Source organism: Mixophyes fleayi, chromosome 6, assembly GCF_038048845.1.
Source record: "Mixophyes fleayi isolate aMixFle1 chromosome 6, aMixFle1.hap1, whole genome shotgun sequence".
NCBI lineage: Eukaryota > Metazoa > Chordata > Amphibia > Anura > Limnodynastidae > Mixophyes > Mixophyes fleayi.
The window spans coordinates 183,156,818-183,300,996 of record NC_134407.1 but is presented as its reverse complement, the minus strand read 5'-3'; the positions used below and the strand labels follow the sequence as shown (position 1 = coordinate 183,300,996).

Below are 144,179 nucleotides of genomic sequence, written 5' to 3'. Positions count from 1 at the left end.
TGAATTTTCTTCCTCCAATAACATGTAAAAAAAAAAAAGAGAGAGAAAATGTCGAACAATAGTGTAATTCTCAATTCTTTATTGGTAATATATTAAATTATAAATCTATCCTGATAACTAAAAACTGGCAAAATATGTTAAAACCATTGTGAAATAGTGATGTGAGTAATACATAAAGTGAACAAATGTGAATTAATAATTGCGCTTACCTGCAATAACCTTGTCGCCACATTTTATTGTTGTATGCAAACACTTATATTCATGTATCACATGATTTATCCGCTGATGATTTATTACTGCTACGGAAATATTCTGATCCCTAGGGTAAGTCTCAATTAATATATATCTTACTGGTTGCTTTCTCATTGCTATATATATATATATATATATATATATATATATATGATAACCCAGGGTTTCCCAAACCCAGTCCTCAGGGCTCCCTAACAGTGCAGGTTTTCCATATCTCCTTGCTGGAGCACAGGTGTATTTATTACTGACTGACACATTGTAACAGATCCACAGGTGGTACTAATAATGTCACATGTGATCCAGAAAACCTGCACTGTTGGGGAGCCCTGAGGACTGGATTTGGGAAACCCTGTGATAACCCATTCACCACCAATAGTAATCAGCTACACAATAAGGACTCATGTTTCATCTTTTAATATAGGAGTTTAATGATGTTGTTTACTATCAGCTACCTAATACTGAGGTCTGGTAGCCCGATCACCACCCTAAATAATCAAATATATGATAGAGACTTTTATTCCATCTAACCCTTTTGAGGGTCTTATGTGAATAATGCTTATAACTTCTCTTAGCCCATGTTTGTTCAATAATTTATCAAAATCCAAGGTAGATTAAGAGGCATTAGTAATCAGCATATCAGAGTAAATGAAGCAACGAGGCGATATGCCAATGTACATTTCGCTAATATAGCTTTATCAAGGCAAGCTGAGGATCTGTCAGAATGGCCTTTTATAGTCTGCCAGCCAATACCCCTCTATGTGTCATCATCCTTGTCTAATAAAATCCCAATTGGGGTTATCTGAGAATGACAGTTCCATTAGCCAGTCACAACCTCTGAAATGTCATTAGTCCCGTCTCCCTTAAGTTCCTATTGGTTGAAATAAGATGGAGGGGTTTACACTGAGAAAACATAAAAATGCAAAAACATGATTAACCATATGCTATAATGGTAAGTAAATAATCACAAAGGGAAATAATAACCAGCCTATATCACACATGTCCCATCTTAGTATTCCTATAAGAGGATATAGTAATGTGCCTTAATACTCAATTGTATGATCCGGATTATATCAATCTATTGAAAGATGACAGCATTATAACCACTCTTCTATTGAATCGCTGTATTTTTAACATGAATAGCGATAAAATACGATAGGGATATTTTATATATTTATGTCCACTTAATGATTCAACAGAATGATTGTGAAAACAAAACCATACGATTTATTAGTGAAAAAGCAACCAATAATGTTTAAGAGGATAGTGACTGGAGATCTCCTCATCAACAGTGGTATAATATGAGTGGTATATTTACTGAATCATAATTAATTCCTCCCTAAAGGCTCAATTATATAGTCCGAATTTTACCAGTCCATTAACGATCTCTTATATAGTATACAAGTTAACCCGTGCATGATACTCATGCATTCTAGTCAAATCAAGCTACTTAAGGTCTTAAAAAGGTTCTTGTCATGCATTTGGGCCTAGCCCAGGCCTCCTCAGGGGAAGAGCGTTACTTCCCGACGCAAGCGCCCTTTTTAATGTGTGTTCATGAGGTAAAATTACCTCACGAAAATGAGTTTGAGCCCTCAACTCGTAAATTTAGCCTTTACTACCCCTCCCACGGAGGGAAGGGGAGATGATGGAAGTTAACTGACTTCACTATTCTAATTTTTTTGTCAAATAATGTCATTATACCAAATTTCAGGTCAATTGGATGAGTCCTTTCTGAGAAAATAGTTTTTTCCACACACACACATACACTAACACACGCCACTAGGCTTTTACTTTTATATATTAGATAATGCTAAGAATTTAGTAGATCAGTGTATAACTCCGCCCAGCAGGTGGCGCTGCAGCTTGTTTGTTTTTTTTACACACACAGACTAACACACGCCGCTAGGCTTTTATATTATAGATACCCTTGCAATGAATCACTGTATTCCACACACAGATATCCACCTTATATAATAGGGATCTTTCATACGTGTATATACACTTAAAGCATAGCTAACTAATTAATAAATCTATATAATTCATTGGTGATAAAACAAAAATAATGTGCTTATAATTACATAATTGCTGATAATTAAGTGATGCAATTAATATCTAACAATTAATTAATATGATCCATATGTAAGGTGCAGAGGTGATGTGATAGTAAATGTGTATAATGATAGTGCTCACATAGTGAATAATAGAATAATATAAAGTAAAAATTGTAACCAATGTGATAGCAACCAAATAACCCAACCCGTGTAGATATTTTAAAAAATATGTGTTAGTTAGAAAAAAGTAAGAAAGTATAAAAATTGATAATAATTGATTAAGTAAACATCTCAAATTAATGTGTTATTGAAAGATGCCAAAAAACATTGGCAGCAAAAATGAATGATGATAATAGTGAAGTGCCATTAACAATTTTAAAATTACATGTTACATAAAAAGATCTTAAAGTCGAACATGTGATCTAATTAGTGCACAGATTTGCTATAGAGGGACAATGTAAATGCCTGTATTGTAACAATATAAATACCAGTCTTGGGAGAGTGTAGGCATATCATAGGTATGTCATATAACTGTAATAATCATTTAATCCATTGGAAGACATCTTCCCCATCAGGAAGATCTGTCTTCTAGGTAGTTCCCTTTGAAGGTTCCCACCTCTAATTCCTAAATTTACTTTCTCCATAGCAAATGCTTTGATTAATTTGGGATTGCTGGTGTGAAACATCAGGAAGTTTTTAGCAACCATAGTTAAGGTCTTAAAATTGTCTTGATCTCTAATGGCATTCCTAATTCTACCAGCTTGTTCTAATACGCATTTTTTAAATGGCCGGATAGTCACGCCGATGTAACTTCATTTGCATGAACAAATGAGTCAATAAACAATACCAGTTGAATTGCAATTTAGTAAGTCATTGATCTTCCATATTTTGCCATATTTGTCTTTGTATTCCTTCCTTCATTGGGGTAGTAAATTGGCAAGCCTTACACATCCCACAATTATAAACCCTTTAGGCTTGTTGCTATTTCTTTTAGAGTGGTATAGATGACTGTGCACCAAACGGTCCCTTAAGTTTCTGGCTCTTCTCCAACTAATAACAATGTTGTCATAAAGGTTCTTTCTCAGGACTTCATTAGAAAGTAAAATGTGCCAGTGTTTTTGAAGTTATCCTACTATATTCGTATTGGCAAAAGCGTATAAAAATGTAAAAGATTTCCATTGGGAGACTGGGATGGGAGGACTGACTGAAAATGCAAATTTGTGGATATACATGTACGCCAGCATGTTTTGAGCTTACCATCTTATGTTAGAGATTCCTTGTATGTGTTGTCTAAGATATATGGAATATCGGTTGATAGTGATACCAAATTAGCATCCTATGATGTAGAATCTTTATACACCAATATAGACCATGAACGAGGACTGAATGCAGCCAATTATTTTTGGGATATGGACGTTAAAACTGATCTTAATGAATTTCTAACATCATTATTAAGATTTGTCCTAACCAAGAACTACTTTGTGTTTGATGACAGCTTCTATCTGCAGGTGATGGGCACTGCAATGGGGACATGCTGTGCCCTAACTTATGCCAACTTATTTCTTGGTTGGTGGGAGGAGGTAGTGTTCATAGAGGATAATGAGAGGTATACCAGCCATATAAGCTTGTGGCTGAGATACATTGATGATATCATGATTCTATAGGAGAGAGATGAAAACCTCTTCCATGAATTTACAGGAGTACTAAACAACAATAGTTTAAATTTGATGTTAACCTCTGAGATCAATATGACAACCATCAATTTCTTTGCCCTGACTATCTGTAAAACTGCAGATGGCGCTCTCAATAGAGATATCTTTAGGAATCCTACGGCCACCAACAGTATGCTCACCAGTAAAGCGCTCATTTTCCTCCTGTCATTAAAGGTTTCCGTAAGGGGGAACTTCTGAGGATAAAGCACAATTGCTCAGACATAGAGGTATATGACAAAAGATCTGATGAATTGGCCAACAGATTGAGAAAGAGAGTATATGGAAGGAAATTGATACGGGAAGCAATACACTCCATTGCCCAATGGGACAGAGGATCTAAGATTTATTCACCAGCCAAACCCACAAAGGAGTGGAAAGATCTTACCTCAATACTTCAATAACACTGGCACATTTTAATTTCTGATGAAGATCCGAGGAAGAACCTTGACAAGATTGCTATTAGCTGGAGAAGAGTCAGAAACGTAAAGGACCAATTGGTGCATAGTCATCTATACCAAGACAAAGACAAATACATAGATAGAAGGCAGATACTAAGACAAGAACTGAGGCTGAGGATAGGACACGTAATCTTTAATTTAATATCAAAATATAATATGCTGGGAACAGAAAAGTTAGAATTAAATACGTTTTAGCAATTTTCTAATGGTATAAATGCATTGTTTTGTTTTTAGATTAATATACACATTTATTTATTTTTTACAAAAGACAAGTTTACTAAAATGTGTATATTTCATTAAATTTGTTGAATTTTATAATGACAAACTGACATTTTACTTTATGGCATAAGATATTAAAGGAAAAAAAGTGCATTGATGGTACTCTTCCCTAGTTGAATAGAGGCCTGAAAGTCTCTTTCTCCCCATAAAAGTACCGGGTATGGAGAGGGCGTCAGGAGGCTCCTTTAAACAGGAAGAAATTTTTACAATCCAGGTATATTTGATGAGGCTGAGCTCATTTATATGAGCACAAATACTTGTATAAAAAAACATTCACATACACAAATGTGACACATGTAATATAGTCTCAATGTCCCCTTACAATCAAGAAAAACAACACATAAATGAGGCTGGATTAAGCTGTATTTTAGGAGAAAAATAGCAACGTTTAGTTTTTTTAGTCTACATCCTTTTCTTTAGTCTTCACCTGTTTCATGCTTATTTCCAGCTGGCTAGACAAGTACTGTAGTTTCGGCATCAGCACTCTTAATAAGGAGGCAGAGGCAAGAAATAAAGCGCTGACCAGAAACACATTAAAACGGGATATCCAGCTTTTTATTATGAATATACTTTTAAACTATATTGTGTCAATAGGGAAGGGGTTGGGTGACAGATCAGGAAAACCCAGATAAAGGGATTGGGCATATTTGGCTGTCTCTATGTGAGTATTTCAAGCTGGATCTACAGTCCCATAAACTAGGCAGAGACTGATTTTATAAAGCTGTCTTGCTAGGAATGATCACATTGTACCACAGGATTCGCTAGCTGTGAGAATGGGACAGAAGGGGAAATCCATCACCTATTCTCTCTATTCTGAGCCTGTAGGGCAACATATTGGCATGAAAGTTGCTGGCATTCTGAACCTATTCTCTCCAAGTTTAATTATTTGAAAATAAGTGTCAAACGCTTACTGTAATGAGAATGGCACAATAAAATACTGGATTGAGACTCTACTGTTCTGCACAACCCTGCACCATGGACTTTCCTAACATGTTACGTTTTAACACATTAATTTCCAAATACTTCATCTTAAAGAAAAACATTGTCCTAGATGTTATCTCTGTGCACCACACATTAATCATTTACAGCCTATCTTCAACAAGTTGAAACAAGGTGTGTGTACAGTTACATTTTGACATGTTGCACTACAGGTTCCAGCAGGCCCTGGGTGTGCATGCTGGCATTTGTGGTTACCTAAGTGCCAGCATGCCCTGGCAGCCATGGCTAGGCTGGTGATTGTAGTATTACAAGCACCAGCATGCCCAAACTGTTAATGGCAATCTGGGCTTGCTGGGACCTTGCTGGGACCAGGGACAACATTCTGCACCAGGAACAAAATGGTGTTTTTACCATAAAGTATTTTTTATTACCCCACACCCACCGACCAGGGGTCTGGGAAGAGCCCTAGTGCTTTCATTACCCCTAGGAGGGGGGAATTCACTTTTTCTTTTGCAGACCCTATCTGGTCAGCACGGGAATCCATTCCAACCTTTCCTCACGAGGAAAGGTTGGAGTTCAAGGAGTGGGAGGGTTACAGGATGGTGGAGGTCATCAAGTGAATGAGATGATTGTAGACTGAAGGTGATGCAGTTATGAGCCCGGGAGTGAGAGACATTCAGGCTGGATTTATGAGATGAGTAGATATGATTATCTCGGACGAAGTGCACTGTGGAGTGATTAGTACACTGCAGAACCAGAATCTCAGTCAGTGGCTCGGAACCTCAGCATCACATGTTCAGGTGTGGGAACTCCAGATTCTCTACTGTCCATGTTACAGAACAGAAGCTCATTGCCACATGCCCAACACATAGGGCAGGTGGCAATAGGCCGGTCTCGTGAGTACATGGTGGCCTAAGTCAAGTTCCAACGCAAGGTCCCCCTGACTTATGTGCCCATTCACTGTACACTCTGCACCTATTGTGAATTCCTTCTTTATCCAAATGCCTCTGTGCAATCAGCAAGCAGTGAAAGGAAAGTGCCACTTTATAGTGTTTGCAGGGACATCAGCTTCTCGGATGCACTGTCCCTGCATAAGGGAAATGATAAATTGCTCTGAAAATGCATCTCTTATCAATGAGAAAAGCAGTGATAAGGGATGCTAATTAACTGGCAGAAATGATCATCAACATTTATTTATCTAGTGCAAGCAAATTCCGTAGCGTTTCACAATTGGGAATAAAGTAATAAAACAATACTGGGCAATACGACAGAGAGGTAAGCTTACAATCTATAGGGTTGCAAACATTAATAAATAGACCCCAACATTTTGCATTATATCTTAGGTGTCCCTCTTTCGCCATCTGAAATATTGGGGGGTACAGTATGCTGTTGATTAGTAACTCCAAATATTCCCTACAACCCCTGCTAACAGGTAAGTAGCCTGGAGTGATATCCTAAATTTTTGTTCTCACTGTACTATAAAATAATAATTCTTGTTCATCACAAATCATCTAGGGGTATATTTACTAAACTGCATGTTAAATAAAGTGGAGATGTTGCCTATAGCAACCAATCAGATTCTAATTATCATTTATTTAGTACATTCTACAAAATGACAGCTAGAATCTGATTGGTTGCTATAGGCAATATCTCCACTATTTCAATCTCACAGTTTAGTAAATATACCCCCTGGTGTCCTTACAATGATTTCACACAGACAAGCAAACCTTCATCCAAAGTGACATTCAGCTACTGCCAGAACAGTTTGATTTTCCTCCTTCCCATGGCTTTTTCTCCTACAATAGCCTTCTTGCTGGTGTTAATACAACTATGAACTCTGTGATTAATCCAGTGATTTGGTGTCACTTCTGTGTGAGAGGGGTGTGAGCCATTTGCCTCTACAAAGAACAAGCAGAAGAAAAGCAATTGAAGAGGACTTTTTCTTATCAGTTATATTCATAAACTAGACAACACTCAGCAAGCAGTAAAAAGGAAAGGTGGTCTAACAAAGCTTCAACCAGCACTATACACCCCAAAGTTGTGCACTTGATTCAGGGACCAGATTGAGGAAGCACTGACATTTCTAAACAAGAACCACAAATGTGCCTATTAACTAGAAAAGGTTGAAGGTATTGTCCCAAGCACTTTTCTTATCATGTAAGGGAACGTCAACCAAGTGCAAGTAAGAAAACATTCATGAAAACTGTCACTGTTGTTTTTTAATTAATATACAGTATTTTTGCACATGCAAAAGAAGAGACTGGGAAGCAAGAAATCATTTCATAGTGGACCATAGGGTTCAACAAGAAAACATTTTTTAATTTTCTATTCTATAAAATATGTGTTACAAAGTGAATGCTATTGTGTTTCTGCTTCTATTGTATATGGGGTCTTTGTGATACCATAGAACCTCCAGCAGATGTGGCATTTCCTTAAGGAACAGGAAAGCAGGGATGTGCTTCCTGGAGTAACCAATCCCGTTTTATCATATCCCGCATGCCCTGTGCTAATTCTTTATTTTTTTATACTATTGGTCACTGTGGGTCTCGTTCACAATTTATTATGCTCCAAATGCCTCATTATATCCTAAAGTACTATTACATTTCTAACTGAGCCTATATGACAAGTCTACCTAGAAAAACAGCACAAACTGACTCATTCCCAGGACACAGCAGATGGAATCAGATGCAGACATACACGTGAGGCAGACTGAGTCACATACACCTACATATCCATTTCAGCAGAGAAAAAGTATGCAAACGTATAACACACACTCATTAAAACACTCAGAAAAGCTTTGGTTGATCAATATGTAATATCTGCATGTATGGTTTTGCACCTTGGTATTACCATGCTGTGCTGCGGGGGAGGGGGAGTTTTAAAATGTGCAGATAGATTTAGAGTTAGGAAGGGAGAGGTTCCTACCTCTAATCTAAATCACAGAGAAAACACAGAGCTATCCAGTGTTTGTATCATACTGAGTGTCAGGGAGACTCCCTGAAATAGGGATAATCTCCCTCACTCCCTGAAGAGTCTGACATTCTCCCTGATGCTGAGCCAGTACAAGGCATGGTTGGCTTCGCCATCTGTGGCATGATGACACAGTTCAGAAATTGTGTCCTATGTCCATGTATTGATGCCTATGGAGGTGGCCATTTTCATGGAGACCAAGATTCAATCAAAGACTGACAGGTAACACAACATGACTTCAGTAATGAAAACAGAAATGTAAAAGACACATCAGTCTCTAGAGATTCATTAGCTGCTTCCCTTTAAAGCATAGCTGCCTTCTCTCCCAGAATGTCCGGGAGACTCCTGCATTTCTTGGAGACCTCCCGGGCTCCCAGGAGAGCAGGGCAACCTCCCGGTTCTCGCCCCCGCAATAGATAAGTAACGGGTCGGGGCTTAATGATGCAAATATTGCATCATCTTAGCCCCCTGTTGTAATTGGCCAAAATTGGGACAATCGTTTAGGTGGCGGTGCCAAAATTATGCGATTCATCAAGCCCCGCACACCCAGGATCTCCCTGAAGCCAATAAGGAAAAGTTGGCAAGTACGATTTGTATGCTACATGCAAAAGCAGGCTGTATTGTTCCCACGTGCAAAAAATAAAATGCATTTTCACCCCTTGCATTGCTACATGGTTTGTTAAGGTTAATACAGAGATACAGATGTTCCCTATAATAGTCCATACATATTATCATTTATTATTATTATCATTGATTTGTAGAGTGCACAGAGTTCCCCAGTGCTGTACAGTGGGGATAACAAGAGTTTAACATAAAACAGGAACATATAATGTAGACATAAGCGCAGACATGAAAATAAAGGGTCCCAAACCATCCATGGAAATGATTGTAATGATGTCAGGAAACTGTGGTCACTTTATTTTGTACACAGACAAGGTCCAGAACAACTGGGACCACAGGCAATTTTTGAGGAAATAAAGAAAGTGAAACATTAATGACTGTGTTAAGAATGTAATGATCAGATCTGTTATAACCATGCAGAGTTCACTCGCAATTGTCCTCAGAATCTAGTGTCAGCTTGATCTGTTGTTTCATAATATCTATGGAAAAAAAGAAGAGTAAATAAAAGCAATGAGAACTATTTGTTTATGTTCCTTGCTGCCTTAAGAGGTTTTAATAATAGAGCAATGCTGTTTTATTATTGTACTTTCTATGAGTACAAAAACAACACATCATTCAGACAAAACCAGAAGGACAAAGAATGATGAACTACTGTGTTTACTAATATCTGGTTGCCTATTTTGTGCACAGCACAATGCTTGGAGTACCCAGAAAATGTGGTTTGTGCTTTTAGATAAAAAATGTACTTCATAAGTAAACACTTGACTATAACACTACCTTGTTAAATGGGAAATATATTCCTTTTTATGGATTGGTTTCTTATCTTTAATGGCACTCTAACCTCAAAAAATGTATTTTGTCTAAGTGTACAAAGGAAAGAATGTTGTTCTAAATGTGTTTTTCAATAAAGACCATGAGAGAACTTAGGGAGTCTATGGAGTTGTCTGCCACCACTTTACACAGACTCTAGAGGGGAAACGTATCGAGCTGTGATTTGTGAAAATCGAGAGTTTTCTGCAAATTTATTTGGGGGCAATTTGAAACCTGCTGATGTATTAAACAGTGAACCGATAGATTACAAATAACTGTCCCGACTTTTAGCCTTGATAAGACAACAAAACGTGAGATGTATGAAGCAGAAAAAAAAGAGGTGGTTCTGAGAAGCGAGATTGCAATAAATGCCAGCCATTGGCCATTGCAAGTCTGTGATGCCTATAAAAAGGACCCCAAACCTGTCTGATACTCTGGGTGTGTCAAGATGGAGATGGGTGCTAATATAGTAGAAAGCATAATTGCAGAGTACATGCTCTTAGCTTTAGAGGAGAGTAGGAGGATCATGCTCACCAGCACCAGGGTCCGCTCTTCTATACACGCTATTCTATACACACAGGGCCTGGGTCATTAAAGAGAGCAAAGCATAAAAAAGGAGTAACTTTGCACCTTGGCAACACCATGTTGCATTGAAGGGGGGGGGGTTACATTTAAAATGTGGGGACAGATTTATAGTTGAGGTAGAGCATGTCCTAGATTAACTTTAAATCTCAGTGTAAAAATAAAGCTATCAAATATTTGTGTGCTAGATGAAAAAATAGCCAGTATCTAACTTATGTGCCAAATAATAAACTGATTTGAACCCCTTTCATAGTTTGTCCCGGAGATATTTACTCATTTTTTGCCTTACTTTCCTTAATGACTCAGGCCCACAGTGTCTTGGCTGCAAAGATTAATGTGTGGTCTCCACTATTTGGCCACTGGTTCATTTCAGACTGTGGGCTTACAGCATAGTTGCCTACTCCCAAATTATTGGGAGTTCTCCCGGGAGAGCAAGGAAACCTCCCACATTGTGCCCTCTTAGTTGGTGAAGTGGTGGGGGTGGGGCTAAACACGTCATTCTGGCCATACACCCCTGTCGTAAAATGCCGATATCAATAAAGCTTGACAGGGGGCATAACGACCCCATGACAGAGCCCCATCCCGGAGATCATACTGCCAAAGTTGGCAAGTATGGCTTACAGGTAGTAGGGCTCACACAGGTGACATTTTCAAGATACTTTTCTCAAGTGTAAAGTGCGCTTAGCAAACTGTTGCGCACATACATCTGCTTCCCCAGTCAGAGACGCAGTGGCATGAGCTTAAGTTAGCTGTCTGTCCCTGGGATGAGGCCCTGGGAAGTGGCATGAGCTGAAGTTAGCTGTCTGTCCCTGGGATGAGGCCCTGGGATTACCACAGTGTTCTCTGTAGACACAGCATCTGAAAGTACCATAAAACCTTTACTGACCTGCTGATCCTGTAGCTGGGGCACAGCATCTCTGAAATATAACCAACCCAACTATGCTATAGTTTTAATATATTCCTGTTAGCTCATGGTCATATGTAACATTAAATTCTAATCAAAGCTCATACAGGTTATTAGAGATAGGAGATAATATGAAAGTCTCTGTTGCTGCTGTTAAAGAATGATAATGGTGGTATTATATAATGTAGAGGGGAAAAAACCCTTTTTACTTCAGAAAGTGATACAATCAGTTAATCTTAATACATTTAGTGGCCAGTCACATTTGTATTTGCACTAAAGCTTTCAATGTCATTTCTAATAATTCGTACACTTGGAGATAAGATTATCACGACAATCTTGGTTCTCTTAAATACATTTCTAAACAAGCTTTTTGATGACTTCTAACTATCATTTTGCCTCCTTCCCAATTATGCCCATCATGTCCTTAGTTTGCTGCTATTCTCCATCTTTACCTCCTGGTAAAGATGGAGAATAGCATCACTTCTATTCACTTCTATTCTATTAGGGTTAGGGTTACACAAATCCAGCTCACACCATTCTTTGTGACACACAATCTAACACATCAGTCTTCAGAAACACCTAGTACCCTTACTTGGTGTGGTTTCCATGTATATAATCTGGTTTTCCCTAAGCTGCTCCAAAACCAATCATATGCTGCCCACTTTCGCAGTAAATATCCCCTGTATTAAAAACCACCACCAATAGCTATTAATTGGGCAGCTCGGTGGCTTAGTGGTTAACACTTCTGCCTCACAGCACTGAGGTCATGAGTTGGGATCCTGACCATGGTCTTATCTGTGTGGAGTTTGTATGTTCTCCCCATATCTGGGGAGGTTAATTGGCTGCTATCAAATTGACCCTAATGTCTGTGTGTTTGTGTGTATATTAGGGAACGTAGACTGTAAGCGCCAGTGGGGCATGGACTGATGTGACTGAGTTCTCTGTGCAGCGCTGCAGAATTAGTGGCGCTATATACAGGGACATCTTAACAACATTATGGGCACCAGGGCAAAAAAATGCACTGGAGCCCCTACCTACACAGCCACTCACAGAAATAAAAATTTAAATTATCGAATGAATTAAGCTTATATTTACTGTTACCTGTAACAAATTCAGTGTTTAAACATTTAAAAAAAATGCTGAGAGATTATTCAGAGATTATTCCCAAGTAAATTCAATAGTAAATCGTATGTTTGGGATCAGAGCATTTTGTACTGTGTTGAATGGGTCATATTGGAGGGTCTGTGCGAAGCAACAGAGATGTAAATGAATTGGAATAGGAGATGGGACAGGAAGTTCAAGGAGCAAAGGCTCTGGTTTTAGCCCTGGTTAGAACAAAGGAAGAGCCAGTGAGACTTGCTCTTTGGCGTGGACTTACTTTGCCTAATAGGAATTCTATGTCACCATTTGAAGGATCTCATTCTCAAAATCTAAAATGCAGTAAAACTTTATCCATTTAAGTAACTTACATGTCTACTTATGACCAGTGTAATGATGGTCATAGATGTAATACTTTGTATTGGTCTTATATATTATATTAAAATATTAATAAAATTCTAGGGTTTGATTTACTATACTAACTTGGTAGATGTATGTTCAGATCCATACAGTCTGACCAGGTGTGAAAAAACGCTATTTAGTTTCCAATCCTAATTGGACAGAATTGAAACTAATAATGGATTCCACAAAAGTGTTCGATGGGGGGCCCGAGATCTGTCCACACATAAAGCACCCTGACCATGTTTCTTGGCCCAGATTGCCTAGCCAGCTCTTGAACTTCAACTTATTTGACTGACCCCTGCCATCACACACTGTACGGGATGACTTCTGATCTGAATAATTTAAGGTAATTTATTGAACTTATCTTCATCGCCTTGTTCTCCGATTGCACCCCTTCTCTTCTTTTTTCTTATTTTCTCTCTTCTGAATCCTCGCTGTGTCACTTGCTAGTTCTCCGCTCCTCCATGCTGCGCTCCTCAATGAAAATGTCGGGCGTGATGACGTCATGTCCGACATTCAGTGCGAGCGCAGCACGGAGGAGGGGACCAGAGAGGGAGCCGGAACGCCACCTGACCTGACCACGTGACCGCAAAAGGTTTTTTTTGGGGATTTTTTTCTGGATTTTTTTTAATTAAGAGTCCTACCTGGGCACCTGCCCATCGTGCCCAGTTGAAAAGACGGCCCTGACTATATAAATAGCTGTTGATGATTAATTGCAAAATCGTCATTGAAGGGTGTGCAGCTGATTTAATAGTTATAAGTTACTTTTATTTTTATTTTGTTTTTGACAAAGTATTAATAACATTCCACACATTCTCTGAAAGGAAAGCTGTGAGTAAAGAACAAGATGAGGTGTTCTTAATTTCTTTAAATAAATATCACAAATGACATTGATGAAGGTAATGAAATAAGCCAGCCCTTTTAATCAAACCATTCTTTCTTACCCTCTTTCAAACTACTTATCCTACATACATAAGATTATCTATCATCACCCAACTAAAAAGATCATTACTGCTCCTAAAGTAACGTAGAAGAGACAGGATCTTCTTTTGTTTTCTGAATGATTTAGATAAAAATGAAAAATGAAAGAATAACAGCTAGATATGGTTTAGGACAATGACTAAAAATGGTTTTATAGATGGGAGAAGCTAAATTTAGCAAACGCATTATTGGTATGATTATCCCATTAAGTTAAATAGATTTGCTGTGTAATTTGAACTGTGAATTTTAAAGCTAATACGGGTGTGCAGAATTCATTCTACAGAACTGACTCAAGTCACTTGTACTTCTCTGTTTCAGAGTAGAAATGAGAACATTCAAATGACAATCAAAGGTCTCTCTCTGATAAATGAAACTGATTAAACAAAACTTGCCAGCACCCTTCTTCTGAAATAAACAGAGAGTTGACATTTCTGTGATTGGAACAGAGCTAAATATAAAAAAATGTGACAGCAGAGAATTTGCTAAAAATATGAACGGAAGGTTCTAAAATAAGGTCTTTATGGTTTGAAAACAAAAAGCAACAATAGGGATTGATGTGTATATATATATATATATATATATATATATATATATATATATATATATATATATTTCTATTCTAGAGTGAAAGTAAAATACATGGGTTGTGTAGGTAGCTCTCCTTTATTTCCGTCTGGTGAGGAGAGTCATTTAGGTAGAGACAGTTGATTAACATACAATGGAATAGCTAGCTGTTCATAGGTCAAATCCAATACATTGAGGGTCATTTATAAACCAGAGATAATTCAGACGCACAGTGCATACCTTCTTTGTAATATTTTTTTGCACAAATAATCATAATAATGCATCCATGCTTGTGCTATATTTTGGTGGCTTGCAGTGTGTGTGAATGTGTATGTCAGCAAAATAAAAAGTGTATAATATATTATAACTTTCCCTCTTGCCACTGTAGGCTTGTTAATGGCATAATTAAGTCATAAGAATAGGGGGGGGGGGGGCATTGGGGCAATTTTTGCACATTTTAATATTTTATTACATCAACCTCTGTATGCACAAGAAAAGCTCCCCCCATATGAATAATACCTAGATGGTGCAAAAGGTATACTGTATACTGTTGAAAGTAAAGCCAACACCTGATCCTCGCCACCCTTGAGGATGTGCAAAAGTCAGGTTGTTTCACTCACCTAAAAACAGCCTAAGCGTATCTAATAAACAAAGAGCCCCTCCAAAAATGCACAGTCTCCACTCGATGGAATCAATTAATCTCAGCCACATTAGTGTAGGAATAACGCGGCGCTAATTGTATTACCATTTATACAGTAATTTTAACTCAGATTTTTGCGGGGGCTGCAAGCAAAAATCAGCGTTAAAATTACCGTACTAACGGTAATACTGCACACTATTACCGTAGTAATTGGCCCCCACGAGTTTTACAAGAATATCTCACCCATCTTCTCTCTCTTTTTGATACACTAATAAATGCACATGCTCATAAAACAGTCGCAACTGAAGAAAAATAGGCACATACAGTCGCAACTGCAGAAAAATAGGCACATGATGTCATAAAAGAGGAAGAAATTGCATTTGTGTGGCAACACTGCATTTCTATGCATTGGTAAATGAACTATGTAATGACATCCCATTTCTATGTGTGACTGCAACTATCCCTATCTTTTATGTATAAGCACAAATTCTTACCTCTCTGTCCGTCTGTATTACCCATTATTGTTTCATTACTGTGCGTGTTCCCAATTTGAAAGCTCTACGGAATTTGCTGGCGCTATATAAATAAATATTAATGATAATGATGACGATAAACTACCTTTCATTCCAAATGGAAAGTTATTTAAATGTTTATAGTTCAACAGCAGCTTCCCAGGAGCAATTTAAAAAGTGCAAGAGGGAGTTTAAAATGGCATCTCATTGGTTGTGAATAGCTCACAGCCAATCTTTAAGCACCCTTTTAAACACAGCATATTTTTAGGCAATCATTAGTCAAAAAGATGCATTTACATAAAATCTACAGAAAGCTATTTATAAAAAACAAAACTGCGCAGTTTGGGCCTGATTCATTAAAGAACATAAGTCCATTTACATGACGAATTTTGCGTTTTTCACTCATGCGCCAAAGAATGCAATTCATGTTCACATGTAAATTACATTTCTCGCAGTCAATGTACAGTAATGGCGTATGCACCTTGTCATTGTACAGTAAGGGCGTATGCACATAGTCATTGTACAGTAAGGGCTTATGCAGCTAGTCGATGTACAGTAAGGGCGTATGCACATAGTCAGTGTACAGTAAGGGCGTATGCACATAGTCAGTATACAGTAAGGGCGTATGCACATAGTCAATGTACAGTAAGGGCGTATGCACATAGTCAGTGTACAGTAATGGCGTATGCACATAGTCAATGTACAGTAAGGGCGTATGCACATAGTCAATGTACAGTAAGGGCGTATGCAGAAAGTCAATGTACGGTAAGAGCGTACGCACATAGTCAGTGTACAGTAAAGGCGTATGCACATAGTTAATGTACATTATGGGTGTATGCACGTAGTCAATGTACAGTGAGGTAGTATGCACATAGTCAATGTACAGTAAGGGCATAATGATGGATAATCTATCCTGTCCTGTTCTGACAGTTTTCTCTTGGTTGGAACAGAAGGTCCCATCCTATTCTGAAGCTTTTTTCTTGGTTGGAACAAAGGGCCCCTTTCAATCCCTAAAATGTCTTCATAGGCTAAATTGACAGTGTCTGGTTCATAGTATCTATCAATGAACCTATCTTTTAATGCTGTGGCCTGTTACTTGAATACATTTAAATCCGAGCAGTTCCTTTTTAAGCGCATGAACTGGCCTTTTGGTATGTTCCTTAGCCAGGCTTGGTGATGGCCACTGGAGGCTGGGATAAAGGTATTGCAATCTACCTGCTTTATGAAAGTTTTTGCCTTCAGTTTACCTTTTTCTATATAGATTTTGAGTTCCAAGAACTCAACCTTGACTTTGCTTTTGTTAGCTGTAAAGTGTAACTTAAGGTTATTGTTGTTTAATTATGAAATAATCGTGTCCAGGTCTTTATCTGCTCCTTTCCAGATACATAGTATGTTGTCTATGTACCGGTACCAGAGACCACATGGGATTATGGGACTACCCGATAGAAGGGTATAAGATGACCACTGGTCTGATTCCAAGCCCTTAAACCTGTTTTCACCAAAGGAGTAACTTCTGAAATATAATGTTTTTCCAATGCTGCCATGAAGTTGCCAAAGAGAACCCAAGCCACCATGTCACAGAATTGCAGAGAAATGAAAGATGTAAAAGCTGGGAAGAGCTAAACTACATAGTTCAGCAGGAAGCTACAGAGTGCTCAGGATATAACTGAGATAACTACAAACCCATAGCAACCCAGAATAGTTTTGGTACCCAACAGTCCCAGCAGTCAGGTCTTCCAGTGGTCAAGCACCTCTGATCTCCAGGAACTACAGAACTCCCAATGCCTCCGGTCACTGTAATTTCAACCCTGTTCCAGTTACCAAAATGACGGCTTTATGGGTTGGGAACTCCACTTTTTGGCTTCCCAATTGGTGGTTCTTATCTCCTCGTGCTGGATGGGCACCAAGGCTCTGCCAATCCCTCTTATGGGCCCCTGCTGACAGTGGTTCCCCAAAGTCAGCAGATAACATGGTCCCACAATGGATCTCGACAAAAGAGTTTAATCACTTCTAATAGCATTGATATCCTCCCTAGATTAAACCATCAGGTGTTTCTACAGGTTCAATCTTCCAGACTGACTGACACTGGAGTGTGATCGACCCCCTAAATGCATAGTCCTGGAACCTGTAGTGGTAAGAGCCAGTGCCTAGCATACTTTGGCAGACTGCACTTTTCTTCAGGTGATGGAAATAAATGAACTTGTTCGACATGCTGGACACATAAGTGAGTAGAACTCTATTTACCATATTTTAAACGCACTTTCTTTTGGACTTGTGGAGAAGTCCTGGAAGAATAACAGCTTGGGATTGTCAAAGTCAACCTCCTATGAATTGCCACTAGCAGAGCATCACAATACTGATATTTGTTATTAAGTGCCTTGATATTAAATGATAGCAGCCATAAGATCAGTAGCATCAGAAACAGAAGGATCTGGGGTGGGGAATTCAAATCTGGAACAGTATTTAAACAGAATTTAAACACTACTCAGTGTTAGAGAAACAGGTTCTCTACCACAGCTTCTGGCTCCATATTTGCTGCACTATCTTTACTTGCCCTCTCCTATTGTTACCCCTATGTCTGACCTTGGCTAGTTATTGACCTCGTTCTTGGATTATGAATTGGCACATCACAAGTCCTCTTGTGTACCAGACCTTGGATTGTTGACCAATGCTATTATTTGATCGTCTGCTTCTGTGACCACCTCTGGCCATAATGACAGAAGGCAGCTCAGAGGGCCACAATCTACATGCCCCCAGCAGCGAAGCCCATACCACCTTGGGGGCTCTTGGCGGAAACCACAGAGGGCTCATTAGACTCTGCTCCTCCGATCTGCCAGAATCATTTCTGCCTGATATTTGAAATCTAGCTCTTTCGCTATTGGTCGTGGCCGTCTTACTTTATAAACTTATGTGCCCCAATGGAAATCTAAGTGCACTTGCATAAATTGAGACACATGGTGGGACCAAAGTTGCTTTTCCATTGTGGGGTAGCAATTTTGCTGAACCCGTGAGGTGTAAAAAAAAGCACATTTTTTTCAGAGAGCCAAATGTAGTTGCTGGATTACAAAATAACTTTGGGGTAAAAGAACCAGTGTCGTATGTGAGAAATATCTTTCATGGGTTTGGTTTTACATTAGGAACCTCAAGACAAAATGTCCATCATCGATGTAAAAAAACAAAGTCTACAGTCTCTTTAGGTCCAGATTTCCAAACTAGTGGACTTTTGCAACTCTCCTTTGTTTAGCAATGAAAGCAACTTATGAGTGACAGCAACATGAAGGTTTAGCAAAAGGGTGGAGAAGCCATGACACCAGAAAGCATCATGTCAACTGTGGAAAAGGTGGAGGCTCTACCATGTTCTGAGGCTGCAAAACACCTAAAGGAATTTTCAGCCTACAACTTATTGAGGGAATAGCGACAAAAGAAGCCTACAAAAGTTTTTGTAAAGACATTTGATTTGAGAGTCAAGCTCAAATTCACAAATACATGCAACGACAAATAGGCAGTTTGAATGTTGCTTCATGAAGATATGATTGCATACAAGACACGCCAGTCACCAACATCAACTTGATGATAAATAAATATAAAGTATAGAAAATTAAATAAATAAACTCCTCTACACAGCCCCTCTCCTTCCAACAGGTGAACTAACCACCAAAGCTTATAGCCAGGGTTGATAATGGTTAATATGACAAAGATCTTTCTTGATTATCATCATTACAAACAGAGCCTGATTTATTCTAATAGCTTCTGTCCCAATAAAGTTTTTGCCCGCTCTTTGAATTGTAAATGAATGAAATTCACATAGACTGTATGTGACACATGTTAGAGTGGAATTGTATGATTATTGATTTAATATCTATCATGTGCTAAGCTTTAGATGCTAATATGTTATGCTATGACTTTAAGAGAAATTAAGCAGATATTATTTTCAGTTTAAAAAGACAAATTATTCAAGGTTGGCCACGCAGCGCCATGTTCCCATCAACGAAAACATTCCAAGAACATGTAGCAACGTTCTTGATAAGATAAAACCCAAGGACTCAAAGATGGGGGCAGCACAAGGATATTGGCAAAAAGCTTGGAAAGAGATAACACACAAAGAAGAAAGAGTTGTTTGATCTTTGATGTAAAACTGAAATATATATATTGTTAATTGATTTTCTCTCATTATTTTACTGTCTTATAATTGGTTGTTCAGAATCTATACCCCTAGACTTACATGTATAAAAATAAGCGCTGAAGTGGTCTCAAATTGGAACAGAATAAAGCTGCTCAGCATTATATCATACAGGTGTTGAGTATTTTCTGTTCACCAGTCGACTGAAAACAAAGAAAGATCTGACTGACATTGAAGGTGCTTGATAGAAGTATCGGTGAACCCCGATACCCCAACATTTCTGGGGGCTAGATCCGGGATGCTCCAATATCTCCACACCTGACGCCAAACTCCACTGATGTCCAGAGAACTGCTGAACTAAATCCGGTGAGTAAGAAAAGTGTAGATTTCTACCTTCTTACTCAGTTCAGTATTTCTTTGTATGTCTAAGGAAAGTCAGTTGAGGTGATTAGAGGGTATTCTATGAACCCAATGTACAGTCAGAGGAAAGGATAATGAAATGATAAATGTATGGATACTGTAGATTATGATGGATGTAGACAATTTGAGTTAGAAGATAATAAGAGAGGTGTATGTAAGAATTGTACCTGCTGCATTGTTCTGAGAAAATATTCAGGTTGCAAGGGACCTAGACTAAAGGGTGTTACAACTACAAATGCATATTACGGTTTTGTAAGTAATGAAAAAGAACTATATTTTACGTTAGGGTGCATTTGAATGAAGAAATACTACATATTGGCCACAAAATCATATGTTACCAGATTATAAACCTATATGTCCATACACTGACTTGAGGGGAAGAATCGGATCAGCCATAAGTGCCAGCCTTTTAATCTACAGCCGATAAAACTCACATCTGGTGTTCCTATGGCAGACTAGGAGGTAAAGGATTAAAGATACTTATAGTCTGTACAAAGGGGAAAATTGTATTACCTTATTTCACTTATAAGACATTGTATCCCAGATACTGACAGTACTGTGACCAGTAACCCAGTAAATGGGGGCACAGAACAGTAAGATGCCTACTATAGGCAAGCCTATGGATATAATGAAAAAGAGAGAAGGTAGTAAAGCTCTTAAAAGAATTCATAAAGTACTCAAGAGAGCAGGATTTCCCCCAGAAGGGACATTAGACTTAGAGAAATGGTATGGGTTTTATTTGAATAATAAAGAATGGATAAAAAGGCTTGGCTATGAAGATCAGGTCAATGTGTGGATATGCTAAATGTATGTTTGATCCTGCGCAGCTGAATGAGTGAGATGTGCCCCTCCCTTATTCTGTGTAAAAGATTTCAGTGTGTTGAGATAAGAAGCACTCTGTTTTTTGTTATCTGACAATGTATGTAATGCTGATAAAATATGTCCGGAGTGCTGAGTGATAATAACATGTTGAGGCTAACTTGTATTTAGTCTAATGCTGGGACTTGTAGTTCCACAGCAGTAGGCTGGAAGGTATCAGCTGATTTTTCTTTCTCTGTATGTGAGTTTTTTTCTCCGTCTTACTTCGTGTGAGGGAGATCTGTGTTTGTCTGTCTTGTCTGTTTATTTTTTTTTTTTACAAGAGACATGTTTCAAGGTTAAAGAAGTTGTACATTTTGTAAATAATATAATGCCTGCCTGCTTAATTCTAAGCTTTTAAAGAGATGCATAACAAGTGTTGAAATGTTTTGGTCCGTCATTACACGATTCAGTGGACGGACAAGTTGGCTGGGGTCCAACAAGCCGTTTCTGTATTTGAACAAAATAATTTTGTTTCTGAAATTTGAGAAAAATAGCTTTCTCTTTAATGAAGTTGAGAATTGTGGGAGTGAGCCTTTACATGAAGATATATATTACAAGCTGTTTTTATCTGTGTGAAAATGGCGCTGATGAATGTTCTCAGAAATCAGGAGGGTTTGTTATGCCCATAAAGAAATGTTACGAGATAAAATGTCGTCTGTGAGCGAGAATTGTGAATATATATTTGTACTTTAAACATGGAAATCACAGAATCTGGAAATATGTGTGAATATTTGGTTTACAAAGAGGTGATGAGAAAGGAGTGGCTTTGAACACTCGCCCAGGTCTCGTCACTTTGACATTCCCTGTTTGTGAGATTAGGGACTGCCCCTTTGAGGAAATCAGTTTTTCATTGCATGGAACGCATAGCGTCACAGTTAAGCTACAAAGAGAAACTTTTAAACAAGTGTCGTATTAGCAGCTGTTCAATGTGAATTAATAACAGTTACTGTAATTCCTAGTGAATAAATGTTAATCTCTATGCAAAAGTTTTTTCTTCACAGAAGCTCTCCAGCTACAAAGCACCCTTTCAATCCAGATTGAATTTATCCAACTTCCAATGAATAGAAGTTTGCAATGTTTTGATCCACAGCTACAACAAACATAAGTAAAAACTAATCAAGAATTTAAAAACCGTAGACTCTGCTGAGTAATGATTACCTTGTTTTGGAAAGAGATATTAGAGTTTATGTGCTATTCGCATAGCAAATGCATGAACCAGATGGTTTTTCTGTATGTGCAGAAAGCAAAAGGTTTTTATTTTTATCCTCATAACAATTTTGAGTCAATCAGTGTTGTAAACGCATTCACTGCCATTATTTACTGTGCTATAATAGTAATATACTGCAAGTCCTTCCTTGTATCGTGGGTATGGTAATGTATTGATGGGAATTCAATATTTGTACGGAAATGAAAAAGATTCAAGACTTTATGGGCTATTGTCTGTGTTTTTTTCATTAGCATTTCTGGGTGATAGTAAGATATTTACACTCTCTGCTGAGCAAAACCAAATGTTTAACCAATTTTAAGCTAAAGCAACTTCAGCACCAGCACTGGCTTTGCCAGATTGTGACAGAGCTACTCAAGCACACAAAGTTGAAGGTTTTACTCGAGATAAAGCCCAACATCGCAGACTGTTTAAGACCAGATTCCTTAATGACCTTTCTGAAACATATCATCAACAATTGTTCCTTATAAGACCAGAAGCAGCAACAATGGAAATGCAATCCATGCTCCAAGTTCTGGAAGATATAGAAGACCGGGAAAAGGAGAAGCAAAGGAAAGCCAAAGACAAATCTCAAACTCAGAAAATTACCATTCATGTGGTCCAAGAGAATCAAGACTGGAAGGTTCGTACAGACACAAGAGGTGCACCAAAGCAACAAAAAAAAGGAAAAAGAAAACATGACTCTGGAAGAAATGAAAAAGCAAGGCGTTTGTTTCTTTTGCAAACAGAGAGGGCACATGAAAAGAGATTGTAACCAAACTCTGAAAGACAACTTGACTAAAGGCCTAGTGAATATCATATTACATAATGGTCAAGAATGTGAGTGTCTAATTGATACTGGAGCAAGCCGCACTGTATTAAGAAAACAGGAGGTACCTCAACAACTATTAACAGAAATTGATTTACCTGCTACAGGCCTAACAGGAAAAGAAGTAAAACTAACAGAAAGTAAACCAGTTACACTTTTAGTAGGTGAAGAGACAATTGAAGTACCAATACAATTTCTCACTTCCTCATCTTGTCCCTATAATCTGTTGGGAGCAGATGTACTTTCAAGATACAAGCCAGCATCAAATACACCCCAACTGGAGTAAAACTCACAAGTCAACTCCCATCTCCAGTCCAAGAAGATCTTACAGCAGCAATCTAGATGCTAGAGCAGATGAGCACATGTCACAAGGATAAGACTGTTAATCTACCAGATTGGCTGAACATAGTACCAGACAAGTTATGGTCCAAAGGAAAACAGGATGTGGGTACACTTAAAGTAAATCCTGTAAAACTGACACTAAAGCCAGGAACACATCCTGTCTACAAGGGGGTGCAATACTGGATGGTTTATGACCTAAGAGAGGTCAACAAAAGACTTCTGATCAACACTCCCATTGTGCCCAACCCCCACACTTTGCTTAATCAGATACCGCCAAATGCAAAATGGTTTTCAGTAATTGACTTGGCAAATGCTTTCTTCTCAGTCCCAATCACAGAAGATAGTCAACTTCTTCTAGCCTTCACCCATGATGGAAACCAATATTGTTGGACAAGACTCTCTCAAGGAGGAGCCACCAGCCTATCAGAATTTTCAGAAGCAATGGCACTAATTCTCCAAGGATGGAGGTCTATCAATCCAACTACTCAACTCATTCAATATGTAGATGATCTCATGGTGGCTGCGGAAGCTGAAGAAGAATGCAAAGCAGAAACACTGTCATTACTTTGTTTTCTGGCCGAACAAGACTGCAGAGTATCACCAAGCAAGTTGCAACTAGTACAGGAAAAAGTAATATTCTTAGGACATTGTATCTCTGCAGGAACCAGACATCTTACAACTGAAAGAGTTAAAGTTATACGAGACATGAAGACAGCAAAAACAGTCAAAGAAATCAGAGCCTTTTTGGGACTCCTCGGATATTGCAGAGAGTGGATTCCTTCAGCTTCAATTCTTATGCAACCACTGTATGAATGCTTGAGGAAACAACAGGGAACAGAACCACTCAATATAACTGAAATAGAGAATGCAGTGCAAGCCCTGAAACATGCTATCTCTACTGCACCAGCACTTGGACTACCAGACTATCTGAAGCCTTTCACATTGTTCTGCCATGAGCAGTCAGGACATGCTCTAGGAGTCCTCACACAGAAACATGGAATGAAGCAAAGGCCACTGGCCTATTATTCTGCACAACTCGATCCAGTTATAAGAGGTTCTCCATCATGTATACAAGCAGTAGCAGCAGCAATACTGAAAGAAAAGGTAGCAGATATGGTATTGGACCATGCACTTATTATTCAAGTTCCACATACAGTCACAGAAATTCTTAATCAAGCAAAAACAAGACATTTGTCTGCAGCCAGACTAACTAAATATCAGGTAGCCTTGCTCAGCGCCTCACATGTAACAATTACCAATTGCACAGTCCTCAATCCAGTAACCCTGCTCCCCATTGATGATTCAGAAGAGGGGAGTAAGGGGAGTCGCAAAGAAGATGAATCATCAGACAGGGGATATGAGGACCTGAGTGAAGCGTCTGAAGAAGAAACTGAAGAAATACACACACAAAAATTTTCACATGATTGTTTGGAACTTATGAAATTAGAGACTTCAGCTTTGCATAATGTTACTGACACACCACTTTCAGATGCAACCCTAACTCTTTATGTAGATGGATCTAGATACTATGTGGATGGAGTTCCATATACAGGTTATGCCATCACAACTGAGGAAGAGGTGCTTGACTCAGGAACACTGTCTAATGGAACATCAGCACAAGAAGCAGAATTGATAGCTCTAACTAAAGCTTGTGTATATGCAGAAGGACAAAAAGCCAATGTATATACAGATCCACGTTATGCCTGGGGAGTGGCGCATGACTTCGGTCCCATTTGGAAAAGCAGAGATTTCCAAGGATCAAATGGAAAACCCATCAAACATACAAACTTGATTAATGAACTGTTTAGAGCATTGGAACTCCCTAAACAAGTGGGAATTATAAAGGTTCAAGCTCACACTAGAGAACAAACTCCAGAAGCAAGAGGAAATAACTTTGCAGATCAAGCAGCAAAAAAGGCAGCCCTCCAACCAAAGAATACTACATTTCTTGTAGACTCAACAGAAGGTGACACAGACAAATTTCAATTCCCAGACCTACAAAGCCTTAAAGACTTTCAGAAACAAGCAACAAAGGAAGAAAAGAATAAGTGGGAAAAAGAAGGTGCACAGCTTGATGAGCAAGGAATATGGTCAAAAGAAAATAAATGGTGCCTACCAAGAGCCTTATACCCAGTAATGACTCAGATTGCACATGGACAAGTACATCATTCCAAAGAGGCAATGACTAATAGGGTATGGAAAAATTGGATTGCCCCTGGATTCAACTCTGCGGACATAAACTATGTGGCATCTTGCTGGATATGTGGAATACACAATCCAGGGCAAAGAGTAAAGACCCCAGGAGGAAGCATTCCAAAGGCTTTCTATCCCTTTCAGAGACTTCAGATCGACTATATACAACTTCCTAAATGTGGTACCTACGAGTATGTGTTAGAAGGAAAAGCTACTGCCAAAAATACAGCAAAGAAATTAATCTCAGAAGTCATCTATAGATATGGGATACCTGACGTTATTGAATCAGATAGAGGTACAACCTTTACAGAAGAGATAATGAAGCATGTAATGAAGAACTTGGGAGTATCACAAGCTTTTCACACTCCTTATAGGCCACCAGCAGGTGGGAGGGTAGAAAGGCTTAATGGTGACATTAAATTGAAACTACAGAAAATGATGCAAGAAACCAAAAAGACTTGGTTAGAATATTTACCAATAGTTCTGTTTAACATTAGAACTACACTTATGAAGAGACACAGGTTTAGCACCAAATGAGATACTGTTTGGCACAGCACACAGAACAGACTGTTATTTTCCATAGCAACTACAGCATGTACGTGGTGATTTGTTGAATTATGTTGCTTTATTACAGAAACAACTAACTGAAATACATGGTCAAATGTTCTCCTCCATTCCAGATCCTAATTTTGATACAGGTACCCATAAACTGCTATCTGGTGACTGGGTGGTCATAAGAAAGCACATCAGGAGACGTCTTGAACCCAGATATAAGGGTCCTTATCAAGTCCTGTTGATGACTCCCATGGCAGTGAAAGTACAGGAAAAAGACACCTGGATTCACGCATCACACTGCAAAGTCTTCAAATCAGGGGAGTCTTGTTCTGATAAATAGAAATGACTGTCTTATGGTATTGATATGTCTTTCCAGAATATTTCTGCCTGAAGTAGGGGTCAAGGCCTCCCTAACCCAGTATGAAACAGACAGATAAGTGACAAATTGCCTATGTCACTGTGAGAAACAGAAGGGGAAGGAGTGCTCAACAATTTGCACTCATAGGAGAATAAACTTTGAAAATGCCTTTGTGAATACATAACCTCGTTGGCAAAGTTGTCAGCAATGATTCATTTTGAATATTGGGAATATTGCCATTAGTAGCAAAGGGTTTGGCAATCCAGCTCATTGTATATGTGGTAGAGAAAATTGTTATATGGCTGATTAAGAAATTACTGACACTTGATTGTTGTTCCTGCAGGAAAAATAATGAGCTTCCAGAACCAGTAATGATCACAGAAATTTCTACAAGTTTAATGTCTGAGACAAACAGTGAACATTATCAGCAATGGTCAACAATCAAACCAAAAACCTGCAAAGTCTGCAACAAGAGATTGACAGTGACCATCGAGAAACCAGAATGAAAATTGATGTCCTATTCATTAGTGGGACATATTTGTTAAAGAATCTTATTCCATATAGAAAGCAATGAATATCTTGATTCATCCATTGATACTAATTCTTCTTGTACTAACTATAATGATTATATGGAACTGCTACTTAAAATGTAATACAAGAAAGTTTTTGAATAGATATCAGCAAAGTATTCCCCTCTATGCAACAAGATAAAACATTAAGTAGGGAAAGAAAAGTTATGGTGATAAAGTACCAGAGATATGTGCTTAATGAATTCTTGTTCTAATCATATGGGGTCCTTATGATACCATATGTTTAAATGTAGGTACTAACTGTCTTCTGCTGAGTATCGCCATGACTGATAGGTAGAGGTTAATAGTTGATATTTAATCAAAGAGGGGAATGTTAGAGTGGAATTGTATGATTATTGATTTAATATCTATCATGTGCTAAGCTTTAGATGCTAATATGTTATGCTATGACTTTAAGAGAAATTAAGCAGATATTATTTTCAGTTTAAAAAGACAAATTATTCAAGGTTGGCCACGCAGCGCCATGTTCCCATCAACGAAAACATTCCAAGAACATGTAGCAACGTTCTTGATAAGATAAAACCCAAGGACTCAAAGATGGGGGCAGCACAAGGATATTGGCAAAAAGCTTGGAAAGAGATAACACACAAAGAAGAAAGAGTTGTTTGATCTTTGATGTAAAACTGAAATATATATATTGTTAATTGATTTTCTCTCATTATTTTACTGTCTTATAATTGGTTGTTCAGAATCTATACCCCTAGACTTACATGTATAAAAATAAGCGCTGAAGTGGTCTCAAATTGGAACAGAATAAAGCTGCTCAGCATTATATCATACAGGTGTTGAGTATTTTCTGTTCACCAGTCGACTGAAAACAAAGAAAGATCTGACTGACATTGAAGGTGCTTGATAGAAGTATCGGTGAACCCCGATACCCCAACACACATAACCTACAAAAAAAAGACTCCATCATTGAAATTTTTGTCCATCCACTTCCAGTCCTATCCCAATTTACTCCCGTAAATAAATATTTGAACACACTGATGCTAATTAAATTGTGAGCTCAATTTCTGTGGCTGCACTAATTGCCTGAAACTTCGAGAAATACATTTTCAAAACTATTCTTGCTCAATACTTCTTTTAATAATGCCCACATATTTGTTCCGAATATACTACCTTCATGCTGCAGATAAATGCAGTATAAAGGAATTTGAATAGAATAAAAGTAGACAATAACCTTTGCATTCAACATATACCCAAAACCTAAACATTTGTTTGTTCTTGAAGGGGCAGAACCTGTCTGGTTATTAAGTAGTTAAGTACCATTCATGGACCACAACAAAACAGAGCCACCTAATGGCCAAATATTATTATTGCAAACCATTACAATACTACATGATCTGAACAGCTACTATTAGACAAGAGTGACCATCCTTTTATTCAGCAGGGTAAGTTATGAAAACACATAAGGATTTCAAAATATGTGATTTTTCAGTGTGCAGACAAATAATAGTGACTGTTTTCATCTAGCAAAGTTATTAAATACCATTCCTGCAACATGCCACAGGTTAGAATGTGCAGGTTACTTAAATAAACAACTCACATATATAACTGCAATTTGTGACGTGCACAGTTGTTAAAAACCATGAATCCCGGCAATATATAAAGTGACAGCTGAAGTGTGTATCACTGTAATGAGACAATCCGATTCTGAAGAGCATGCAATCTAATTGTATCTATAGTATCTATGTTGTTGATCTCTAAAAAGACGCAGCGAGTAAGAAGATATTTCTAATGGTGCAAAAGAAAATGCATCCAATCTCTCCCACTTCTCACTTTGTCCTGCGAGAAAATAAAATCAATTCCCAGCTTATAAATGGCAATTTAGAAATATGTAATTCTGTGGTGAAATATGAAATGAAGAAAACTCATTCTATTTTTCTCTTCTTTTTTTTTTTTTTTTTGTTCACTCAAATCAATCTTACTTTCCATCTATTTTTTTTTCCTGGTACTAAAATTAAGAATTGATGCTAGGCAGTAAGTGGATTTTTTGTCCTCTCTTTCAGAATACTTGCTGGATTTTTCTGCTGCTTAGAAAAAGCTTTTGTGAAAAGCTTTCTTGCATTATCTCGTGAATTATAGATAGAGCAGAGCTGTGCTGATTTACATACTTTTTCTATTTAAACATACAACATCAGAACAAAATTTGCACCCAAAGCAATTATTTTCTGAATAACAGGACAACCACATATTAACCCATTGGTTGCCTGGGCAGCCTGTAAACAGTAATATTTCCCAACAACAGAATTAAGCATCTATTTCTGGAGGTGCAAACTAAATGATTTATAACATCAGTACTGCAGAACCACATTAGCTCAGTGAGAAAATAGTAAAGCTGCTTGGGGATAAATTAAAATAATATATCATATATATTTTATGGCTTTACGTATGTAGTGGCACTTTACAGATATATACATGAACAGGGCGGTGATACCTTTGTCAACATTTGTTACCATCTATCCCAAATGACCTGACCACTGGACATGAAAATAATACAATTCTATTACACTTTAGAGTGCATGACCCTACCCAACATTTAATTAGATATGGGGTATTACCACCACCCCATAGTATGTGTGACTGACCAGCTACCCCTCAGCACTGCAGGACTCAGGAAAGAGAGCTGTAAGTACAGTTATGTGTAATATTAATATTTATTTCATATATAAAATGTTTGATAAAACATAATGGGGGTAACATAAGTAATTAGAGCTTGAAGTAGATCAGTATTATGCAACTTGTTGCCCTCTTGGTGTTGTGGAACTACAAGCCCCAGCCTACCTTGTAGGTTAGGGCTTGTAGTTCCAGATCTACTTCAGGGCAACTGGCTGCATAATACGGGTGTGTTTCAGATTATGTGTCTGTATCTGCAACCTGTGTATTGTGATCATTGTATATCAGGTGTGTGATATTAGTGCGATCTGTGTTCCGTGAGCATTGTGTAGGAGCCAATCAAAGCTCCTCTTGCGATGTTGCCATGGAGACCCGGGTTCAGTGTGAACCCAGTCGACTTTGGGAATTTGCAGGAGTGGGAGGCTCTGAACCCAAGAAATATCCAAGGTATATGAACCAGGGATATTTCCGGGGTTCAGAGCCTCCCACCCTTGCAGGGGCGGCAATGTGAAAGTGGTATTAGAGGGGAGTGATATTGGTGTGTCCTGTGTTTGACCATCAGCGTGTATGAGGTGTGTGATATTGGTGTGTCCTGTGTTTGACCACCAGTGTGTGTCACGTGTGTGATCTGTGTTCAGTGAACAGTGTGTCTCAGGTTTTATAACAATCTAACACAATTCTTAATTTCATTATTTTGGTGGATTTTTTTGCATTATCAAGCCCTAGTATGAAAAGGTAAATGGATAATATAACCTATTTTGTGATATCATTGTTTGCAATGTTTGTTATAATAATGTAATATATTGAAATGAACATGTATGATACATACAAATACATGGTGTATGCTTATTTATAAACAATTGTCTTCAATTGTATTCAGGTTTTTATGTTTAGTTTTTTTGTGTGTGTAATGTTGAAATACAAGTATTAACAAACATATATGTGTCATAATGTTGACTATGAGGAAGAAAAATGATAAATAATGCTTAGGCCATGTATAGGGTATGTAAATAAGTGGTATGGATGGATCAAATCAGTATTTTTCCTAGGGTCCCAGGGGATCTGAATCAATACCCTTACCCAACATGGCACAATCACTGTGCACTGCTCACTGGAAGTGATCATAATACGTTTCTTTTATACTCTTTACAGACGTACAGTAACACTTCACATGCTCATGTTATTCTATAGATTTTACATAATCACCTACTTAATGACCGGAGAGTTTCCAACCCTTCATGGACAGATCAAATGTCACTTTTTGGCATACGTCAATTTAAATAGGAACATTTTTTTATTTCTTACTCTACTCAAACATACATCTTTTTGCTGTTTTGTAACTAGAGACAAAACAAAGGATTATTAAAACATGAGCCATATTTAACACAACTCTCCCTATTTTATAAACACTGTTAATTCATTGTCTTGCCCATTTACTCTCTGGGAAGCCACTGAGGCATTTAGAAGAGGGGGAATTATTGCATTAACATCCACAATGAGGAAGACATAACCCAGAAAAGAAAAGGGAAATTTTAACAATCCTGTAATTTACTTTCCGTTCCCTGCAATCCCTACAGAAAGTACTTAAAATCAGAAGCCAGCTGGAGTAAAGAGAGGAGCATGTGTGGAGGTTTGATGGGCAAGTACAGGGCATGTGGGAAAGTCTGATGGGCAGCACAGTGGCCAACTGGTTAGCACTTCTGCCTCGCAGCACTGGGGTCATGAATTCGATTCCCGACCATGGCCTTATCTGTGTGGAGTTTGTATGTTCTCCCTGTAACACACAAATGGGTACGTACACTGGCGCTACCGTCTTAGACTCACAGAGAACCTCTGAAAAGAGGACTGTATCTCCTCAATCCTCTCGTCATGCGAGGTACATAATACAAGAAGAAACAAAGAAAAAACATGGCATAATAACGTACGACACTAAATAAAGTCCACCACCACTATGGGGTATAAGGTGATCCTCAAAAATAGGTGATGTCAATGAAAACTTCCAATAAGCACCCGTGGTTAATTCTTCAATTCTCTCCCCCTTAGGGTATATGCTTACATAACAGAAGATCAATATACGCCTGTAGGGTTGTGCTCTGCTCCCTTAACAGTGTTGCAGTATATGTTTTCTTTCACTCAACTCCAACATGTAGACATAAAGAGAAGAAGAAGCAAAGCAACCACAATAGTGCATTATCACAAAGCACATTTATTTTCCATAAAAACAATCTGAATGATTAGAGTCAATAGTGTGGACCCGTACCAAGTGTAAAGCATAAAAGTGCATGTGTATAAATATTCACTGCTGCAGCTCAGTTCCAATATAAACAGCACTGTCACCTGTACACACGATAACCGGGTCACCAGCCGCCGACGCGTTTCAACCCACAGTCCAGGGTCTTTCTCAAAGCATGACTCTCGCAATCCAAGTCCCAGTTTAAATACTCTTCATTCCCCGCTGATCACGCAGAGGCGCTGACGGAGTGTTCACAGCGTGACTCACTCAACGACCACGCCCCCCCTCCAAAACGAGGTCTGGTTGAGAATAACTTTATATTATTTATGTTCTCCCTGTGTTTGCGTGGGTTTCCTCCGGGTGCTCCGGTTTCCTCCCACACTCCAAAAAGGTTATTTGGATACTATCAAAAATTGACCCTAGTTTCTCCCTCTCTGTCTGTCTGTCTATGTCTGTGTGTGAGTGTGTGTCTATATTAGGGAATTTAGACTGTAAGCTCCAATGGGGCAGGGACTGATGTGAATGAGTTCTCTGTACAGTGCTGCTGAATTAGTGGTGCTATATAAATAATAAATGATGATGAATGATGATAAGTCCGATTCCCGACCAGGGCCATATCTGTATACTTTGTATATTTTCCCCGTGTTTTCATGGTTTTTTTCCGGGTGTTCTTCCACACTCCAAAAATATACTAGCAGGTTAATTGGCTGCTGACAAAATTAACCCTAATCTGTGTGTGTCTGTGTGCATGTATTAGGGAATGTAAACTGTAAGCTCCAATGGAGCAGGGACTGATGTGAATCATCATCACCATAAACATTTATTTATATAGCGCCAGCAAATTCCGTAGCGCTTTACAATTGGGAACAAACATTGATAAGACAATACTGGGTAATACATACAGACAGAGAGGTAAGAGAACCCTGCTCGCAAGCTTACAATCTATAGGACAATGGGAGTTAGAAACACAAGGGCATGTGCTACATCATATTGCACAATGGACCAGCTAGAACGCAAAGGTAAAAGTTTTGAGTGAGCTGTGTGTGTAGCAATGTTGGTCAGAGGGTTCTTGTCTTGCGTTAGCAGTGTAGAGGATGGTAAAAGGGTAATATAGGGAAATTAAGATGGTGGTTGAGGAATATCATAACCTTGTCTGAAGAGGTGGGTTTTCAGTGAATGCTTGAAGGTTTGAAGACTAGAGGAAAGTCTTATTGTGCGTGGGAGGGAATTCCACAAAGTAGGTGCAGCCCAGAAAAAATCCTGTAACCGAGAATGGGAGGTTGTGATGAGAGTGGAAGAGAGATGTAGATCTTGTGCAGAACGGAGGTGTCGAGTAGGGAGGTATTTCGAGACCAGTGTATGTCGGTGCAATTTTTTTGATGACCTTGTATGTTAGTAGAAGAATTTTATATTGGATTCGTTGAAATACAGGCATCCAATGTAGAGACTGACAAAGTGGCTCAGCAGAGGAAAAACAGTTAGTAAGAAAAATCAATCTAGCCGCTGCGTTCAAAATAGATTGTAGGGGTTCAAGTCTGACTTTGGGAAGACCAGTAAGGAGGGAATTGCAATAGTCGATGTGGGAGATGATGAGTGCATGAATTAATGTTTTTGCGGTGCCTTGTGTCAGATATGTGCGTATTCTGGAAATGTTCTTTAGGTGGGAAATAAACGTCAGTTGTGAATCAAGTATTACACCTAGGCAACGAGCTTGCGGGGTGGGATTTATGGTCATGTTATCAACAGAAATAGAAATGTCAGTCAGGAAGCTTCTGTTTTTGGGTGGGAATATTATTAATTCAGTTTTTGAAAGATTGAGTTTGAGTTGGCGAGAAGACATCCAAGATGAAATGGCAGAAAGACAGTCAGTAACGCGATGACAACACAGATGGTGAAAGATCAGGAGAGGATAGATAAATTTGTGTATCATGCGCATAGAGATGATACTGAAATCCAAAGGAGCTTATTAGTTTTCCAAGAGAAGTGGTGTAGATAGAGAATAGCAGAGGACATAGGACTGAGCCTTGTGGTACTCCAACTGATAAAGGAAGCGGAGCAGAGGTGGTCCCAGAGAAATTAACACTGAAAGAGCGATTAGATAGGTAGGATGAGAACCAGGATAGGACAGTGCCTTCAAGACCTAGGGATTGTAGCGTTTGTATGAGGAGAGAGTGGTCAACAGTGTCAAATGCAGCATAGAGAGCCAGGAGAATTAGAAGAGAGTAATGGTTATTATTTCTTGCTGTGATCAAATCATTGACAACCTTGGTCAGTGCTCGCTCTGTGGAGTGTTGAGAGCGAAAGCCTGACTGAAGAGGATCCAACAGGTTGTTTGCTGTAAGAAAGTGTGTGAGACGAGTGTAGGCAATTCTCTCGAGAAGCTTGGAGGGGCATGGGAGCTGGGAGCTGGGAGATGGGGCGATAATTTACGGGAGAGTTAGGGTCAGAATTCTGTTTTTTTAAAATGGGAGTAATTACTGCATGCTTAAATAGTGATGGAGAAATACCAGTAGAAAGAGATAGATTACAGATTTTAGTTAGAGGGGGAATGAGCACAGGAGACAGGGACATACCAATTTGTGAGGGAATGGGATCAAGAGGACAGGAGGTAGAGTAGGAAGATGAGAAGAAAGTAGAAACTTCCTCTTCGTTTGTGGGATCAAATGAAGAGAGAGTGTCAGAGGGTGCTACAAAGGAATTGAGCCGATTGCTTGTCAAGGGAGATGATACCATTTCAAGCCTGATCTTATCAATTTTGTCCTTGAAATAGGAAGCAAGATCCTGTGCACTGATGTTAGTTGGAGGATTTGGGGCAGGAGGATTCAGAAGAGAGTTAAATGTGTTAAAGAGCGTTTGGGGTTAGAAGCCTGAGTATAGATGAGAGATTGGAAGTATGCTTGTTTAGCAGTGTCCAGAGCATTTCTATAGGAGTGGTAGATATCAGTATATGTGATGAAATCATTAGAGGCAAAAGATTTACGCCAGTGACGTTCTGCTTTACGAGAAAGTTTTTGTAGAGTTTGTGTTACTGTATTGTGCCACGGTTGGCAACGAATTCTACGCGAAGTATGTAGTGTCGCTGGAGCCACTTGATCCAGGGCAGTTGCTAGGGTTTGATGAAAATGGGGTACTGCCCGATCAGGGGAGGAGAATGTAGAAATTGGGGAGAGAAGGTGTTGGAGAGAGGTGGAAAACTGTTGAAGATCAATAGAGTTGAAATTCCTGCATTTGTGAGGAGGCTTGGAAGAGTTTGACACTAGGGAGAGTAAAGAACTGGGGGTGAGCGAGTAGCTAATAAGGTGATGATCTTAGAGGGGGAAAGGAGTATTAAGGAAATGAGAAACTGAGCATAGTCTAGAGAAAACAAGATCAAGACAGTGGCCATCTTGATGAGTAGCAGATTCAATCCACTGGGAGAGATCAAGTGAGGAGGTTAGAGAGAGTAGTTTGGAAGCAGCATTGGAACGTGGATTAGAAATAGGGATGCTGAAATCACCCATGATGATGGTGGGGATATCAGTAGATAAGAAGTGAGGGAGCCATGCAGAGAAGTGTTCAAGAAATTGTTGGTGCGGACCAGGGGGGCGATAAATGACAGCAACACGCATAGAGAATGGGTTAAAAATTCTTACAGCATGTACTTCAAAAGATGTGAACATGAGTGATGGGACACTTGGTAAAACTGTGAACGTGCACTGTGGGGAGAGAAGTAGTCCAACCCCCCCTCCTTGTCTGCCTCCTGGTCTGGGGGTGTGGGTGAGATGGAGACCACCATGTGAAAATGCTGCAGGTGAGGCAGTGTCTGATTGCGTGAGCCATGTTTCTGTTACTGCTAGAAGGTTGAGGTTGTTTGAGAGGAAGAGATCATGAGTGGAGGTAAGTTTGTTACAAACAGAACGTGCATTCCAAAGGGCACATTTAAAGGACTTTGGAAGAGAGGGGAGACAGGTGATGCGTTTGAGGTGTGCTGGATTTCTGTAGTGTTGAGATATATGCGTGTGAGAGAATTGAGGGGGACCTGGATTAGGTGATATATCACCAGCTAATAGAAGCAGGGATGAAGAAAGGTAGGTAAGATGTTTGTAAGATGTGTGTTTTTTTAGTTTCTGGTGGAAGGGTGGGGCTGTTAAAGTTATTGAATTTAAATAGGAAAACAGTTCATGAGTGTTCACTAGAGGTGAGTGAAGTAATGAATGACAAATATTCTCTACAGGACAACAAAAATATCAGTGCAAAGCAATTACCAGTAAAAACATGTATATGTAAAAAACATAACAATTATATAGGGAAACCAATTAGTATATAAAAAGCAGTAATGTTTATTTTTCTGTGGCCATTGACCTATAAAAATATAAAACGTTTATAAGTGTATATAATATAATACTTAAAACACATAAACAAAGATTAATTCCATAAATATATGGAAGATATATCCTTATTGACTATACTTATAATGAAACATAAATAAAAACATATAATAAAGTCATATCATGAAATATATATCAAATCAAATCATAATAACATCTACATAAAATGAACATGTACTTTAAAGTGTAATCAAGCTATTTACTAGCTCAAATGTAGCAATGACTAACGCCATTGAATACCAACAAGTGGTGACATAAGTATAGTAGAGTCTACCATAAATTCAATTAAAAATCTCTTATATACATAAAGATCAATGATTAGAAGATAATTGACACTATTTTAGTGTCACTAAAAAGGCAATAAGGATATACTGAAGTCTAGCATGCCTATACTCAAAAAAATCTACAACAATATATACAAATCTCTAGTTAGTCTCCATAGGTTCTTCATGGCATTATATTTATTCGTACACATCACAGTCTAGATACAACAAGGTAACATCAAAAGATCTTAGATTGTATCTAAAAATAAATTAAGTATTTACTAGATTTTAAACCAACTATAACAATCTCACTCTATGGCATCAAACTATTGCTTTGGTGCAAAAACACCTAACTCGCAGATGTCAAGAGTCGGGATAACCAAAAATAGCAAATATATAAATAGTTATGTGTAATCATCTATTGAATGTAATTACAAATACCAGTCATTAAATTCTATTGTTTCATTCAACCCATTCGGTGATAAAGTTTGTATCTTGAAGATCCAAGATGCTTCTCCCCGACATAGATTCTTATATTTATCTCCCACCTCTAGGGGTATGTTCAAATTTCTACACTCCAGTAATAGCTAACACTGTTGGGGAGCTTCCATGTTTATAATAAAAATGTCAGGAGACACTATGGGCTAGATTTACTAAGCTGCTGGTTTGAAAAAGTGGGGATGTTGTCTATAGCAACCAATCAGATTCTAGCTATCATTTTGTAGAATGTACTAAATAAATGAAAGCTAGAATCTGATTGGTTGCTATAGGCAACATCCCCACTTTTTCAAACCCGCAGCTTAGTAAATCTAGCCCTATGTGTTTACAGACCTTATAAGATATTTAATCTGTGTTCGCGAAATCTAGTTTTCAAAGACTGGGTGGTTCAACCAACATACTAAAGGTCACATGGGCACTTCAGTGCGTAAATAATGAACGTGGTATCACAATTAATAAATTGTCTGATCTCAAATTTGGACCCATTACTAATCAACTTAATAACCTTCTTGCCGTTTTCCAAAAATTTACTAGTTAAACAGACACTTTTTTTTACATCTGTAACATCCATTTCAATTAGATGTCAGCCATAATATGTTACTATTCTTATTGGTATTATAGAGGCCATGTTTTTCTTTTTAAAACACTAGGGGCTAGGAGATTTTTTAAATTGTTATTCCTCTTAAAAATAACTCTCGGTTTAGATTCCAAAATACTTCCCAATATCGGGTCATGTTGTAGAACTCTAAAATTTTTGGAAACAATATTTCTAATTTGATTTGATTTACTATTGAACTTGGATATAAATGAACTTGGACCATCTTGTTTAAATATACATTTATTATTATTTTGTTTGTTAGGAATTAATAGATTACATCTATCTTGTCGTAATGCAAAATGCCTCGCTTCCTTTATTAGACTGTCGGGATAGCCTCTCTCTAAGAAATTGTTATACATAATGTCAGCCTGTAAATTAAAATCTTCAACTTTTCTGCAATTTTTTCTCAGTCTGTTTTAGGGATATTCGCTATCTAGGGTTTATAGTGACTACTAGTGTAGTGGAGATATGAGCTGGAATCAACCGGTTTATTGTTATTAACTGATATAATGGAGCTGTCACTCACTGAAAGGGCGACATCAAGAAAGGTGATAGAATTAAAATTAAATTGGTGTGTGAATTTTAACCCATACATATTAGTGTTAAGAAAAGAAACAAATTGCTGTGCAGATTGTCTACTTCCATCCCAAATAATAAAAAGTTCATCTATATAACGGCCATAGAGAACCAGGTTCCCCTCGAACAGTCCCCCCCCACACAAGGTCATTCTCCAACTCCCCAATGTAGAGGTTAGCGTAGCTCAGAGCAAACCTGGTCCCCATGGCCGTCCCCATCACCTGAAGATAATAAGTGGATTCAAACAAAAAATAATTGTGATTAAGTATAATAATAATAAGAAGAAGTAATAATAGGGTGCCCGGGTAGATGTGTGAGTGATTTGTGTATTTTGGGCAAATGATAAAAAATAGGTGTGATTCAATGATGAATATATAAAAAAAATGTTCTTCATTGGTTATGACCCTCTCAGAGAGAACGGAATCCAACAAACCACCAAGATCATTTCGAAATAATTCAGTAGGGTTTTTGGGTAATATTCGATCAAAAGTTTGATCATTCAATTGTCTAAGAGCTTCTTCTCTATGGAAGTCCCTTTCCATAACCACAACTCCCCCACCCTTGTCTGCAGCTTTAATAACAAGGGAAGTGTCATCTTATAGAAACTTCAAGGCTTGTCTTTCTAATCTTGAAAGATTTTGTTTACCTAGATCTCTATATTTATTTTTAGTACACATTTCTTGAAAATCATTCAAAACAGGAGGACTTTTTTGGTTTAATGAATAAAACTCAGATTTTTTTCGAAATCTAGGTCTCAAGGTCTGTTGCGGGGGACAATCCACATTAAACCTAGGCAATCCTTCTTTTTTTTTTAAATCCTCTAAGTTATTTTCAGCCCACAGACTTTCTAGTATATTTAGACCTTCCATATCTTGTGTGTCTAATAAAATTGGTATATCATCGCCGTCCCCCTTTGAGAGTTGCAAAATATCTCTGCCTATCTGCCTATATCTATATATATATATATATATATATATATATATATATATATATATATATATATATATATATATATACTTTGATGACTGAATGTAACCTCCAGCTCAACATGTCCAAAACCGAGATTTTTATTTTTCCGTCTCCCAATGTCAGATCTCCTCCTCCGATTTCTCTCAATGTTGATCACATGACCCTCACCCCTGTTTACCATGCATTCTGCCTAGGGCTCATCATTGATTTCGCCCTCAACTTCACTCCCCCATCCAGTCCTTCACGCAATCTTGCGGCTTTCAGCTTTTGCTACATTGCTAAGATTCACCCTTTTCATTCCCTGGATGTCACCAAGACCATTGTCCATGCTTTTGCTCTCTCCCACCTTGTTTATTGCAATCTCCTCCTCTCCTATCTGCCTGAGAGGCATTTGGCCCCCTGCTGTCAGGCCTGAGTGCGGCAACACGTTTAATCTTCCTTTCCTCTACTGAGCCTCTCTGAAATGTCCTCCACTGGCTCCCCTTTCAATCCAAAATACAGTTCAAACTGCTTACCCTTACTCCTCATTCTGTTTTGCCTATGACCTTTACCTCTCCTCCTCTCCTATCACCACCTCACACTGCCGGACTTTGCCCACACTGCTCCCCACTTTCATAACTCCTTTCCTTTTCCTGATTAGATTCAACTCCATACTCCAAACTTTCAAGCGCTCCCACATAACTCACCTCTTCACTCTTATCTACCCTGCTCCTTCGTAAGACAACTTTCTCCTCATGTTCCATCTCCCTATTCCATCACTGCCATTGTCTCCATTTGCTTCCTCACCCCTCTAGAATGTTAGCTCTCATGAACAGAGCCCTCACTATGTCCCGTTTCCCACCCTCACCTTGTTGTTGTCTTATAAATGTTTCTGTATGTTCTAAGTTGGGTCTTTTGTCCTTGCTTATTTTCTTGCTCCAATATTTTATATTATGATCTGCTTGTGTATTGCTGACTGTATGGTGCTGCACAATATGTGGCGCCTCATAATATAAAATAATTAAATGATGGTGAGATAGATATATATATATATATATCGTTATTTGTCCACACCTGTTAATTATTGACTTGAGGTGTTTCAATCAGATCCGTTGCTAGAGGTGTAAAAAATCAAGCACCTAACCATGCTGTACGAATGCTACCAGAGTGACTGCATTCTGCCAGCTGTGAAGTTTGGTGGAGGAAAGATAATTATATGAGGCTGTTTTTCAGGGCTTGGGCTAGGCTCCTTATCTATAGTGAAGGGCAATCTTAATGCTTCAGCATACCAAGTCATTTTGGGCAATGCTATGCTTCCAAGTTTGTGGCAACAGTTTGGGGAAGGCCCATTTCTATTTCAACATGCCTGGCCCCAGTGCACAAAGCATAGACTACAAAGACATGGTTTGATGAGTTCGATGTGGAAGAACTTGACTGGCCCACACAGAGCCCTGACCTCATCCCCATCAAACACCTTTGGGATGAACTGGAACGGAGATTGCGAGCCAGGACTTCTCGTCCAACATCAGTGTCTGACCTCATAAATGCTCTACAGAATGAATGGGCACAAATTCCCATAGAAACACCTCAACACCTTGTGGGAAGCCTTCCAAGAAGAGTGGAAGCTGTTATCACTGCAAAAGGGGGACCAACTCCGTATTAAAGTATATGTATTTGCATACAATGTCATTATAGTCCCTGTAGGAGTAATGGGCAAGCGTCCGAATACTTTTGTACACATAGTGTATATACACACATCATCATCATCAGTTATTTATATAGTGTCACTAATTCCGCAGCGCTGTACAGAGAACTCATTCACATCAGTCCCTGCCCCATTGGAGCTTACAGTCTAAATTCCCTAACACAGACAGACAGAGACAGACAGATAGACTAGGGTCAGTTTTTGATAGCAGCCAATTAACCTGCTAATATGTTTTTGGAGTGTGGGAAAAAACCGGAGCACACAGAGGAAACCCATGCAAACACGGGGAGCACATACAAACTCCTTACAGATAAGGCCATGGTCGGGAATTGAACTCATGACCCCAGTGCTGTGAGGCAGAAGTGCTAACCACTAAGCCACTGTACTGCTATGCAGCAAGTTGCGTTGCGCTGTGTGTTCTGACACCTTTGCATCATAGCCAGCATTACATTTTCTGCAATTTGTGCTACAGTAGCTCTTCCGAGGGATTGGACAGACAGGCTGGTGTTCACTCCCCACACCTCATTATTCCAAATCGCATAACTGCCTCGATAAATTTGTTATAAATCTATGTTTGTACTGTAAAGCAAATATTTTAAGGTTGAGGTACATCAAAAAAGAAGAACATTGGTCTGGTCATGGCGCTCATAGAGCATCCAGTCAGGAAGTGGTTAATTTTAAGCCTTGACAGGATAATCATATTTGCAGTTCTGAATCATACATGATTTGTAGATAACTTTATGTAGGATTTACATCCTTTTTATAGTATGCCAACTGTAACTCCTAAGATTTCTCATGCTTTGTCCAGACCTTATTGTATTCATTTGGAAGTCATGAGAAATGCCTCCTATGCCTGTTAATCTTTGTGTTATGTATGAAACCAAACGTCCGCAAATATTTGTCTTTGGAATATCCGTTAAATCTAAGTAATTTAAACTATTACTTTTTACCGGACAATGCGTTTGGTTACTTTATCAAGTTATAAAATAAATAACTCCAGAAGTGAAACACTTCCTTTGAATATTCCAGATATTATGCTAACAGTATTAAAACTCAGCTTTGATTACATTTGGAAACATAGTACTAACCTAGTTAGCGTATTTAACGGCTAGGGCTCGCACTGCGCCTTTAATAAATGGACACAAGTGGAAAAATTGTGTATTGTGCCCATACACCCTAATTAGTTTTTACAGTTTGATACGCTCTGTCTATGACCTTCAAACTTACGCCAGCCAATCAGCTTTACAATTTCTGTATAATGGAGGTGCAATAAATTATTTTCTATAGCGTTCAAGTCATTTGCCCTGACTTATATCATCTGTATCCCAGATATTCTTTATAGTTTATCTGCATCCTTCACAAATTAGCGGATAGTGTCTAAGCTATTCTGTTTTACTATATGTCCCTTCCAAAGTACCTGTTCACTTTTTTCTATTTTTGAAGGAAAAATAATCACTCCTGGCAAACCTGTCCAACTCATGCTAGCAAATAAGGCATTTAATGAAGATCCATTGTAGAATGACACAGTCCCTGAAATTGATTCGTTTTGAGAGTGTCTGTAACCTGAAACGGAATATCTTCAGAGATATATAAAATTTTGATATTGTTACCTAAAAATTCCTTTCCGAAGCACATATGGTGTTGTGGCATAGTAGCATTAAGTACTCACCCATGACTTGCTGGAATAAAAATTTGGAGAATGCACTTATGATCTCTTTTGGAGCCAGAATAAAAATAATATCTATAAAATGTTGGCTCCCTGGTATCATACACATTTTTTGTTCCAGAAATGCCTAAATTATACTGGTAATGTAAAAGAGATATTTCATAGTTTTGGGTAGTGTCCTGTGACTGAGCCTTGCTAAAAACAGATAATGGGCCTGACTCATTAAGGAAAGTAAGGCAAAAAATGAGTAAGTTGTTTCCTGAACAAAACCATGTTACAATGCAAGGGGTGTGTATTATTTATTATTTTGCACATAAGTTAAATACTGGCTGCTTTTTCATGAAGCACACACATGTTTGATAGCTTTATTTTTACATTTAAATTTAAAGCTGATTTGGACATGCCCAATCCCAACTATTATTCTGTCCCCACCTTTTAAATTTACCTCCCGCTCCAATGCAACATGGTTTTGCCAAGGAGCAAAGTTACTCAATTTTTTTTTGCTTTACTTTCCTTAATGAATCAGGCCCAATAAGTTTTGTAAAAGCAGCCACTAAAGCAATGATTCCAAATGATCCAGTAACAGGTTGTAGGAATCAAAGGTGTTCCATATGTCCATATATTTACAGCTGCCAATTGTCTTATTTTAGTGTATATTCCTCTTGTTTAAACTTAATACTAAAGATATTATTATTATTATTATTATCCTTTATTTGTTAGGTGCCACAAGGTTTCCGCGGCGCCGTACACCATACAAACAGTACACTATACAGGGTGAAACAGCACAAAACAATAAACAAAAATACCAGTACTTCAGAAACTCCAGGCAAGTTAAAGCAATAAACATGGAGCAGAAGAACAGGTGAGGAGACAGGAGGGAAGAGGGCCCTGCTCATTTGAGCTTACATCCTAAGGGAGGGAAAACAGAAAGACACAAGGGGAGCCAGATGAGGCAAAGGGGAGAGCGAGTGGAGGTGAAGGGGGTTATGTGGATGGTTGGTAGGCTTTAAGGAAGAGGTGGGTTTTCAGTGCACGTTTGAAGGAACACAGAGTAGGAGAGAGGCGGATGGAATGAGGGAGGTCATTCCACTGAAGGGGGGCTGCATGGGAAAAGTCTTGGATTCTGGAGTGGGAAGAGGTGATAAGAGTGGAGGAGAGTCGGCGATCATTGGATGAGCGCAAGGAGCGAGCAGGAGTGTGAATGGAGAGGAGGTTAGAGATATAGGGGGCAGTAGAGTGGGAGAGAGTCTTGTAAGTGGTGGTGAGGAGTTTGAAAAGGATTCTGTAAGGAAAGGGGAGCCAGTGTAAGGCGAGACAGAGAGGGGAGGCAGATGAGGAGCGGCGTGAGAGGAAGATGAGTCTAGCGGCCGCGTTGAGTACAGAGCGGAGGGGGGAGAGATGGGAGTGGGGGAGGCCAGTGAGGAGGAGGTTGCAGTATTCCAAGCGGGAGATGATGAGTGCGTGTATGATGGTCTTGGTGGCATCCTGAGAAAGGGATGGATGCGAGCAATGTTGCGTAGTTGGAAGCGTCAGGCTTGGGCAAGTGAATGAATGTGGGGGGCGAAAGAGAGAGAGGAGTCAAGGGTGACCCCCAGGCAGCAGAGTTGGGTGACAGAGGAGATGGTGGTGTTGTTGACGACAATAGAGAGGTCGTGGTGGTAAGGGAGTCTGGATGGAGGAAAGACAATGAGTTCCGTTTTCGAGATATTGATTTTGAGAAAGCGCGCGGACATCCAGGAGGAGATGGCGGTGAGGCAGTCAGACACGCGAGAGAGGACAGTGGAAGAAAGGTCAGGAGAAGAGGTGTAGAGTTGAATGTCGTCAGCATACAGGTGATACTGAAGACCGAAGGAGAAGATGAGAGCACCAAGGGAGGAAGTGTAGAGCGAAAAAAGTAGAGGGCCAAGAACAGAGCCCTGTGGGACACCAACAGGGAGAGGGTAGGGGGGTGGGGAGGAAGAGCCGGATGTGGATACAGAGAAGGAGCGGTTAGCGAGGTAAGAGGTGAACCGGGTATGGACAGATCCGGAGAGGCCAAGAGAGAGAAGAGTTTGCAGCAGGAGGGGGTGGTCCACAGTGTCAAAGGCTGCGGAGAGGTCGAGGAGGATAAGAAGGGAGAAGTGACCCTTGGATTTGGCCGATAGGAGGTCGTTAGTAACCTTGGCCAGGGCAGTTTCGGTGGAGTGGAGAGGACGGTAGCCGGATTGGAGGGGGTCCAGGAGGTGACTGGCGAGGCGGCTGCAGACAATCCGCTCAAGTAATTTGGAGGCAAAGGGGAGGAGTGAGATAGGGCGATAATTGGCGAGAGAGGTGGGGTCAAGATTAGGTTTTTTAAGGATAGGAGAGATAAGGGCGTGTTTAAAGGAGGAGGGCACTACAACGGAGGAGAGAGATAAGTTGAAGAGGTGAGCGAGGTAGAAGCAGACAGTGGGAGAAAGAGAGCGAAGGAGGTGGGAGGGGATGGGATCAAGAGGACAGGTAGAGGGAGGAGAGGAGAGGATAAGGGAGCGAAGATAAAGGACATTCATCTGATGGAGTACCTTACCTTATAATAAGCAAGATCAGGAGTCAGCCAGGGTTGAAAACACCAGAAGAATTACAAATAACTGTACATCAAGAAACCTAATAGAACTTAGCTCTTCTACTCCTGTACACCTTTAACTTTCAGTTACTCAGAAATACAAATACCACCTCAGCATATCCCAATCACCAGCCATAAAGCCCAGAACCCAGTGAGTAATCATCTCCGCATTCAATTGTGCAGTCTGACAGTACCTCATCCCCAAATCAGCTAGTTTGCTAGGATTGTCAGAATGGAAGGTTCTGAGTGATAGTTCTTCTGGACTGTATCTTTCCAGTGGATCTAATAGTGAAAAAAACCCTCTATATAAATACAAGAATCCAGCATTTCCTGGACATGATATTCTCGGTGTCCCTGTGCTAGAACAAGTGGTAGCTTTTGAGTTTTTCACTGAAAGTATAATATATAATAGGAACAAATGGTGGTGGGGATCTGTGCTCCCTATTGTGTGTGAGTAATCTAATGCTGCCGTAGGGATTGGTGTGATATAGAAGAGGAGTCGCAGTCCTTCCAATGGAATGATACAAAAAGATAATTCTCTTGGCGCAAGTGGATACACTGTATGTTGAAATGAACAGATTTAAATTTTGCATATAAATATACATATTCGAAATGTTGAAGACAAAAAATAGTTAGGTTCCAACCTGAACACATGCATGTATAAACCGATTTTTACAGGTGAACAAATAAATCATCACAATAATATGAATAACTTCAAAAGTGGTATAAAATATGGATTCACTTAAACATGATATGTAAAAGTCAATGTAGAGACCTAAAAACAGCAAAGTCCATTAGGTCTATGGTGAGAAATCAAAGTCTCTAGAAATTTACATAATAGTCAATTAAAGGCAGCCCGGATAGCAAAATCTTCCAGTATAGTCACTGATGGCATAAATGAATTGTGTCAAAGGTCCTGATAGAGTGCCGGCAGAGGCCACACAGTGATTGAGCACCAAAAGGGCTGTGCCTTTGTTAGAGACATCCTCTACTCAGATTCAGACATCCCAAGGGCCAAAATCGGAAGTATCCACCATATTCTGGAGCACAATTACTTTTGGTCAGAAGAGCAATTCTATAGACAGGTTCGCGGGACTGCTATGGGCGCAAAATTATATATATAAAACAGATCCAGAGCACTCTATTATAGATGTGGCAGCCTACAATGTCCACTATCGATAGACAAGATATATAAAGAAGTATACACACTGATGTCTATTTCACATTTACCAAAGAATTATAAAACCAATGTCCATAAAAAAGCAAACGTATCTATATGTATAGAAGTGTCTATAGTCCAGAAAAATATTCAAATTGTTTTAGAGGTAATGCGCTATATGCCTCTTATTTTCTATATTAGTCATCATTTGAAATTTTACATATGAATGGAGAACTATGCATTCTCAATGACCCATTAAATTTGCAATTGAGTAAGCAGATTCACCTACGGGGGTTTCCCCCAAAGATTTGTTACCACAATAGATGTGTTATTGGTTTGATTTTGAAAGTAAGCATACTCACAAAGGGGTGTAGTGGCACATCATTTTATATGATGTGGCTTGATTTGTCTTTCATAAAAGTATATCTGTTGAGAAATACTACACTATTTTTCCTATCCTTTTTTATATTGCATATTTGTAATACGTAAAACTTTGGGAGGCCCTCACTTCCTCACAAGGAAAAGACAAGTTATAAGAAGATAAAGATTGATATGGATTTTATCACCATTGAATATTTTTTGGGACCAGAGCAGATGTGGCCAACCTGTGGCTCTAGAGCCACATGTAGCTCTTTGAGCTTTGAAATGTGGAAGTATCGTTCGGAAGTATCAACAAAGTATAGTTGTCCAGGCGCCGGCAGGGGTAGATTGAAAAATGTTCAGCTGCTAGACTGACCGAGAGCAGCTGCATCTTGTGACTTTCTCTGACGAATGCAGAGAGGTCACAGTGTCACAGACAATCCAATCAGGGAAGGAGGACAGAGTGTAGTGTACTCTTCCTCCTACCTCTGTGTGGGCAAGTAAGGGGCATGTGAGATCTGATGGCATGTGAAGAGTCTGATGGGTATGTAAGGAGATGTGATGGCATTTGGGGAGATCTGATGGAATGTGTCTAGTTCTTTAGGCATGTGGGGAGGGTTGATTGGCATGTATGGAGTATATGGGAGGTCTGATGACATGTATGTGGAATCAGTGGCGGATCCAGGGGGGGGGGCGATCGGGGCGATCGCCCCCCTCTAGCAGGGGATTGCTGCCGGCGGCTGCACAATATGTGCTGGTCCGCTCGGCAGTGACAGTGTGCTGCCCGGCTGCTCTGATTGTGTTTAAAACAATATTACAATAACAATAAAACAATATTGTGCAGCCGCCGGCAGCCTTGAAATCAAAAAGTGGGCGGGGCCTAAATCCCCCCCCTAAATCGCCCCGGGTAGGATACTTTTCTAGATCCGCCCCTGTGTGGAATTTGGGTATATCTGATGGCATGGGGGGAAATTAATGGGCATGTGTGGAGGTCTGATGGTATGTATAGAGAATTTGGGTAGATCTGATGGCAAGTGAGGAGGTTGATGGGTATTTAAGTGGCATAGGTGGACATCTGATGGCACGTGGGGAGGATTTTATTATTATCCTGAACATTTGGCAGTGTTGGATATTTAACTTTTTTTCTTAGCAAGATATTTTAAATTATGTTTGGTGTGTGTATAGTGAAAAATACATTCTGTTTCTCCCTAGAGATTGCAAGCTCACACTCTCACAAGAACTGTCCTCTTTTTTATTTCTATATATGTATAATGACTATCAAGTCCTTACTTATTGACTAGATTAGTTTGCTTAATAAATACTGTATTAGAAAAACATTCACTATGGTCACAAATACCTCAAATATATTCAAAAGTTCTTGAAAGTTTTATACATTTGTAAATATTACTAGTAGCTGAACTGAAATATATGCCCACAGAACAGGTCTCTCCTATTTCCAGAGGTGAGTTTGGTACGCAATGTCTTTGATGAATGCAGACTAGCCATTGAAAAGTGACTTATTCTGCAGCCACATGCAAAAACAAGATTATATTGATGAACAAGATATTTAAATGAGCTGCAAAACATGAAAATTGTGCATTTAGAAGTTCCTGTCTAAGGCAAACTATTGTACCATACACAAAACAGCCTGATGTTTACATATCCTCAGAGGGAGTCATCAGCTTTTATAGACACATAGATAACATTGTAATAACTACATTAAAAGGTACAAATGTGACAGTTCTAACATCCCCTTACTCACAAGTCTTAATTAAGAAACAAATGAGGCTCCCACCAGCAGAATTTCTTTAGAAAATCATGAACATTGCAATTAATTAAGGAGATAATGAGAAGTACTGGTAGGCTGGAGTTTGATGTGACATAATATATTATCTCAATATTGTAAACCTTAAATATGTATCTTCTAGGTCCTCCTTATAAGGTTCCTGTTTTCTATAGAGCCAAGAGAGTTTGGATAGTTCACCTGGCGGCTTGGCTTGTGGGTAGTACTTATTCAGGGGTGCAAAAGAGATAATTCATATACTGATGATGGTGTGAATTGGCACCAGGACATTGATGCAATACAAGTTTTATAGCATGTTGTAATAGAATGCACTTCATCCTGCTTTCTTATATGACATTGTAATAAACATGACTTCTATTGCTACTGCACCCTGCTGCTGGATTATTAACAGTGTGCAGATATTGTTACTAGCAGATATCTTATATTAATGCTTAGTAACAACAGTGGAGACATATTAGGGAAGGTTTTATGGAGAGATAACATAATCAGGGTAGATTTGCATAGATCAGTTAAAGGAGGGAAGATAGAGACAGTTACAAAATACTTAAGACTAAAGTAGGAATAATATCAAATATAAAAGCGGTTATGGAAAATGTATTTGGAGAAAATAAAGGGCTACAAAAGTTATACAGAACAGATTTTGTTTTTGGGTTTTTTTTAAAAAAAAACTTATGGAAGAGAGAATATAAAAATTAGGGTTGTATGCAACAGTCACAGAAACAGTTAAACGATAATTCCTCCCAAAACTAAAAAATTATTTTTAGGTACAAATAGAATAAGTAAATTAAACAAGGTCTCACTTACCTATGTTTCCCTATCTGGCGGGTTCTACAATGCCTTTGTCGGGGTCTGAATATACATGTCTCTCATTATGTTTATTATAACTTTTTAGTTGTCATATAGTGTAAGTCTCCAAGCATGCACAGTACAACATCACAATGTAAATCTAACAAGTCTGTTTATTATCGGTTGAAAAGTCTTATCGCCGGTGGAACACCGCACCAGCATTAAGAATTGTCGGGTCTCACCTGTTTAACAAGCACAAGTACCCCTGTACCCTTTTTGTTATCAGCATCACAGGATGAAGATAGCAGAAGAAAATCAATTAAAAAAATGCTTTATTACTTAAATTTTCTCTTTTATTCTTTATCCTTATCTTGCTGGGATAATAAGCCCCCCATGAGATATTTTCCTGTGTACAATTTTCCTTTAATAAACTGTATTGTTGCATCTAGCTCAGACTCTGCCTTCATTTGTGACGGGATTAAATGGCCCCAAACATGAGATCCTCCTGTGCCGGCAAATTTGTTTTTTCCAAACTGCTAGCGAGGTTGTCAAAGCCGCTTCCCTGTAAGCTTCTCATTGGCCAAAAATTGTAAGTCAAGTACTATAGGTGTATCGGTAGCTCAAAGGTACAGCTCATTATATTTATAAAATGTAACTATATGTACTAAATTGTAATTTATTTTAGTATTTTACAATAATCATAATAATGATAATATTAATAATATTATTATTAATAATAATAATAATAATAAAATGTATTAATATTAATACAACATATTAATCTTCTTTAAGGGCTGTGCTTAATATCTCTATCTATGCACAAGGACAAAACTATCACTCTCCATTGACCCCCTCCAAACTATCCTACAGTGCGTTACCTATTGTTCACCTTAATGTGTGATCGAGGTTCAGGGCTCCATCTAGTGCAGGGGTAGGCAACCTGCGGCTCTCCAGGTGTTGTGAAACTACAAGTCCCAGCATGCTTTGCCAGTAGATACCCAGCTGATAGGTGGCAAGGCATGCTGGGATTTGTAGTTTCATAACACCTGGAGAGCCACAGGTTGCCTACCCCTGATCTAGTGTGATCTAAGAACTTGCCTCTCACTTGACAAACAAATACATATCTATATCTTACTGGGGGAAAAATTGTACAAAAACACTGCATGCCATAACAAAGTATACTCTTCTTGGTTTATTATGTACTCAAATCTTAAAGGGCAACTAAAACTAAATAAAAGTTGATAGAATATGAAGAAGCATATTGTAACATTCACAAATAAATGTTATATATCTTAACGTTTCCATACCTTGACAGAACTTGACTGATGTTTGATGCTGTATACAGATGAATCCAAGCTAATGTCATGTGTTATCAGGAATTTCAGGCTCAGGCCTTCAGTGTAATTCAAAATAGCTATTGAAATGGAATCTGCTGTAGGTGGGAGAATAAAAAGTCTTCCCCCACGATCTAATCATTTATAATAAGCTCCTTTAAAGTTTATACATATATTTAATGATTCCTATAAAGCAGCCTTTCTTTTAGATTTAGAGGTCTTTTAAATGAGGAACAACAGTGGCAAGACACTAACATAGGTTTTATGGAGTCAAAACAATAAGAGTGGATTTGCATAGATCAGTTAAAAACACAATAAGGAGGGAGTTAAAGGGATAGTTACATGAGACTTGTATACAGTAATGAAAGAAACAGCAATAATTAAGCTATGGAAATAGAAATGGAACACTTGCACACCTGTCATCATTCCAGATTGAAAATTTAGGCCAAAATAGGCCACATCTAACAATTATTATCGTAGATTTGTAAGGCGCCACAGTGCTCCGCAGCGCCGTACAGTAGGGAAAACAGTACATACGTAAAACAAGGACATACAAGGTAGACAAAATAAACGCAGAAATGAAAACAAAAGGTATGGAGGCCCTGCTCATTAGAGAGCTTACATTCTAAGTGGAAGAGGGCACAGCTGAAACAAGAGGAGCGAGTGTGGCTTAAAGTGAAGATTGGGACAGTTGTGAGGGTGCATTAGTGTGAGTAGTATCATCAGGGATAAGGTCACCTCTAAAAAAGAGATGGGGTTTTAAAGAGCGTCTAAAGATTTGAAGGCTGTGGGAAAGTCTGATTGAGCGTGGTAGGGAATTCCATAAGTGGGGAGAAGCACGGGAGAAGTCTTGTAGGCGGGAGTGACAGGTGGCTATCAGAGACAAGACAAAGCACAGGTCAGAGGTAGATCTAAGAGGGCGAGAGTTAAAGTATTTTGATATGAGATTTGAGATGTATGCAGGGTTAATGTTGTTGAGGGCTTTGTAGGTAAGGGTGAGTAATTTGAATTTGATTCTGGAAGACACAGGGAGCCAGTGTAGGGATTTGCAAAGTGGTGCAGCAGATGTGGAGCGATAGAATCCACAGGCAACACTACCAAGTCCATCCAAACTATGCTCAGATTACTTTAGGTGAGGCAATGCCCGCTTTCCAATAAGTTATTTCCATTTTAACCCCCTAAAATCAGAACTTTTGGCAGGTATGGATCTGTAGAGGTGAGGGAAGTTATAGATGGCAGTTATAGGAATAAACATGGAGGACCTGAACAGAGATTAGAAATAGGGTGGCAGACAACATTTATAAGAATAGTTGAAGGGGAGAACTTTGGAGCAGCAACATGAACAATTTGTAAGAAGTTACCAACACCATCTAGAGAGTAAGTAACATACAGTTGCTGGGGATACAATTATGGCGGCCAATTAATCCTTACAGTGTCCAGATAATTTCCTACATATAATATAAAAGATGTGTTGCTTTTTCATCTTTGTACCACTATATACATCTATGTGATATTATATGCTCCAGTGCAGTCTCAAATGAAATAATTTCTGAGGCTCCTGTTACATAATCAGCTCATTTTTATTATTATTATTATTATTATTATTATTATTATTATTATTATTTTATATATATTTCTCTTATGTCCCTGTTCTGTTCCTGGTGTCCAGAATGATGCTGCTCTGCTTTGCGATTTATGGTTACTCTTATTGTTCCATTTTGTTGTCACAAATAAAATAAGGAGATAATTGTGTTTGGACTAGATGGTGATGGAGAAAAAGTTCATTGCAGCTGTGTTCACAGCTTGATTCATCTCCTTCAAGGTTGTATTATACAGGTTAAGGATGCAACTGGCTTGATCTGACCTAGAGTCAAAGGCAGCACTTTGTACAAATCATTCTAATTGACCTGGCGTTGCTGCTGAACGTAACCCTGTTTAAAAAGAGCTATGTTGCTGTGCAGCAATGAGAATCATCCTTTACTGAAGTGTAAAGGATTTCAAAGGATAAAAATTTTGCACCACACAAATACAATTGTAGCAGGAAATAGACAATGTTTGACATGTCAGTTCATGTAAAACATGGTTTAAACTAGCAATGTCACACAGTATAAACTATTGGAATAAACATGTTCTACTAAGGATGCCCACTAACTTAGTATTTAGCAGAAATAATAATTTATATAGTTTACAAAGTGGTTTTCAGCAGTGCATTAGATAGCTGCCTCGTAACAGGGTCATTGTTTACTGGCCTGTGTCATTTAAAGGAACGTTAATCTAAAAAATATTTAAATAATTGTGACTAGCACTGCCTGTCTATACTAGACATATCTTAAATCATTCTTATGCGCAGTCTGTAAGCCTCCAAACTCCGGACCGGGTTGTCTACAACCATCTCACCTCCTTTCTATCATCTCACTCACTCCTTGACCCGCTCCAATCTGGTTTTCGCCTCTCCACTCCACTGAAACTGCCCTCACTAAGGTCACTAATAACCTCCTCCTCGCTAAATCCAAAAGTCAGTACTCCATTCTTATCCTTCTTGACCTCTCTGCTGCCTTTGATACTGTTGACCACGCACTCCTTTTGCAAACTCTCAATTCTATAGGCCTCTGTAACACTGTCCACTCCTGGTTTTCCTCTTACCTCACCAACCGCTCCTTCTCAGTCTCTACACATCCCCCCTCTTCCCTTACCTGTTGGCATTCCTCAAGGTTCCATTCTTGGCCCCCTGCTTTTCTCCCTCTACACCTCCTCCATAGGTGTCCTCATCCACTCCTTTGGCCTCCAGTACCACCTCTATGCTGATGATACCCAAATTTATCTCTCATCCCCTGACCTCTCCCCTTCCCTTCTATCTCGTGTCTCCTGCTGTTTCTCGGCCATCTCATCTTGGACGTCCCAACGTTTCCTTAAACTCAATATTTCCAAAACTGAGCTTATCGTCTTCCCCCCCTTCCAGGACTCTCCAACCTCCCCCCCTCTCTTCTGTTAATAACACTGCCCTCTTTTCTGTCCCTCAAGTCCGATGCCTTGGGGTCATCCTCGATTCCTCCCTCTCCTTAAAGTCTCACATTCTGTCCCTCTCAAAATCCTGCTACTTCCACCTTCGGAATATATCCAAGATACGCCCCTTTCTCAACACGGAAGCTACGAAAACTCTTGTTCACTCGCTTGTAATCTCTCGCCTTGACAACTGTAACCTCCTTCTCTGTGGCCTACCTGATTTTCTCCTTGACCCTCTTAAGTCTATCCTCGATGCTGCTGCCCGCCTCATATTTCTCTCCCGCCATTCTATCTCTGCTGTCTCCCTCCAACAGTCACTACATTGGCTCCCCAATTTAAACTCCTCACCCTCACCTTTAAAGCTCTTAATCCTCCCCTCCCTACATCTCCAATCTCATCTCTACCTACACTCCTAGCCGCCCCCTCTGCTCTGCCTGTGACCACCGCCTCACTGCTTCACTGATCACCTCTTCTCACTCCCATCTCCAGGACTTTGCCCAGGCTGCTCCCTAGCTGTGGAATGATCTTCCATGTTCCATCAGGTAAGCATCTACTCTCAAAGGCTTCAAGCGTGCCCTTAAGACTCATTTCTTTATTCAAGTCTATCAGTCCTCCTTCTTACTCCCTTGTCCTGGCTCTCTCCCCCAGTTAGTACCTCCCTATTTGTGTCACCCCCTTTCCATTAGGATGTAAGCTCTCAGGAGCAGGGCCCTCTTTCCTTGTGTGCTCCTTCTACTATTCCATCAACCTCTGTACCTCATGGCCTGCTTCCGTAGACCTAGTTTCTTAAGCTTTGGCCTACTTCTTGCTGATTTCTACCATCACTTTCACTCATTGTCCCAGTAATAATTTGATTTGCACTATCATGTTACCTGTGTCTGTGTATATATTTTTGTTAATTTTTTTGTTCTTTCTGTATCATGTTGTGTCATAGCTCACTGTTTTCTGTATGTCATATACGGCGCTGCGGACCCTTTGTGGCGCCTTATAAATTAAAGATAATAATAATAATAATAATAATAAATGCTCACTAGAATCTGGTTGCTATAGGCAACATCTCCACTTTTTCAAAGCCGCAGTTTAGTAAATATACCCCTGGGTGTGCCCAAAAACATACCATTTTTCAGTGAAACTGAGCTATAGAAAATGTAATTCAAAACTACCAATTCAAACATCTTATAAGTCATCCAAAGGTCATGATGTCATAGGCTACTGTATGATCTCTAGGTTTATAGTTCATAATATGCTGTGACAGTAGTTGTATGATGATTGCAATAATGTATCTAGAGTCATAGTGAATAGCCCATAGCCTTTCAGCAACAGTCACTACATTATTCCCAAAGAGAAGTTATGAGTATATGGTATTTAATAACAATTAATGTTATATTTTCCTAGACAGGAACTGTCTACCTTCCTGTTGAGTCAAATTAATTACAGAACAGGCAATGAATCCCCCTAACCCACATCCCTCTGGGTCATTACATGCAATGTTTCAGCTTGATTGGCCTCTTGCAAGGAGTGGTACCCTCTCCCATTTGGTCAGAGTGGAAGCTCCCAGCATTGATAGCAGTGTACATGTCACTGTCACAGCCCACATTGGAGTGAGAGTGGAGCGGTCCCAGACTGGAGACTGATCCTGGAAAAGACATGCTGGCTGCGGATCTCCGGCTCTCCCCTGTGCTCAGAGGGAAGAAGTGTGAGGAGCCATACACACATGCACACACGTGAGTAAGGGAGGCACAGTGGATACCAAGACTCCAGAAGATCTCTCAATGTTCTGGGAGTCTCCCAGACATTCCAGAAAAATAAGGTACATAGAGGAAAGATACTAGGTGGTAATATTTGCAAGTAGACTTACTAGCACCAAGTTAAAGTCATTAACAAGAACATTTCTATGCATTAATCACTTAATATTTACATTGCACAAGTACAGGGTGGAAATAAACAATGTGTAGGATTAGAATCCATTAAAACTCTTGGCTATTCTAGATCTTGGGTTTGTGTGTTCCTCCGAAGTTACTCTACTGCTGGATGTAATGAGCTCAAGCTTCTAGTAATGATTCCTAACTGGTGTTCCTTTCCTGGCCTATCATATTCTTTTTTCATTTTCCTTTTTCCCCACTATCTGCAGTTCTGTTCCTCCAGCATACGTTTTATCCAGTTGTCTGCAGTATTTGTGATCTGGCTGTTCAGGTCCCTTTCCAATCATGAAGGTCTACATTCAGTTTTCTTTGTTCTTGCCATCCGGTACCTGTGTCCTTTGCTCATATTATCTCAGTAACTTAACTTATCCTTATGATTTTTCAAACTTCCTATATTTTATCTGGCATCCTTGTTCCACTACATGAGACAGTAGCCTTCATTGAGTTAGACCTGTTTACAACCAAGTAATGAAGGGTTTTTTCCAAAGGGATTGTTGGCTGTTATAGTTTACAGGGCATTCCAAGACCAGATGTTGGGTGTTAGAGATAAGCTATAACTTTGGTCCTTTGCTCCTACCTTTTCCCATTTTTTTTCCTGTCATTGGTGAAAATATTTAGCTAAATTGTCATTAAAAGATGTATGTAGGTGACAAACTACTATTTAAATAGGCATTTTAATTAAAATAATGTTTGTCTTCATAAAATATGTATATAGGGACAGAGCCGTAACTTAGAATTCTAGCGCCTGGGGCGAGAAAGACAAATGCCGCCCCCCTAGCCCTCAATTTTAACCAATTTTACCCAAAATATTCCTAAATTGCGCCCCCCTTCAGCGTTGCGCCCTGGGCGGTCGCCCCTGTCGCACAGCCCTAGTTACGGCCCTGTATAGGGAGGAATACAGGGATATTGGAAAGATTTTTTTCCTAAACGTCAATATCACAAAACTTTAACATTAATAACAACAGTTGCAAAAGCTAGAAGCAAAAGTCTTCACACTATACAATAAAGAGAGTGGTTATAACAGTAATGGGCAACCTCATACACTTCATGAATCGCATGTAACCCTCTAAACTACAAACGGGAAGCACTTTTCCCTTAATCTCTGTAATAAGTTAAAACAATATAGTTAGTCAGAGACACCAATCTTTGAGACACTAACATTACATTTTAATATAAGTGTTACAACCTGTAACAAACAAATATGACAATTCAATGTGACTTCTGATTCAGATTTGGCTTTTCAAAAGTTAGATGTAAAGATGGGTACACACTACAGAATTTTCCACCAACTTTTTATGCCGATCGATTTTACATGCGATCGATGTTCCGATCGCTCGGTCCATGGACTGCATACACACTAGCCTTGTTTAGGACGATAAAGGGAAGAGCGGACGACCCTTTAGCGACTTTTTACAGCCATGTTGTCGTGAGGAATGACTGTAATTTCGTACTCACTATTGTGGATCGGTTGGAAGTTTATACACACTACACAGCGGAAACGAGATTGGAACGAAAATATTAAACGGTACGACCAACCAAATGAGGCGACAATCGTCCATTTGGGCAGACTTTCGACCATCGTGTCACTGCACACACTGACCCGACTTTTGAATGAGCGGTCGTATGTCGGCTGATCTAGCCGATTATTGGATGAAAACTGTGTAGTGTGTACCCAGCTTAAGGCTGGAACATTCCCAATGCAGTTGGGTAGGGAGGTTTCCATCCATCAGAATGTCTGTTCACATGTGTATGAGGAATAACTTTGCAGCATACTGGTGCATAACAGAGCCTTTCTATAAAATCCTTAGCTTACTTTAATGAAGTAAGCAGGAATCACCTAGGGGCTGTCTAGTGCTTTTGCTAGGCTGCCCATTAGCTCTCTCCTTTACACCTACATTCCCACCCACAGGATGTCCCCAGGCAGGACAGAGCCTTAAATTCGGGACTGTCCCATCTGAAATCGGGAAAGTTGGGAGGTATACTGTGTGACTTGTCTGCACTGTGCACAGGAAGTCATGTGACACGGAAGTTGTCTGTTAAGGGCAAATAATAACTTTTTATTCTCTATTTCATGACCTGGCAAACTCCACCCGCTTCCCTAGCTCTTATTTAATAAGAGCTGGAGTGATGGATGAACCTCTTCGGGCCATGAAGCAGAGAAAGGGAAACATAAGGCTCAAACCAGCAAGGAGCTGGCATTATAAGCTCCTGAGAGAATAGTTATCTTTGCTGTTATCGCACTGTATCTCAATGCTTGTGTACCCTACAAGACTTATTTTCACTCTACTTTACAATGTTTCATATTTTTATAGTTCAGTTTAGAAAATAGGCAAAACACTCATTAATTAATAGTAATTACCAATAGTAATTAATAGTCAGTAAAGCTCCATGTGCTTGTATGTAAGCAAAATAATTATATATATATATATATATATATATATATATATATATATATAGAAAGAGAGAGACAGACACACATATACTCAGACACATACATACATACATACATACATACATACATACATACATACACATACTATACTGTATCTCTTTGCTGAAAGTTAAAAACATATTTTTTCCACATTCATAATGAAGTTGATTTTCTTTAAGTTCCTGGAGGTTCAGCTTGCCATTGCCAACAGTCAAGATGGTGTCATGTGAGTATTTTTAGATGGCACATTTTTTCCAGTCTGTGGCATGTGGCACATTCAGGAAATGCAAACAAATAAAAGTACATTTGGAATGCGGCATACCTAGCCCATGAAAGCCCATACTGTACATTGAACAAGGGTTATATTCAAAATTGTGCAGCACACAGCCTTAGAATTTTTCCACCATGAAATTCTGTCAAAATGGGTCAGGTGACACAAGTGGGCATATGGCTTCTACTTAAATACAACCAGAAACCTGACAAGAATAGACTGTATATTTTAGCTTTGGTTTGCCCATACTGCCCTCCTCCATTCTCTCAGAACAAGTATATTTTGTTATCCTTGGACTTGAAAGAGTTAAGACTTTGAAGTTAAAAGCATAATTCCACTTTTGAAGCCTAAACCTCTAGAAACGTGTCTAGGAAAAGTGGCTTTTACATCAGTAGGCTCTAGTCTTCTCCAAAGCAGGTACTTTTTAATGCACTTTGAGGAAGAACAAATCTGTTTCCAAATACTTTGGTTAACTTCACCATCTCAATAGCTCTGCTTCAAAAGAGAGAGATTGTTGTTCCAGCGTCTGGTAATAAATTACTTTGGAATGGCACACTCTTCAATTTCAAGTCAAGAGAAGCAACTTTAATAAAATGTACTCTGGTAATATACTGAGAGTTGTTTCCACAGAATCAACTCTAGTTCTTTGGTTCTCAACGGAGCAGAGTGAAATATAACATGTAGCCTTGAGCGATGGAACAGGAAAACAGGCAGTTTTATGATAAATGGCCTTGGAAAGTGAAATTACAACTTCAGCAAATGAACAATATGTAGAAATGATTCTGCGTTTTCATTTTTTTTCCTCCCCTCTTTTGAAAATGCTGCAGAAATAAATTGAGACTATGTAGCTGCCTATATATTGTAATGCAATGCAACAGTGCCACCAAGTGTGAATGTGGAGATAGGACAGATCATTAAGAAAACAGCCAGGTTACTTGATAATAGGGCACATAGAGACGGAGAATTGCCTTTGTTGAAAATATTAGCTATATAAGTTATTACATTGACATAAGTACTGTAAGGCTAAAAGAAAAAAAACATGCAAAAAAAGTAAAATAGATTCGATTTCCAGTTAGATGCAAATTTTGTTTGGGAGCAGAATTTCCAGCCAGGCAAACCATGTTCGACTGCAAGAGATGCAAATACAAACATTGTTTTGCATACAGGACAATATTGTTTGTTCTTGCATGTCACACACACAAATAAAGGCCATCTCTATATTTACACTGCACTTTGGAGGTGGGCTAAACTGTACTCCCTTCACAACATTAATGGCTAGATTTACTAAAGGGCGGTTTGATGAAACCGCCAGTTTTTGGCAGTTTTCAAAGAATCTTAAAACCACCGGATTTGCTAAAGGCCAAACCACCAGTTTAAAGGCTGAAAACCAAGGTTTTACAAACCAACACTGTACAAATCACCATCCTGATTTTCAGCATGGTTAAAATACAAATAGCCAGATTTACTAAGCTGCTGTTTGACAAACCGCCAGGAAAAAGTGCCAGAAAAACAAAACAAAAAACCAGATGGTTGTGAGAGGCGAGATACACTATATGGACAAAAGTATGTGGCCACACCTGTTAATTATTGAATTGAGGTGTTTCATTCAGACCCATTGCCAGAGGTGTATAAAATCAAGCACCTAGCCATGCAGTCTCTATTTGCAAACGTTTGTGATAAAAAATGGGTCATTCAGAATTTTCACGATAACCACCATTCCGACACCGAGGAGACCTACAAGGAAAATCCGAATGTATTAAAAAACGGTTTCAATATAACCAGACTTACCTCTAAAGTGACGCTGTACATCTCCGTTCGCAGCAGCATGGTCAGCGCAAGTTATTCCGAATACACAGATGTCCGGCACAAGACTTTCACGTTATTGCGACCTGAATCAATCTTAATTTAAAGCGGCAATGGCGGGACCCCCCAGGTTAAGTGTTTAAACACTTAACCAGACATTGCCGCTTTAAAATAAGATTGATTCAGGTCGCGATGACGTGAAAGTGTTGTGTCGGACATCTGTGTATTCGGAATAACTTGCAATGACCATGCTGCTGGGATCGGAGATGTACAGCGTCACTTTGGAGGTAAGTCTGGTTATATTCGAATCGTTTTTTCAGACATTCAGATTTCCCTTGTAGGTTACCTCTGTGTCGGAATTTTCCGTACCGTTGAAACGTACCCTACCCATTCTGAAGAGCTCAGTGACTTGAAGCGTGGTACTGTGATAGGATGCCACCTTTGAATAAGATGATTCGTGCAATTTTATCCCTGCTGGATATTCCACAGTCAACTGTAAGTGATATTATTAGAAAGTGGAATCGCTTAGGAACAACAGCAACTCAACCACAAAGCCAGAAGACTGCGTAAAATCACAGAGCGGGGTTAACGACTGCCGAGGTGCATGGTGTGTAAAAGTTGTCGGGGTTTGGGCTAGGCTTCCGGTGAGGGACAGTTTTCTCTGAAAGAAAACGAATATGGCAGAAACCTGAACCTGATGTAGGAAACCCCTTCACACCAGGAGATATAGGTCTTCCAGATCCTGTGATAAATTCTGGCAGAAATTGGGTTGCTGGCTTTGAGCATTGTCTTAACCACGCACCATTAAAGTCAGCCAGGGTAAATGTAAATGATGCAAACAATCCTGACTTGGTCTCGTCTGTGAGGCATGATGCCACGATGGGCCCTCTACCATGCGGAAAATGTCCATGTACTACAAGTTTCTCACCCAGTGCTCAGCCCTCTGTTTTTAATTTTTTTTAAAACTCGCAGGAGCATTGGTACCAGAGGGAACAGGTAAAACAGATGGAAATCCAAAGATACCAATATAGCGTCTACCAATAACTCCTTTGAATCCCTTGACCTAGAGTATAAGCTCTCTGCCATGTGGTTCAACCATGATGCCATCATGTCGACATCTGGCTGTCCTCACCTGTCCACTGATGCCTGGAAGACCTTTGGGTGAAAAGGACCATTCCCCAGGGTGAGGGGCCTGCCTGCTGAGAAAACCTGCTTCCAAGCCTTGATGGGTGAAACATTTTGCTCCACTCATTGCTTGATCCTGCTATTTTCTCTCATGGCCAGGGCACTCTTGGTGCCTCCCTGAGGTATGCCACCACTGTGGTATTATCTGACTGGATCTTTATGGCCCTTCTTCGCAAGAATGGGTCAACTCCGACAAAGGCAATAAAAACTGTCCTGTGTTCCAGCACATTTATCGGTAGCAGTATTCATGCTGTTAAGCTGCTAATTTAACAGCATAATTTAAGGAGGTGCTGGCTGTACAATGTTCTTTAGAAAGCCTAGAACATTATACAGCTGGCGCTTCCTTAAATTAGCAGCTTAACAGCACGAATGATAGTGGGGATCTTGAAACTGACGTCATTGTAGGCGGCCGGGATGTTCATTCGTCTGAACTGTTTCAATTCTTCTTTTCAAGCTGTCACTATTACTATGCTGTCGTGCATCACACCTTTGGCTTAATCATGTCGGCTCATTCCATATCGGCGTTTTCAGCATCGGGATAAGGTACCCAACCCATCCGCCTTCTAGAGCATAAGTCAAGGAGCACATCACGCCGACATAGTGGAGATTGAAAACCTAGCCCCAATAAGTCATGCATCAGTGGTGGCATCGACCAGATATTCGAAAGCCTCACAGATATGCTCCACTAGCCCCAATAAGTCATGCATCAGTGGAAGCATCGACCAGATATTCGGAGGCCTCACAGATATGCTACACAAGAGTTAGCAAAACTGACCAGGGTCTGTCAGATTATACAAAAACAGACAAATATAAAAAATACAAATCACTTATACCAAGTAAATATACCATCATAAACACATCTAATAATATAAACATTTTCTTTAACACATAATTAATACAACAGAGTTGCAATTTTTAAGAACTCAACATAGGATATATTATTAATCTGTTGTTTCAACCCTATCGTGCACTTATAGGGGAATCAATTCACAAATTTTTCCACTTAACTTTCTCTAAGGAACTGATCCTCTGGTGGTACAAATAATCAATAGTTCCCTTCTCAGGGGAGCAAATTAGAGGTGGGACCCAGCCAGTCTGCGTCGGTGGTTTATTACACTGCCAGCTACAGCTGACCTCCGATCCCTCTTCCCTTACCGCAATCCAAAGGCCGGTTGCCCAGCGGTTCTATTACAGCAGACATGTTTCCTATAGTAGATTCAAAGTGGTCAGATCCAAATTTTTCATAGGTTATGAAGTCCCTTTAGAAATGTTCTGTGAGCCAAGTACTTTAGTTGGTCCTTTAGCTTGCAATCAATGATTAGAGCTTATCCGTTTCTCCACATACATTGTGGTTTCATCAGAGATAATCTTACAGGAATCTGGACTTCCCTTTAAGGGGACTTCAACCAATCAAACAGTGGGAGCATGATTAACTCTTCATGGTATCAGTTTATTTAAAAAACAATGATTAACTTTCTCTCTATTTCTGATTTATGATGGTACTTGTGGCTAAACATATCAAATCGGTAAACACTACTCCAGTTAAAATTCTTAATCTAATATTCAAACCTTGGTCAGCATAAAATTAATAATTATGTCTTTAATAACATATTAACATAGAAAAAATATATATACCTATACATAAATATTATTAGTGATACAATTTTTTAAAAATTTTGCTTAATTCATTTATTCTATATTATAATTCTTCCCACTTGGGATTTCAACTCATAGCCTCTGGCTCCCTAGGCAATTCACTAACCATTTCAGACATAGGTTCACTTTTTTTATCCATTTCTCAAGCAAACAAACTCAATTTGTTCCATAGTATATTGATTTAGATATTTATTATAATATTGTATCTTTGTATTTTGTATTCATGTTAAACCATTTTTTGACAAGTGATAATGGAATTAGCAATACATTTCACAAGGAAGCTTCAGTGATTTTATCATAAGCTCACATATATGTATGTGGCCACCTAACATTAATGCACAAATACACATATGTATACATAAGTGCACACATATATGTATCCATGCATCTGGACATGGTTATAGATATTTTCAAAAACATATTGGGCTAGATTTACTAAGCTGCGGGTTTGAAAAAGTGGGGATGTTGCCTATAGCAACCAATCAGATTCTAGCTTTCATTTATTTAGTACCTTCTACAAAATGACAGCTGGAATCTGATTGGTTGCTATAGGCAACATCCCCACTTTTTCAAACCCGCAGCTTAGTAAATTTAGCCCATTGAGTTCAACACAGTCATTTAAGCCTTTCGGGTACATGGAATCTAATGAGAAGATCCAGAATGTCTCCCTATTGCACAGGGAAGCAAACCTATTTCCTCTTGTGGCTGATTTTATATGCTCCATAGCGACAACTTGTAAGCTGTATGTATATATATATATATATATATATATATATATATATATATATATATATATATATATATATATAGATGTCCAATCAGTTTTATAAAACATGTGCACTGAACAGTGAATGAATTCATGGTTCTCCATTCTTTACTACTAGGGGGGCAGGATGTGGGAGAATGGCCTGCTCTCCCGGGGAACCTACTGGGAATTTGTGGTTGAACTCTGCCTCGCCAAGCCCCATAGCAAAGTTTGGGTAGTGGCCTGACTATCAGAGCTGTAAATCCCCCCCACACACACACGTTGTGCTCTGAAAATAGCAGAGATGAAGTCTCTTCTGAGCAAATGCACTGCACAGAGGAAGACTCTACTCTTTCAGAGTATAGTGATAGCTTGGGTGGTGATGTGGGGGCCCTGGTGGTGCAGGCGATTCTCCCATTGGTGCCTCAGAGAGGGGGAGGCAACCAAGGTAGTTCCGCTACTCGTTAAGAGGTATGTAAAACATAGGGTTACCAGATTAACCCTGTATATTTGGAACCATGAAATTCACAAGCTACATGGCTACTTTAGAATTCGTTACAACACAGCTGATTCAACAGAACTGTATAAAACTAGTATAACACATATTTAACATGACTGCAGATTCAACATTTACATATCTAACAGTTTTCTTCCCTCTTGGATAGGAAATGCATTACAGATCCAGTTTTTGTGACAGGTGTCTAACTCGTGGAGGGTAACACCGCTCCATAACTTTGAAACGCATATCATGCATAGACACAGGTGACGCAGAACTATTGCTGATAACTTTGTTGGTGACCACAGCCAGGGAATTGGACTCAAACAATTGAGCAACACCAGACAACTCTTGTGGGTCATTTACAAGCTGTTAGGGTTCTTAACCGGCAGCTCCGTTCCGCCGCACTTCCGGGTAGGTCCCGGCGGCGATCATGTGACCAATGGGCGGGGAATTCAAATTTCTATTTCAGCGCTGCTCTGACACACTATCTGTGTCAAAGCAACGTGTTTTCAGCGTCTGGCTTCCTCTCCTGTGCTCCCTTCTCCTGTGTGTTCCCCTGTGCTTTACTTGACTACTGTGTACCGACCCGGCTGTTGTCCCTGGCTACTCTCTAGTCTCATCCCTGGCACCGTGAATTGGATTGACTCCCGTGTACCGACCCGGCTCCCGTTCCAGGCTACATTCTCCAGGACATCACGGTTAGTGTGCTTTGGTCACTAGCACCTTGTTGTTCCATTTTTGCCTCTGTCTGTCCCTCTCATAGAGCTCTCTCCTTACGTCAGTAGGCTAACCTGGGGGCCGCGACCTGCAGTTCTCCGGCAGCTAAAAACCATCCTGCCTTGCGGCGGTTCTTGGAGAAGACCGGGAGGGCCGTTAGACTCTGCGCCCTGGGAAGGCCGGCACTAATACTGACTAAGGTAATCCTGAATTGTAACACAAGCGGGGCCAGAATCAGGTCGCCCTCAACAGCCTCACCTGATCTTTCATTTGGTGTAGAAATCCAATCACACAACTGGTCAACACTGCGGTGCCAGATAACTCCAGGAGCTACTTCTACTATGTAGAACAGTGGCCCTCTTTGTTCCTTAACCTTTGCGACAGTCCACTTTTGATCGCTTCTGTAATTCCAAATCAACAGTCTCCCCGATGCACAAAGTCTGGGTTTCTGTAACACCTTTGGCGGATGCTTGTACCAGTTTTCATTCACGCACCAGCCGGATGGTGTTTTAGGCTTTAGTAGATCTAGCCTGGATCGAAGGTTCTCACCAAAGAATAGCATGGCCAGAGTCTGATTGGTTGTGTTGTGAGTGGAATTCCAATAGGTAAATAGAAATGAAGCAAGCGTCTGTTGTATGGTGCCTCTATCATTGGACATAACTCAACATGCTTGTTTTAACATTTGTACAAACCGCTCAGCCAGACCATTTGTGGCTGAGTGGTACGGGGCAGATGTAAAGTGTCTCACACTGTTTCTCTTAAAGTAAATTTGAAACTCCAATGTTGAGAACTGTGGCCCGTTGCTGCTGGCTCGTTGCTCCAATACCCCAGTCCTAGCAAACAGGCTCTATAGCGTGAGAAGCAGTTGTGGAAGCCCTAGTAAATATTTAAGGCAACTTTGAGCACATGTATCCGGCCATGATGTTTAAGACCCACAGACCGTTGTCTCTTGGAACAGGTTAGTCCAGACTCTGGTTCTTGCAGCTTTTTCCTTCCCTGATCGGAGATATATGTTTGGGCTCATCAAAATCATTGTCGCCCATTGCAGTGTATTAAATAATGACTGCATTCGCTCAAAAATACGCTGAGAACAGTGGTGCTGCACAGGATTGTTCATGTCAACAGCATACAAACAAAGAAAAGTGACGCTTTGTTAGAACATAGCACATCTAACAGAACAGTGTAAAACTAACACAATACATATTCAGCAAGAGAAAGACTGCAGTCTGCAGATTCCACAGCCACATATCTAACATCCTGTATATGTGAAGTCTGCACTATGCAAGCATACATGTAAGCAAATATTGAACTACTGAGAACGTAAATTTTATGTGCCTGAATTTACATGGCTGAACCATTTAATTACTGTATATGTGAAAGAAAAATATAGTCTAGGACTCTAGAGGAAACAATATGCAAATCACTAAGCGTCAGCATATATAGCTATAATGGGGTAAGGTCACTTGTGTCAGGCGCCGTCCCGCACTCCTACCTGGTGCCGGGACGGACGCCTTCTCTGCCCTCGTCCCGGTGCCTAGCAACGTAGGCAACGGGACGTCACTTCCGCCCGGCAGACAGGATGTTCAGGCGCATGCGCGCGCCCGAACATCGCGTCCTAGTTGCTAGGCAATGGAGACGCTCAGGGCCACTTCCTGCCGACAGTCAGACCAGCTGACCGCCGACCTCCACTCCCACCAATGAATGGGGATCTCCCTCTATTTAAGCCTGACTCTGGCACCTCTAGGGTGCCAGAGTATCTAGTCCTCTAGTCCCTCTCTAGGCTCCATTGTTTCTTATACATTCCATATATATACTCCTATTGTTTCTCCGGATTCTGACCCTTGCCTGCCTGACCACTCTCTCGGATTGCCCCTGGTTCCAGTATTGACCTCCCGGCTTTTGACCCCTGGCTTCCTGACTCCTCTTCTGCTTGTCCCCTTGGTACCTCCATTGCCCACACGGTATTGACCTCGGATTGACGACTACGCTTCATCTACCTCGCTGGTAGCTACCCTGGGAGGGCCGCGACCGACACGTCTCAGCGGCAAAGTCCAAAACTCCTTGCGGGGTTCCCTGGTGAAGACCTGGGGCGTGGTTAGACTCTGCGCCTCCTGGCGTAGCAGCGCAAATACCAGCAGGTAAGGCCTTCCGATACTTTGCTTGTGATAACTTGCCAACGTCAAGGCATCTTCTCTAGGTGAGTCCCTAGCCTGTGTAACAACATGTGTACTCGGGTGTCACAATAAAAGCTTTCCTGGGTTTCCCATTTTTAAAGTATGCAGCACCTACAAAGGGCGTACACATTTCGTTAATTTAAAAGAGCGCACCTTTTGGTTTCACTGACGTTTAATTACTAACACATATAAATGACATAGGTTCTGCAGCTAATTAAATGTAGATAAGATAGAGACCAATGTATGACTCTGTGAAACAGCTGTTTACTGGTTTTTTTTATTTTGCCTTAACCTGCTCTGTCAAAATGTGTTGCCACAATTAAAGATCATCAATTTGCATATGTGGTGAGTGCTGTGATTCTGTTCTTCTCTTATATTGGATTTTGAATATTGAAATATCACATGTATTGTGCTTGTACATGCCCTACCTCTTATTGTGGGTACTTTTCATCTTCGTTTGCTCAATATAGAAGCATTGGTGTGTGCAGCACATATACACAATTTCTATATTTAAGATATGGGCAAAATTCAGCCAGCCATAGAACCTGTATAATTTATATGAGTCAATTCTTAAAGGGATGAAATCCAGCCTAACAGTCCCTGATTAACTACAAACAAATGCAGTGTGTCTTCATTGACAATAGGCGTGGCCTCGTAGATAAGGGCCTGGTCTCGACAATATCACTCTGATATTTCAGACTGAACCATTGATTACATAGTTGGGTGTCTGAACAACAGAGGCAAGCAGACAATGATTCCCAGTGGCTGCACAGTTTGCATATATTGATTTCCAGTTGGATGCAGTGTGAGCAAACTTGCAATGCACTCATCTGAATGAGCGCTTATCATGGACCTGTCTCCTAAACACAATGGAGGCATCCATTTTGTGAGTTGAACTAGTAGGCAGCCAAAAAAATGGTACAAACCAGTGACATCACTGAAACACTACCTGGCTAAAATTCATAATTACTGGCTTATATGTATGGCTACATTCCCATAAATATTAATTCAGCTTACAAAAAGGCTGCTTCCATTGGGTATGACAGGTCCCTATTAAAATTACCTTTAAAAATATGTATTTTTAATACATATATTTTTAATACCAGGCTGTCCCCTAGTTGGGAATATGCCTCCCTAGTACTAGCTCCCACCTCCCACTTTCCCCTGCTCCCCTCCCTTCAAACCCAACAAAAACAGCAGTCTCTCTTACCTCCCTTGGGTCCCCAACTCTACATGGTCTATTTTGGTTTTTGGATTTCTTTGTTATATGAAAATGCTGGATCACGAACACCTAGTGTCCACTAGAGATCTATATTGTTGTTACATTGCACTTATAAATATACACTATGTATGCCTTGTTCATGCTCCCTCCTTGAATTTCTTATTAACCATATTTAACGATTTCAATGACATGTATTGTTACTACCTACTGTTATAAATAAAAAGTTATATACATGTGTATGTATATATATATATATATATATATGTATTTTTATGTGCTCCCTAACAATCATAAACATTAGTTCAGCCGACAAAATGGCTGCCTTCACTGTATTTGCACATCAGTTCTGTTGTACCTAGGTCAAAGTTGACAACTCTGTACACCTGTCCTAGAGGCAATAAGGAGGGTAGTTCTGTGAAGTTGGGGATGGGTAGGACTTAATAACAGCTTGCCCTCTGTAAATCGTGTCGCCACACTGAGGTGGATGGAGCGTGATGACATGAATTGCAATATCGCTCTGCGATGGATAAATCGCATCATCATCCAACTTTGCCAGTCTTTGAATCAGACAGATGATGGTAGAGTGTGGCCATGTCATGGAGGTGGCATGCATAGCATTTCTGAAGTGCTAAGCTGCCACTTATCCCCTCGAAACACACATTTATTACAACGCCCACCTGTGGCAGATGCATGCAGCAGCCGTTCAGATTGCCAGACTCTCCTGGGGAGATCACCCACTGCTTTAGGAGTCATCAATTATGGTCTAAGGCAATGGAAATAAACAAATCATCTGGAATCAAAAGGTAACGATCCCCTTTAAACGTAACTTACTATTATAAAGGCTCGTTGAATTAAGCAATTTAAGAGGATCTTTTCACATTGTTGTTCCAGATGTAAAATGTAGTTGTCAACATTTTATGATATTTTTCTAGGAAATTTTTCAGTTGAGCTCACACAGTTCATAGTTCATCCACACAGGCTGTTTTGATGAACCTTGCAGCACTACAAACCCCATCATGTCTGAATGTGAAAATATTTATAAACCCTCATTTTCAATAAATGTTAACTTCTAACACACAGAAAATAGAAACAAATGGAAAAAAATGCATATAGCACATGGAAAAATAAGAATTTTATTGTGCAGTACTGAAAAAATGGGACATTTATTTATTCTTGAATACAGGAGTGACAAGGGGCAATTCTGAAGTAAACTTATACATTACTGCAGGCACAAGGAGGGATTTTTGTGCCATGTGACAGAATGTATAAAATGCATAGCGGGGAAGTTTTTCCCCAAATAACACAGACTGTGACATAACCTTTTACCAAACCAAATAACGACATGGACACCAAATAAAGTTGGAATGAATGACGTTATTTATTAATCTTTAAACTAATAGGACTGTAAGGCGGACGAGAGCAGGGCAGTCAGGAACACAAAACCAATAACGGTGGAAAGGTCAGACCATAGTACCACCAACCCAGGATCATACCTTATCTATTGGCCGATGCTAAAATCAAGTCCAACGGCAAGACTACGCCCCCTATTAACTCCGCCAGTATAAACCATACAATACCGGCCCAAAGGTCCAACTCACAGGCGGACCAACCATAGTATAACACCATAACCATAGAGGAGTAGTGACCTATGACAAGATCAACCGAGCACCATATGCACAGTTACCGACTGCACTGCTCTCCTACTCTAACCAACTAATAACTAGAAATTTTGCCCATAAACTTGCAGGGAGGGCGGGAGGAATCCGGAAGCAGGAAAAACTTTATCATGTCTGCACTGACTTATAACTGTGTATAAGTCCCAACCCCTTCCTGCTCCAATTTGCTGAAACTCCAGGAATCCACAGATAATAGGTTCTTTGGCAAGTCACTCACCCGCATGATTTTAACTGTGTTTAGTCCAATAGACACACTTCTCTAGTGCAGGTCAGTAAAACATGATGGAAAATCATACGTGTTATTTTGCATTTTGGTCTGGCCTACGTTTTTCATATAAATAGCAGAAACCAGGGATGACAAATCAACCCTTGCTAATATAGATATTAGGACATATACTATATATATACTTGCTGCAATGCAAAGAGCTAAATTCCCACATTTCTTTCTACACATAAAGGTGAACTAGCTGCAATGGACCCATGTAGCATGTGTATTTTACATACACGTGTCCAGCTTTAATATAGACAGCTACAAACACTGCAGACACTTTATAGGTGCTGGTACAACGACTGTCAACACAATGAGCATGCGCAGCTCCCCCAGAACTGTCACTGTCAACAAGACGCGTTGCACGCCTCGCTCTGGCGGAGTGAAGAACCCGCCCTTTTCCGGGTGACGTCATGGAAACCAGCTTTTCCATTGGTAGCTTAGCGGTGAGCGTCAGCTGCCGACCAATCGTTTGCGCGTTCGGCCGCTGTCACGTGACCGGACCGACAGGCCGGCCATCTTTGCGGCGGCGGCTGTGGATGATCCGCCCTGCGGGTTGCGGAAGCGGTCGACCCGGCCGGGCCCTGCTGTTCATTGAGTGACCTGGTCTGACTAATGCACGGCTGGAGCGGTGGGAATACTCGTCCCGAGCGCTGTATGAGGTGAGAGCTTCTGGCTCCGACGTCATGGGGGGGAGGTGGGGAGGAAGTCAGAAGATGTCTGACTGCTGGTGACACTTGTAATTCTCCTGCTTGTGGTCACTTGTAGCTGTAGTACGAGAGAGTACTGGGTCTACCTTGTAAACACAGTTTCTTCCTGTTTTGTTTATGTCCATTAGTTTATATACTTACTTCTTCCACAGATCATGGTATTTCCCTAATAAAAGGTGGCATCATCTGGAAAAGCTGGTTAGGGGGGTATTTCCTAGCAGAGCAACCCTCTCTAAGCTGGTGGGGGAGGTGGGTGGCTGCCATACTGTAACGGGGAAGGGAGGGGGTAGTAGCATGGTAGCCCTGACACATCCAGAGGGTGATGTAGTGGATGAGGTAGCGAGAAAGCAATACTTCAACTAATGTCTAGAGTAGTTGGTCAAGGTCCAGCCACAGATAGTGGGCACGGTGGTGGTGGTGGTGAAGTACTGAGAAAGCTGGTAAGGAAGGTGGCAGTATAGCCTGGTTGTTGCTAGTAGCTTTATTGTGGAGACCTGTTGCAATTGTCATTGAAAGTGCCAAGGTGCCCATGTGTCAGCTGATAAAGGGGGTAACCCAGCTGCAGCATTCAGTGAATATAATAATGTTCCCTGTGATCAGCTGGCAGTGGAGAGTGATGTGGGAAACCAGCTGCAAGCTGGCACTTGAGGTAGTTTGCAAGCTAGACCACCACTGGCAGTGGAGGTACCACAGTTGGCACATTTGTTCTGGTTATGTAGGTATTTAGCTCTCTAACCTAATCCCTAACAATGATATCCTTTTTTCCATGTTTGTGTCATTTAGATGTATGGAGAAATGTGCTGTGAAACACTGTGGACAGTATAGAGTTATTTAATTTGTCAGATGAAAATTAAAGTATTTTGTCAGTTTTAGTCTTGTGCAGAGTCAAACCATTTGGCACTGTCAACTGCCAGGATGTAAAAGTTGTCTTTTGAAATCTTGTTATAATACTTGTTTTTAACATTTTATAACTTCTATTGTACTATTTTTGCTATTTCAGTTGTGACATTTTGATTAATTTTAGTGTCATTTGATAGGAAGCAAGAAACACCATACAAATTATACTACAATAGCACTGAATGGAATCCTTTTTTGTTAGTGTATTTAGGAAAGCTGTGGTAGCCCATATACCTTGCGCAAATGTTCAGTAACTTAAAGCAACTAATCGGGCAACTGCTTTATTAACTATAAAGCCAGATGTGTGCAAAACCTGTTTCAACCAAATTGACATTTGCTTTCATTGTCCAATCTGCTTGATATTGATCACAACTAATTGACATTTAGATGTCATGGGTTCCTGCACATATGTATAAACATTGGAGCAGCTGTCAACTTATTCAGCCCAATAAAATACTGACCACCGAGGGCCTAATGGGATTAAAGTACTCTTGTATGCAGTTGCTCTTATTTTTGCTTACTGTTGTTGTAGATAAATTACTTATCTATAGTGTTTTTTTGTCTGTACCTGAATTATTTACTTATTTTCTTTGTCCTTTTGTTGCCATAAGTATTGCGTTAAAAAATGGGTTGGAGGATTCAACAGTAATAATAGTGCATGTAATATTGTAGCCTCCAGGAGAGGAAAGGACAATTAAAATGATCAATTAGCTTGATATATGTTTTTAAAAACTTAAATCTCACCGTGTTGGAAGAATTTTGATATTAATTAGGTTTGCAGTAACTTAACTAAGTTACGCTTACGAAAGTGTAAAACAGGCTTCTCTGAATGCAGCTGCCTTTTGGTCTTGTTTTTGTCGGAAATGTGCAACAAATTAAAATGACACTTTTAGAGTTTGCATGTGAAGATGGCATTGTCTGTTGGGGTTTAAATTCTGCATCTTCTGATGGAGGAAGTTGGGTAAATTTATTGACGAGTGCAAGCTGGACGCATGAATGCACATAGTTATATGGCCACAAGCCGAAATGAGATTTTGCTGGTTAAGATTATTTAAATGGTTTTCAAGAGGTAGGAAAGAAACATATAGCGTTTTTATCACTGTTAATAGGCTGCAGGGCATTTTTCTTAACGCAAAAGGACTTGACTTTTACGTGTCCTTGGAGATGGCTGTAACCAGGTGTAAGCCTTACCTGAAGTGGGACGTCTTTTGCAGCTACCATGTGAACTTTACACGGGAAAGAAAACCTTTTCAGATTCACTGAGTGGCCTAAGAAGGTTTTTTTTTTTTCAAAAGTTCCTGGCAGAAAATTAATCGGCATTCTTCTTTGTGTGGAGATCTTTTTATAAGACAGGAAAACACTTGCTTAAACAAAACCAGTCACATTTGTGATGATTGTTGTTTACCCAGTTTACTATGTAACAGCCCAAGTAACAGGTACTCTTTAAACAACTTGGTATTTTGTTTGTGTTATGTCAACAAGTGATGAGAAGATTCGTTTTTGTTTGTTACCTATGCCAGACACATTATTTAATTGGTTAATTTAAAATCTTTGTTACAGATATTGTTATTTTGAAAGGTTTTCTCCCTTTTTCACAATTTTCTTTTTTTTTTAAAAAAAACACCTTTTTGTTTTATTGATTTTAAAATAAAGTACAAAGCATACAGGCTTCAAAATTGTGGTGATCAAGCACATAATGCACAAAACATTCAAAACATGTTCAGGCTATAAAATCTTTAAAGTTATTGCGATACAATTTCCAAAGGGAAAGCCATCATCTCAATCCGAGCCATTTAGAAATAATGAAATACTGATGTACAGATATACAAGTATAGCAAAACAATAAAAACATTTGATCAAACTTCCAGTGAAAACGTCCAGTAAATGTTCCGAATAGCTATAAATGTAAAATATTGAGGTATGCCAGTCCTGCTAAGCACACCCCAACCTGCTAGCTAGGTCACATAAGTCCCCATATCCCCTCACAGAAGAGGAAAGCTGGAGGAGGTGGATGGCGGTGAGTGAGGCCCAGTTTTAGGCTATCCTTTCCCAAATCCCAGACATACTCTAAAGTTGATGACGAGCGTACGTTGGTGGAAGCTGGGTTAGGTCAATACGGGCTGTGCCGTCCCTAGCGCCCTATACAGAAACCAGGTGGTGTTGTCGAAAAGTTTCATAATACTATTTCTCAGATCAGGGGATGTTGAATCGATATAGGGGCCCCATTTAGTGTAGCATTTTATCACTCCCTTCTCAATTTGCCTTCCTGTCAAAATATAATGAGTCTAAAAGTTCAGTTTTAACTTCAGAAAGGGAAGGAGGGGTAGCAGTTATCCAGTGTCGGTGTATGGCTAATTTGGCGAAGGTAAGTACCACAGTAAGGAATAGGTTTAGTTCTTGGATCTCCCTTGGGGTAGTAAACCGGTCCAATGATCAAAGTTACACAAAAGGAAGGCAACTTTGTCAGGGGGTAGGGAGGTACCTAAAGAGATATTGAGGAAATTCAAAATCTTATTCCAAAACTGTTGGATTTTCCAGCATTCCCATATATTGTGAAAAAAAAGAAGCTTGCGAATTAGGGACAAGATCCCAATTCCTCTCTCCCGTAAAGTTTTCTTTGATTTTGTAATACATAAGTTCTATTTAATATGTTTTATATGTACCTCCTGCAGTCTGGTTGAATGTAACCATTTCATGACATTATTGTGGTATTTAACAAGGTTAGTGGAGGAGGGGAATGTTACAGAATCTTTGGACCAAGCTATATTTGTAAGGCTGGGTACAGACTACACTGTTTTCGTCCAATAATCGGCTGAAACAGCCGACATACGACCGCTCGTTCAAAAGTTGGGTCAGTGTGTGCAGTGACACGATGGTCGAAAGTCTGCCCAAATGGACGATTCTCGCCTCATTCGGTTGGTCGTACCGTTTAATATTTTCGTTCCAATCTCGTTTCCGCCTTGTGGTGTGTGTATAAACTTCCGACAGATCCACGACAATCCTCCGATACTTCCTTGACCTGGGGGGCGTGTGTATGTAAATTTTTATGTCCATCCCAGTCCGCACATCACTGTGTTTTGTATCGATGTATATTGCACCTGTCTGGCTGCAGACCATTACACTTGTGTAAAGCACATGTGTTATTACCCTTTGCGTCTATGTCTGCAATGTATTCATATTTACTCTTTATACACTTATATCTTTATAACCTATTAAATTTATGTTAACCTTTATTAACCTATAATTGTGAATTACCCAGAATAAACCACACAGTGTTCAAGCAACATTTTTATTGCAAGAAAAAGGTACAAAAATTGTAACACACACACAGCTGTCAGAAAGATTCGCATGAGAAGTGAGCGCGCCCAAACCAATCACAGAGCTGAATGCTGCAGAGTATTATTTTTAAGTTATTTGTAAAGGTGCTACCGGTTTGTGGCAGAACTGGTCTTGATGTCGTTTCTATTCCCTTTGATTTTTTTATCTACGAAACAAGGAAATAAAAAATGTTTATCATTTAACTTCTATATCTGTAATTTTTATTCTACGACATAAATACTCATTTTCTCACCTTTCACATTGCTCGAGATCAGTTTATATCTATATTTTGGTCCCTGTGGCAAAATCGCAATAATAGCGGGCTTAACCTCCGAGCATTCTGGAGAACAGGCGCCATTTTGGTTATTATAATGGTATGTGCCCAAAGCATTTAGTTGTGTGCACATGTTCACTGAAATACCTTCGTGTAGAACTTCTTTAGTATATTTTTCTTGTTCAATTTCTCCTTGTTTGCTAACATTGGTGGTATCAGTGGTATCTAAACAGGCCTTCTCACCGTTAAATCTTCGTTCTGACATAAAAAAATAGGTTATAAATTAGCATTTTACATTGCTTTATGTGACACCACATCTACACTACAGGTACACTACATGTGCTACTGACCTTTTTTAATGTCGTTGTCGTCCTGGTCCAGTACTTTTACCATCATCTCCACCGCTTTTGGGCTCATTGGATTTGCTCGTTGCTCTTCTGGAGTATCTCCATCCCCCACCTTAACTTTTCCAACATTTTTTGGCCCTTCCAGCACCATCTCTGACTCTGTCTTCGTCTCCGTCTCCATAGCTGCAACCCCCACTGACATCTTCTCCTCAACCTTGACCCCCACTGCCACTTGCTCACTCGCCATCTTCTGACGTTCCTCAGCGCCAAACAGGTTCCTATGTCATTTTATACACTCTGACATGGGCGTTTGTTTCTGCTGTGGACCAGAGATGATGCACGCCGAGAATGGAGCATTCCATTACATACGAAGGGATTTTATTATTAGGGAACATTCATTGCATTCCACTTTAGCAGTTAAATGTTTTTCAAAATTTAATGTATATTACTAAACTTCTGTTTTATAGAAATGAATGAAGAGACAGTGTTGCCTTATCTTTTTAGGCAGCTTTGGGAGTTAACTATAGCGAAAGCTCTGCCCCTTTATGCTAATGTCTTTGGTATCTCGTACATTTTCCGCAAATGTCGCTGCAGTGTGTACGAAATTGAAATCATTGCTCACGACAACATGGCTGTAAAAAGTCGCTAAAGGGACGTCCGCTCTTCCCTTTATCGTCCTAAACAAGGCTAGTGTGTATGCAGTCCATGGACCGAGCGATCGGAACATCGATCGCATGAAAAATCGCTCGGCATAAAAAGTTGGTCGAAATTTCTGTAGTGTGTATCCAGCTTTAGTTCCCAAAGTTTAGACAAATCTTGCACACGAAGATCACGGTACAGATAACGAATTTTGAATTTCTGGCTCTCTGAAAAATGTAATAAGTTATTTAAAGCACTGGGGACAGGCAGAGTCATATTCCCCTTGGTGTGAAGCATGACATAATGACGCAATTGTAAATACATGAAAAAATGTGTATTTTCCCTTAAGCTGTTGAAATGAGACTAGGGTTCCTCCAGGGTCAAATACGTCTCTCAGATTGAGGAGATACCTTTGTTACTCCATAGGCAGGAAAGCTTGTTGTCCATGCCCGGAGTGAATGCAGGGTTTCCCCATATAGCTAAATATTTAGTAGTGGCCCAAGGGTGATCTAGTTTCCTTGAGGTAGATGCCCATGTTTTAGAAGTTTCATGAAAAAGAATGTTGTTCAGGACCGTCTTAGGTAACTGGGACTTAGGGAGATATTTTAGCTGGGGGGAATACCGATAGAATAAATCATTTTCTAAAGCTAAATGTATTAAAAATTCCTACCTTAGCAACCAACCCGAGGCGTATCTAAAGAGTGCTGAACATATCAATGCATCGATGTCAAGAAATTAGATTCCACCGCATGTCCTGGGCTTTCTAAGCTTGGCTCTTTAAATTCGTGTTATTTTACCATGCCACAGGAATGTAGTAAATAAAGTTGGTGAAGCAAGCGGAGCATCTGCAACGGGTAGGCCAATTTGGGAAAGATAATTGATTTGAGCACAGTGTTTCTGCCTAACAACAGAGAGAGGTGTAGATTTTTCCAGTTCATTAGGATTTATTAAATTTTCCGAATCATTAGGGGGTAGTTATGTTTATAGAGATCACTGAGGTTGGCGGGGATATAGATGTCTAGATATTTCAATTTGTGTGAGACACATCTGAAACGCAACAGTGTAAGCGACTGTTCGTGGGTAAGTGGTTGTTCAGTGATGGTCAAGATCTCGGATTTGTGGAAATTAATTTTGTATCCCGCAAACGTCCCATACTTGGAAAGCAAATTGACTATTGAGGGGATTGATTGCTCAGGTCGGAAGACCAACAGAATCATGTCATCCGCATTTTTGACAATTTTAAGGTATTGGTTTGCATAAGCCATCGTGCACCATTTGCTTAATATATCGATTTATCTTTCTATCCTCTTAGACCTCGTGTACATGTGAGTTGAAAAATACCTGTTAAAAATGCAGGCTACTTTGTCCTCAGTTTTAAAAGAGCATTGTTCTCAATGCTGCTGTATTATCGTTTGCATTTTCTTAAAGCTTCAATGCAGCGTAATGTGCTATTTACTTACAGAGTGCTGTTTAAGAAGTCCATTATATTACCCTTCGTGAGCACTGTAGGCAACTTAGAAATTGATGCAAAGCGAACATTTGTCAGGAAGTGCACAGGTCCATTCGTGGTCACTAGTGATCATATTAATGTCAGTACAGGCATCTGACTCCTTACAAAAGCCAGACTCTACATTCGCCTCTTGGGTAATCTAAAAATAGCACAAACAAGCAGATGGGAAGTAACACATTAGGGGGGGACTCATTTGGCCATGAGGTGCCACAGGGCATTGCCTCGATGTCTAGCTGCGCACATTGCTGGCGAATATGGTACAGAAATCTCTGTTCATTTTCCTTTGCATCTCTGAGACAGGAGGGAAAGAGCAGAAATTTTAGTAAAAACTCGGATGTGATGTCTCTGCAGACTGTTACAGAGCCGGCCAGTTGACTCCCCCGCACCCCTCATAGAATGTTTTGCTTAAAAGAATCATGCTCATATAATCTAGTGCTCTCAAAGGGGAACTTAAATACCATAACATTAAATAATGGTAAATGGGCGTTCTATTCATCAGTTTTGAAATTTCAGTCTTTCTATAATGTGCTTGAAATTGAATGATACTGTAATGCAGTGGTGCCCAAACTCAGTCCTCAAGAGCTACCTACCAACAGTTCATGTTTTCAGCAGTTTGTTAATCTTGCACGGGTGAGTTAATCTATTTTTCTGGTTTAGTAATTATCTCGCCTGTTTCTACAGCAGAAATTCGGAATGCATGGCCTGTTGGTAGCTCTCGAGGACTGGGTTTGATCACCTCTGCTGTAATGCATGCACTGAGATAGACATAATAATGGATATTGTCCTGTTTTGATTGCTGTGTGGCGCATTAGAAGCCTTTTACGTTTACAAAAAAAAAGTCCATTAAAATCACGGATCACACGATAGACTTGTAGTATTTCTGGTCCTTAGCATCACGAGTGGCAAGACTAGACTCTATCTTAAAATTTTGATAACTATGCTTATACTTTTTCCTATGTTCTTTATTTTTGCTTTGTCTTCCAAAATACATCTCCCCATTTTCCACGATATCCCTGTCACTACAGTTTGTTTCTCCCTGAGACAAATCTTTCGTTTGTTCAAGGGAAATTATCCTCTTTCTGAAGTATACCTCAATCTCCGCAGTTTACTTGTGTCCTTGATTCAATTTTCTCTCATTTCCAAATTTCCAATGCCCCCTTTTGTCACATAACTCTTGATATAATTTAAGCCATCTCCCCACTGCTACAAAACCTTCTTCCAGATATCTCCTATATCTGCTGCAATGCTCTAATAATACATGTACACATTCATTAAATATGCGACTATCCAGTTTTCGGGGGATTTTAATGAAAAATTCGATTGATAAATAGGCCCCTAAGTCCTGCACCTGATCGGTTTATGAAAGCTCTGATACGCATTGACCATTTACTGATTAATCGAAGCGCAAGAGCTAGAACTACCTCTGCCTGCTGTCCCTAGAGTCACACAATCTCGCATCTCAATGAATACAATGGCAGGGATTTTTTTTATTTATTTTATTTTGTGGGGTCAGTGGGAAAGGACATGGGGAGTGGAAATTTATGGCAGTTTTTTCCAACTTCTCTACTATTTTATTTTGGTCTGTTTTGTTGGGGCACAAGTTAAGTTCACTTTTTTTATTATCTAGATTTGCTTTGGGAGTATACAGACCCATATAAGCATGCAGCTAACAGTATTGAACTATAGATCAGAAATGTATTAAATGATTTATATATGTTTTAGAGCCGTAGGCTGTGTGTTTATATTTTGATAAACTGAAATGTGCAGCTGGATAATTATACGACACTGAGGTGCCATTTATTGGCTGTAAGGGATGGCTGTGTATTGATATTTGTGTATTGCTTATGCTTCTATTAAACAAGGACTTCTTTACTTATAGCATATAATGGAGGATACAAAAACATTTGAGCCTTCTAGGCGGGCGTCACGTGTGTATTATACTGCTGAGTTTTTACAGCCAGTAGAGCATGGTATTATAAAGGTCTTGTAGGTCTTGAGATACAGAAGTGAATAGGAAACATGGCTTTACTATCCATGAGAAGTACTAAAATGATGCATAGCTCATAAATGAATCATTTTATTAGGACGGTAATTCTTTTTCTTCAAAACAGTGGTCAGCAATACCTGTTTTGGACAGATGTTATAATGGCGAAGGATCTATTGGTTGCTTCTATGTCTGGCGTACAACAGCTATGAATAAAACAAACCTTGCATATTGTACTTTAGAGTGAATTTGTATTGCATAGAAATCATTAATAAGGCCAGGTTTCACTTGCTTTTGTAACACATGTATTTTCCTCTTTGCAGGCAGTGGGATTAAAGAAGCATTCAAAATGTACTCTGAGTGGCGGACCCTGCACCTTGTTATAAAGAATGACCAAGGTCACACCAGTGTGTTACACAGCTATCCTGAGAATGTGGGTCGCGATGTGGCCAATGCCGTGGTCCGTCCATTAGGACAGTCGCTCAATGCTCCATCCGGTGTTGGAAGTGAGAGCATACTGAAAACTGATAAAGAGGTAACATCTCCCTTGTTCAACAGCTATGCTTGGATAAAAATAGCATCCTTCCCACCCAGACTCTGTGTTTAAAAATGTTCTATTAATATTCAAGCCTGAATATTTCTTATATATACAAATCTTGGATCATAAAATACAGTAAAGTCTGCAAATGTACTAAAGTCTGCCGTTTCCTCTTTCCAGGTGAAATGGACCATGGAGGTGATATGCTATGGGCTGACTTTACCTCTAGAGGGAGACACTGTAAAATACTGTGTGGACGTGTACACTGATTGGATTATGGCCCTTGTGTCTCCCAAGGATTCCATTCCCCATCCAATTGTCAGAGAACCAAACATGTACATTCAAATCATTCTCAAGCACCTACAGAATGTCTTTGTACCAAGGTGAGATCTTTAGAGACCATGTATTAGGCCAACCAACATCCACCGAAAACATTGCAGGGGAACTGATTCTGTCATAAGTTTTGGGATAATTGATATATGCATTAGCATTTTAGCGCTTCTGTATGTTCTGGCATATGTTTTATTTTCAATTTTTTTTTAATTGATATGAGACAAAGTGCTGGCTATTGAATTGTAGAGCAATGTTCTCTGCTGATTAAGTTACTGTGGTTTATTTTGGTGTACAGTGTCTGCTTTTTTTGTTCTGCCAGCCTAGATCACAGGACATTTTAGTATGGGTGACATTATTAAAAGGTTGGAAATACATAATTAAGGAGTCCTGTATTCATGAGATAAAAACACTATAATCATAAAGTAATAAGGAATTGGATCCAAATTCAACATTTATGTAACCAAGGGTAGAACTTTAGAAACACAACAATGCATTATGTGTGAAATGTATCCATACACTTGTCAAGACCAAATATGCTGAATAGAACATATAGAGTTACATTAATGTGTTTCACTACATGCGGTCTAGGCATCCCGGGGACCTAGCAAGCAAATGATTCATTAAGAACTGGCATCGGGAGTTTCTGCCAACTCTCGTAAGCGCACTCTATATCTTGAATTGTACCAGGGAATCCTGATTTAATCAACATGGAGGACTTCCCTGGTATTTTTCGTTAAAAACAAAAACACAAAAAAAGCCCAGAAGACTGATTATAAAGCAGTGCTTGAAAGAGCCGTGTAAGCAGCATATCAGTGGATAGACTGCAGTATACTGCTTCCCATATCAGGGCAGCTGTATTTATAGGCAGCAGGAAGCTGTGTGATGAAGTTCCTGAACTGATTTGCACCTCAGGGGAGGTGAGAACAAATCGATTCAGCATCGAGAAAAAAGGAGACCGTTGGGTCAGAGACAGAAGAGGAAATAAGGTGTGAAAATTCCAATGGTAAATTTATAATCATTAGTACTAATGTCGCATTCCTGGTTTGTTTGTTTTAAATAGTTTTTATGGCAGCCTTTACTATGGTTGTGCTTGCATTTTGTTTAGCTAGTCAAACAAACGCGCCCCATCAGAGAGCATAAAAGTCAGCGATTGCCCTTCCTCTATGTCTTTTTAGACAGGTCATCTAGGGAGAAGCAATGCACCACTTGCTGTAAGCTGAAGTGATGTTTGCAACCTGGGGGCTGCTGCGCTGCTACCTCTGGGATTAGTAAGTGTATTGAATATGAACATCACGGCTTGCGCATGTGCACGGTGATGGACAAGATGGTCACCTTGTATCAACACAATGTTTTCTTCAGCAATAGTAGTCCCGTGTGCAAAGTTTTACATGAGGGAGCTCCAACTGAAGCTGTTGGAAGAAGTGGCATCTCAAAAACATAACATTTTTAGAGACCACCAAGAGATCTCTCAAGTGGTGGAGAAGCCCAAAATTAGTGACGAGGAATCTTTTAGTGCTGATACTAACAGACTCTAGTGTGACAGGATGGAAGGCTCATCTTCCAAAATAAATAACATAAGGTGCATGATGATAGAAAGGATTTCACATAAACATCTGGGATATGGATTGCTTTCCAAACCGCTCAACATTTTCAGTATCAATTACAGGGAAAACACCTAAGAGTGTTCACTGACAACAGAACCTTTGTGGTCTTCATAACTCGTCAGGGAAGAACCAGGAGCAGAGCAGTGATGGAAAGAATTTTGCTTTGAGCACAAAATAATTTAAAGACACTATCAGCATTACATGTAGCAGGCAAGCAGAGCATACTAGCCGACTACATCACTCGCACACAAATCCATCCAGGGGAGCAGAGTCCAAATGAAGATGAATTTCAGCTAATAATAAAGCAGTTAGGGCTTTCACAAGTAGACATATTGGTAACAAATCAGAATGCCAAAATACCCAGATTTCTTTCTTGACAGAAAGTCAATAAGGCCATGACCTTTACCTCTTCGGCAGATTTTACATCCAAATTCAAAACATCTAGCTTTGATGGCTTGAAGATTCAGCTGGAGTTGCTCAGAGATGAAGTAATGTCAGAATCCGTGATCCGTATACTGCTGCAAGCTAGGAAAATGAATTCTTCCCTTATCTCCAATAGAATATAGAAAGACAATTGTGATTGGCGCGACTCTAAAGTTAATCCAACTTCTGTGACTATTTCACACATCTTAGACTTTATACAAGAAGGACTTACTAAAGTTCTTACGTTTGCCGCACTAAATGTACAAGTGTCAGCACGAAGTGTCCTACTGGATTCCAAATTAGCTTAGGTAGAACTAATTATCCAGGTTTTTTTTTCCAAGCTGTAAAATGTTTAAGACTTTTTGTTGCTCAATGGGACCTCAATTTAGTCCTCTCTATGCTAATGAATGACCCCTTTGAACCTCTGCAAGAAGTACCGGTGAAATGGGTGACTTTAAAATTGTTATTTCTAGTGGTAGTGACTTCTGCCAGAAGAGTTGGGGAGTTAAAAGCATTATGATGCATAGAACCTTTTCTGAATATGTATTCTAATAGAGTGGTACTAAGAACCAATACAGCTCTTCTATCAAAAGTACTATCTACATTCCACATCAGTCAAGTTTTAGTGCTAGTATTTTTGATTCCACACCCTAAAGATGAGAGAGAAAAGCATATACATTCCCTAGATCTCATCAGGGCCATTTCTATGTTCTAGTCTACAACACACGAGTTCAGGAATACAGAACAACTGTTTGTAATACCTGCGGGCCAGCTTGTGTTGCTTGGGTACATTGTAAAGACTGCCATGGAGGAATGAATTGGAAAAAAAATGTGAATTATCTCAACATTAATTCCCTTTCCTCAAAATACTCAATGGCAACCTAGTATAATCCCAACTAGGTTTTTTTTTTGGTTTTTTAATATGTTTGTTTCAGAAGACAGCTTGGGAAGTACTTAAGACATGGAGGATCTGGCTTATATACCCTTTGATGGGGTGTTTTTGTTTGACCGGTTCTAGCTAAACAAAACAGAAGCACATTCATAGTAAAGGTTGCCATGAAGTACTTTGCAGAAAAGGAATGAGCTGTAAGATTATTTTTTTTAAAGTTATTGCATTTTAAATGGTGGTCAAATATCCATAATGTAAAATGATCGCTCTAAAGTGACTGAGAAAAAGCTGTTCTGCTACTGAGAAGCAATCATGCTAGATTCATACACATTTGAAACATTGACATTACACACAATGGTGTGTGCTATGCTATTGACATTATTTTAATTTTATGTGTTTCATGTATTTACCAACCCGTGAAAAGTAGATACATGTGATTTGGAACTACAATGATGGGCCTATGGGAGAGACGAGATTGTGCTTCTCTAGTAGAAGAGATAACAGAAACAGGCAACTTCTACGTCCACTGGAGAGAATTCACAGGAATTCCTGCATGGTTTGCTTATATAGGGACTCAAAACATACAGGAGATGGAAGTCATTTTTATAGCTAAGTGTATATTACTATATCTAAGTGTATAATATGTGACCATTATATACAATGTTAGATGGCAGCAGATATATATATATTTATAATATTAATATGTCTATAAATCAGAAGTAGACACTGAAGGCAAACCAGGACAGAGCAGTGTGATGGAGGCCAAGGGAACTCTGGGTGTCATGGCGAAGAGAGTGATCAACTGTGCCCAAAACAGCAGAGAACTCGACTAGTAAAGGAAGTGGCCATTTGACATAGCTAAAAGTAGAACTAAAAGTAAACTTTTAGTTAATTACTGCAACTTAAACCATTCCCTCTGTAAATGTAGTGTTCTAAAAACCAAGCCTATTAGACATGAGCTCTGTAAGAACTCAAAGATAGAACATTATTACATGGAGTTTATTATGACAGTCACAATGTTTATATGAAAAATGGTAATAACAGGTTCACCAGTTTTTAAACCTTTTTCTTTTGCCCAAACTTCCCTTCTCTGTGACATCACTGCAAGAGGTGTGTCGATATGCTGTGTTTTGGAACCAGTTTATTGCCTTTTCTTCAGGAACAGTTCTAGTAATGAGTTTGGCAAAATATATTTAACTTTCTTCAGAAATACAACAGATATTCCACTAGACAAAATATGATTTATGGCACATATACATATGAAACAGGATTGTTTTGCCTATAGTTTCTTTATGGCTCATGTATATATCATTGACACATGCTATGTTACTTTCAGCAGTTATAATTTTGTACAGAAACATACCCAAAAATTTATTATGAGAAATATTCCTATGATCTGTTATGTTTCTTGTAAGGAATATATACTGAAATTGGAGTGACCCAAATATGGTCCTTTCTCGCCAAAGCAATGTAGCCAGTCTTTTAGAGTGTGTGGAGCTCTTAGACAGGTAGTTAACCTTTTTACTGCCCAGTTGTGACACCTGGCATCTCTGAATAATCAAAAAGAAAATCGGGCGCACAGATAGACTAATAAACGTAATGTTAGTAAAGATTTAATAAAATATTGACACAAATCTAGAAATATAAAAATGCTGCTACACTAAAGAGGTACTGCAAATCTCCATATCAAAGGACACACAAGTGAAAATTGAGCTATAAAAATAAAAACAGATATAAAAATATATAACTTTGTGTTTATAAGACACTGTAGGTAAAAAGAATTAAAGATATGCACAATTGCCACACAGATTACGGATGTAAAATACGATGGCGCTCTTTTGTACATGCCACAGAATGGCTAGTGTAGTAAGACGGAAAAAGTGCTCAATAAGTCAGGCCTGTCATGGCCAAACTAGAAGACGAGGATAGATGTCCATCAATTAGCGTGTTTTGTGCTATGCAGAGTGAAGAAACAGCACATTAAATGCTTATGACAATCACTTAATCAATTCAAGACTCGGCCAGCTATAGAAGTTAATTGAAGCACAGACATATGAAAATATCCTGAGTGTTCAAAATATCTATTAAACCATTCTGTGTGACGCAGCTCATTTAAGATGTAAAGTCATTCAATATGGACTTGAATAACAATGTCGAGCAGCAAACAGGCAACAATGTATCATCATTTATTTATATAGCGCCTACATATTCGGTAGCGCTTTATGGGGACAAACACAGTAAACTGGGTAAAACAAAGCGGTGAGAAGGCCCTGCTCGCAAGCTTAGTCTATGGGAATGTATCCATAATAAAATAAATATGTGACAAATCTTTGCTTGTAGTAGAATAGTTTAGAATGTTTCATTCATACGAAGCAGAGTAATCTATAGCAACATGTACTTCTAGTACATTTGACGCATTTCTCCACTGGATAAATGTTGTTTGTTCAGAGGGGTATATTCAAGTCGATACTTCTGAATATTTTTTGAATCGTGTGGGTTTTTTTCATACGGTAACAAAACAGACAAGCAGTCAAAACGACTGCTAGCAAACAATCATCACAGAAAACAAATAAAAGTCGTGGTAGATATTAAACCATTCTATCAAGAACCATCTAAGAGCATTGAAGAAATAACGATATACAGCATTCAGAAACCTATTAAATAAAAACAAAAGTAAGGAGAAAAGGGTGCCCTGCGGGTCTAATCCAGTAGGTTGAGTCTTGCCATCGATGGTAAGACATGGGGGAATATAGATATTGATCCCAAATAATTTCAATCTTTAAAGGGTGTTTTCTACTGGTATAAACAAAACTTATGGCCCACCGTTTCATTGACTATTTTGATACAGTCACACAAATGAGGACTAGCAGTAGCCATCCATACCCTGGCTATATAAATTTTGGCCAACATAAATATAATTTAATTTATATTGTTGTGTCACCCTGTTTAGCATATTCTCCAGCTGCAGCCCAAAGAAGCACGTGCCTGGTGACTTTAGGTGTGTTGTCATGCCTGTTTTTCTGAGGCACTTAATAACTCCAGTCCAAAAGTGCAACATGTCTAGGGCATTTCCAGACAAAGTGTCATTTGAATCACCGCATTTTGGATAATTGATAGTTTGTTCACGCCTACATATTGCTAATCTACAGGAGGTGAGGTATACCCTATGGAGAATGTAAATTTTAGATTTGTCGTAATTTAAAGAGTCATTGGAGCGATGCTAGCTGCAGAGAGATGTTTCCCTCATCTTGAAGGGGGCTGCGATCCACCTTCCTCTTCCCTCTCAACTGTAAGACGTTATTAGTGTCACATTTACTCAATAAATATAAATAGGTGAGTAAATATATGTGAGCTTCCTGTAACCTAAAGACTGAAGCAGAGGAGCCGACCATCTAGTACAGATACAGGATAATAAAGCCTCAAGGGGAGTATGGCGGCTACCTGCGCGTCTCAGCAGCTCCCAATGGAGACCATGATAATTGGGGTCTGACAAACAAAATTTCAAATGAGCCAATTGGGAAGCATAATAGAATAGCCTAAGGTTTGTTAGAGCAAAGCCTCCTGAATTTCTAGATTTAAACAAAAGAACTCCATTTCATTTATTATTCTTTTCCCACCCCATACTAATGAAGTAAGGAATTCTGTGGAATAGAGAGGGTGGGAGGAAAACCGGCGCCTGTTGTAATACACAAAGAATCTAGGGCTGTACGATCATTTTAATAAGGTTAATCCTTCTGGATACTGATAGGGGCAACTTCTGCCACGTATGAATTTAAATTTTAGAAAATCAATTTGCGGATGAATCATTATAAGTCCATATACCTAAATAAAACATACCGGTAGGTTCAATTCTATTTTAATAATTTTTATTAGAAATTTTTCAATTACGATAACATTGGATAAACATCATCCAATAAAGGAATTACACATGACCAAAATGCGTTGCATATGGATGATCAATATCTTGCTTACAGTCACTGACCTAAAACATTTACTCACTTTGTATCTTTCAAATCTTGATGTTATAAGATTAGTGACTATCGCCATAGCAAGTTAAAAATTGTGCAAATTACCCAATCAACAGGTAAAAGTGAGATTGAGAGTAGTAATAGAAAATCAAGTTAACAAAAAGAATTAAATAAAATTCAATTAGGACAAGGTAAAAAAGGTAAAATAAAAACAGGCAAGCGACCGTGGGCATCATCTAAGAATATAATAAGGCGGTCCACAGAGATCACACACCTCCATCCGTCCTACACAGTGCAATATCAGAAATCAGGCATAAGTGAGGGAGAGGCGCGAGAGGGGGGAATTAACAAGCAAAGCCAAGTGACATAAAGAAGGCTTCTGAAGCATACCTAAAACCCCATTAACCCCTTGCTTGCTTACAAACAGTAATTTGCTGGACGTCATGTTATTTAAAGCAGCTTCAGATTATGATTGGTGATAACATTAATATAATTTCCTAATTAGGCTATAATCATGGCAAATATCATGAATAAACAACTTCTACCACACCACTGCATGTCAAATATGATTTGATTTTGACATGTATTCCCCAATGACTAAATATTCACACCGCACAACCTCTTCTAAATAGAGAGAGCTTGTATAAATGCTCCTTTCCTGTAAACCTGACACTATATCATTTATTTCGGTTCTGCATAAATCTTTTTCTTTTTTTTTTTTTTTTTTTTTTTTTTTATTAAATGTTTTCTATTGGCGTTTTGGGTGGAATTTTTATTTAATGTAACCATAATGGTTTGGTTATGTTGTATAGGAACTGTGCTGTTGGTGTATAAGTCTTCTTTTTGTCTGTTGATGACCTGCAAGAAACTGGAAGATGGCTTATTTAGATACCCAACGGAACCTGTATTTTTTAAATTTAAAGGAGGTAGGTGTTGGTGGGCTGGGTTGTATTAAAAGAAATAGACTTTTTGGGTTAGCATAGCAAAGTTTCAAATGGCGGAGTTAACATTTAATAATCAAGCTCTATGTACATGGTTATTTCAATGAATTAGGGGTGTAAATTACTGTCTCTTAACGAGAACAAGCATATTTACTGGATATTTATAAGTAAAGTGAAAATGAACCTTGCCTGTGAAATGGGTTGTTTACTTTTCTATCTTCCTCCTAGTGCTCTATAAAGTATGTTCTCTTTGAAAGGCTTTTGTTGAGCTTTCCACCTGCATCAATTATTTAACTAGCCATTCCCACCCCCCAAATAGCAGAAGTTGAATAGCTGTGGCAGCCTGCCAAGTACCTGCTCTCTGAGAAGAAGTATTTCTCAACAGCAGTAAAATCTAAAATTCTCCTGCCAGACATACCAGGAGAGAAAACTGCAACAGAGGATTCGGGGGGAGGGGGATTTACGCTTCTTATATTTGTAATGGGAGGAGTTGTGAAATATTCCCTTGTCTGTATAGTCTAATTTAAATATCCTATGCAGTAAAGTTGTATAAAAACTGTAATACTAAACATTGGTATGTCGGGTTACCAGGTTTTTTTCTCTGTACGCGGCTCCTACGCACTCACATACACAGAATCCCTTATAGCCAGTCCTGGGTTGAATGTGGAAAATGGTTTGGTCATGAGCAGATGTAACTTATTTGGGGTTAAGGCATAAATTAAATCATTGAGATGATTGGCACTCACCCATCTTTTCTCAGTTATTGCATGATTAGGCTAGGAGAGCTAGATGTCTGAAATGTGTTCACAAGAAACAATTCCGTATCATGGGTTCTATTAAAATATAGCAGGTAATGTTCATCCCCCCAAAAAAATTTTTTTTATTCCTAATTGTTTTTCCACTGTCTAGGTTTTTCTTTCCTTTATACCCCATTCATACTGCACCAAAATCCCGGGTTTTTGCCGGGGCGAGCTCAAACGACCCGGGTCTTGGTGCAGTATGAATGGTACAAGTCAAAAAACCCGGGTCTTCAACCCGGGATTTATCGAGGGGGAATTCCCGGGTCAGACCCGGGTTGCCTGCACTATGAATGGTGCAACCCAGGTTTTTCAACCTGGGTTGCACAGAAAACAAGCTGATTGGCTGTCTGCCTGTTTCTGGAGGATGATGTCATCGGTGGGAGCCCGTGGAAGAAAAAAAAACCAGTCACCTTTCAATGACATCACCATTTTTCAGCCAATGAAAACTGCTCTGGTGATGACTCCCACAAATTGTCAGGGCACAGACTTGTGCAGTATGAATGGGGTCAACCCGGGAAATTCCCGGGTCCGAGGTGCAGTATGAATGGTGTTTCTGAGCTGGGACGCTCCAAGCCCCGGCAAAAACCCGGGATATTGCCGGGGCGGCAGTATGAAAGCGGTATTACTAGCGGTTTGGTTGGGTCATACTACACTTCCGCCTCTTCTTAAATTATAGCAAAAACTAAAAACCACTGCATAGCTTTCCTTGTTGTACACTATAATATTGGTTAGATGCCCTGATCTCTGGGTTACAGTGCATTTTATCAGCTACAGATACAGTGTCCTGACTGCTCCAAGATCCAAGTGTGAACAAGCCTTAATTATGTGTGTTTACTTTGTGTATATATTTTTCTTAATCTGAATTTGTATGTGGTTGCCCACCTTCTTGCAGCATGAAATGATGGCCCATTTGGCAGCAGTTAAAATATGTATAAGATGTTTCCTTTTCTGGCTGTTATGGGCTTATTTACACAAGCTAATTTTTCTGCAATTATGTGTTTTTTGCATACTGTGAAAATTTACTTAAATGCTTGTAATATGTCATTGGTTTAAATCGCTTATTTTAATAATCCATTTACATGAGCAATTTCTAAAAAGGTTTATTTATATTTTATATATTACATATTTGATGTATTACATTGTGTTTGAACGTTTGACATGTCAAAACAACGCATTTATGCTTGTTGAAACAAGAGCTTGAAAATTGTATTTCTATTTTATTTTCTGTGTTTTTTCATCACCCAACTGCAAGTGTATTTTTAGTGTGCGATTTTAACATCGTAACTAACATGCAGACAGCATTTAAAAAAACAAAACACTACGGCCTGAATTTGGATGTTCAACAAACCCACCAAAGGAAGAAGGGTAACACTGATGTTTTGTATCAAACTAGCCAATGCTTAGTCTTCTTCCGGAAGCTGAAACTGCTTGGCAATGCCACCAGATATGAGCTTTATCCCCACAATAGTGGTGAGGACTTAAAACATGTAACACACCAGCCAACTAGAGCGAGTATTCTATGTTCCCCTGTTGTATATATGGCAAGAATAGACAGGTCTATTGAATTAATAAGTGATCAAATGCATAGATACTGACTGACATAATCTGCAAGAAGGTTGCATCCCCTATGGAGAAATTCAACCTAATAAGGATAGAATTAAAAATGTTCCTCTATTACATATTGTCAGCTAATACATTTAGAGTGCTGTAATGTGGAAATGTTATGAGAGAAGAGTGGAAAACCAGAGCTTTTATTAACAGCCTGGTAAAGTAATAACAGTTTGGAAAAGGATTACTCTGCACAGCTCCTGGCGCCCTGTCATTTATCTTGCTTTCACTGCACTTCATATACATTTATCTAGCCTAATATATACAATTTTTAAAGCTGAATATAATTTTTACATGTATTCAGATTTGCTTTAAAGGACCACTTAACATCGAAATTGTAATTTGCATATATTAATCATGAAGGAAAAATATATTGTCTGTTGTTAAGCTGGTGTCCTTCTACAGCTGTTACCTCCCCACTCTATTAAATGGCTCACCCTTATCTTTAGGACAGTGACATAATAACGTGATAGTCAAAAATCTAACAATGCTGGTGCATTTTGTCACTGGCCTATCCATGTATAGGCACAACAAGTCTGCCAAGCATTACCCGGTGTTTGCTTTGTTAAAATCACATGAAAGATGCTTTTCTATCATAGTTTTTTTTTTCCTTCTTTTCTAGTAGTATTTAATCAACAAGAGTGATCTACTGATCAGCATTGTGAAAAAATATTATTGTGTAAGGGATTACAATTGTCAGCAGTCTTTCCCATCATGGATTAGTGGTGTGATGCAGGTTTATTCCTGTTACTATATTTGCGTTATATATTTATGATCTGTATCTGTATTAATGCTTATTTATCTGTGTACCCTGGGCATTTATACATCATATTTAACTTATGTTGCTCTGTCAGCACGTGGCCAGATCATGGTAGCTTTAATGGTTCTTTACTACTGAATTGTCCAAAAACACACACTGCATGTGACCAGGCAAGTAATTTATCTAATAAACTGGGCCTGTAGGATTACGTTAAGTACAGGGTCTTGTGAGTGTAATGTCCTGAGATGTGTGAGGCCACTGACCAGCCCAGGAGGAGGCAGATACGATGCAAACTGGGAGGGTCAAATAATTGGCAGAGAGCATAATGTGTATCCAGAATTGGAGTAAGCAAATGGCAAAGGTCTGCAACCTGTCACTTCTCCGATATTTAAATCGAATGAAAGCCCATTTAATTGCATAAGATTTCATGTACAAGGCTACATTTTAATTCCTCCTTCAAAATACCTTTTTTTTATTGTGCAGAAAGGGCCTTCAACTTTCATATTTAGGCTCAATGAGGGGATATGGCGTCATACGAAGAGTCCCAATATGTGGGTATGGGATTTTTGGAAGCTGTGATACTCATCAGACCAGGTTGCATGTGTTGTACTAGTGTTTAAAGATGTTGGTACAGTGCTTGGGTTTGACACCATAGGGGTAGGAGGCCTAAGAATGGAAAGCAAAATAATAAAGCAAGAGATTTCCCCACAATTCAAAGAACATATGATTGAAACTGTGCTTGGGATTTCCTATTGGATGCAAATATCAAGGTTATTTGTCTTTTCTTTTTAATGTTATTTAATGTGTAGATCCTTAATTACATTTTTTTTTTTTTTTTTTATAGTCATTTTTATTAGGGTTTGTTCAAAACAAAACAATAAGTTTGAAACATACCAAGAGAATGTATAAACATACTGTATACATATGAAATTCAAAAATGATTACACACAATAGTAGGAAAGACTAGGAAAAATTATTTAAAATCCTGTATGTTGTTCATGGAAAAGAAAAATACTGTTTGTTTTTTATTTTTCAGAGGGAGGGGCGAGCCGAACAATGGGGGAAGGAAAGGTTTTAGGGATGGGGAGGGGTATAGGAAAATATTCTACTCATTGTTTTATGCATCAGATTATAGGGAAGAGGAGTGTTAACCCGTATGGTAATATGGAGATCAAATAAATTTAGGATTTTCTAAAACTTATAAGCGAAGTGATCCTTCTTAAACCTAACGGGGGAACATATCCAAACACTTAATTACATTTTATGGTACATAACGTGTGGTTGTATTTGGGCATTCTAAAGCTTGCATTTTAGAACATCTAAATATGGTAGGGAAGTGTGAAAACATATTTGCTGTTGACTATTAACTTTGTAGTAACTTTTTAATAGAAAATATATTGTCAAGCTTTTCTCAAACTGAAAAGAATTCAGGTTTTCAAGTTGAAGTTACACCTTGACTTGTGAGACCTCAGGCCTCTCCCCCACATCTAGGATTTCATTCAACTTGACTGTGCAGTTTACAGTCCCATAAAAAGCTTGCTGCACTGGAGCTTTAAATTATCTGACATGAAGTAGATAATGAAGGGGGGGGGGGGCTTGATGGATGCACACCTCTCCCTGGCTGAAAATATTTGTCCTCTTGGCAACTAAGTGGAAGCTGTTTAAGATTTGAAGCAGTAAAAGCTACAGAGGTGGTAGAAGGAAGGCTACATTTGAAAAGTGTTTTTTCATGTGCACATGCATACACTATCTGCTGTATACTGTAGGAGCGAGGTAACTCCTCTACTGCTTGCCAGGACATGGAACAGAAGGAGACTTTATTACAACCACACTAAGACAAATGTATGACTATTTGTAAACTTTTACTCGACCATGCTTTGATAGCAGTTTCTTCTTCATTTTTTGTTTTTATGACACTTATTTAGTTTTAGTTCAGTCTTCTGACTTTATTTAGAAATGCTAGGGTTATAATTGTGCCTTGGTGCCTCCGTAAGGTAAAACAGACAAGTTTATTTTATTAATTTGTGTTGAGAAGAGTGGATGGTTTTCAAATAAACAATAGCTGCTTGTTTTTTACTCTTTAGTAGCTATTCCCGTTACTGTCTCTAAAATCGGATGCGTTCTATGTCAGGCCTATTCTTATAAAAGCATTTGGCAAGTCTTAATACCATATTTTCTACAGTAAAGATTAGGTATATTTGGTGCTTAATAACTGTAATGATTATTGAACCAGTAGTATTTGCCAAGTTATTGGTTTCTCTGTAGCTATTTTGGCTGTTTTGATAGAAAACCAAGTGTACAGTATATATGTATTGCAGTAAAGACATTAAAAAAGTATTAATTGGTGTACTTGCAGACAAGAGCAGATCGGCAACCAAATCAGACTGTGCCTGCAGGTCTTGCGTTCTGTCCAGAAGCTGGCACGGGACTCTACTAGTATGGCCCGGGAGACCTGGGAAGTACTGCTGCTCTTCCTACTACAGATAAATGACACCCTCCTCGCGGCTCCAACTGTGACAGGTTAGTAGTTGTCAGCTTTTCCATACTGGGTATTTTACATCTTAAAGTGGTTGTGCGGATACATGTGAAACCTATATGTTTAGGATAACTTTGATTTCAACCAACTGTTGTATTTGGCCGACCTAGTACAGCAGTGAGAGAGATTGGAAGTGTGTGTGGAGATGCTGATCACAAAGCGTGTCCTCAAATAAGTCTAGCTTAAGACTATAGTAACCAAATATGAGAATACATAAGTGACATTTATCTTACATAATACCATAGTCCACTCTTTTGCCATTTGTTTTGTTCTGTGAACCCTCTTCAGGAGGCATTGCAGAGAGCCTAGCCGACAAGCTAATAGGAGTCCTGTTTGAGGTCTGGTTTTTGGCCTGTACACGCTGCTTCCCGACACCGCCCTACTGGAAAACAGCCAAGGAAATGTTGGCGAATTGGAGGCACCACCCGGCCGTGGTAGAACAGTGGAGTAAAGCCATTTGTGCACTAACATCCAGGTGATATTCTTTGTGATAATGTAGTATGAGGGAGACCGGAAATACAATTGTGTGTTGTGTTTAGAATAGATACCTAAATACTGTTACCACTAGAGTACAAATGTGTTCACATTTATCTCAATTACAGTTATGTAACATTCATCCTTGGTCTAATTTTGAGTACAGTTAGTGTACTTTCTAAATGCCCAAACTGATGTTAAAATAATATACGCCAATTCCAGCTTCTCTTTTCATTGTTTTTCCAGGCTGCTACGGTTTACTTATGGTCCTTCATTTCCTCCTTTTAAAGTTCCAGAGGAAGATGCCAATTTGATATCTGCTGAAATGGATAATGAATGTGTGACGCAAACCTGGTTCCGATTTCTACACATGCTGAGGTATGTACTGATCTCTAAAGCTTTCTGTAACCCTTATGTTTACACTCTAGCTAGTTGATATAAAATTAAGAGGCTATAGTTCAGGGTGTAATATTTTTATTTTTTTTCTTCCCAAATTTTATTCTGTAGTTTTGAAGGCCTTTCTATGATTATTTTAACATGCATACTAGCTATATATTAAGTTACATCTGTGAACGGTTTACATGTGTGTTTTTATACCTTCCTAACCATTTAACATCTCTTGTTTATGTTCCAGTAACCCTGTGGACTTAAGCAATCCAAGCATTATAGGCACAACCCCAAAGTTTCAGGAACAGTTTCTAAATGTGAGTGGATTGCCGCAGGAACTCAACCAGTACTCCTGTCTGAAACAGCTTCCTCAGATCTTCTTCCGTGCCATGCGTGGAGTCAGCTGTCTAGTGGATGCTTTTTTAGGTAATGCTGACATCTTGGATATATTACAGTGTCCTGTCTTGGTCTTAATGTTATCATACAAAATAAAGAGTAGAAAGTATAGAATAAAAATCTTAAAATGTAGCACATGCTTTAAACCAAAAGTTGTCAGCTATAACTTACATTGTTAAACACTTGTATTTAATTGTGAATATAATGAGACTCAAAGTATATTTCTCCATTTTACCATTGGGATCAAAGAGTTATCCACCATTCCTAAGGAGACTTGGGGGTAAATTTATCAAGCTGCGGTTTTGAAAAAAATGGAGATGTTGGCTATAGCAACCAATCAGATTTTAGTTGTCATTTTGTCCAATGTACTAAATAAATGATAACTAGAATCTGGTTGCTGTAGGCAACTTTTCCACTTTTTCAAACTCACAGCTTGATAAATTTACTCCTTGGTGTTTGCACAAAATGAACTGCGGTTACTCTTGGCACCTTCTTCCAGGGCAGAGCTTCGTTTTTAACGTGCCTTTAATGCAAGAGGTTACTGTTGCACCTTCTACAATCACGCATGGAGGATACTATCCCGCTGAGTTCCATCCTTGAGACTGATACTTTGTCTGATAATCTGGAAAGAGAGTTTATGTAACTTGGTGTAATGATGCTAGATACCAGATAATCTAACAGTGCTTTTCTAGTCACCGTTCCCTACTAACTCCTGTAGACCACACTGCCCTGTGTTTCTCCTGCTGCAGGGAAGTCATTCTTTCAATAGTTTATTATGCCAGACTTGCATGGTTCTGCATAGAAGTAATTATTTTGTTCATTATGTCAGATTTGAATGTTGCTGCAGCCTGTTCCTATGTTGCTACTGTGTGGTCATGAAAGGTTATATTTTTGATAAATGTTCGTCCAGATTGTCTGTTTCTTTCTTGCCCCATTTAAAGAACTTGTTCCTGCACTGCCCCCCTTGCTAACATCCTTTCTAGTCTCTCCTCCTCCTCCATGTCCTCACCCACCAGCTTTTGTTTTCGGTGTAGGGGTGGGATAAGTTGCTTATAAAAGGAAAGAGAAGACAGAAACTGGTTTGATATATGTTGCACAGCTGTCTTGTTACAAATTTGATTAATGAATACCACATATATATATACCCCAATTAAATGAAACTTTTATTTATAATAAAATTGTCTTATTGTATTAATATGTGAAGTGTTTTGGTGAATTAAAATTGCTGTGTGCAGTCTCTGATTCTAGTTATAGTATTAGTACCTCTTAATCTTGGATTAAATAATATTATTGATCAATAGGTCCGTTCTTAAACCCTAGAGCACTTATAGTACTCCGTTCTAATATCGCACTCTTAGTAGGTACAATATGCTGAGGTATTACATTTCTCCCAATTAGACTCACTTCTAATAAGTACTAGTTAAAAGTTATCTCCCTAAATAGTCAACAGGGATTGTAACCGGATTATTTCCACAGGTCCCTGTGTGTGCTAAATGACGGGAATTTCTGACTACCTATAGTATTAACATTTTTGCGGTTGTGCAGTATACGAAGTCCTATTTAAAATTAAATGGACCGGATAAATTCTAGTTGTTGAACCAGAATGTCAGATTTAAAGCATTTCTATTAGGAGAGAAGCGCACAGCAAAACGCAGATGCGCATTTCGCTGTAGATTGCTGTATCCAGGCAATCCATCTTTTGACCGAGAGAGACCAAGGTCAATTTAATAGCAACCAATTAACCTACTAGTATGTCTTTGGAGTGTGGGAGGAAACCGGAGCACCCGGAGGAAACCCACGCAAACATGGGGAGAACATACAAATTCCACACAGATAAGGCCGTGGTTGGGAATCGAACTCATGACCACAGTGCTGTGAGGCAGAAGTGCTAACCACTAAGCCAATGAACCAAAAGTCCTCCAAATAAGCCTTAAATACATTAGCATAACTCGGGGCGAACCTGGTGCCCATGGCTATACCGTTTTCTTCCTCTTTTGCCCCCATTTTATTTCATGTACGTGTAAAAAAAGAGTATTAGACTTGTGTTCCTCCGAATAATAAAATCTATTCTTTAAGGGCAAATGAAAATGAATTTCCTAAAACATTTTCCTTCCAATGTCCATTATTCTTCCTATTAACTTTATTCTACTTGTTATTGTCTAATGTTCCTACTTTTTGTCCACTCCTCCATTTATTGTTCCTCCCTCTATCAGTAAACTATCTACCTTTCTGAAATTTTTCCCATAATACATCTCCTTATAGGGCTTTTCTCTCTTCCATGCTGTATATTGACTACCTTTCATGCTTTATCATTTTCCTGACCTCAGTTGGTTTTACCCAAGTGCCAATAGATTTATCCAATATGCTTTTGAAACCACAGAGGTGACAGGAGAATGACCGTTTGTGGCGTGACCCATATACAGTAGTTGTCCCTTTGCAGTTTCCCATAAAAAATCATTGTTTAGCTGAGAGGGGGAAAAGGAGCAGTTAATGTCTTAGTATCTCTGGCCGAGGATTTGCTCCAGGTAGGATGTTATTAGATGGAGTCTTACAGTCTGTTTTTTTTTTAAAAACTATTTATTTTAAGTTGCAGTTTAAAACTATTTTAATTTTTTTACTGCCAGAGAGCTAAGCATTGGGTAGGAGAGATGACAAGCCATGACTCTAGCTGTTATGTTGGGGACATGGTTTATTTCCTGCATCAGAACCCACCTAACAGTGGCAAACTCATATTTTTCTTCTTCAGGAGTTGCAGTCAATAAGAACATTGAGTTGGAAAGATTACTCAAATATGGTATCAAAGCCTCATTATTTGCACTTAGGTTCAAAAAATCTTGGCGACTGGGAATGGTGTTCTAATAAATGCTGATTTTCTTTTATGTATTTTGTATGGAAATGCTAACCACGAAGCTGCAGCATTCTTTCTGTGCTATACAAGTCTGGTTGCTTGTGCCATTTTAATATTAAGTAAAGTTGAAATTAGTAGTTGTCTCAGTTTTCGTATTGATTTGTTCTTGGCCCATGCAGAGGTAAATGTATATGCTGGACCTGGGCTGGACAAAACCCGTGAGCCAGGTAGCCGTTACACCTAAAAATTGACTGCAGGCGCCTAACGTCCGTGAGTCATTTCAAATTCAACATAATTTTGTCTACCTCTGTGCTAGGCATTTGCAGCCAGTGAGTTAACTCTGTGAATTGTGTCTGCGACCTCTGCCTGCTTTGTCCATATGTTCTGACCTGGCCAAACCTTTAGTGATGTCACACATTCTTTGCCACTAAACCATGCCACAAGTTACTGTATTAATAGATGATTGACAGGAGAGCTGTAGGAAGAGAAGTAAAACCATGGCAACTGAACGGAGCTTTGTAACTAGACTTCCCTAGCCTATAGTAAAAATATTTTACTACATTCATCCCTAAAACCACTGCTTCCCAAAATTTCCAGGACCATTCACATAAATATAATGGAAAAAGGCATTGCAAGCTCACCATTACAAGCAATAAGCATGTTTCTTTTTGCCTTCCTGGTGCATACATACAAATATTAATATACATATATTCGACAGGAAGTGAACGGTCAGTTCTTGAAGTTGATGTGTTGCAAGTGGGAAAAAATGGCAAGTGTAAGGATCTGAGTGACTTTGATAAGCGCTAAATTGTCATGGCTAGACGACTGTGTCAGAGCATCTCCCAAAATGACAGTTCTTGTGGGTTGTTCCCGATATGCAGTGGTCCATTGAATAGGAGACAGGATCTTGGGCGCCCAAAGCTCATTGATGCGTAGGGAGCGTAGGCTAGCCGGTGAAAGCAGTGTGATGCTATGGGCAATATTCTGCTGGTAAACCTTGGGATCCTGGCATTCATGTGGCTGTTACTTTGACACGTACCACCTACGTAAACATTGTTGTAGACCAAGTACACCACTTCATGCCAACGGTACACCCTCATGGCAGTGGGCTCTTTCAGCAGAATAATGCGCCCTGCTACACTGCAAAAATTGTTCAGGAATGGTTTGAGGAACGTTACACAGAGTTCAAGGTGTTGACTGGGCCTCCAAACTCCCCAGATCTCAGTCCTATCAAACATCTGTGAGTTGTGCTTGAAAAGCAATTCTTAGCAATTGAGGCTACACAACTTACAGGACTTAAAGGATCTGCTGCTAATGTCTTTGCGCCAGATACCACAGGTCATCTTCAGAGGTCTTGCGGAGTCCATGCTTCCACGGATAATAGCTGTTTTGGCAGCACAAGGGGGACCTATACAATGTTAGGCAGGTGGTTTTAATGTTATACATATTTTATAGGTAAATATAAAACTCGTAATAAAATGTCCCATTCTCCAGCCACAGCATTTCATCCTACCATCCTATCCTCCAGCTATCCCATATACTTTCATCACGCCCCATATCCATCCATCTTTCCTCCCCTACATGCCTGGCTGCTTCTTGGTATGTGAACCGCCAGGATATGGAAGGATGTCAATTTTGCCCCTCCCAGATTGGAAAAATAAAAATAAGCCACCCATCTTTTCCAGTGGTTTTGTGGTGCTGGCCATTTATCTTGCGAACACAACATTAATGCAAATAATAATGACTTGTAGAACATAGAATACTGCAGCTTCCTGGAAACAAACAGGATTGATTTTGTGGCATGTTATAATCTTTATTGCTTCCCATATGGATCACACAGATCTGAATGAGATTTTTAGAGATTGTGGTGTAGTTTTGGGTTGGTGAAAGTTTATACAATCAAATACAAATCTTGCATACAAATTTTAGATTTATCCTTTTACCTAAGATGACTGTCTTTCTAAATAGCTGTTTAATTGTAGTGTTGGACAATGTCATTACATGTATTACAAGCGCTTCAGTCATGTACTCGCTACAACAAAATCACATTCTTTCAGATTACATCTTGAGATATTGTATGGATGATTGAGAAGTGATAAACATGGTTTTTAAATAAAACCACTTTTGGAGCATTCTAAGTTAGAATGTGCATTATTAAAGCGTCTTGTACTCATGGAATTGATAGTCTACCAAATCCATTCATCTATGGCTGATTCATTAAGGATCTTAACGTGAGAAACTTCTTATTTCAGTCTCCTGGACAAAACCATGTTACAATGCAAGGGGTGCAAATTAGTATTCTGTTTTGCACATACGTTAAATACTGCCTGTTTTTTCATGTATCACACAAATACTTGATAGCTTATTTGTACACTGAAATTTAAAGTTGATATTTGTGTGCTACACGAAAAAACAGTCAGTATTTAACTTGTGTGCAAAACAGAATACTAATTTGCACCCCTTGCATTGTAACATGGTTTTGTCCAGGAGACTGAAATAAGAAGTTTCTCAAGTTAAGATCCTTAATGAATCAGGCCCCTAATGTCTAACATACTCACTGTGATTTTCATTTAAGATTCCAATTGTTAAATTAACTTTAATACTTGTTTTGTTGAAGGGGGTGAACGAAAATATAATTGGATGGTAATGTGAAACTAAAGCAAAGTGTAACTAAATAAATTGAGCCGATTAGGGTCCTCGGGCGTTTTACTTGCATTTTTTTAATCAAAGTGGAAATGCATTTTAAATGTAATATGTTTTTTTTACTAGCATTTTAGAGATCATTATAGGCTTCCTTATGTGGTTCAAGGTGGCAATCACAAAAAAAACAACCAGATGCAAATAAAAATGCAAACAATTATTTCTAGTATCCGACCCTTTTACATGTTTTTCCCATAAATTAAAAATGCAGTTTAAACGGTTTATATTAGGCCTATTGGTGCCAGGTATTCATTACTTCACTGGTCTTGTCTTGTTCCATATCTTTCTAATACCTGTAATACAAGGGTGCACTGCCTTTTAGGATGTTATATTTAGGTACTAATGGGTGATGTAGTCAGCCGGAGTGCCCAAGGTTGCACATTACTGTACTAATCATAAGATCTATATCAAATTGAGAGGTGTTCCAAAATATATTCTCGTTTCCCCCAGGTATCTCTCGTCCTAGGTCCGACAGCGCTCCTCAAACTCCAGTGAACAGACTCAGCATGTCTCAGAACACAGCGACCAACACTACCCCTCCACACAGCCGGAGGCACCGAGCGGTCACTGTCAACAAAACCACCATAAAACCTAGTGCAGTAAGTGGTGATGTTATTGCTTGCGCACATCTGGTCAATGGTTCCTAAGACCAGTGTCTTTCTTTCTCTCTTAGCTTTTTATTTTCAACAGACAAAAAAAAAAATAGCACAGAAAGGTTGAATCTGTTTCCAGATTCTCTCCTATTTTCACAGTAACCAGTATGTTGGATGACCACTTTAAGTGTTTATTCAGGTTCAAGAGAGGATAACCTATGAGAAATAGTCAAGGGTCCTTAGTAATTGGTGACGAACATTGAATTAAGGCGGTTTTGCTCTTTATCCTAGTAGAGAGTTACCTTTGGGTGGGATCAACAGATATGATAGAAGCTTCATCTGTGGCCACATTTCCTACAGCAAGCAAAGTTAGATGCGTTGAACAGCCTACTAATTTTATCTGGTGTATAGTACCATCTGTAATGGAGCTTATAAACTTTCTCTTTAATGTGGAAGAGTGGAGAATAAGCAGCGGGCTATTCTTTCCCGTTCCTCCTCCCAGTAATTCTCTTCTACAGCACTCCGATCTCTTTCCAACTTCCACTCATAACCTCAGGGAAGCTAAGTATGTTGAGGAGGAACAAAGTTCCCAGTGACTTGGGCTAGGTGGGAAGCCCAGTAATACAGCTTACTGTCCAAAAGCCTAGTCTTAACATCTCGCCACTCCTATCAAAGCTTTTCTTGACTTCCCTCGGCTGCCACTTTAGCCTATAGCTAGGCACAAGACTTCCTTATCTTGTGTGGGGACATATGGGAAAATTAAATCTAGTAGCCTGAAATGGAAGTCATCCTCAATTGTTTTATATAGGTTACAAGGTGTATTTGGGGCTCTATAAGGGTCAGTGAGATCTCATTTGTGAACAGTGATCTAATGAAGCTAGTGTTGTCCACCGCCACATCATGCACATCTGTAGAGAACCTCATCAGGGCTGCTTGGAGTTCCATCACCCCAAACAGGGCAAAGATTAAGCAACACCACATTCTACTTGTTTGTTTCTGTTACAATAGCTATAGGAATTATCTGCTCAAGACAGCAAACAAGGAAAGAACTCCCATGGACACCCAAACAAATAAAATTGAAAAACAGAGTTCAAGTAGCTGTTCTTAGAGGTTAGTGGAAACTCACATTAGAAAGATGCAAATAGAAAAAAAAGGATAGGATAGGACTATGCTGGGGATTGGTTTATAGAAAATTTACATTAAACTGTTTGATAGAACAGTTGTCACAACTCCTTAGCAATAAGAACAGGCCATATTTATTACAGAATATCGGCAAAATATATAAAAACACATGCATATGTACAAATATAGAGCACGGAATAAAGGATTGTTAGATAGTTATTTAGCAGATTGAGATATATATACACTATGACAAATTGTTTAATTGGACAAACAATGATGCTTGTACTCATAGAACTCAGAATCCTCAGGAGAGAGTTTACTGTAGGCGATTGACGAATATACTAGCCTCCAATTACCAAATTACCTACTCAGAAACTATCTCAGCTCATAGGAATTTTTCTCCAGGCTTTGTGTCCTGCTGAATAAGAACTTGATTTGCCCATCTGGTTTGTACCGACGTATGCAGTTTCTTTTTCCTTCTGAGGAAAGTGCATAACGCACTGAAACGCGTTAGGGCATTTGTTCTCCTAACAAACATACTATTCCAATAGTTTATGTTGAAATCAAGGCATCCGTTTGTATAGCACTTTATACAAAAGAATGTGCACAAGATTTCCAAAGATTAAGCAAGACAATGGGCATGCCTGTCTGATGCCCTTGTGGATTTACCAGATCCAAGGGGGTATCATTGATCCATAGTAGCTGACAGAGGAGGCTTGTGTGACCACATGGGCTTATTCTGCTGCCCTGTTTTTATCTTGACAGTTTGTGGTTTTACTGCTTGTATTGGGATTCCTACTTACTGTCCGTAACCTGATGTTGTTGTCCACTCTTGTGTTACTAGGCCACCAGACCCTCATTGACTGAGAGTACCAACTGTGCACTAGTTGTAGGAGAGTAGTTGCTGCTGCCACCAGGCTCATTATACCAAATATGGGTATTTGATATAGCTGTTACAGCACCCCTTTGCCGGTGAATATAGTTGGTTCTTCCCTACCGCTTACTTTGGATCAAGTCTGCAGGATAGCAGATAGAGGGCTGACTCAGGACACTGGGTTCAACACAGGTAAAGGACTTGAGTAGAGCTCTCTTATCTGTAGGTCACAGGATAACAGCAGGCAATAGGCGGCATGCAGGATCTTGAAAGCAAAATGGTGCTTTTAGGAGGGAATTCAGTTGGCCGTGTTACTGCCGAAAATAACGCGGCCTGCGCACTATTACTGATATTGCGGTAATACTGCACACTATTGCCATTAATATGGTAATCTTTAACGCTGGTAATTGCTCCCAGCTCAGGGAGTCGGGAGCAGAAATCGTGGTTAAAATTACCGTATTAACGGTAATAGAATTAATGCCGATTTGAGCGCCGCGGAAAATCTATTACCATTAGTACTCCAATTATGCGCACTATTACCGGAATATTGGTAATAGTGTGCAGGTCGCGTTACTTTTGTCAGTAACGCGGCCAATTGAACACCCCCCTTAGTCTCCTTACAAGGACTGTTACACACCCCTCTGTAGTGGGGATAATACACTCCAGAAGTACAACATGATTTACATTTTACATGAGGTTATACTGCCCTTTTTAATACGCATTTTGACAGGGTGTGGTCCAGCCCCCTGTCCCTTTAGCCAGTTCAGGCTGATTCACGCAGCTTGCACATGAATCGGCCTAGTTTCACACCTTGCAACATTCTTTCCGGCGGCAGGGGGAGTGTTCCTACTACCTGTCCATTCATTGCCTGGGTGAAGGAGGCTGTCCACTCCATCCTCACTGAGTCTGAGCTGGGAGATTTAGTGCGATTCAAGTCCAAATGCAACTTGCATGTAGGTTGTGTTTTAAAAACCACAGTACTTTCGATTTGAATTTGAGTGTAAGTACACTCTGCGTAAACAGTACTTGCCATATGTAGACACACAGAGTAGACTACTGTATACCTATGTACAAGTAAAATAAAATAATATCTTGGCAGTATAATCTTTTTATAGAAATTATTTTAAAATGTACATTTTTAAATACATACTGTACATAAAATTCATTTCTATAGTTTATCTTAGTTGCATACAGTTGTATGTGATGGCTACAGACACACATACGTATATTCTTTATCTCAGACTGTTGTCAGTCATCACTATCATTCCTTACTACCCCTGACCTGTAGTGGGTGTAAACGATACAGGTGAAACCAAGAGTTCCTATGACTAACACAGGACTTGAGTCGGCCGCATCTGCGTTGGAACGCTCGTGCTGCACATGGCCTACATTATTCCGCCACTCTCCTCCCCCATTCTGTCTCAAGTTGTAGGCAGTCGTAAGTGACATTTACTTTCAAACATGAATTGCATGACATCATGCTGTGTGTTTGAAGAAAGGCTCATCTTAGCAGACCAAGCTAAGCATAATTGGATTTTTTTAGACACTTGGAGACCCACTGAATTTGAAGCAGCACTATACCCCAGGTAAGTAATATTCCATATTATTTGGCATATTGATCTCCACCAAATCTGAGTTTTCAGTTTCAGGCAAAGTTATCCTTATAATATAATACCAAGAGAGAGTAAAAGCTATTGTAACATCAATATAACTAATAAGATCCCCAAAGTGGCCCTCCTTTACCTCTGAATTATTAAATCATTAGTCCAGTGTTTTAATAAGTAATTTGTGGTTCAGTTTGTTAACTCACATTATTAGGAAAGGATAGTGCTTTAAATAGATACAGATTTTTCAGGGTGGGCGAAAGGGAATTAAAAAATAAAAATGCAACATTACACATTAGTCAACCAGTGTTATGGGGGGAGCTGATGAATACTTTTTAACTCCTTGTTTTTTGCTGTTCTTTTCAGGTCAACACAACACACAGTACAAAAGTTCAGCAACAAGCGTCTTCCACTTCCCCACTGTCCAGCCCAAACCAAACAAACTCTGAACCACGTCCGTTACCAGCCCCAACAAGACCTAAAGTCAACAGCATCTTAAACTTATTTGGTTCATGGCTGTTTGATGCTGCTCTGGTTCATTGTAAACTACAGAATGGAGTTAATCGAGACAGTAGCATGACAGGTAAGTTTCTAGCGGACCTTTAGGTCTTCGCCTTATCTCAAAATTCCCATACTTCCTACCTGCAAGATTAAACTCTGAGCGAATGGGCAGGGGAGGGCGGGAGGGATTGAAAGTGTGAATTATTCATCTTACCTGCAGAAATGAAATGAATCATGTTTAAACCCTCTCCGCTATATCCATTGCTTTATCACATGCCTATGTGTATTTAAAGTGTACAACTATCAAGTCAATTTTAATAACTTTCTCCCGTGATCTGCTCCAGTGGTGGATCCATAGGACAACGGCCCCTACCCCCCTAGAAGCACGCTTACGTACTTCTGCCTGGTGCTCCATTTACGCTTTAAACTCAATCAGAGCTGTCAGGTTCATTCAGAGTGAAGAAGGGGCAGGGCTATGTTAAATTTCCACTGACACCTAAAAAAGTCTCTGTCCACCCCTGGTCTGCTCTGTGCCAGTGTTTAGGTGTAACACACAACTGCCAAATGCTTTGCGTTCACCACTTTAGGTGACAGAGGAGGTGTGTGAGCAGGACGTCCAATCAGATTGATATTCACAAACACACTTGCACATATTCGTTTGCAGCCAAGGCTTTGAGGAGAATTGGAAGGAACCCTGGGTAATATGGCTGCTAACAGGGATCAGGTTAGAGTATAGAGGAGGTTAGAAAAAGCCATTTCATGGAATGAACCAAGGAGACTCTCATTGGACTTATGCTTATTTAATAACATGGTGCAAAATTTAAGCTGTAGACCATAGCAAACAATCAGATATCAGCTTTTGGCAATCTAGTGTAATCCGATAAATAAAACTGATAGTTGGTTGCTATGACTTATAGCACATCTGCTGTGTTTGCATTGTTATTAAATGGTTTTAGCTGACCACTATGCAAAGAATTCACAGTGTACCTTTGATTATTTATAGGTTGATTCTTTATTCCAAATGAAGCATTTGTGTAAATATTATTTATTTTTATTTTTTTTCTTAGCCCAATAAGTTTGCTACTGCTGTCCTGGTTAGCGAGTGCCAGGCGCTTTGAAAAGACAGTTTTCCAACATATTTTCCCCAACACATGTATAAAGCATGTATCTAGATTGGCCAGCTATCATCTGATCACTTGCTCTAGACACATGTCAACAGCTTCATACGGATATGGCTGGGATGGGTCGAATTCATTTCATTAGACTAATTAAACCCTATTAAGTGAAACACAATCATCCATTTTGTAATTATTTACTCATTGTTGTGCACAATGTTTTCCAACTCACACCTTACTGTTACACAGACCCCACCATATGATTTTTTTTTCTTTCTTTTAAAACAATTAAAATAAAACCTTTTCTTTTAAAATTGAATTTTCACCATATTTTAAAGTACTTTCTTGTAACTACTTCTGTCCTTTGATTTCTTTCCATTTTATTTCTGTTATCTTGCAGCATCTTTTATCCAAATTCTCCTTTCTTATAAATCTTGTAAGTAGGAATCTGTAGCTTTTCCTCAATTGCGATCATCTTATTTTCCGATTTTTCAATTTCCTCATAACTGCTCGCGTTTTTTAGTTTCTTCCTAACATCTTTGTGGTCTTGTTGCTTTTCATTTTTGCCCCCCATCCCTCCTTTTAGTTTAAGTTTATTTTATTTCTATTTTTAATTTTGTTTATCCATCCTTCTATGTTGCACTGTGGGGAGAAACGTTTCATTCCTTCTGTTTTGTCAGCCTGAATGGGAACGATTGTTGGTTCAGAGTTAAAAAAAACAAAAAAAAAACCTGTTTCCAATCTTCCCCATTTGTTTCATGTCATTGATGAAGGATTTTGCACTAACCATGGTTCTTTTCATTTCTCATTCGTTTAGTTTGTTCTCTCTGAATGTACTGTTTGATATGTGTGCATGAAGTTTGTTTTATTTAAATAGATATTGTAATGTAGTTTGTTGCCGTGACCTGCATCCAAAGCAGCAGAGGCTCATGGGAAAAAAATGCATAAAGATTTGTTCTGCATTCCTGGAAACATGTCTTCTGTCAACGGCTTTGTCCTTATGTTCTTTAGTATCCGTCATGGTTATAGTCCATGATCAGTTGTGCCACAAATGTAATGTCTTTCCCTCACCTTACACTAAAAGTGAGTCCATCTGAAACTTGTTTAATGGTTTGTACACACTGGTTTGTTTGTTCTACTCCCCCTTATTTTGCATTAATATGCACACTTTGCAGACATTGTGACTTTTGAATCGCCCTGTATTACAACTGCTTCCCCTCGGCTACATCTTAATGGCACCCGACTGGCAACATTTTCTGAGGAGAACACTGAAATCTTAATGTATTATGTGTCAGACACACACACACACACACACACACACACACACACATATTTCAGATGAGCTGTTGTGAAGCACAGTTGTATTGCCCTCCATTTATGTCCATTTTAAATTCTTTATTGCTGGTGATTTTTGTTGCAAGGCTGCAGAAAACAAGTTCTCCACACAGAGCAATAGCAGGTTACAATGTATGCTGTTTACTAATAAATTAGTGGGTGTGATATTCATGTAACCTGTTTTTGTGTGCCTTCATTGCCAGTATTTGTTTTTATTGCATATATGAAAATTCCAGCCAGTTAGCTCATGCAGTAATCAAAAGTTTGCATTCCTTGAAAATTTTTGCAATAACCGCTTTCTCTAGCTCCGAACACACTTCCTGTTGTTAGTGTAAATATATGTCCCTTTCATTGAACAAAGCAATTTAGAATGAGTTCACCACTGGGAGGCAGTGGAAAGACTTCTCTGCTATGGCAAGTAGTCCTAGGTTAATTTGTCCTATTAGGGAGATATGTTTCTTATACACCTTTTTTGCACATTTTTTCTTGTGCAGTATGAAATTTGAATCAGGCGACAACTTTCTTATCTATTGCTTGTTTCTTTACCATCGGTCTTGTTCAGGTACCTTCAGAGAGCTAGGTTCTTTTCTTGGTTTTCAGTCATGCATGTGAGCTTATTCTGTGTTGTGGTGTTTTGTTGGCATTTAGCAGATAGCAGTGACAGCTCAGGGGATCCAAGGAGGGTTCCAGACACCATTGTATACTGTTCCCCTTTCACTGCATAGAGCATGCAAAATCAACACTGAGCCCTTCCAAGTGTAGAAGCACTTGATGTGACATTACAAGTAGTTCCACCAGCAGAGGGCAGTCTCAGGGTAGTGCATGGGAGACGTGTAAAGCGGATCTACTAGAAGTCTCTATTCCATGCGGTTGACACTGAATCTTTTTAGTGCAGACAAAAGTAGAGGACTAATCAGGGGTTCACTGGGTTAAAATAAGGCCAATAACATTTTTAGTTTAAAAAAGTGAAACCAATATTTATCAGCTGTTTTACTGAGAAAACCGGAAGGGAATTTTGGCTACAGGCTTAGCTGCTGACTGCTGTAAAATATAGAAGACCATAAGTCTACAATATATGGCTTATACAGAAGAGCTGCTGAAAGCAGTCATTAAATGTATATGTAAAAGATTTAGCTGGTTAAATTGATCAAAATACAGGAACTTTAAATCTGTGAGTTTTTCTTAGTAACTCTTTTACATAAGACATTTGTATTTTAGGTTTTCGCTGTCTTTTAATGCAATAGAAACAAAAGTTGACTGATTCCACTTAATCCCACTGGATTTTTAAGTATCCTCTTGTACAAGACACTGAAATATCAGCTGATAACTTGAGTGACCACAAGTTGTGCTTAGATTCAGAATTCCATGCCAAAATAGCTGTTTAAACGTACAACTGGATTTCTGCAACAGCTGTTTATTGCAGGGTGTACAGTTAGTTGGAGAGGTAGATGGGATAGCTTTTGTAAAAGATTAGCATTCTTGTGGCAACATTTTTGATTCAGAGATTATGGTCTTTCCCTGGTTTCCGCCAGTCACACAGCAGTAGAGCTTGTCATGTGTGCAGCAAATAGGCCCGGGAACAATATTTTGTAGCCTGCTTGAAAAGCAAGTGTCATTAGAAACCACGTCTACATTCAGGAGAATATTGCATGGTAGAATATTTTCCCCAGTGCTCAGAAAAAATGATGGTGCAGCCAGTAGGCTAATGGAAATTCTGTGTTCACTGGACACAAACTCCAAACACCTCATACATATCATTTTGAAACTAGTTAATAAAACATAAACAGTAATACATTACTATGCAGTGAAACCCTATAACAGTCTCGGAAATAGGCCTTGGTCAGTCAACTCTCAAAATCATATGATCCTGTATGCATCTTACTAGGATTTCCTATAGCATAATTCAGTACTGGCACACAGATACGTTTCAAAACTCTGTTTATTTATTAGTAAATGAACGCACCTAAGTCTAAATGCACAATTAAAGCTTATAATACACAAGATATGAGAACTTCAGTTTTGATTTTATAAGTTTAAAAAAAAAATGCCGTAAAAAATAATCTCATCCCTGTTTGGATACATTTTAATGTTGGTGTGTCCGAAAATATATTCAGTATTCAATTGCTGGTAGCACACACTCCGATCTGATATCTGAGCATCTGGTCCCAAAACATCCCCTGTCTCCAATAATAGCCTGTTAGAAATTGATCAGATCATTTATCAGAGTCTAAAATAGAGCTCTTTGACTTAAATGAGAATCCTTATGTTTGGAACAACAACCAAAGCATTCTAACATAAGAACCTCATGCCAACCGGGAAACACTGTGGTGGCAGTATCATGGTTTGTGGTGGTTTTGCTGCCACATGACAAAGACAGTTTGCAATAATTGATGGAACTATTAAATTCTGGATTATATTGGCAAATTCTACAGAGGAATGTCAGGGTATCCGTATGTGAAATGAAGCTTAACACAAGGTGGTTCTTGCAGCACAACAATTGCTGTAAAAGTCTGACATCTTTGCTGCTCAAAGGTTGCTTCACACTAGATACTGAAAGTATAGGTTCACATGCTTTTTCCAACAAATAAATGATCAATGAGTGAATGATAAAGTATATACTATTGTGTTATTTGATTAATTGGGTGCTCTCAATATATTTTATGCCTTAAATCAGGCCTGGGCAACCTATGTCTTTCCATGAAACTACAAGCCCCAGCATGCTCTGCCAGCTGATATCTCTGGAATAGTGATTTGGAAAACCCAAAAGACCATTATTGTAGCAGTTTGTCAAAAGTACTACGACACTGATAAATAATATGGTTAAGTGAACTTAGTAGCTGCTTATCTGCAATGGGAAGGCATGTAATCCCTGTGGTAGTGAACAGCCCACTGTCGGGGACCAAAGTAGTAATCCCTACAACCAGAGGTATTATATCTCCTCCGTATTCAGATATGCAGCTACTAAGTTCACTTAAGTATGTTATGTATTAGCTGGGTTGATACTTTTTTCTAGTTTACTATGCTATTAGTATCCATTCCAGAAACTAAAGTATTGTTTGGGTTTCTTCAACTGCATTTTCAAATTCTATCATACCATTATAAGATGACACTATTCCTTAGAGGTATATACTCCTCTAGTCTTGTTTAAGACTTGACATACTACACTAGAAGCACTCTCTTCAGTTTCTTTATATTTCCATTTCCTTGACAGGTCCCTTGCTGGTTAAGGGCTTAAAAAGAGTAGTTAGAGTGTCTGAAATATGTGTTCATGTGCAGTGGATCACTGTTTATATACTAAAGAAGACAGTGCACTGTTGTCCACACACACTAGCCTTTATTCTTTGTCATACTGTTAAATCTTTGTGTCGTTATTTCCCATGAGCCTGAGCACATGCTTTCTGGTAGTAACACTCAATCAAACACTCTCATCATTCTCTACAGCAATAGCTACACAGGCTACCGTGGAATTGCGTCGCAAAGGTTCCCAGTTGTCCACAGACACCATGGGATCAAGCACAGTGTTTGATGCCAATGAATTCCCAGATAATTACGAGGCAGGACGGGCCGAAGCTTGCGGTACCTTGTGTAGGATATTCTGCAGCAAGAAGACCGGGGAGGAAATACTGTCTGCATACCTCTCCAGGTATCACTGTCATGCACTAGACTTTTGACTTTATATCAATGGTTTAGCTTTCTGGTAGTTCCTAATTGCTTTCTAAAATGACAAGAAGTCCTGGTCATTACCTAGTGCAAATTGTATTGAAAGACCAAGAGTTCAGGTGCTTTGTAACCATACTAGCTCTCGTCCTTTTCAGCACCGCATTTGTTAACTATAGCACCACCCATCTTGCCCACTGTCACAATAGTAATACATATTTAAACTGTTCCAGTTTATATTCCTAAGGGACATGACCAGATGAGCTGAAGGAGATGCATGCTAAAGAATATGTTGAGCAATTTTCATTATGGAAATGGTGTGTAGCTCCATTAATTTCTTGCTGTGAAATGCAGACAATCAGAGCATAACACAGATGGAAATAAAGATCATAGACTGAACTTGACCTGAGCATGGAGTAGCCAGTGATACTAATACTATTGTTTTGCTAACTGTGCAATGTTTATAAATTAGTATATGAGTTTTTGTCATACTCTTATTGCAATTTCCCAACTTGTATAATCATCCTTTTTTTTTTTTTTTCTCTGTAGGTTTTACATGGTCCTTGTCCAGGGTTTACAGATAGGAGGAGAGTTTATCTGCTACCCAGTTCTTGCCAGCATTATCTTGAATTCCCCTCCTCTCTTCTGCTGTGACCTCAAGGGAATCAATGTGGTGGTTCCGTATTTTATTTCTGCCCTAGAAATTATTTTGCCAGACAGGTGAGTTTGCACAAGTGTGTTTTGTGATCTGTAGGTGAAGAATGCACAAGTCAATATTTGAAACACAATGACTGCGATTAATGCAGTAACTTAGTTCATCCTTGGCCTCCTTTCACTATGGCCCTTTGCATCTATGTACATTAATTGTATGTTATATACAGTTACAGAATTCCACTACCTTTTCATTGTTTGCCTACTTGGTTGTATTAAATATTATAGGAACACATTTTAACACGTCAAGGGATTTCCATGTCCATAAAGGACTGCGTAAAGTTTAAGGGACATGTGCTTTCAATAAAACAGTTACCACCCCTTTTAGTGGTAAAGTCGGGGTCCTTACCCTGCGATGGATCTCCTTTTGTGCTGGTAGGATCACTTAAGAAATCTAGCACCTGTAAATGAGATCTAATTAAGCAGAGCTTAGTTCTTAGGTGTATATTGTTGAAAACAGCCACTGCTATGTTATGCTGACACTTTATTTTCTAACAAGTCCTAACATGATAGCTATCAGCACTGAGGCATTCATATCTAATTGCATTGGGATGATGAAGCGGGAGTGGGAGGAGTGGTCCCGTCTGTACGCACTACTGCTCTAAGTTGTTGTTGTTGTTTTCCTTATTTTTTTTGTTTTACTGATTCTTGTGGTAGGTTGTTATCAAAGGCAGTTATAAAACGAGTGAGAAATTTTAACACTTGCATCATTTTATAGGCCCCTGGCATCCATAAAGGCTCAGCCAAAAAATACTAAGGCAAAGTAGTGCATACTGAGGTTGCTGGGAGAGAAATAATGATCGAAAGTCCCAATATATCAAGCAAAACATGTCAAAAGTATAACAAATATCAGAAAAGTTTCCTTTAGTGATTCGAGCTAGGCCTTCCTGAAACGCATGAGATGTGTTAGTATAATGATACAGCAGTACAAATTGTCTGCATATTCTCATGTTTGCGTAGTCCAAGTTTGAAAGTCGCCTGCATTATTCAACCACATCCTGCAACACAAGGACTCTCCTTCAAATGACATTCAAACCTTGGCTGCTGCTGTGTGCACTTGTATGGAATTGTGAACCGCAAACCAACTGCAGCCTTGGAGTCAGGAATGCACATACTGGGGATAGGGAGGAGTGATAGCTGAGTAAAGAAACACACAAGTAACAGGTACCCATGCTCTTGTCTACTATACAGCAAAAAAAGAGCCAAATTTAAAACCTGTTAAAAAAAAAATTAAAAAAAATGCACAAGTCTTCGTTGAATAAATCTGTGTTTAAGCTCTCCACCACATTCAAGGTGTCTCTGCTGATTGAGAGGTCCTAACAGGGACAAAATAATAAGTCAATGACAAATTAAATTACACATTGCTACTCAATTAAAATGACTTGAAGCCTACAGTTTCTGTTAGTAACCTGCTCATTTTAGTCTATGGTGTTGTCAGTTCAGGTCTTTATGGCAGCCACATCTACCCCAAAGCAATGATGATTTTATTTTGTTTTCAAAATATTTTGGTTCTGATGTTTGTGAATTTGCACTAATCTGTTAACAGTTGTAGTTTACACTAACATAGATAGATAGATAGATATAGATCTATAGTGTGTATATGATACATTTTCTATTTTTTTATTTCTAGGGAGCTGTCAAAGTTTAAAAGTTATGTAAACCCTACAGAACTTAGGAGATCCAGCATCAACATCCTACTGTCACTACTGCCTTTGCCTCACCATTTTGGGACTGTGAAGTCAGAAGTAATTGTATAAAGTTATTACTTTGCTTTCCTGCTCCTTCCTAGTGTCTGCTCTGCCCCTTAAGTGACCACCAAGTGTAATGCTTTAATCTTGTATCTATAGGTCTTGTTGGAAGGAAAGTTTAGCAATGATGACTCTGGTAGCGATAAACCAACTACCTTCCTATCACTGAAACTGAGGCTCGTCAATATCCTTATAGGAGCACTACAGACAGAGACTGACCCCAACAACACACAAATGATCCTAGGTGAGAATTGCGTCACATTTGTATGGTCCGAGTTCCAAAATGTTTTCAGAGTAATCCGCTCATGTACGTTTTTCCCAGGAAAAGATACTCATTTTTATAAATGTTCTAAAAAATATGGCTATAATCTATTATGACCAGGATACCCAATTTAATTGCGTTTTATTTTAATATTGTTCCTAGAGTTTGCTTGGTTTAAACCTGTTGCCAGGACACACACATTGGGAAGCACTGCTTGAAACAATGTAACAGTGCCTGTGCTAGCCATATGACATACTAGAGGGTAATGGGTGCGTCTAGACTTTTGGCAAGTTCAATACTGCCCTTCTCATCCTACAACGTACACTACAAAATCATATACGGTTACCTGATAATTTGAACTGTTTGCAGCAAGAAACAATATAATTTTTTTTATTATTTGCTACACCTGCGACCTGAGGCAGCTGTTCATATACACACACCCATGCATGGATCAAAGTCCTTTTGTTTCTCCAGAGTATCATCCCCTACATGTATATTGTTTTATAAAAAATGAAGCAGCCATTGGTTATGAGGATGGTATTTCTGTAATATCACCTTGGGGCATTATACAGTAAGCTCTGTCTGACTCCCTTGTTCATACTGTCGTGTATTTTGCTGCACTCTGTGTGAGTCCATTAACACTCATCTGTGCTACTTGTGTGTATTACCACATCTATTTGTTACTTGCTTATGTATCCAGCATTATGGAGTCTGTGGTGCCTTAAAAATAATAATACAGCCTGAACTTGTGTGGTTGGTCTGCATATTTAATTGGTAACAATTTGTAAAGACAAGACTAATGGCGTCATACACATGGGTAGGGATATTGACAACACCACAAGCACAGCTAGCGGTCCTGCCATCCCTGGTCATTTGAGCTTTGTCTTCTACCCCTAACACTTTAGACAGTGACTTGGAGCAGCTCTGAATTGTGAGGGAGGAATTGCTCAAACTTACTTTTATTTTACCTTCATTTATAAAAATAGGAGTTTAGCTAATCTTTTAAGAAATGTTGTCATGTTTTGTTTGCTAACTAAGCAGTATGTTCTAAAATGTTTAAACTGTGAGAAAAATAATTCAGGTTTTGTATCATGTGAGATTTGTATTTCAGGTGCAATGCTGAACATTGTTCAAGACTCTGCATTTTTAGAGGCGACTGGGAATCAGGTAGAAATGGTAAGAGCTTTAGTTATGTCATGACATTTGCATTTTCTATTGCTTTTCAGTGTGCTTTCTAGACTTGAAAGCTGTTTTACAGACATAAGATTTTTTGGGTGTTTCAGTATTTCTGAACCTCGTAAAGGGCTTGCTGTTCTCATTAGTACTCATTTATTCATGCAGAACTAGTCTGTAGTGTAGTAAGAAGAGAATGACATAGCACATGCCTTTCTTTTATATTTGTTTTATTTATTTTTGACCACATCTGTGGTTTCAGTGGTCAGTCACTTTTTCTTTTTTTTCCCCCTTGCAAGTGATTGACTGTTACCTCCTCTCAGACACCAGATTCATTAATTTAAGCCAGATGCAAACGTAGTAATTTGATTTAACAAAGCACAGTATATGCTGCATACTTTCCATTTGTCTGACTTGTGTTGTACAATTCTCCTGAAAGTGCTATCGAGAGCACACAGAATAATACTGAGAATCACCCAGTCAGAAGACAATTTGACACGTGCTATATCTGTACCCATACCATGCAAGTCTACACTTTTGAAATATGATTAATCTGGAGTCAGACATGGCTGAGTAGGGAGCCAAGGGTATAGCGGCAAGAATGGTCTGATGGTAAAACACTAAGCAAATCCCCCTACTTCAAAAACCAATCCATAGTGGGAGTAGTAAAAGCTGCTTATGTAAATGGTGGACCTGTTCTAATTTATCAGTTATTGAGCCTTATTACGTGCAGTATACACAGCGCAGGCTCAACTCTGAACTGGGAAGTAAATTGCCGTTTATATACCCTCATGCAGATGCAACAAGGAGGTATGGCCTGTACTACTTCTGTCTAAACTGCAAGCGGAGAGCGCTTCTGGTCAAAGCTACCAATGTCAACACAGTTAGTGTTGTGGTCTATGGAAGCAAAATATTAAAATTCACTAAAATGTACTTAAATTAACGCAGATTGTGTATGTAAATGGGGAAGAGAGTACATTTCATGTGCAACTCCAGCAAAAATCTTTTTTTTGTTTTTTCTATATATATTTAACCAGTGCATACCTATGTATGTAATTTTGTATTTTTGGTATGTAGATTGAAAATAATCTAATGAAAAGTCATAGCCGAACAAACAGCAGCATCAGCACAGCCAGTGGAGGCAGTAACGAGCCAACTACGCCAGACAGTGAGAGGCCAGCGCAAGCATTGCTGCGGGACTACGGTAAGGTTGATTCCATTTTTCCTCGAGAACAGTTTATATGCACATCCGTCAATAAGAAGACTTAAAAGATAATATGTATAACATAAGCAACTTGATGTACAAGAATAGTGAAAGGGCTGCAAAGCAATCAGCTTCTAACTTGTTAGATCAGTTTGGATGTGTCCGAGTGGATAATCGGGTCAGCCAATTTCATCCATGGCCACTAGTGAAAAGGCATTGAGGACCTGGAAGTGGTAGGGAGCAGACTTTCATTGAGGTCCAGGCGCTTGTTTTTTCAATTCGGCCCTTAACATGTGTAGCTAGTAGGAAGTTTACTTTACAATAAATTAAAAAGTATAATTTGAAAAAAAAATGTTCAATTTACTTTTGTTAGTGGATGAATAAACTCTATGATAAGCAGGCATGCCTGCCTACAGCTGGACATTGTGATGAATTTCTCATGCATCCTATTTGTGGGATTGTGCTCAGCCATGGGGTATAAAGGGTGCCGTGCTGGGAGTAATGGTAGCAGTCTGATGTGCTCCCTGGCTTAAAAGGTCTCTATACGCTTCGTCATTTGAGGGGGTCTGTCCTCTACTGTCCTGAACTTGACAGCATGATCTCTCAGGCCACATGAGGAAGGAGTTACTTTCTCCCAGTTAATTCCCCAAAGTCAAGAGCCCAGTGTGTCTGGTCCTTAAGTTTCTCTGGAGGGGCCAGTCCTTTGCCCCACGTGGGGGTCACCAAAGCGGTATGCAGGCTTGGCCGAGCAAGCATCATGGTTCCAAGTCTACAGTCTGCATGACCTGTTCCATCCCCACCCAGAAAGCTTTGTGATGTGGACCTATGTCTTGCTCTTTTGGGACCAGTGGTTCAGGTCATCATTGGGCCCATGCATCATAGACCTCTTTGGGCCTCCCCCAAGCGATTCTTTTCCACTCCCTTCATAAGAGACAGCGCGAGGAGAGTGGCCTTTCAGGGGGGCTGTTCAGTCCCTATTGTCATCAGGAGTGACTGTCCAAAAAGATCTGGAGGGTTTGGGTTGTTACTCAAACCATTTCTTCATATAGAAACTTTACTTTCGGGCCCGTCTTGATCCAGAAGTCTCTAAACCTGCTTGTGCGAGTAGAGAAATTCAGGATTAAGTCGGTTTGGTTGGTCATCAACACGATGCAGCAATTCTAATTTCTCGCCTCCATGGACATAAATCAAGCGAGTCTCCATATCTCAATCTGGGAGTGACATCGCATCCTTATCAGGTTTGAGACGGAGAAATCCCATAAACACTTCAGAGCACTACCCTTTGGTTTGGCCACAGAGCAATGGGCTTCACAAAAGTCATGGAAGCTCTCAAGGTCCAATGCGGAGACGGTCATATCTTACATGGGCGACCTTTTTATAAAGACAAGCGCTGTCCCTCTGCTCCTGACCCATTTGCAGCGGAAATGCTGGAATCGCACGGCTGGGTGTAAACTATTCAGTCTGGTCAGAGCCCAGTATATGATTTTTCTGGATCTATTCTTCCACACCAGTTAGTCTTTTACTCTCAGACACGTCTCAATCCTCCATTACATGTAGCAAATGGGAAAAATTGTATCTTGCTTTAAAGCACTGCAGTTTACTCGTTTCCACACAGGGATTTTGCAGAACCAGATTTTAACAAGGTGTTAAAGGTCCAAGCCTCAGTTGGGGTCTCTACTGTGGTGACTGAAGGAATCTCAGCAAGTGGTGTCTCTTCTCCATCTGGGTCTGGACCTTTGCGACCATGGATGTCAACCTGCAGCGGTGATGCTGGACCTCTGATTACAGTGGCTCAAGAGGACACTAACTTCCCATAAACATTCTGGAGCTCAGAGCGGTTCTAAATGCTCTGTGACAGGCTCAGGCCCTTCTAAGGAGCAGACCAATTTGAATCCATCAGATACCACAGCTGTGGTGTATGTAAACCACCAAGAGGAGATCGGGGTATAAATGTATGAAGCTGCAGGTTTTAAAAACTGGAGATGTTGCCTATAGCAACCAGTCAGATTAAAGCTGTCATTTTGTAGAATGTACTAAATAAATGATAACTAAAATCTGGTTGCTATAGGCAACATCTCCACTTTTTGACACCCACAGTTTAGTAAATATCCCCCCTGGAGCCATTTGACGATGGAAGAGACAGCCAAAATTGTGTGCTGGGCAGAATGTTACAGCCCATCAATCTGTGCAGTTTTTATCTTAGAGGTGGACAATTGGGAGGCAGACTTGTTGAGTCAGCATGCCATTCATCTTGTGGGATGTGCCCTCCATCCTGAGATTTTAAATTAGATTGTGGGGAGGTGAGGTCAGATGGAGGTTGGCATTATGGCCTCTAGGCTAAACCACAAAGTAGCTCAGTACTGTGCAAGAACTAGGGAACGCTATGGCTGTCCCATGAATGGTACAGACTAGTGTATCTTTTTCCTCCAATCACCATGCTTGTGTACTACAAAAGTCCAACAGAGAGGGTGTCCCAGTAATTCTTGTAGCACCAGACTGGCCAAGAAGATCAAGGTGTGAAACATTCTAAGCTTGGCAACAAAACAACCATGGAGCAACTTTTAAATTGACATGCCTCTTTCCTTCTTACAGGATAGTCTAGACCAGGCCTGTCCAACCTGCGGCCCTCCAGGTGTTGTGAAACTACAAGCCACAGCATGCTTTGCCAGTAGACAACCAGTTGATAGCTGGAAGGGCATGCTGGGACTTGTAGTTTCACAACACCTGAAGGGCCACTGGGGGGGGGGGCAGTTTTGGAAAATCTCCATGGTTGAGCAGTGTCCCCAAATAGGATGTATGAGAAAAGAGGTTTTTGTACTCACTGTAACATCTATATGTTTGAATCCACTTGGCAGACACTGTGCTAACATCCTCCACGCTTTGTTTTACGGTTGAGTGTTCTTTGATTAGTTCAGTCCTGCCCTAGCGGTTTAGTAAAAAACACAGTGCACTATAAACTGCATGGTGAGCAGAATCCCGCCCCCAAGGGATTCAGAGAAGCGTACTTTACAGTGAGTACAAAAAATCTTTTTCTTTCTTTTTCCCCACTACCAGGACGGTTATCATAGCAATTTTGTGTATAGCCACACAGTGCATAACTGGTTTTGAAGCTTTGATTAGGCTTGATGTATTTTGCATGATACTGTGTATCCATTTGGCAATAACATGGCATGTATGTTTTGTCATCAGCAAATTGTCAATGCTGTGTGCGCTTTGTATGATGTCTTGTTTGTGATTACATGTGAAGCTGGATTTTTATCTTTATAATAGAGAAAAATCACACACTTTAACTTTGGCATTTTTAGATATTTTCACTAGTGTTTTATTAGTTGCTGACATTTGACAGGTATATTTAATACTCACATATAAATAATAATTATAATTGAGAATAATAAGTTATTTATTATTTATTTTTTAGCAGAATGTACCCAAAGTGTTGTTTTGATTTGTGCTATAAGGATTCAACTAGCTGTTCCCTAAATTCAACTAAGTGCACTGAGTACAAATTTTACTTAGTATATGGTACCCATGAAAGGATACAATAACTTTGGTTCTTTTTAATGTTGTTTTTCCCATAGGATATCCAGGTACCAATCCAGCAAGATATCATTATTGTAATTCATTTAAATCTCTCATTACACCCAATCTACTCAGTACTTCTCAGATGCAAATTAACAACTAACAATCACAATACCTCAATTTTAATACACTGTAATCCATTTCTTCTGTATGTTTTTTAAGACTGTTGCATGGGCTTCCATCATTGTGGGTCATTTTAAAATTCATATGTTAATTAACAGCAGAATTGTTTGTTGGGTATTCAGCGTTAATGATACATCCCCCACCATTTAGTCAGTAAGGACTGAACTACCCAGTAAGCAGCCTTTCCTGTCCCGCATTGACAGACTGAATCGTAGGATTATGGGATCAAATTCTTTTCCTGTGGTAGTCAGTGGATGTGATTAATGGCTTGAAGTTCACACCGTGCTATTAAACTGCAACATTTGTGGTGATTAAGGTCTTTTTTCGCTCTAAACCGCAATTGGAATTTGCCTGTATACATCAGCCATAGTAAACAAGCTGCTTCTAATTGGGTGGTAACTGGTAAGATTGTAATCACCTGCATGCACTAAAAACAATGTAGTTGTGATGAATCTGCTGTGAATTAACATTCTCAGTTATCAGATTGTTGATTATTGAACACCATCCTGTGTGACACAATAGTCATGTAGGGGAGTGGAATTGTTACCAGTGCCTGGTTTGTATTTGTCTTTTGTGCTCTGTGGCTGCGCCCTGCTCCTGGGCTGTCCGCTTCCCGTTACTAACGAGCGGTTGTTTTCCCTCCCCTGCTTTGCACTGGTTCTGCGGTTACATCCTAGCTCTTCATACAGATACAGCTGCCGGTCTGCTCATGCGCAGCATCCACTTGGTCACCCAGAGACTCAACTCGCAGTGGAGGCCAGAAATGAGCATCTCGTTGGCTGCCCTGGAGCTACTGTCTGGACTGGCAAAGGTGAGTAACTGCATTTACTCTATGATCAGTGCGCTGTAAATAATGCCAGCAAAGAATGGTTTAACAACTGAAGTCAAGTGTGTGGTTCATGTAATGTAAATGTGTAGTTTATAGTATCGCCATGTAGACCTTATACTTATGTTATGTCGCTGTGTGTCATATTGCCTTTAGGTGTTTGTAAACAGGTCCTGTAGGTTTAATTGGTGATTTGGTGATTCCTGTTTCCCTTTTGCCAGGTGAAGGTCAGCATTGACTCCTCAGACAGGAAGAGGGCTGTAAGTTCTGTTTGTACATACATTGTGTATCAGTGCTCCCGGCCAGCTCCACTTCATTCCCGGGACCTGCACTCCATGATTGTAGCTGCCTTTCAGTGCCTGTGTGTCTGGCTCACTGAGCACCCAGACATGTTAAATGAAAAGGTAACTCCACGTTTGGTGTAATTTCTATGAATCTTAATGGTGTGGCTCTCCCTTAAGTTTTGAAAATTAAAATGTCTCTTGACATTGCATCACTGGCTGTCAATTTTGTTGTTTTTGTTCCCACCATATCTCATGTCTAAGAAACTTTAATTCTTGATAGTAAGGAGTTCTCCACTTGCATTTTCTTCTCTATATTGAGATCTCCAACTTTCTAGACTAGCTTATTTTGGTTAAAAAAAGATCTATACTTGTAGTAGTGGTTCCCCACTCTCCCCTGCCTCCTAGAAGTAACTGGTATATGCTATAGTACAAAATCACATAGTGTATTGCAATGCTTTATCGGGGAGCATAGGGAGATCCTGAGCCTTTGATCATTAATATCCCCTGACAGTGTACAGTCGGTGTTCTAAAGTAGAGGAGAGCCCGCTGTAATAGACTCATGTTACAAGTTTAATATGATTAGAAGTATATGGTAAGATAAGTTTGTCTAGAAAGGGGTTTGGGACAGCAAAAATTGTGAATCATTTTTATTATGTGCAACAATGTTTAGTATTAAGTTTGTAGCTTGCAGATTTTAGTTTGTAATGTGAAATCGGAAGAGAAAAAATACAATCCCTTTCATGCCTTCCAATACCATGTACTATTAAGAAGAGTACACTATAACACACATCATATCTTTACTGATCTTTACACATAAAAGGGAAAGCAGAGATTTCATGTAAGTATTGTGAAACAAGACTTGACACCCTTTCCCCCCCTCTAGGACTGTCTGAAGGAGGTGCTTGAGATCGTAGAACTGGGAATATCTGGAAGCAAATCTAAAAACCCAGAGCAACAGGAGGTGCGCTACAAGGGGGACAAAGAGCACAATCCGGCGTCTATGAGAGTGAAGGACGCTGCAGAAGCCACCTTAACATGGTATTGTCTTTATAGTTCCCCAGCACTATACAATGTAACACATGGTATACTGAAATTACAGCTACAGAGAATTTGATTCATAGGCACTTGGCTACTTAACTGGTAGATAATTGTTTTCACATATCCTTTATAAATTCCTTGCTTCCACCTTTTGTTTACAATATATTTTTTAAAATATGATTTCTGTTGACCAAATGAAATTTGTGTGACCTACCACTAAACCAAGTTAAGCCAAGCCAAGTTAATAAAGAATTTCTAAGTAGAGTAACATTTAATTACCAATGGGTATACTCCCAAGTAGTGGAATTTGTATAGTAATGCTCAACAGCTATAGGATTATAATGTACAATATGTGCTTTTTATGCGTCTAATAATGTTTTTTCTGAGGTAGTGGATTTGAGGACACATACACTGCAAGGTACAGAAACTCATCTTGTGGCTATACATCCCTAAACTGGAACAGGAAAAAAAAAACAAAGTTCATTGGGGGTGTGAGGAGTTGATTTAATGAGGAGTATAAATCCTTCTCGTATCTACAGACACCATAGAGTTACCACTTTAGACTTGGAACATAGCATGTTATGTCAAAATAACGTTGGACTTTTAATTCCATATGTCCAATATCTCTGGTTTTACCTGTGATGAGGTTTCCCAGCCAAAGGAGGGAGATTCCTTTTGTTAGCATTTAAGTGACCACCTTCTTATATTCCCCAGTATTATAATTTTTTGCTTATTTACATTACTTTAATCATTGCTACTAATTTGTTGATATGTTTATTTGTAAAACTCATTCAATGTTGTATGATCTTCACCATGATAGCCTAGAAATTGGAAGTATCAGGGTAAATGTCAGGCGGATAAATAGATATTATGAAACACGGAAAGAGGATTATATTCAGCGCTTCTTTTTCAACGTCAAAGAAACTCAAACATATCGTATCAATATAACCAAGATAATTGTCTCTAAAATAGACATGGGTGTATGTAGAAATACATAGAAAAAGTCAAATTAAATAATTTCCGATCTTAAATACAGTTATTGTGAAGTTGCCAAAGTTCCTCCACACGAATTTTCCAACCTTGATTTCTTGTGTATGTGCAATAGTGCTGGGACTTAAATGAGCAACACAATCATGGATTCTCAGTGTTTCCTCTTCATACGGAACACATGTAATGAATTCCGAATAATGATCATGTGGAGAGAAAAAATAACAATCCATAGCGTGATACTGCTTTATACAGACAACCGCTTCTAAATAAAATTCCAATTTTAATATAAGACACATATATACAATGTATAATTCTGTATGAGTGTACTTGTACCAGATCGTAGAAAGGTAAAGAGCGTCCAAACATTAAGCTGACACACCTGGGATGTAGCCGACCTAATGGGCTTCTCCTCGAGTACTGCTCCACACAACAACCCCTGTATACTTTGCAAGCTAACTTTTTTGTATTTTTTCATTTGTTTTTCAGCATTATGCAGCTACTAGGGGCCTTCCCACCTCCAAGCGGCCCAGCCTCCCCATGTAGTCTAGTGAATGAGATGACACTGATCACGTATTCCCGGCTGCCCACAGTCAGCAAGTACAGTTTCCGTTACTTTGTACTGGATAACAGCGTAATACTGGCCATGCTGGAGCAGCCACTGGGCAATGAGCAGAGTAAGGAGATCATTTTGCATTAATTTTAAAGGTAGTAGAAATAACAGGTATTACAACCTAGCACAGCCCTATACTCCATAGTATTACAGAATAGAATGGCATTTCAAATGTTTTAACAGACAAACCTAAATATTTCTAGACCAAAAACTAAAGGAACAGAATATATACACGTGATGTAGAATGTAAATAGTAATTCTGTATCTCCCTGTTGATAATGTTGGTGTTGGGTAACGTGTTTTAATTTAGCTGGGTGAGCTAACTCCAGTGTGAAAGGCAGCAGCAGGCTAGAGATACTTTAATGCTCTAACTCTGCAGAATACGTTTAGAATGCAGCATTATTCATGGCTATATGATTAATCTTCGCTTACATAGATAGGATAATTGACGCAGTCATCTTTGATACTTGTCCATCCTGTCTATCTTTGCCTATACCTAGTGCCATTCCGTTGCAATATACCTTTTCCACTCAAGACATTTTCTTATGTTCTTTAGGCAACCCAAGTCCATCTATCACTGTTTTGATCAGAGGCATGTCTGGTCGCCATGCATGGGCAATGCAGCTCTGCCACCTACCCCGGGCAGCAAGAGCCAACCAGAGAGTGAGTAATTGTAAACAGCCTTGATTTTAGTTCATTATCTAATTACCAGAAATATCAAGTGTTCGCTTGCCTTTGTAGTCAAAAATATATTTGTTTAAAAAAAAAAAGATACAGCTTAGTGTGGGTGGATCACTTATAAATAACTTATTTGTGGCTGGATCATGTAGAAATAATTTATTGTAGAAATAATTTATTGTAGAAATGTATTTCAATTAGTGGTGCAGGCACTAATGTATATAATTGCAAATGTACTTATCGTGTTACATTGGGATGTGTTTTGTATGGAAATGTCTTATTTGGGGTTGTAACTTTGCTTTGGGAATTCCCAAGTTAGCAATAGAATGGAGGGGGTGTGTTTTTGAAACTGTCTAAAGACAGGTAAACTCATGCTAATTAGCCCTGTTAATCACTCAGTAACCAACACGTTTGTTTAGCCTGTGTACGTAACAGGGGGCCGCTGCTTTCCTGTCTGGTGTGGCTGTGTCTCAGATAATGCAAGCAACAAGTTTTAACATATAACAGAGTAGTGTAAATATTGTTAACTTTGCATTGCATGTAAATCCATGTTTGGGAAAACATATTTTATCCTGATACTAAAAATAACTCAGACGTGTTGGGGAGGATCAGGGGACGGTGTTACCCCCTGCCAGGAGTTATGTCAGAACTGTATAAAAAGTGGGCTGTTTGAGCATGTAATGTTCATACCATCTGTAACTTTGTGGATGTCACTAGTACCTTCAACTAGTGACTATAACTAACTGTCCTTATTAGGACATTGGAGGTAATAAAACATCATTTTGTTTCAAGAAACCGCTTTGACGCCTAGTTACCCTGCTCTAAATTCTTGTGACCTACAGATTAGACCCAAGTCTAATCCGTTCTCCGGTTGTTCTGGGGTGGACCCAGCATTCCAATACCAACGTTTTGCCCGCTACCTGTAGCTCTCCCAAGGGTGATAGACCAGGGTGGAATCATCCACAGCAACCCTCATCTGAAGTCAAGAGGTCAGGTATACCAGCCCAGGTGTACCAGCAAGTGGGTACCCTAGCAGCAAGAGTTACCCAGAAGGAAGCTGTTCTAGGTGCCGGTGTAGGAGCCTGGTGGTGGCAACAGGCTCATCCTATTGCAACAGGAGGGGCGGATTTGGGATAAAAAAAAGGGACGGTGGCAAAGTAAGCCCAGCTAGTCCCCAGCGACAACAGACAGGGTGGCATAGGCGGTCTATCCTGTCACACTTGCATTTGCTAGAAGGCTATTTTGATAATATATCATATATTTTGTAACCTGTACCTGAAAGCTGAGGACAGAGCTGAAAAAATGTTAATTATTAATCTATTCTGTCTTCGCTATGTGGGGGTCTCAAGCTAACTAATGCTGTTAAGAGACCAACAGTGGAGCAGGGCACATCCGCTAAAGAAAATGAAATTAAACGGATTCATCCTTCTCCTACTTAATACCAAATTAAACCTAGCATGCTCCGTTTTAGTGGTGCTCATTCCACGGGAGTCTGGGCCCAAGCTTTACAAGATTTGGTGTTATCGCCTTCCCCTTTCTTTGGTGTGTGTCGTTTCTGTTGATATTGTGTAATATCAATTGTTCTTGTGTTAAGTGCCTGTTTGGATGGGACAGAGCCCACCTTATAAAGGTGTATTAAGCTGGTTAGTATAGGAGTTAATCTGTTTAGTAATACTATTGTAAGCTTTCACATATGTTTTTAAAAGGGAGATTATGTGGTAGTTAGAGCAAGCTGAAGGATCCTTGGTTTGTAGTTTTGGTTTTGGGTTGTATCAGGGTGCAGGGCAGCCATCAGTGGGGTACAGGGAGTACAGCAGTGTGGGGCCCTACAGCAGAGTGGGGCCCCACCAGCCCTGGGCCCAGTTAAATTTATCAGGGGAGGGGACCTGCACATTGAATTAAGGGAGGTAGCGGGCGCCATTTCTAGACAGCAGCTGCTCGTTAGAGGTGTGGAGAGAGGCGTTTGCGTGTAATTAAGGATGCGGCAGCGGGCCCCCTTGTAGGCATCATGTCTGCCTCCACTCCCAAGATGTCAGGGCCCACAGCTGCCGCCATTTACTCCAGTTCCAGTCCCCCTCCTGGACAGAAATCCTTGACAAGGCAGAGAGACTCCCTGCAGCATCGCTGACGTCATGTAATTAATCACGTCACATCGCTGTCAATAGAGAGGAGCCGTAAGGTGACAGCAAGAAGAAGCAGAGATGTAAGTAAACTACTGCAGCGGTTAGATGGATCCGAGGATGTTGGAGTGACTGTAGAGAATGGGGGGCAAATGTTGGGTAGAGAATTATCTATAAATGAGGTTTTGGTAGGAGGAGGACAGAGGGGGGCCCTGTCTGTTACATTTGTACTAGGTCCTGCAATTTCTGGTGGCAGCCCTGTCAGGGTGAATAAATTCTCTTTTTAATATACTGTTTAAAGTCTGTTTTAGTGTGGGGGATTAGTTTAGGGGTGAAAGTCTTATAATAGCACATAGAATATCCGTTAGGTCCAGGGTGTTTGTAGGTTTTTGTGACTTAATAGCATCTTCCTCATCAGTGATGTTTCTATTAAGCTTGTCTAAAGTGGAACTGTTAATCCTAGTGAAGAAAATTTAAAGTGCTAAGCTGACTAAGTCAGAAACTCCTCCCCGTTCTATATCCCCTTTCTGCAGGTAACTGTGAGTACCCACAGGAGCAGGGTGCTTTTCATCCCATCTGCCTTTGGCAGCAAATTATTTAATTTAAATCTTGTAACCTTTTCACCGCTGATGCGGCTAGCAGCATCCAGAGAACCTCATGGCAAGAGTCTGTTGCCAGTTGTGGGCCGCAGAGGTATTCTTCCAGGTCCTCCTCCAGCTGCCCTCAGTTCCCTATGAGGTTACTGCCTCCAAACGGGTCACGGCCACTGCAGGTACCAGATCATTACCAGGCCAGCAAGCTCCGCAGTGCCGTACCACACACTAGAGGCGTGGCTTCAGGTTACTGAATGCCTCTGTCCTGACTGAAAGCCCACCATCGCGGTCAGCCCCCAACTTCTGGGGCCTGCGCGGAAGTGCAGTACCTCCAGTGTTAGGGAGGTGGGTTGAGTACAGAGTGTTCAGCAAATCCTCAATAGGCACTGTCTAGCCAACAGGGAGCTGTCCTCTAAACAGCGGCCATGCTCCGCGCTAGACCCTGGGGCAATGTGCAAACCCCAGACTGCCTAGCACATCCTCTTTAGCAGACTTTCCTCACTGGGAAACGCCTGCCAAATTTGCAACACAGACAACTGGTGCTCTACCTCCTCCTTTATATGTCTCAAGGTAAGCGGAAAATGTAAAATTGCGGTGAAGCACTGAGACCTGTAAAGGAGGAGTAGTTACAGGTTTCCCGGTACCATGGGAAGGAGGTGTGGTTGTCTGTCAGGTGGGTGTTTAATATCGTAGCTCTGCACTAGGCGCATGGAGGCTAAAGGGTCCAAGCTTGCACGACAGACATCCCTCAGTGCTGGGCGCTGGGGGAGGTCATCCCTTCAGTACCTTCTCCCTGGTGTGGCTTCCTCCAGAAGGAATGTAAAAGCCATTTTGAGAGCCCCCAGCAGTAGCAGTTCCTTATCCTCCCTGTCTGCCGTCTAAGCTTTTGGGAAGTAGTGTGAGGATATTGGGGTGCTGGTTTTCTGTAGATTTTTCCTCTGTATTCTAGCATGTCTTTACATCCTCCTGGATTGATGCAGTTGTCCTCTCTACCCCCACCCCTAATTTTTTTTCTATGTCCTGTAAGGGGAGTATGTCCTAGGCCAAGCCTGGTGCGACAGTGGCAAAGATTTTTGCCTGCTCCAAATGTCACTCCAAATTGCCTTGGGCCCAGTCTGGGGCGGCCTGTGCTAAGCATGTGAGGTGGACAGCCAGCGGCAGCGCTAGCCTATGAGTTCACCCTTTCAGATGGCTGAGCCAGCCTTGGCTAAGTCTCTGGTCCAGGCTGTTTCAGAGCTATCACAGCTTGTTGCATGCTTTAGGGAGCACAGTAGAGATATCCTGATGAGGATTCCTACAGAATGCAGGGTGTAGACTTTTAAGTGCTTGCCATTAAACAGACTCTAGAGCTTAAGGACAGTGAGGGATTGCTGTTTTAGAGGGAAGAAAAAACAATGGTATCCTTTCCCTCATCTGCTCATTTGGAGGACATAGTTAGCGAAGCTTGGACTAAGTCTGACCACAGGGTTCAAGTCTTATGCAAATTGCAATTTCTTTATCATCTCCCCCTCCTCTCCTGTGAAATTGGAGTCCCTGTCCCTGGGTGGATGCTCCCATAACTCATCTATCTAAGACCGCAACTATTCAGATTCCGAGCACAGACACTGTGCAGTATAGCCTGGATAGGAAAACTGAGGCCATCTTTAGGACCGTTTACTCTGCAGCAGGGGGCCTTCCTTAGACCCGGCTTAGCTTTTGGCTTGGATCAGTAAGGATGTGGAGAGGTGGTCAGAGCAATTAAGGGTGGGTCTGGAATGTAACAGACCAAAATTGGATTTGTAAATTCTGAAGGACCACACCTCTGAGTTCCTAGAATATCTGGGGTCATTGATGTGGAGCTCATTGGGACTAGAATTCCGTCTCTGCATACTGTGCCCTCTGGCTTTGGACTTGGGAGGCGGAGTCCAAGAGGACTCTGGAATTTTTCCCACACTCTGGGGAGGTCCTGTTCAGTCCTGAACTGTAGAAAATCATTCACCAGGCCATAGGGGGAAAACGGTTCCAAAGAGTTCAGGATGTTTAGGACGTAATGTTTATTCTGCAATGATGGCTCTTAAAAGACCTGTTAAACACTACTTAAAGATAGTCATGCTACTCGCACACAGACAAACGGATACAGTTTTTATGGGACTTTACTGCCTGTTATATAAGGTCTTTATACATATGTTAACAGGTGGGGTACTCCAGCTGCCTGTCCCTTGATTCACCCATATTGTATGTAAAGTAGCCTGGACCTGGTACACACCCATAACATCACACTCAGTGGCAGGGAGAGTTTCTCCCTTTCTGTCCACGTATTGCTAGGATGATGAGGGCTCAGCTCCCTTGTTTCTCATGAAGTATTTTATTGAAGTTTTCCTGTTTAAATTAAAGAAGCCTACAATCCCAACCACCAGAACCCCACAACATTGCCAGAGGTGTATAAAATCAAGCACCTAGCCATGCAGTCTCCATTTGCAAATATTTGTGATACAAAGTGGGTTGTTCTGAAGAGCTCAGTGACTTCAAGCATTTGACTGATAGGATGCTACCTTTGCAATAAGATGATTCGTGAAATTATATCCCTGACGGATATTCTTTGGTCAACTGTCAGTGAGATTATTACAATTGTTTAGGAACAACAACAGCAACTCAGCCACGTAAAATCACAGAGCGGGGTCAACGACTGCTAGAGCGCATGGTGCGTAAAAGTCGCCAATGCTCTGCTGATTCTATAGCTTCAAACTGGCATTAATGTAAGCACAAAAACTGTGCGGCGGGAGCCAAGCAGCTGCATCACTAAGCTGCTGCATCGCTAAGACCAATGCCAAGCGTCTGATAGAGTGGTGTGAAGCACACCGACAGTGGACTGTGGAGCACGTGGAAACATGTTCTGTGGAGTGACAAATCGCGCTTCTCTGTTTGGCAGTCAGATGGGCGAGTCTGGCTTTGGCGGATGCCGGCAGACCGTTGGCAGCCTGACTGCATTATGCCAACTGTGAAGTTTGGTCGAGGAGGGATAATGGTATGGGGCTGTTTTTCAGGGTTTGGGCTGGGCCCCTTATCTCCAGTGAAGGGCAATCTTAATGTTTCAGCATACGAAGTCATTTTGGACAATGCTATGCTTCCAACTTTGTGGCAACAATTTGAGGAAGGCCCTTTTCTATTCCAACATGACTGTGCCCCAGTGCACAAAGCAAGGACTTGCAAAGACATGGTTTGAGTTTGGTGTGGAAGAACTTGACTGGCCCGCACAGAGCCCTTACCTCAACCCCATCGAACACCTTTGGGATGAACTAGAACGGAGAGCAGCGAGCCAGGCCTTCTCATCCAACATCAGTGCCTGACCTCATAAATGCTCTACAGAATGAATGGCCACAAATTCCCACAAAAACACTCCAACATCTTGTGGAAAGTCTTCCAAGAAAATTGGAAGCTGTTATCACTGCAAAGGAGGGACCAACTCCATATTAAAGTACATGTATTTGAATACAATGTCATTACAGTCCCTGTTGGTGTAATGGTCAAGTATCCGAATACTTTTGACCATATAGTGTACAAAGTCCTATTTACTTCCGGTGCACCGTTCCTCTAGATCAGAGGATTGCTGCACCAAAGATACAGAGCACCATTTATTTTAGCATGTTTTTGTGAAAACCACCCAAAACTTTATTTTATGTTTTCACAGGAGTTATCCTTTAAAGTGCATTGGACTTGGGTTGGCGCACCATTTTGATATCCGTCTTCTGCAAATCCATGTTTTCCTCCTTTTTAAGTGGGTTGGTTAGAACTACATCAAAGTATTTCAGGAGCTGTGTGCTAGCATTGTGGGAGACAGTGGCCTGTTAACTTGTGTTTGAGGTCAGACCTGCATGGGATAGGGGCAATGTCATGATGTGAGAAGGGGAGTGGAGGCAACATGACGTCATAGACTTGGTTAAATAATGGACACAGCATCTTTATATTTCCTCAGTCCTTTTTACATGTCGGCGGGGGCTTGGGGGTTGTATTTTTTTAAGCAAGCTTAAAATATCTTTGTAATGTTCCCCCAGAAACTGTAATGTGGGAATAGCTGAATGTCTCCCTAATTTATGCCTTCCGTTTTTCAGATGTTCATTCCTGAAGCCAGGCCAGAGCCTAAGAATGATGTGGGCATCAAGTACAGTGTAAAGCATCGTCCATTTCCAGAGGAGGTGGATAAGATCCCTTTCGTTAAGGCTGATCTTAGCATTCCCGACTTGCATGAAATTGTTACTGAAGAGGTGAGGCAGAAATGGGAATAGAAGTGTAATTGGTGGGTTCCCTGTTATTCAGATGGGAAATGATGGTAGAAACCCTGAGGTAACGTTGGTTGCCCCTAAGAAAGGTGGTTGGGTGGTTCTCCTTTGTATCCTACTCCTGGCTGATAAGAAAATCCGGCACCTTCCAGCTAGGTGACTGTAAATACATTTGCATAATACTGAAGCAATGGTTTATTTTCCAAGTTGGAGCAGAGGCATGAAAAGTTGAAGCTTGGAATGGCCAAACAGATTGCGTACGAGGCTGGGTTGGATCATATGAAAGAGGAGGAGCTTAAGAAGAAAAGCTATCCTGACCCTATAACAGAGTGCAAGCCTCCACCTGCCGCACAGGAGTTCCAGACCGCACGCTTGTTCCTCTCACATTTCGGCTTTCTATCTCTTGAAGCACTTAAAGTAAGTAACAGGCGTTCAATTGATCGGGAACTGGAATGAGGCTAAGCTGACGCTAGTATTGGAAATTTTCTACCTTTAAACTATTTAGTTCCATAATACCTCAGTGACACATTGCCTCTTTCAACACTGACCATGTAGTTATTTATATTTTTTTACCTATTACATACACCCAGGCTAAATCCCTCTATGTCTGTAGGTAAGTTGTACCTTTGTGACCAGAATGCATTGCTGTTTTGCTGTATGCCGGTTAGAACTAGAAAAAAATGTTTACGTTTCTCCCATAGTTGTATAATTTGACCGAGTTAGTGCAATAAGGTTTCCCCAAAATATTAATTAATAAGCTCTCCTGAGCTACTAAATGCATGTTACTATGTAAGGTGTGACGAGGTTGGCTAATTTTATAGTATTGCTATACAGAATGCACCATTATGAACATGATATTCATAATTGTAACCTAGGTTGTCTTTTTAGGATCCTGTAAATAGCCGCCTACCACCTCACCTCATTGGACTTGACTCTCACATACCTGGATTCTTTGAGGATATCGGATACTTGGATTTGCTACCCTGTCGTCCCTTTGACACCGTTTTTGTTTTTTACATGAAGGCTGGACAGAAAACAAGCCAGGAGGTGAGAGTCTGGCATTGTTTAATATGGATATCGTTCTACCAGTCCATAGGGATGGCACTATGGTGAAAACTTAATTTCACCATTTAAAAATAATATTGTATAATTATTCCTCCTCCTCCTATGTGGCACATTTTAGATCTTGAAGAATGTAGAGTCTTCTAGCAATGTTCAGCCTCACTTTTTGGAGTTCCTGCTGTCCCTGGGCTGGCCTGTGGATGTAGGAAAGCATCCAGGTTGGACGGGTCATGTGTCTACAAGCTGGTCAATCAACTGTATAGGGGAGAGTGAGCAGCAAGATCAGGGTATGTATGGAGTTTGTGCGAATTTGAGAGTGGCGTTTTAATTTGATACAATAATACAAATCTCATTGTTTAATAGGGTTACATTAAGAACATTTGTGTATCTCGTCTCTCAACTTTACCCTTCCTGCTGTCAGATTGCTGGACAGTTATGTGTCCTGGAATGGTATTCCAATCATTTGTAGAATTCATTTTAAATATGCGCACAAGTCAATGGGCACATTGTTTTATAAAACAGTCCCCACAGCCTGTGCAGTAAAGGAGGGGCGGACACAATTACTCTTGCACTAGAAGTTTTGTTTCTCGAAATGTGTATATATATATATATATATATATATATATATATATAATTTTTAAATGTATGTTAGGAATGTAAGCACAACTCTTTGTTTTCAAAGTATGCATGAGCTATGAGTTCTGAGAGCGGAATGGATTATATTCGGTGGTTTGTGTGGAGGTCACCGTAATGATCTCTGTATTGTACTGAGGTTACCATAATGATGCCTGTATTGTATGGGGATCAGATGGGGCTGTCTTGTGTCCGATTATAGCTCTCTAGAATAACCATTTTCCACTTATTTTGTGGCTATGCAATACCACCAATCTTTGGTAACACTTATTGTTTCATTGTGGTATTCTGCTTTAGGAGTCTGGACCATTTGTATTTTCATTCCCTCCCCTAGCGAAGTTTAATGTTCACAATATCTGTATAGGATGATAAAAATGAGTGTGTTACACACACTCCATCAAATGGAGTACAAATCTTACCGAGCGGTAACCCAAAGCTTCAAAAGGTAATGTATCCTATAGTAAGGAGGTGGACTCCTGGGCCCAATCTAAAGATCCCCATGATATAGTTCTTTGAGACCTTTCTCCAGAACTAGATCTTTTGGTGCCACAACTTCATAATCTTCCCTTTATCGTGTAAGGTCCTGTGGCAAGTAATCACATTAGCAGCTCCATGGCTGTTCTATTAGGTCACCTTTTCCCCTTACTCTGCTTATTCTTTGGATCATACATAAGGTCAGACAAGAAGAGGTGCACAGATTTGTTTGATATCCCAATCGGTCTCCCTCATCTGCCAAACCTTCTGCCTTAGGGCCAAACCCTGCTTCGGTTGCATGGCTATTAAAGCCATGATTCTTAAGTGAAAAGCTCCTGCAGACCCTATTTATCACCGTGCACATATAGGGAAGCCCCTCCTCTTCCAATGCTTCTCATAGTTTATAGAAATCCTGCCTGGCCTAGTGCAAAGACCAGATTTTTGCACCCAAAGGATTTCAAATCTCTTCTTTGCTTCTTTATTCCAGAAGGGCCTGGCCAGGTGCAGGTTTCTGCCCTCTCAGTGGTGTTGGTTTATATGGAGACACACAACAATCCACACAGAAGTGATATTCATCCTGCTCTGCTTTTTTTCTTCTTTCATTGCTGAACTAATTAAAATTTAGACGGAGCCACAAGAACAGGGTTTATAATGAGGTGGAGGCGTTTTGTTCTTTCTAGTGCCTCGACTCCTAGTTGTGTACGTGTCCTACAGCCTTAGAGAAAAGAATATAATTGCAAGGTACAATAATCCCCATTTTCCCAATAGCAATGAGAAAGAAGACAAGCCATCAGATCAGTGTTATAACAACAAACTGTGCATGTAGGGGAGTGGCAAAGTAGAATGAGGGTAGAAAACAAGACAACAGCCATGTAGGGACTTCCCAACATATTTTCTGAACACTAAGTGTCTGGTTATATGGGAATACCTCAAATATTGTCATTGACCAGACAGAGATAAGATTAGTATACTTCTAGACACAACCGTATCAATCCCTCCACTGGCTCCCCATCCCCTACAGAATCGTGTTCAAGCTCCACTCTTACTTTCAAGGCCCTCTCCAACTCCACTGCTCCCTACATCTCCAACCTAATCTCCATTCACGCTCCATCCCGCCCTTTGCGCTCGGCTAACGACCGCCGCCTCTCTTCCCCCCTGGTTACCTCCTCCCATGCTCGCATCCAAGACTTCTCCCGCGCTGCCCCCCTCCACTGGAACCAGCTCCCCCGCTCCATCAGAACTTCCCCCAACCTGTCTAGCTTCAAATGGGCCTTAAAAACCCACCTCTTCCTTAAAGCCCTCCAGTCCCCCACCTAATTGACCTCCTCCCAGTCTCCTCCTGCCCTCCCTCCTGTCCCCCTCCTACCTCCCTCCTTTTCATTCTCCTCTTCCCCACTCTCTGTCTCTGCCTCTGTTCTCCCCATTCCCTCTTCCTACCATTGCGTCTCTGTCCGTCCTACCCTCCCCTTAGATTGTACGCTCCTTCGAGCAGGGCCTCCTCTCCTTCTGTTCTCCACCACCTTAACTCTGCTCTTCAGCTCCTTGTCTCTTCCACAAGGTCCTCCTGCCCTTCTACCCCTCTCTCTACCCCGCTCGGGGCTCTCACCTCTCATCTAGCTGTACATTGAGCTTCGGAGTTACTGTGCTTTTTGTTAACTGTAGCGTGCTGTCTCACCCTGTATCGTGTTTGTCTGTCCCTGTACGGCGCTACGGATAGCTAGTGGCGCCCTATAAATAAAAATAATATTAATAATAATAACCGTACAACAATGTGAGCTTCCAGACACAAGTTTCCATTGACAGATGTACAAAATAGAAAAATCTCACAAAATTGTGTATTCTACATTTAAATATGGGAACGGCCCTAGGTTTGGGACACAGCCAAAAGAGGGACACTTTGAATTCTTTCCCCCAGACTAAAACTCCGATCTAGCATTTCCATTCAAAGTGCAGCTTACGTTTTTATGTTGGGATACCACTGACCTCCAGACTATAATCAGTGTTGCAGTATGTAATCAGCTGACGTTTTGCTTAATTGCCTTTTTAGATGAAGCGGTTACTGCAGAGGATACAGGTGGGAGTGTATTTAATGGAGAGAAGAAAGTCCTCTATTATGCAGATGCCCTGACTGAGATTGCGTTCGTTGTGCCATCAGCAGCAGAATCTCTGAGTAAGTTCTAATAAGACACATGAAATTTGAGTCATACCTGCAAATTATACAAGTGGCAAAAGAAAGACTTTGTTGTACACACGATGAAGGATGTGACTAATTGTAGGGTCCTACATCTACTTTATCTTCCTTCAGCGGAGTCCTTGGACAGTAATATGTCAGAGCAGGAAAGTGACTCCAACATGGATCTTCTGCCTGGCATTTTGAAGCAACCTCTAACTTTGGAACTGTTCCCTAATCACACGGAAAGTTTGAATTCCACACAGAGGGTGAGATCCTGTTTGATGTTTTGAAAATTCAACCTCTAATCAGTGTCATTAATTATAATGCGAGTTATGGCGTCTTCTTCTAGCTCAGTCCCACATCTCGCACTAAGAAGTTGCCGCATGGGCGAACCATCCCCCCAATGGGACCAGAGACCAAGGTGGCCATTGTGTGGCTGGAGCAGTATGATGACTTAGGTACAAGTTCTACAACCTCTGTATGAAACAGACCGTTGTAGTATATCTAAATCCCTGCAGCCTATCTGCACCTTTTCTCTTTATTTCCTCTGCATCGCTCAAGAAATGTTTTTTCTTTTTTGTCTTTTCTCTTATTATCTTTGCTGTCCTATTGCTTCAAAACTCCACTTTCATTTCACCAATCACATTCGCACTTGTATTTCAGTCAATCACTTACTTGCTACTAATGCATCATCCATTTGTTCTCTTGTTATATATCTCTAATCTCTATCCTCCGTCATGGTACTTACGTAGACTTGCTCTCAATCAATCTACCGTGTTCATTATCGTGTTTTTTTTTTTCTGTAAGCCAAACATATGTCTTCTAAACAGCACTTAGTTATAGTGTTCTCTCTACCATCCAGAAAACTTCCCACTGTCAGACCTAGTGGCAGAGACCAGCACTGGTATAGAGACTACAACAAACAGCAGCACTTCTATAAGGTAACCAAAATACCTGGCTTGTTGATATGCCGTCTCCTAGAACATATTTAAGCAGTGATCATGTATGTTTTTATGTTTGTTCAGGAACAGCACACCTGATAAGGAGGTCCCTGTAATATTCATACACCCCCTGTATACTGGCCTATTCCGTGTTAAAGTACATGGGGCTTCTGGGAAATTCAACATGGTTATTCCTTTGGTGGATGGAATGGTAGTGAGCAGGAGAGCACTTGGTAAGTGTAAAAGCAGCATTTGTATCATTAAGGGCAAGTGCACTTTTCTGGTTTAATCAGTGCTGTATATCATTATTCAGTCTTTATGCAGCATAGACAAGGGGGTGACTAGCGCACCCAGGGATCATTGATCCATAAGAGGAAAAAAAGCACTGTCTACACTAAATGCACAACTAAAGACCATTTATTTTCTTAATCCTTCATACCTTGGTATCTCCTTTTTTCCCTCCCCTTCTGAGGTCTAATTTATATGCATGGAAACTGTGGTATAAAGGCTGAAACATTTCATTTGGTTTCCAGGCTTTTTAGTGAGACAAACGGTCATCAACATCTGCAGAAGAAAGAGGTTGGAAAGCGACTCCAACACACCCCATGTACGCCGAAAGCAGAAAATCGCTGACATAGTCAACAAGTACAGGAACAGGCAGCTGGAGCCTGAGTTTTACACCTCCCTTTTCCATGAAGTTGGCCTAAAGAGCTGCACTCCTTAAAACCAATATCCCTACTTCGGGGGCCAAGCGGCTGATGACTTTGTTAAAAGGACTGCTCTGGCGGGGTCTGGAAACCAAAAATAAGAGTTGATGCACTAAATGTGTGCTTGAGTAGGGTTCAGTGACAAGCCACTTTTAACTCCATCTGTGGGGTCCCAGTGGATTATATTCAAGACTGGCTGGTGCTGGCAGAGGGTTTTGTCACTAACCACTTTTTGTAAACTAGTTTATTAAGCAGCACGTGGATCCTCAAGTAGTTGCCAACACCACAACTAGAGCACTAATGTTGGAAGTCCAAGGCTTGCGTAGACAGATTTGTGAGGGCTTTAGCCATATAGGTTTTCTACATGCCACTCTGTGTAACGGATCTTAAATCACCATTGTGCATAAAAGTGTCTGCTTTTATATGAAAAGGTGATTGCAGGCTAGTAACACCTCTCCTCCTAGTGCGTTGTAGCCTTACACTCACAACAAGCCTGTCAGTAAGGAGACCATGTATTGAGGTTGAGAGAAACCTCACAATATGTATGCAATCTTTTATTTTTCACTAACCATACATTTTCCTGGTTCATTTTTTTTGTCATACCACCAAAAGCATTAAAGGCCGTCATAGAGGTGTGTGTAGACCACAATATACACCCTATATGATAATCGCCTCCTTTACTCATCAGCATTATCAAATGTATTCTAAGTTCTTGTGTAAGCCCTTGATTTCCAAAGGGGCCTGCAAAACCATCTGTTTTGCTTTTGTTAAGCTGGGTTTTCAACATCTTGACTATTGTTCATGGATCTCCAGATTCTAGGCAGCGCCTATAGGTGATTAGCCATATTAAATATGGTCCACTTTACTGATCTGGTTTAAACAACTACATAACACTTTTTTTATTTATTTTTTTATATTATTCAAGCGCAGTTGCTAATACCCATTTATATGTTATATAGTGGTTTTGTTTATCCCTTTTAAATGACCAGTTTTTGTAATTGTGGGCTAAGGAGGCATTTCCCTCTAATTAAGCCTCAGTAGGGTTTTTTTCTATTAAACGTTTGATTCCTGTAGATGAAGGGTTTTGTCCATGAGAATGCATATCTGTATTTTTTTATTACAAGATTTAGTGGCTGGGTCAAAGTTTCTCTGACACCTCCCAGAATGCAGTAGCTTTTTTGGAAATGGTTTCTTGATACGTTCAGTGATCACACTATGTGGAAAGCTGTATTGGTATAACGTGCAGCCTTGTAAGGGCATTGCATACCATAACAAAAGTACACTTTCTTGGCAGTAAATGGTATATATTTCACAGACAGATACCAAATTAATGTACTCCCCCAAAACATTAGAACATTTGTGTGTGTTCCGGTGGTGTCCAGTTCTATCTCAATCCTCAGTACAACAACGCCTGACGTGACTGAGGATCCTCATGTTAGTGTCATAAGCACAGACCAACTATTTTATTATCGTAATCTAGGTCAGTGTTGGCTAACCTGTGACACTCCAGGTGTTGTGAAACTACAAGTCCCAGCATGCTTTGCCAGTATATAGCTTATTGCTGGAAGGGTATGCTGGGACTTGTAGTTTCACAACACCTGGAGGTTTACGGGTTAACCAACACTGATCTAGGTAATGTTTTCTCTTTTTAAATGTACTTCTGTGAGGATCCTGTTAATGGCAATAACCATGCAACTTAGAAACTGGCACCTGGGATAGGTGGTGTCTTACTCTGGGGGTGGATAATTCAGCTTTTAAGTCATTCTAGTAGCATATATATTCATTCTTAACTCTTCTCTGCCTCCTGCAAATTCTGTGCTGCATTACATGGTAATTATCTGAGATCCTTATTAGTTATGTAGACCATATTCGTTCCAATCCGTTAAGATTTGTACATGGAAACAGTCCGGAAAGTCCAAGTGGAATTAATACTTTTGCAATCAGAGGGGCTGGTTCCTCTTTGGCAAGCTAAGGGTAAATAGATTACATTATTTTTAAATGTACATTTTTTTTTTCTGTTTAGCCTTGAATTTTGTTTTTGTTTTCTTTGTTCCATTTATCTTAAATATCTCTCACTTGAATTGTTGCCTTTTGTGGGGTGTACTGTCTTGGTATAATTTGTACAGTTTCCTTATAAATGTTTAAACTATTCTGATTTATTACTTAATCTTGCTTGCATATGGCAGATTAAAGACAGCATCCTCTTTTGCACTCCTAAACCATTCTTTCACGTGCTGAAAAACAAGTGTGCAACAAGTTCATATATATATTTTGTTTTTATTAAATAATTCCTTATTTGTAAGCGGAACTTTTAGTCACTTACTTTACACCAACAGAACTGAAGTGTGTGTATGCAGCTTTATCAAAGTTTTTTTTGCAAGTCATGGACACTGTTCAGAGCGTTTCTGAGATGCAATTTTGCTCCCCAGTTACTGTAATTTTTCTGTAAATAGGGAGTTAGCACAGAACTGTGGAGTCACTGTAAATAGGAAGGACTGACTCTCTTTAGCAGGTTTCCTGTAACCTTTTTCCTGTTCAGCCACAAAACATGGTTTCTATTCATGCCAGTCGCCTTTCTCTGAAAGGAGCACATCAGATATTGAATGTAACACATATAGTCTAATAAATTTTAAAGGACATTATTTAACAAAATAAAACTGTGGTGTGCTTCATTCATATTTTAACCTAAGCAAATGTCTCAGTTTCAACAAATGTCATAATAGATATTTAACCAATTTCTCAACCTGCCTTGTCTGACTTTGTATGCCTGCCCTGCTTGTTGGTCTCTGTACAACCCCCCCCTCTCCCCTCTCTCTCTCTCTCCCCCCCTCTCCCCTCTCTCTCTCTCCCCCCCCTCTCCCCTCTCTCTCTCTCTCCCCCCCCTCTCCCCTCTCTCTCTCCCCCCTCTCCCCTCTCTCTCTCTCCCTCCCCTCTCCCCTCTCTCTCTCTCCCTCCCCTCTCTCTCTCCCCCCCCTCTCCCCTCTCTCTCCCCCCCCCCTCTCCCCTCTCTCTCCCCCCCCCCTCTCCCCTCTCTCTCCCCCCCTCTCCCCTCTCTCTCCCCCCCCTCTCCCCTCTCTCTCCCCCCCCTCTCCCCTCTCTCTCCCCCCCCTCTCCCCTCTCTCTCCCCCCCCTCTCCCCTCTCTCTCCCCCCCCTCTCCCCTCTCTCTCCCCCCCTCTCCCCTCTCTCTCCCCCCCCTCTCCCCCCCCTCTCCCCTCTCTCTCTCTCTCCCCCCCCTCTCTCTCTCCCCCCCCTCTCTCTCTCCCCCCCTCTCTCTCTCCCCCCCCCTCTCTCTCTCCCCCCCCCCTCTCTCTCTCCCTCCCCTCTCTCTCTCTCTCTCTCCCCTCTCTCTCTCTCCCCCCCCTCTCCCCTCTCTCTCTTCCCCTCTCTCTCTCCCCTCTCTCTCTCTCCCCCCCCTCTCCCCTCTCTCTCTCTCCCCCCCCTCTCCCCTCTCTCTCTCTCGCCCCCCCTCTCCCCTCTCTCTCGCCCCCCCCCTCTCCCCTCTCTCTCGCCCCCCCCCTCTCCCCTCTCTCTCGCCCCCCCCCTCTCCCCTCTCTCTCGCCCCTCTCCCCTCTCTCTCTCCCCTCTCCCCTCTCTCTCTCCCCCCTTCTCCCCTCTCTCTCTCTCTCCCCCCTTCTCCCCTCTCTCCCCCCTTCTCCCCTCTCTCCCCCCTTCTCCCCTCTCTCCCCCCTTCTCCCCTCTCTCCCCCCTTCTCCCCTCTCTCCCCCCTTCTCCCCTCTCTCCCCCCTTCTCCCCTCTCTCCCCCCTTCTCCCCTCTGTGTGTGTTTGTGTGTTTCTGTATGCCTGCCTGTATATAAGAGAGAGATATTGATTCTATGCACTCACCAAATACATTATTAATGCTATCCTAGTTACTTCGAGCTGTACTCTGTATTAAAAACTGGGGATGTTTGTTACATATGTTGCAAGCTGAACAATACGCCCCAAAGTCTTCCCCTTCTGACCATTCCCCTACACTTGATATAAACATGAATTCAATCTGAATTTTTACATGATCGTGCTATGATGTTTAACTGAGCTGAGAACACACTTTTTAAAGGTAAGCGCACTCAAAGCAATAGCAGCTTTTTTGACAGTGGTAATCAAGCACCTGACACAAGTTGAATAGGGATGTAAGCAGGGCTGGATTAAGGCTCTGGGGGGCCCGGGGCACTTTAGACAGGGGGGCCCCTAAGATGTAACATGGTTATCATTTTAGACAAATACACAGGCACTACTGTCAGATGCACCCAGCTCTGCCTTCAGGAGCAGTACAGTGTGAAGCGGGACATACCTCCCAACTGTCCTTGTAGTCGGACCAAATCCTGACTACGCGAGACAGTCACCCAAATTTAGGACTGCCCTAACAGATTCAAGACAGTTGGCAGACTGTCTTCCTCTCTCCTACATGTTCTTGTCACTTTCTCCACCTGTGGCTGCTGGTGTCTTTAGCTCAGTTGCTGCTTGTCTGGATCCTGGAATGCTGGAGACCCTAATTGGGAAAAAAATGGGTACATGAAATTTAGAAAATTCCAACCAGCCCCAGCATTAAAACAATAGTATTCCCATTTAATATATAAACACATTTCCCACCCTCCAAACAGCCCTATCAATAAATTAAATGGCATTTACATTTAAAAATTATACCCATTTCCCACAACCATCCACAGCATTAAATAATTCATATACACATGTAATAAAAAAGACCTAATTTTCCCCAAACAGACCCACATTCATTTAATAGCTTCCAAACTACCCCAGCATTAAATTTAAAGGTCCAATCACCTCATCTTAAATTGATGGACCCCACTATTAAATTCAATTGCCCCACCATCACCCCACAATAAAATAGCACCCATTACATAATTAGCACCCACCTGCAGTCCACCATAAAATTAATAACCTGCATCCCACATTATATTATGAACCCCCCCTTCCCTCACACTTTTTTTTATTAATATACTACCCCTCTCACACACACACATTATATTAACATATTACCCCTCTCTCACACACACACATTATATTAACATACTATCCCTCTCACACACACACATTATATTAACATACTATCCCCACTAACTTTGTTCTATCTGCGCGCTGTATGACCTTGTTTTTCTTCACACATGGGACGGCACCTGTCACGTGTTGCAAGTCCCATGTGACTACAATAGCAGGCCACACAGGGGATGGGGGAGACGGATTGAAAGGATCCACGGCCAATGATAGAAGGTGGCTGGTCTCGGAGGAGGGGCCAGCCACTAATAGAGACTTGGGCCAGTGCAGGGACGGGACCAAAAGTCTTTTTTTTTTTTTTTTCTTTTTTTTTCTTTTTTTTTTCTACTGTCCGGCCCAGCGGGCATATGCCCCCCATCTCCCCGTCCCTGAAACTAGAATTGATACCGCACATTAAAGAAAAAAGAAACTGATAAAATGACATCAGCTTTGACATATAGATATATTGATAAATAAATATATATAGATATAGATATATTGATAAATAAATAAATATATAGATAAATATATATATAGATATATAGATAAAAATTGGTGTCATGTTATCAATGTTTCTTTTCTTTAATGTGCAGTATCATTGATAGATATATATATATATATATATAGATATATATATATAGATATAGATATAGATATAGATATATAGATATATATATATATATATATATATATATATATAGATATATATATATATATATATATATGTGTGTGTGTATATATATATGTGTATATGTGTATATACATATACACAAACAAATATGTTATGGGTCCTCTATTTTATTAATAATTATTAAAGTAATTATTGAAGTCTGCCTCTTCTATTAAAGGTTTAATTAGATTACACACACATATATATATATATATATATATATATATATATATATATATATATATATATATATATATAATGATGAATAATAAAATAGAGGAACCTATAACTTATATGTTATAGGAACCTCTATTTTATTACTCCTTATTAAAGTAA

At 39.8% G+C, this 144,179-nt stretch overlaps 2 protein-coding genes across 7 annotated transcripts; both read left to right on the top strand.

Moving 5' to 3' along the window:
* The first annotated feature begins 24,262 nt into the window (after nt 1-24,262).
* Nucleotides 24,263-28,021, top strand: LOC142094907 (uncharacterized). The gene has a single exon (XM_075177528.1). It carries the CDS (start codon nt 24,344-24,346, stop codon nt 26,276-26,278), a length of 1,935 nt encoding a protein of 644 aa, XP_075033629.1. The 5' UTR covers nt 24,263-24,343; the 3' UTR covers nt 26,279-28,021.
* A 42,788-nt stretch (nt 28,022-70,809) lies between these two features.
* Nucleotides 70,810-140,837, top strand: RALGAPB (Ral GTPase activating protein non-catalytic subunit beta). Of its 6 annotated transcripts, XM_075177521.1 has the most exons (32): nt 70,810-70,972; nt 80,313-80,524; nt 80,708-80,910; nt 94,210-94,373; nt 94,678-94,864; nt 95,110-95,241; nt 95,498-95,676; nt 98,393-98,440; nt 101,645-101,793; nt 105,754-105,970; nt 111,780-111,981; nt 112,545-112,715; nt 114,337-114,451; nt 114,554-114,698; nt 115,828-115,892; nt 116,967-117,093; nt 120,672-120,707; nt 121,485-121,606; nt 121,843-122,025; nt 122,789-122,943; nt 124,420-124,607; nt 125,100-125,206; nt 132,023-132,175; nt 132,398-132,607; nt 133,079-133,237; nt 133,374-133,539; nt 136,407-136,529; nt 136,665-136,798; nt 136,882-136,990; nt 137,395-137,473; nt 137,558-137,706; nt 138,007-140,837. In XM_075177521.1, exons 2-32 carry the CDS (start codon nt 80,339-80,341, stop codon nt 138,195-138,197), a joined length of 4,554 nt encoding a protein of 1,517 aa, XP_075033622.1. In that variant the 5' UTR covers nt 70,810-70,972; nt 80,313-80,338; the 3' UTR covers nt 138,198-140,837. The 6 variants fall into 6 exon arrangements, with proteins under 6 accessions (XP_075033622.1, XP_075033625.1, XP_075033624.1 ...); XM_075177524.1 differs by lacking the exon at nt 98,393-98,440; XM_075177523.1 differs by lacking the exon at nt 120,672-120,707.
* The last annotated feature ends 3,342 nt before the right edge of the window (nt 140,838-144,179 follow it).

What these genes read in the sequence shown, in the direction of transcription:
- RALGAPB (XM_075177521.1), top strand. Translation starts at nt 80,339, where the DNA reads ATGTACTCTGAGTGGCGGACCCTGCACCTTGTTATAAAGAATGACCAA. An exon ending in TTGGGACTGTGAAGTCAGAA is followed by an intron (nt 114,452 to 114,553) that starts GTAATTGTATAA and finishes TTGTATCTATAG; the next exon opens with GTCTTGTTGGAAGGAAAGTT. An exon ending in GCCACTGGGCAATGAGCAGA is followed by an intron (nt 124,608 to 125,099) that starts GTAAGGAGATCA and finishes TATGTTCTTTAG; the next exon opens with GCAACCCAAGTCCATCTATC.
- LOC142094907 (XM_075177528.1), top strand. Translation starts at nt 24,344, where the DNA reads ATGCAACCACTGTATGAATGCTTGAGGAAACAACAGGGAACAGAACCA.